This window comes from Palaemon carinicauda, chromosome 24, assembly GCF_036898095.1.
Source record: "Palaemon carinicauda isolate YSFRI2023 chromosome 24, ASM3689809v2, whole genome shotgun sequence".
NCBI classification, from domain to species: domain Eukaryota; kingdom Metazoa; phylum Arthropoda; class Malacostraca; order Decapoda; family Palaemonidae; genus Palaemon; species Palaemon carinicauda.
The window spans coordinates 90,270,866-90,415,044 of record NC_090748.1 but is presented as its reverse complement, the minus strand read 5'-3'; the positions used below and the strand labels follow the sequence as shown (position 1 = coordinate 90,415,044).

The 144,179-nt window shown below is 42.6% G+C and overlaps 2 protein-coding genes across 5 annotated transcripts in view; both read right to left on the bottom strand.

The window, feature by feature from the left end:
- Nucleotides 1-46,466: 46,466 nt before the first annotated feature.
- Nucleotides 46,467-126,000, bottom strand: LOC137618210 (integrator complex subunit 15). Of its 3 annotated transcripts, none has more exons than XM_068348325.1 (9): nt 125,935-126,000; nt 113,128-113,219; nt 96,737-96,843; nt 84,458-84,682; nt 83,017-83,197; nt 82,677-82,848; nt 73,376-73,610; nt 57,752-57,911; nt 46,467-48,687 (listed from the first exon to the last, which is right to left on the bottom strand). In XM_068348325.1, exons 2-9 carry the CDS (start codon nt 113,198-113,200, stop codon nt 48,605-48,607), a joined length of 1,236 nt encoding a protein of 411 aa, XP_068204426.1. In that variant the 5' UTR covers nt 113,201-113,219; nt 125,935-126,000; the 3' UTR covers nt 46,467-48,604. The 3 variants fall into 3 exon arrangements, with proteins under 3 accessions (XP_068204426.1, XP_068204427.1, XP_068204428.1); XM_068348326.1 differs by having other exon boundaries at nt 125,939-125,980; XM_068348327.1 differs by lacking the exon at nt 125,935-126,000 and adding an exon at nt 113,368-113,392.
- Nucleotides 126,001-133,629: 7,629 nt separating this feature from the next.
- The window catches only part of LOC137618209 (guanine nucleotide exchange protein SMCR8-like), an 88,456-nt gene continuing 77,906 nt past the window's right edge, over nt 133,630-144,179 (bottom strand). For both annotated transcript variants that reach the window (XM_068348323.1, XM_068348324.1), the window contains exon 12: nt 133,630-135,550. In XM_068348323.1, coding sequence (XP_068204424.1) covers nt 135,245-135,550 — 306 coding nt within the window. In that variant the 3' untranslated portion in view covers nt 133,630-135,244. The remainder of the gene's footprint in view (nt 135,551-144,179) is intronic.

The window sequence follows — 144,179 nt, the reverse complement described above, 5'->3', positions numbered from 1 at the left end:
CCTATAGTGATAAGTGCCCATCAGAAACACTTCTTTGTAATCCATTCTCAAAAATTCAATGATGATGCTAAGAAAAGACTACCTACTTCTATCTCTTCAAGCCTGAAAACAAAGGCCTCATGATTAACACAGTCAAAAGCAGCACTAAAATTAAGGCCAATCCTACAAACTTCCTGACCACAACCAGAGGATTTCTATAAACATTTAGAAATTTTAATTAGAGATTGCATGCTCCAAGGCTTTCATAAAATCCAAACTGCGAACTATGGAACAGGTGGTTACCTTCAAAGTCTTTAGATGATATGTGTTATGGAATTTGGGAGGTAATCAGTAGGGCTAGAGCTACCAGAAAACGGATTTTGAGCGAAGCGAAAAATCTATTTTTGGGTGAGATGGCCATGTCGTCCTGATGGAAGTTCCTATAGGGTAGCTTCCTAGGGTATATTACAACTACGGCGATATTCCCAGAGAATTTACCTTAAGGTACCCAGAATTCTAACTCCTGGAGCGAATATCCCTAATAAAAGAACCAGGGATATCGCGAAATATCAGAGGACGTATTCTTGACACGCCACATGGCAATCTGCACCCCGAACAGAGATAACACTTCGAAGGGGTCAATTGGCAAGAAAACGAAAACGAGAAAGAAAAAGGAGAGCCACTCGCAAGGCTCTCTCTTCTCCCGTTTCGTAAGCGTGCATTGCGCCGATCCTGGCGCCATCTGTATTCCTTGTAGCGATACACGAGGTGCTACAGATACTGTATGTAGGGAGGGGACCTACAGCCCTTTCATAGAAAGGGAAGGGCGGGTCCATCAGGACGACATGGCCATCTCACCCAAAAATAGATTTTTCGCTTCGCTCAAAATCCGTTTTTTGGGCTCAAGCCATGTCGTCCTGATGGAAGTATAGCAGAGCATTACTGTATCTGTGGATTCTCAAAACGTGCCGTACTCCCCGGAGGTATTTCCCCGGTCGACCAGACCTAGAGACCTAAGATGTTACCGTTATACATCTTTTCAACTAACCATAAACCCTGTTAGAGCTTCCTGCCCCCTACAGGGAAGAGTCCTACTAGACTCTGGAAAAGTCTCGAAGAGTACATATACCTATGTATGAATAACAGGCAAGCCAATATAGTGGTCTCACCCTATATTATGTAAAGCATAGTTTGTAAAGAACCACTGCGTCAATATGAAATATCGACCAGTTCTCCGTTCAATACTGTATTGGACAAAGGTTTATATCCGCGTAGGAGGAAACTTGTATATCCGCCACCGTTCCCTTAGGGGATGGAGTCCTCCCGCTAAGGGAAAGCATAAACCAATGCAAAATTAGCTTGCATAAAGGAACAATCTATTAGAATTATCCCAGATAAATATACATAGAATGAATGCTCAATTATTATCAATAAATTGACACAGGTGAAGGAGACGAAAGGTTCTCAAGAACAAGTTTATTGACAGACAATAAATAAACAGGTTAACAACAATTATATATATATAAGAGGAGGATAACCAAAAATTTAAGCATAAGCATGATAGTAAACAGAAACTTGTTTATCTGAAAGAAAAAACATTAGTGCCACTTTTAACATACCGAGGTATCAAAGTTATAAGAGTCTGTATTACTAATCAGTCACATTAGCGTTAGAAACGCTCGGCACACATGTCTGCACTTATGCTAAGTTCACCTTTAAAAGTGGAACACTCAACGTGGGCAACCCGGTGCCCTCACACTTAGTTTGTAGCACAGTATGTAACTACACACTCACCCTGGAATTAATTGTTCCAATTAAATCCACTGTTCCTCGCAGAGTTAAACAGCAGGGTTAACGACGCAACCCACTGCTACCACAGACCTCTTTAGTTGCTCCACTTGCTTCGCATAGTGACGAAAGAACACTCTGGAAGACTTCCAGCCAGTGTATGAACGAAGATGTTCAAAATCCATACAATTAAAGAAATTTAAGGATGAGGCAACTTTCCTCGGATCGTGACCTGCGGGTGTACTGTCAGGATCCGCTCTGTGAATAAAATATGTGATTTTCGCCCTGAGTTGTTTCAGTGATAAATTTGAGCCTGATGTTTCTCCCCTGAATAGTTGACCACCCTTGAAGTCTGAAGTTCTATGAAGATAGACCTTTAGGCATTCTACTGGACATAGAGATGCATCTTCTTTCAGAGGGCAGATTCTCCAGGGACCCAACCTGTTGGTGGGTAACTCGTTCTTGGCGAGAAACGTAGGATCCGGAAACAGGTTCAGCTCTCCCCCATCCAAGAACTGAACACGACCTTCCTCTCTCGAGAGGGCTACAATCTCACTAACCCTGGCCCCGGACGCGAGTGCAAATAGGAAAATAACCTTTTGGGTCAAATCCTTTAACGCACACTCCTCATTGTTCAACAGTGAAGCGAAATGAAGAACTTTATCTAAAGACCATGAAATGGGCTTTGGAGGTGCTGAAGGTCTGAGCCTAGCGCAGGCTTTCGGAACTTTATTAAAGATCTCGTTAGCGAGGTCGACCTGGAAGGCATATAGAATGGGTCTTGTCAAAGCAGACTTACACGTTGAAATCGTGTTAGCTGCCAACCCTTGACCATGGAGGTGGATGAAGAAAGATAAGCAGAATGGCATGGCTCTGAAGGCGTATAGTCTTCGTTGTAGCTTGAACCCTAGGTAGGGGGAGAGTCGACGATTGATTGGAACGTGCCAATAGGCGTCTGACAAATCTATGGAGACGGTAAATGCCCTCTTGGGCAGTAAGGTCCTTATGTGTTGCAGTGTTAGCATCTTGAACTTGCAGTTCACTATGAACTTGTTGAGTGGCGACAAGTCCAGAATGACTCTGAGTTTTTCCGAGTCCTTCTTGGGAACACAAAACAGCCTCCCTTGGAATTTGATGGACTTTACCCTTTGGATCACTTTTTTCTCCAACAGTTCTTGGATGTACTCCTCCAGAACGGGGGTGGAGTGTTGGAAAAACCGAGGGCACGGGGGGTGGAGTGCTGTACCAGCTCCAGCCCAGTCCATTCTTGAGTAGGCTGTGGGCCCAGGGATCGAAGGTCCACCGATCCCGAAAATTCTGAAGTCTCCCTCCTACCGGTATCATCTCACTTGGACTGCTGTCCTGAGGTCTTGCCTCCCTGACCGCGACCACCCCTGAATCCCCTTCCCCTAGAGGGGCGTCTAGACGAGCCTCTGGCTGCTCCTCTAGTCTTTGCTCGAAAGGAAGTTGACTGCCCTTCGAACGTTGGGTTGAATGCCGGGGACTGTGTCGACACGGCTTGGGGTACCCACTGGAATGTGGTTGGGGTTTGTGCCACCATCTGGGGCACTGAAGGCATCGGCAATTGCTGTTGCTGTTGCTGTCTAGATGGCTTGGCCGGCCGAGAAGGTAGCCTAGTCCTCTTAGTCTTCCTCTTTGGTTGGGGACCCTCATCCAGGGAAGACTTTCTCTTGATAGACAGGCCCCACTTCTGGAGAAGGTTCCTATTCTCCGTGGCGGCCTTATCAACAACCTCCTTGACCGATTCGCTAGGGAAAAGGTCTTTGCCCCAAATGTTGGAGGAGATTAGTTTCCTTGGCTCGTGCCTCACCGCAGCCGAGGCGAACACAAACTCCCTACAAGCTCTCCTCGCCCTGACGAAGCTGTAAAGATCCTTCGTCACTGTGGCCAGATGAGTCTTGGCCACTACCATGAACATCTCATGGACCTTGGGGTCACTTGCCATTGTCTCAAGAGTGGTCTGAAGAGACATTGAGGCAGCCAGTCTTTCTTTCGTCTCGAGCTCCCTCCGCAAAAGAAAGTCAGACAGCTTAGGGAGGTTCTCACCGAACTGAAGTCCGGCAATATCAGCCTCCAACTTCCCGACTGAGAAGGTAAGATGGACGTCCTTCCAGTCCTTGTGGTCCATAGGTAGGGCCAGCGACAAGGGTTTACACTCCTCCAAGGAGGGGCATGGCTTGCCAGCCTCGACTGCTTTTAACACAGCCGCAAACCCTTTCTGCAAAAAGGGGAAGGCTCTAGCAGGAGAGGATACAAAGGAAGGGTGCTTCTTACTCAATGCAGCCACCTTTGAGTTCGTGAAGCCCCTCTCTTTCATCGAAGATGAAAGCAAAGCTTGAGCCTTAGCATGGTCCATCACTATGACCTCCTTCGGCTCTGTCTCCTCCTTTGAAGCTGGTTCCTTCCTCAAACGGACATAACAGTCCGGATATGACCCTTTGCTGGGCCAGAATTCCACCTCCTCTAGGGGAACTGAACCCAACTCATCCGACATGACGATCTTTCCGATCGTCATCGGCATGTGCTCAGCATATCTCCACGGGTTAGCATCTGAGCACAAGGGAAGGTCTTTCACGTTGAGCCTCTTCTGGGGCCCACGTGATGCTGCAAGCTTCTGCATCTGCAGTTCCATTGCAGTCGCCTTCTCATTATTCTCCTTCTGCATTTGTTGGATCATTCCAACAATGGAGGAGAGGGCCTGTCCCAGCTCTACTGGGAGAGCGGACGATGTTGAGGGAATAGGTTCAGGGACCTGAACCGGAGCAGCCGACGCCTCGTCGGCCTCTTCCTCTACAATGTCTGGGGCTTGATCTTCATCCTGGCCTTCTGCCAGGAGGTCTTCCTCCAGACGCTCGGACACGTCTGACATCCTGTCGTCCAACTGGATGTCCTGCAAGGAGACCGCGACTTCAGCATCCACCGGGATCTGAACTAGGGGGATATCCTCTTGAGGCTGGGGAATCACTGCATCAGCTGATGCCCTGGGGAAAAGGTAAGCCCTCATCTTCTCACTTGGAAGATAAGGTCCAGAGGTGTTCTTCTGGAAGCCCCTTACCCAGGTACGAAGCTTCTCCCTTGCTATATCCCTTGATTCCGCCGTCCTAGGGGAATCAAAAGCCTCAGTAATCAGGTTAGAGCACACGGTACATACCTGAGGGTCCCAATACCGGAGATCACCCTTGGAGACAGCGCATGCTGCGTGCCTCCTACATAACTCATGTCCGCAGAAGTTCTTGCTGCGGACGTTGCAGAAAACACTTCCGCACTTCGGATGGTCCTCCTGTAAAGAGAAGAAATTTCCATGAGTATCAAGTGAACTACGTATCACTGGATATGCACAGTTTAGCATAACAAAACAGAAAGGAAAGACACACACTTGTGTTTCCCGCACAGTCAATTGTTGCAACCTTTCAGATAATAAAATCGTATGGTTAATCTGTCCTAGAGTAACCAATGAAAAATTTCCAGAGGAAACAGGTGTAGCTCACACCTAAGGTATGATTTTAAAATACCGGATAGTAGACAAGAAAGAACTCACTTTCTTATCTGTAAGGCAACACCAAAGGGCTGTGCAAGACAACACAAAAGTGTTAGAAAACACAGTGTTGTAACAATACTATACTATAGTTTTCTCCCTACAGTATATGCTATACTGAAGAATACTCGTACAGTATAGAAGGTAATGTGCCGGCCGGCACTCACCATAACTAGCTTTAAAGTATACTACTTAACAGCTATAAGGCGGCAGAGCGCTGGTTCAAATACATGTGCCGGCCGGCAACTACACAAGGTAGCACCCGGCTGCCGGCCACCGCTCGTAGCGACCGGCAGACAAAGGCGTGACAATAGCCGGCCGGCAAAGGTATACAACCGATACCGGCCAGCAGCAAAAGAACCAGAGAACTCCGACTGTCCGGCTGCCGGCCACATAGGCCGGCAGCCGGCTAGGGTACAACACTAGAAGAAAACAGAATGAATGCCGGGATAAGAGAGTGTACTACCTCAAAGCCCGGCAATCCGAAAGAGTGCATATAAGGAAGGGGAGAATCTAATTCAGGCTTCCTGACCAATGCCATCTGGCTCTACAGACAGACATGGATGAGGGACCAAGGGAGGTCCGGGCAGCACTCAAAGCAGAAGACCTTTGCCGGCCGGCAAGGGACTGAGTCAACTCCACATCCTAACCTATGCTAGGTCCAGATGTAGAATGACGTACAGTACTGTAACGGCTAGGCCATTACAAAGAAAAGAGGGGGAAGGGACGAAGAGGGTCCTACCAACCTTGCTTTAGTAAATAATCACCCGCAGCCAAGAAAACTCATCTTAGCCTAAGGGAGATCCGAGGAGGGAGGCCAGCAATACTTGCCAACCCCCACTGAACCAAAGCAAGGAAGGTGTTGCTACTCCCAGGGAAAGAATCTTATCCTCGTCACCGAGAACAACAACAAGGACTAGTCTGCTAGATCACAAGAAGAAGGAATCATCTCGTACAGAAACCTTCGAAAGTGACCTAAGGAGGCTAAGCCTCCTATGTCTGCGTCAGACTAGCGAGGGAGTCTCAACCCCAAGCCAGACAAACACAGACTCAGACTAAGAACTCTGATGTTCTGCCCCCTCTCTGAAGCCAGACTTACTGGAACAGGAAGGAACAGTAACACCCCAATATAGTTGTATCGAAAGTTAATTCAGATAAACCACTAGGGTTAAGCCCAAGGCTTAAACAGAGGGAAAGGGATTGCTACCTTCTCCGAAGAAAAGAGAGCAACCGGGGAGTATGAGAAAGTATACTAAGGCCCCATAGGCAACTTAGCCTAGGCGCCAAGAGAATCGATTACCTAAATCACCGAAACTCACTCGTATACTATCTTGGAAAAAATCAATATAATCTTAAATGTATAAAACTGCCTAAAGCTTCAATAAAATTTTAAAACACTCGGAAATCCAAAAATCATGCAGGAAAGTACTAGGGCCAAACGACTAGGCTACACGGTCTAGCGTAGGCCAGAATTGGCGAATACTTCGGCAAAACAAATAATACTAAAAGCACGAATAAGGAAATCCTATGTAACGCCAAACAGCTAAAATTATTAAAGCAAAACAGCCGGGAACGTCGCTCTGGCTAACTAAAACTCATACCTAGCGAGCGACAGCGTCCAGGACGCCTCCGGTAGGCAACGGCTCTTGTAACAAAGATTATTACTATTAATCACTTTAAAAATTACCAAGAGCCTACATTTATACATAAAAGAAATAATACTCAACTTATCAGAGGCAGACGAAGTTGGAGAAAGCATAATAACTTGATTAAATCCAAGATTTTGCGAGAAACACAGGAAAAAACACCGAGTTGTTAAGCTACGCAAAAAGGAATACAGATGGCGCCAGGATCGGCGCAATGCACGCTTACGAAACGGGAGAAGAGAGAGCCTTGCGAGCGGCTCTCCTTTTTCTTTCTCGTTTTCGTTTTCTTGCCAATTGACCCCTTCGAAGTGTTATCTCTGTTCGGGGTGCAGATTGCCATGTGGCGTGTCAAGAATACGTCCTCTGATATTTCGCGATATCCCTGGTTCTTTTATTAGGGATATTCGCTCCAGGAGTTAGAATTCTGGGTACCTTAAGGTAAATTCTCTGGGAATATCGCCGTAGTTGTAATATACCCTAGGAAGCTACCCTATAGGAACTTCCATCAGGACGACATGGCTTGAGCCCAAAAAGACATTTACATAATGGACTAACATTACCAGTTCCTCACTGGGCTATTTTCCCTGTTGGGGCCCCTGGGCTTATAGCACCCTGCTTTTCCAACTAGGGTTATAGCTTAGCAATTAATAATAATAATAAAAAGTTCAGAAAGAACTTCTTGCTAACTTATAGAAAACAACATACAACTTATGAGGTAAGAAATAAGCGGTCTTTATAAAGAAAAAAGAAAAAATACCATTTGAGTCTACACCTCCATATGCATCAAGGGCCAGTAAACGTGTTTTAATTTCACAGAACTCAAATGATGAATCAGTTAGTTTAGCATCAGTAAAACAGGAATGAGGAAGACTCAGTTTCTCATTACTTTGCTAAATTTCAAGAACATCACCCTAAAGACATAGACATCTGGTTTAAACAAGGGAGGAACTGTTAAGATTAGAACAAAGAATACAGATTTGAGGATAGCCCATCATCTGTGTTCCTATGTTGTACCAGAAATTATTTCTTTTATAGTCAAATAGTATTCCTTTTCAGTTGAGGCATAAACTCTCAGCAACAAACAACTCCTAACTGAGTAGAGGTATTCCAAGTTCAATCTAATATATTCCTTTACCAAAGACTACAAGAGTCCGCCTTATCTAAGTACAGTATCCACATCTACAATCATATTTTCATTTAATAGAACAACAGGCACAAACCTCTTTATAGAACTGAAACTAATTAAAATTCCAAAACTCACTCAAAATGCCATACCAGTCCGCTTGAGATTTTATTTTCATCCTAACAGAGTAACACACATCAGAGATTGGCTGTCCAGTCTAATTTACTAACATAACTAAAGCATGATCAGAAGTCCTAACTAGATTACCAACCTTGATTATTTTAACGCCAGGGAAATCAGTGAATATCCAGTCCACCTCACTTATGATTTGCTCTCAGCTTGATTCAGAAGCAAAGTCAAAAGCTTTTAAGCCATGGTAATTAGTAGGAGAAACAGAATTTAGCCAGTCCCCATGGTATGCATTGAAATTACTAAAAATCACAAAAGAGGCCTTTTTATCATCTACTTGTGCTAACCACGGTAATACGATGACAACTGAAGATGGAATCAATTGTCTGGATTCCGATAGAGGGAAGAAAAATAAGAGAGTTGCCTTCCACATATTTTTATGACCTGAATCTCATAAAATCCACATTCATGGCAGGATTTATGAGAAGCTGAGTACTCGGTCCTATCTAAGAAACGGGTCTCAATACATTCTAGCCATCATTTCCATTCTTTGGGAGTATGGAGAAGGCACTTCTTAAAATATCTTGTTTGAAAAGGAAGGTTGCTCAGTTATGAAGCTCACCTGTATTTGGCATCTAGTCCAGCTTATCAAGATTATGATTGCTGTACACCCAACGACAACCCAATAACCCTAACTTTATGATCCCTTGCTCGAGTTGGATCTCCAACCAATCCCCTGACTGGTTAAGGTATAGACACAAGTAATGGTTAACTAAGTTAAAAAGAAACAGTACTTGATTATGTTTCTCTTTACCCTGCCCATGCTAAGAAAAGTCTTTGGAGCTGAGGCCTGAGGCACTGAGCCCTCTTAACATAGCCCAGAGGAGCCCCAGCAAGACAAGAAAACCCAGTGATTCATTTTGATGCCCTCTGGTTGCCTCCTAAGAAGAGATGGAGAAGAACTCTAACATGGTATTGTGGGAAATTAGGTCTTGGACAAAATCTCTGAAACAAGCTATGGACATCTTTCATCCTTTGGAATGACTGATGACATACATGTCAATAGCTCGCCAACTCACTTCAACGGAGACAAGGTTAGCCGAAAAACCATCTAGAGTGTTACATCTTTGTCAGACACCCATTTGAAATTCTTATATGGAGCACACATAAGACTTGAGAACACTGGTTATATCCTACTCCAACTCATAAGGTCCTGAGGTGGGTACAATTGCCTAAAGCTCCACATGGGCATAGACAATTTTCATTAGAAGCAGAGGTCTATGTTCCTCAGCAAGATGAATTTGTTCAAAGGTGAGAAGAGTGACTTCCATGAGACTCCTACTGAGTGCTCTTTAAAAGACTAATTACTCAAAAAGAAAACAGAAGAGTTGCGGTCCCTTTATCTTTTGTTTGTACGCAGTCAGCTAACTGACTACATTCCTGTGGCGGAGAGAATTTAATGTATGAACAAACGCTCTATGCATAAAGCTTTCAATAAAACTGAATGGGACAGAAAAAAAGGTGACAGTCACAGTCTCAGGCTGGGATCAATCTGCTGCCATGCAGATGCTAGATGAAAGCATTACCACTGTGTTGAATCCTGACGTATTTCTTTTTTCTGGGAAGGTAAGTACTCCAAACAAGCATGCCTATGTTCTAGTTGTTTGTTGTTTTCTTCTTTAATAAAATTGAATACACAGTAATAATCATGCACCCACATTAGGGCATATTAAATATTACAAATCAGAAAGTAATTTGTATTTTCTCCAAATGAACAAATTGAGTCTGGATCCTGAGTCATGTTTATCCGAAAAACTCGAGAATTCTTTACAAGTATACCCAGGGTGTTCTAGGCATTAATATCAAGAGGGAGAGAGAGGGATTAGTAAGTAACATCATATCTTCTGCTAATCCTAATTCTTGCAACGTAGAGACTCGGGATTTGGACGGAAATTGTTTATGAAGATGCTCCTTGCTGGAAGCTTTTTGATTCCGAAGAGAGAGGGGGAGTGTGAGGTTGACCCAAATTCTATCAGAGACAACTGTAGGCGAAAGAGAACTACTCTGGGTGATCTTGACTCATAATAGGATCAAAGGTGAGGATCTCCCAAGAGTAACTGGACATTGACAGTCACTACTCTGGAGGTCTATTGAATAGACTGTCAGTAATAATTACGGTAAGTAAAGTATAAGCGCCAGAGTACTGTAAGTACAATATAAGCGCCAGAGAGCATATGCATAATTGCATAGGTAGTAGGTTGGCTAGGGCACCAGCCACCCGTTGAGATACTACCGCTAGAGTTATGGGGTCCTTTGACTGGCCAGAAAATACTATATTGCGCCCTTCTCTCTGGTTACGGTTCATTTTTCCTTTGCCTACACATACACCGAATAGTCTGGCCTATTCCTTACAAATTCTCCTCTGTCCTCATACACCTGACAACACTGACATTACCAAACAATTCTTCTTCATCCAAGGGGTTAACTAATGCACTGTAATTGTTCAGTGGCTACTTTCCTCTTGGTAAGGCTAGAAGAGACTCTTTAACTATGGTAAGCAGCTCTTCTTGGAGGACACTCCAAAATCAAACCATTGTTCTCTAGTCTTAGGTAGTGCCATAGCCTCTGTACCATAGTCTTCCATTGCCTTGGGTTAGAGTTCTCTTGCTTGAGGGTACACTCGGGCACACTATTCTGTCTTATTTCTCTGCCTCTTGTTTTGTTAAAGTTTTTATAGTTTATATAGGAAATATTTATTTTGGTGGTGTTGTTGTTCTTAAAATATTGAATTTTTCCTTGTTTCCTTTCCTCACTGGGCTACTTTCCCTGTTGGAGCCCTTGGGCTTATAGTATCTTGCTTTTCCAACTTGGGTTGTAGCTTAGCTAGTAATAATAATAGTAATAGGTTTACCTCTCACAGGCACTAGTCTCATCTCAAGGAGAACCCACCCTTGTGCTCTTAGGTGCTTAAAAGTCTTGTATGTAACATTGAAATGGAGTAAACTACCTATTCTAAACCTCTAACAGGCTGAGCGCACACCAGGAGTCAGTAAGGTTAGTGACTCTAAGAATCGTTCAGGTGACTATGTGTGCAGTCATGCCAGCGCGTTTTGAAGAAAGACATGCACATGCTCCAAAGAGTTGGCATACTCTGGTGAGAGTGAGGTCTCAAGTGAGAGAGTGGACTTACGTGAAGCCAGCATTCAGGTGAGAGTGAGCGCTCAAGTGAGAGTAATGCGTTCACCTTGTGTGTGTTGCGTGTTTGATGATAGGGTGCATTCAGGTAAGAGTCCTGCATTCACCTTGAGCGCATCACGTTTGGTGATACCTTGCATTCAAGGGAGAGTCCTGCATTCACCTTGAGCGCTAACCTGACGATAGGTAATTGGCGAGCTGGATATCGAAAATCGGCGAGCAGTTCGATGGCGAGAGGTCGGAGAGGAGCGAATGCTGCAAGGCTAGCGAACGGTGCACCGGAGATCAGCGAGTTGGCGATCAGCGAGCAGGAGATCAGCGCGCAAACAATCAAAGACCTGGAGAAGGGATGTGACCCTTGGAAGGACGACCCTCCACTGGAGAGGATCACGAATGGATCCTAGACGGCGAGTCACTACCCGGGTTTCGTTGGTTAGCAGGAAAAGAGGCGACATGGTCAGCTGGAAGGTATTTGAAGAGGTGTCTCTATGGGTGGTCTCTCTCGCGAACGAGAGAGATGCTCACCCGCAGGAGAGACTTTACTCGAACCTTCACGGGAAGTCGGCTCAACATGGGGGGGGAGCGCAGTCTTTGGTGAAGAAACTGCAACAGCCAATGAGATGTAGCTGTCAGCAATTTTCCCCACAGGTGGGAAGGTTGCTAGAGAGAGATGGAGGGAAGTTCTCCCTCTGAAGGGAGGACAACCGAACACCTGGGGAGGATAACTCTCCCTCGGAAGGGAAAGTAGTCCAACCCTTGGAGGCAGAACTCCCAGCAGTGCTCTTTGCTTCCCATCACCAAGCCTTGTTCAAGTTGATGGTTTGCATTGAGCGCTACCTGAGAAAAAGTAGCCGGAGTTAGTTCCTCAAGGTTAGCGTGATGATCAGGAGCTGCCACAGGTGGAGGAAAACAGGAAAGTGATGGCGTAGTGACAGCAGATTCTACAGGAACAAACAGCACTGCCTTCTATGTCGGCTGTCTTAGCCAAACGAAGAAGTATGGCATCGTTGAGAAAACATAAAAACAAATTATGCAAGAAAAAACTCCTTCAGGAAGCGCACCTAACTGGCAGTCATGAAAGGCTTCCCCCAAAAGAACAGACACAAATTAAGGACTGCGCACTCCCTTCCTCAGCCAAATCGACGGGAGAATGAGAGCGGCAGCGTAAAAAAATCTCAACGAAACAAGAATTAAATAAATTAATTTAGCTGACAAAACAACTACTCGGGAGAACCAATCAACAATCCAGTGGGAAGGGGGTTCCTCGAGAGGGAGCAGACAATCTAAAGTCAAGTGCACTCTCCGCCAGCAAGCAGAGTCGAAGCTAAAAAGTTAAATTACAAAGAATTATTTCACTTAATTAATGAAGAAAATCATTTGAAAGCACAACCTAACCCATGAACAGGAAAGGTTTAACGCCGGCAGAATATCTGCTGGCCGCCAACATAAAGTGAGCGGCGTTGTCAGTGAGAAAGACCAAGACTGAAGTCAAGCTCTGTGAAGGCCACAAGCAGATTCCCTCTAAGAACATGTGGAGGGGAGGGAGACGATAACAGACGAACGGAGGAGTATCCAAACAATGACTCCCCCCCATTGTGGCAGCAGCCAAGTCACTCGGGATGACCGATGTCAAAGGGAGGAAGGTGGTAAGGGAAGTTCTCTTTTGAGAACCTGCCGCACTACGCTGTCACACAAACAGCAACGATCACTGTAAAGAAAGCTTAAAATATATATAAAAGCAAAGAATGTTTTCATATATACTGATTAAAAAAAAATAAGAAAATGACAAATTCGGAGATAATTTGTATTTTTCCTAACCATACAAACCTTAGCTATTTACATGGGGTATTACTTTCGGCATAGCTGAAATGGCGAGCCATTAGATTTTTAACAAGGGTTAACTACCCCTGCGCTAGTTAGCGAGGGGGTAGGGGAGGGGTAGCTAGCTACCCCTCTCCCCCAACACACCAGTGAACTGATTCACTTCGCTTAGAGGTAGGACTTCACGGGGGACAGGACTGGCGGGCAAATATGTGTAAATAGCTAAGGTTTGTATGGTTAGGAAAAATACAAATTATCTCCGAATTTGTCATTTGTTCCGTAACCGAAATACAAACCACGCTATTTACATGGGGTGACTTAACCCTTAGGTAGGGTGGAAAGTCCCAGCCTTACTGGCTTTGGCTTTACCCGGAGACTCAGAATCCGAGTGAGCAGCACTCGAGAAAAGGAGTCCCTGCACCTTGCAAGTTCCTTGCTTCGCAAGGAACGTGCGGCCTACGTAAGCTTGTGTGTGGAGGAATGAATTGTGACTCGTCCTAGAAAGTTGACCTGAAGTCCTTAGATGAAATTCTAGGCTAGGACGTTCCCAATACCACCTCGTCAGGGTATGGGGGAAGCGACAGTATTATGTCAATACTAGGAACACAAGTAAGCATGGTTTACCTGCAGTGGTTTGAGGTCAGCTATGCAGAGAACCCAGGATGCTGCTTTCCCCAAGAGAGGGGAGGATGAAGGAAAGAGTAAGGGCCAGACATACTTTTTCATTCATGCAGTCTAAAACTGGGTAACAATGCCCTCAACCTTCTGCTACCTGTCCATTAAGGAACCTGAGGTTAGACCAGCTGTTGAGTAGCCACCACAGGGCCGATAGAAAACGTATCGAGGCTCCTGTGAGTAACGTCCTGCTGGTAGTGGACTGTGAAGGTCGTTTGACGCTTCCAGACCCCAGCTTGTAGCACCTGCGTCACAGAGAAGTTTCTCTTGAATGCCAGGGAAGTTGTGATGCCTCTGACATCGTGCGCTCTAGGGCGACGTGACGGAGGAGGGTCCGGATTCGGGGCATGATGGATGAGCCTTCGAATCCCAGCTGAGATGGTATTCTTGGTGACCCTCCTCTTCGTTCTTCCTGTACTCACAACCAGGGCTTGCACGCGAGGACGAACTGCAGCTGTTCTTTTAAGATAACGCCTCAAACTCCTTACTGGGCATAGTAGGAGAAGGTCTGGGTCATCTGTTACAGAACGGAGACTCGAAACCCTGAAGGAGTTGAACCGCGGGTCCGGAATTCCAGAGTTTAAAGTCTTAACTGCAAACTCAGGCACGAACCTGAATGTTACGTCTCCCCATCCCCTTGAATGGGCGAAGTCCTATGAGAGGCCATGAAGTTCACCGACACGCTTGGCTGAAGCCAAAGCGAGCAGGAACATCGTCTTCCAAGTTAGGTGTCGATCAGAAGCCTGGCGTAATGGTTCGGACGGAGGTCTCTTAAGAGCCCTGAGAACAGGAACCACGTTCCTTGGAGGAGGTCTCACTTCCGACTGAGGGCAGGTAAGTTCGTAGCTTCGTATGAGCAAAGAAAGTTCCAGCGAGGAAAGAAATGTGTATTCTTTTCAGCCTGAAGGCCAGGCTTAAGGCCGAGCGTTAGCCTTCACCGCCGAGGCAGAAAGGCGCATTTCTCCCCGCAAATATCCAAGAAACTCCGCTATTGCTGGGATAGTGGCATCGAGACTAGAGATACACCTTCCAAGACACCAACCACAGAAGACTCTCCACTTCGCCAGGTAGACCCCTGCAGATGACTTTCGCAGGTGTCGAGACAACCTTTCTGCAACTTGTTGCGAAAAGCCTCTCTCTGTGAGGAGATGCTGGATAGTCTCCAGGCAAGAAGCCGAAGCGATGCTATGGACTGTAGTGTGGTTGAGTAGCTCGTGTCGTGGAGGAAGATCTCTCGGGAGTTCCGTCAGGAGCTGCAGAAGGTCCGGGAACCACTCTTCATGATGCCATAGCGAAGCTACTAAGGTCATTGACAGGTTGACCGATAGTCTGGTCTTGTTGAGTACCCTTCTCATCAGACCGAACGGTGGGAAGACGTAAACGTCGATGATGTCCCATCGTTGTTGGAAGGTAACTTGCCAGAGTGTCTTGGGGTCCGGGACTGGGGAACAGTGCAGCCGAAGCTTGAAGTTCAAGTCTGTCGCGAACAAGTCCACCGTCGGGGAACCCCACAAAGTCAGGACTTTGTTGGCTACTAGCGGATCCCAAGATCACTCGGTACTCGCTATCTGCAATGCTCTGCTCAGACTGTCAGCGAGCACATTCCTCTTGTCCGGAATGAAGCGAGCCGATAGTAGAACCAAGTGGACTTCGGTCCATCTCAGTATCTCTACTGCAAGATGGGATAGCTGTTGTGAAAAGGTACCTCCCTGCTTATTGGTATAAGCCACTACCGTGGTGTTGTCGCTCACGACCACCACGGAGTGAGTCGCCAGGATCTGTTGGAATTGGTGAAGTGCCAGATATACGGCCTTCATTCTAGCAGATTTATGTGGAGGCACTTTCCTGGTTCTGACCAGAGGCCTGAGGTCCTGTGGTTCAGAACGTGGGCCCCCCATCCTTCTTTTTGAAGCGTCCGAAGACAGCATCAAATCAGGGGGAGGACGAGAAGATCCACTCCCCTTCGAAGGTTAGCTCCGTCCCCCACCATTGAAGGTCCGTCCGTTCTGCCGAACCCATAGGGACCAGAAAGTCCGGGGAATCGAGGCCTTGATTCCACCGGGACTTGAGCCGCCATTACAGGGATCTCATCCTGGGGCGGCCGTTTGGAACCAGACGGGACAAGGGGGAAAGGTGCCATAGGGGAGGAACCACGATTGAGCTGGAAGCTCTTCTCGTCCGAGGAAAGGATCTGTGACCCTCCTCAGTCTAGCTATCCTGTCGTCTGATGGAAAGGCTCTGTGGAGATTGGTGTCCAATATCATGCCTAGATACTGTATACCAGTCGTAGAAATGGAGGCAGAGAAGACTTCTCGGGATTTACCATGATCCCTAGATCTTGGCAACGTCCCAGAAGATTGTCTCGGTGTCGAAGAAGGGTCGACTCTGTGTCTGCAAGGATCAGCCAATCGTCCAGATAGCGGAGTTGACAGCATGCCGATCCTGTGTGTCCATGAAGATATCAGGGTGAACACTCTGGTGAATACCTGAGGTGCTGTGGAGAGACCGCACACAGCCCCTTGAACTGGTGGATCTTGTTGTCTAGGCTGAACCTAAAGTACTACCTGGAAGACGGATGGATTGGGATCTGGAAGTATGCGTCCTTCCGATCCAGTGTACACATGAAGTCTTGCGGTCCCACTGCAAGTCTGACCGTGTCTGCTGTCTCCATGCTGAACGGAGTTTGTTTGACAAACTTGTTCAGAGATGCGAGGCCGATGACGGGTCTCCAGCCTCCAGACGCCTTCTTTACGAGAAAGGGTCGACTGAAGGAGCCTGGGAAGCCGTCGACGACCTCCTGGAGAGCATTCTTCTTGAGCATGGTCTCGAATTCTGCCCAAAGGGCTAGCCCCTTTACCCATCCCATGGCATAGGAGCTCAACGCCACTGGATTCGCTGTCAGGGGCGGAAGAGATGTTAAGAACGAGACGCGATGTTCCTGACTGATCACGGAGATCGTCCAGGAATCGGACTCGAGTTGCTGCCACCTGAATGCGCAACTTGCCGGCATTCCCCCACTGGTGGACATGCAGGGGGATTGCCAATCCTAGTGCTTGCGGCCTTGGCCACTCCCTCTAGGATTCTTGACTTCCCTGGAGGACTTCATGCCCTCTTTGTCTCTGACAGGAAAGGGCTACTGGTTGGACACGTTCGTCTTTGCTGCTGCTACCGGTTTCGTCGCCTTGGATTGGCGAGGTTGTTGAGGTGCTGGAGGTTGTAGGGCTTATATGTAAGAGCCCTTTGGAGAAGAGAATCGTGGTTCGATTTCTTCCACCTCTCAGCTGCCTGTTCCGTACCCTTGGGCTCAAACAGACTCTTTCCCAAGATGGAAGTGTCTGAGCCTACAGGTATCGAGTGGAACCTCTCGGCCACCGCATCACGTTGTTTCAAGATCGAGTTTGCCCACAAGTTCGAAACTTGGTGGGCCAGAAACTCGATGGTACGTGTGCCCGAGGAGGAAAGTCTCCAGGGCTTTCCTGATGCTCTCCTTGGACAGATCCTCGGGTCGCAGCAGGATGCCCAGAGACCCTAGCCAGACATCCGGCCACGAAGTGGCCTGTATGGCAAAATCGCGACCTTTTCCTGACTCAGGAACTCTGTTGTCGAGAATGTCACCTGCCGGCTAGAGAGTCTCTCAAGAGAGACTCCCCTGGAAGGCTCTTTCACGGAGAGGTGCTCTGAATCATGCTGCTCTCCTCCTGGTGAACTGGCAGCAAAGTCACTTGTACCCAAGGTTCTACTTGGGGGAACTCTTAGAGTCCTTCGATTCCTTCCTAGGAGAGATACGTAACTCCAACAAAGAAGTCTGAGGGCTCTTCTCTCCCCAACACGGGACGATCCTCCTGCTCAAGGTGGGGTTTCTCCCATTGGTGCGGTGGGAGAAGGTCTCACCTTGGTAGAGGGAGCGCGCTGGTGCTCGCGCGATGGGAAAACCCCAGGGGTCACGCGCGAGAGACGCTGGCGCTCGCGCGATGGGAAAAAAAAACCAGGGGTCGCGCACGAGAAACCGTTGAAAACATTCTCACATGGGCGCGCGGGCGGGACATCATTGGGTGAGCAGGAAACAGATTGAAGAGCCCGTCAAAAATGTCGGCGCGTGGGCGCAGCTGTCAGCGCGCACACGTACAAGGTTGTTGGCGCTTGAAGATCGTCGGTGCTTGTGCGTGAAAGAAGATTGACAGCGCTAAAGATCGACAGCGCTGAAAGATCGTCGGCGCTCGAGCGCGCAAGACGATCGTCGGCGCTTGAGCGCGCAAGACGATCGTTGGTGTTTGCGCGCGAAAGAAGATCGTCGGCGCTTGCGCACGTAAGAAGATCGTCGGCGCTTGTGCACGTAAGAAGATCGTCGGCGCTTGCGCGCGTAAGAAGATCGTTGGCGCGGGGAACCATAGGAGCCTAAGCGCGAATGATCGTCGTAGGAAGATCGTTCGCTAAGAAGATCGTCGGAGCTTGACAATCGTCAGCGCTTGCGCGCGTAAGAAGATCGACGGCGCTCGAAGATCGTAGGCACTTGTGCGCGTAAGAAGATCGTCAGCGCTCGCTCGTGAGAGAAGATCGTCGGCCAAGATGATCGTCGGCGCTTGCGCGCGTGAGAAGATCGTCAGCGCTAACGCGCAAAAGAAGATCATCAGCGCTAGCGCGTGAACGAAGATCGTCGGCGCTTGCACGCGTAAGAAGATCGTCAGCGCTAGCTTGTGAAGAAGATCGTCGGCGCTTGCGCGCGAAGAAGATCGTCAGCGCTAGCGCGCGAAGAAGATCGTCAGCGCTAGCGCGTAAGAAGATCATTGGCGTTAGCGCGCAAAAGAAGATCGTTGGCGAGAAAGATCATCGGCAAGCACGAGCGCACGAGCACGCTAAGATGAAGGACAATCCGGAACTGGGACGATCAGGAGTGGAACAGGATTCCTCTAGATGGAATCCTCAGGAACAGCAAGAACAGTAGGCGAGCGCTTGCGCGCAGGAAAACGGAGCGCAGGGCGATACCTGGCACTTAAGGGGGCTTACTCACAGTGTGAGAAAGCCCCTTGCCCCGAAGAGACCAGTGCCCGTTGGATAACGGGGTGCGTAGGCGCCCCAGCGTCAGCAGCCAGGAACGGAGACGGCAGGTTAGCAGGACTAGGAGATGGCGAACTGTGGAGAGGTCCCGAACCGCTGGCTGGTCTGAACAGGAACAGTCCTCCGAAGAGGAGTCTCTATGAGTGGTCTCTCACGAACGAGAGGTGAACACTTCGTAGAAGAGACTAGAAGACACTGATGATGGAGCCCCATAGGGCCGTTGGATCAGCAAGCTAACCTATAAGGAGAAACCGTCCGCAGAGGAGTCCTAAAGAGTGGCCTCCCTCGCGAACGAAAGAGGTCACAAGATCTTGCAGCTTCTCAGCCCCTTGAGCATAGCTGCAGGTGCGACCGCTCAGCCCCAAGAGCATAGTCGCACGAAATTCCATGGTCCGGTCTTGCAACCGCTCAGCCCCTTGAGCATGGTTACAAGAGCGGTCGTTCAGCCCGAGGACCAGGAAAAAACCATCCAGGAATTATTAAGGTAAGAGAAGTTCCCCCCCTGCAGGGGAAAAAACTCATACCTGGGAAGGAAACCTCCCTCAGAAGGGAAGTTACCCACTCCTGGAGGCGAACCTCATGAGCATTCTAAGATGAACTAAAGAGCTGACAGTTGTCACGAGAGAACTCCTAAGAGAAGGGAACACGCCCATGACGATGTCCTAGAGAGGGGGCCGCAACAGCAGACTCCCAAGGCACGAACAGGGCAGCTCTGCTTCGTTGGCACAATAGGCAAACGAAGAAACCAGATTGTTACTGGGAAAAAATAATAATCAGGTAACAAAGATTCCCCGTGAGGAACTCCGCAGAGAAACTCCTAGGGAATAGAACATAAGAATTATAAATCAAGTATGAGCCCTCCTCCCCCGCTGACATTCACGGGAGAAGGGGGAGGACGGAGAACTGTAACAAAAACAGAATTATAACAGAATTATAAATATGTAATTCATTTAAGAATGTTCACAAAGTAAGAACAACTGAACCCCGAAGGGAAGTGTTCTTTACAGAAGCTGAAAAGTAAACAAATACAATTAGATTCATTGAAAATAATTGAGACAAATAAACGGAATAGCAACTCAACCCGCGACGGGATAGAAGCTACCGTAATAGTACGTAGTAGTAGTAGTAGTAAAAGGGTGAACGACCTCGAGTAGAGAGAGAGAGACCGTAGTCAATCTAAACTCCCACGTTCCCTTCGCTGAGAGTCCAAGTTCCCAGCAGGGAAGGAGGAACAGCGGAGAAAACAGATGAAAGGAGAACGTCCAGTGATGACGATTCCCCACGGCGGCCGAATATCGGAAGCCGAAGGAACGACCGAAGGACCAAGAGACCGTTCCCCAAGAAGTGCAACCGCGGTGGCCTGGGACTACGCGGTGACGATGTCGTACACTACACACACAGCACACTGAAAAGGAAACTTACTAATTTCTATACTCGAATATACACATAAACATAAAGAATGTTTATATATATATTAAGTATAAGAAAAGTAAGTAATTAAGTAAAGACAAAACATTAATGGCTGCCAAGCGAGGGCGGGAGTAGACACGTCTGCTCACCGCCCGAGCCAAAAGCGAAGTGAATTAGTTCACTGGTGTGTGGGGGGGGAGGGGTAGCTAGCTACCCCTCCCCTACCCCCGCGCTAACTACCGCGGGGGTAGTTAACCCTCGTTAAAAATCTAATGGCTCGCCATTTCAGCTACGCCGAAAGTAATACCCCATGTAAATAGCGTGGTTTGTATTTCGGTTACGGAACAAGCAAGATTGAAAAGTCAAAAGGTAGGTCAGTTGGAGAGGGGAGAGAGACGTGTCTCTCCTTGAGCCAAAAGTAAAGTGAAGTACAGTCACAGGTGTGTGAGGGAGTGGGATAGCTACTAACCCCCAACACCCCCGCTAACTAGCAGTATGGGTGGTTAACCATCGCTAAAAGTCTAATGGTTCGTCTTTCAGCTTCGCCGAAAGTAATACCCCTGTATATAGCGTAGGTTTGTATTTAAGTTACGGAACAATAAAGTACGTATTTAATCAGGGTCCTACCAGTATTAGCTTATGCATCAGAAACTTGGAGCCTTACTAACGCCTTAGAACTTCAGCTAGTTATAACGCAAAGAGCTTTGGAAAGAATAATGATGAGAATAACAATAAGAGATAGAAAAAGGGCAACGTGGATACGAGAACAAACTACAGTAAAGGAGAGGATATTCTAACATGGAGAAAAAGAAATGGACATGGTCAGGACATATATTGATATATATTGAGAATAATAGAGATAGTAAAAGCAGAGGAAGGGAGATAAAACGATGGATTGACGAACTAAGAAAGTTTGCAGGTATGGGGCTGGCACACAAAGACATATTTTCCTTGCCTAGGCCTACACACAAAACAAATGTGACCTATTATCCATATTCTCCTTTCATCATACACCTGACAACACCAAGATTGCCAAAAATTCTAGGAATGTCAGGATGCCAAAAAACCTCAAATCAATCAATCTTCACTCGAGGAGTTAACTACTACACTTTAATTATTCAGTGATTACTTTTGTACTTGGTAAGGGTAGAGAAGATTCTTTAGCAATGGTAAGCAGCTCTTCTAGGAGAAGGACAGGTAATTCTATACAATAGCTCTGCCAGCAAGTTATCAAATTTAAGTACTTTCACTAAAAAGAGGGAAGTCCAAGGTTTTGTTTGATATATAAATCTAAATGGCGCTAGGTCTAGGAGTGGTTTAAAAATCAAAATTAAATTTGACCAACCGGATAAAAACTATGTCCCTTGACTTCATAACTGTCAAATTCCTCTTCAGACTGAGCTCTTGTTTGTTCGTTTGTACGTTAAAAAAATTAGATTATGTCATTATTACATCATCGGCTGTATTCTACGTAGCAAGAGGTCACCCAAACGTCATAGTTTTTACCCAATGATGATTATCCACATTTTACTTGGGGCTTGCATTTTAACAAAACTAGAATCACGTGACTTGAATACCCAATCAGGTAACAGTTTTAATAGGATACGAACACTTTTCGAGACTTTTCACACAACTTCCACCACTAATTTTACAGTCTTTTGAGAGCCATGGTGAGGTGTGAACCTTCAACTTCAGGTGAGGTTTCACATTTACCCGGTACCAACTACTTTAACGTCAATTCCTGTGGATTTTCTCCCAAGTTCTTGTCTCAATTGTTATTTAAATAATAAAGATTTTGTTTTACATTATTGTGATAACATCGAAAGAATAATAAAGTACTGTCAAGATCACAGTGTTGTATTGAAAAAGAAGAATAAAGTTATAAAAGGGGTAGTTTTTACATATCCATTTTTAAGGGAACTTAGTTTGAAGAGTCTTATTTAGATATAGAATCTAATTTGTTACTAGAACCTGTATATAATTATATCAGTGTTAAATTTAGTTATAAATTTGTTGAAAATGAATTAAGAATTTCTCACATTGGTGCTCATTTATTCATGAGGTTATTGTGCATTGGGTATTGAGTCGGAAAGGTGAAGCTCACTTTTACCCTCCAACGTAAGTACAAAAAGTGTTTTAGGCTGTCAATATTTAATATGGATGTGTAAGGGGTGGCGTCAGGTTAGGTTAAGTAGTTTGTTTAGCTTAGCTGGTGGCCTTTTATATTGCTAATTCTACTTATGCCATTATTACGCGTATGTTAAAACAGATTCTTTATTTCATTCCCCATCCAAAAACCCCAGTTTCCCACTAGTGGTCTCCCCAAGATTGGAAAGGTTAACAAATGGGGTAAAAATACTGTTCATGAAAAAAAGGACAGCTTTAGATAAAGCACTAATTACTTCATCAGAAAAAAAAATTAACAAAGCTATTAGTGGTGGAGCTATTGCATAGAATTACCGAAGGACACTCCAAAATAAAACTATTGTTCTCTGGTCTCATTAGGCTATTTTCGCTATTGGAGCCCTCGGGCTTATGGCATCCTGCTCTTCAAACTAGGGTTGTAGTTTAGCTAATAATAATTTCATAACATTTTAATTATATAAATTGGATATGGAGTCTAAGTAGTAGGCAGAAAAAAAAATAGAAGGGAAAGAACTATAGGAACATCACCTAACCTAACACAGGATCTGTCTTCTTACCTTCAGAGGGAGGGGGTGATTTCCCCCCAAAGACCGGTGTTCCAACCCCTTTATCTGCCATACCCTTTGCTTACCTTAGGACTAAGCCTGAATGTGTTTGCTTCCAAACCGACAAAATATTTTGACATAGCTAAAACATCACCTAACCTAACACAGGATCTGTCTTCTTACCTTCAGAGGGAGGAGGTGATTTACCCCCAAAGACCGGTGTTCCAACCCCTTAACCCTGGATAGGTACGGTCCTCGGACACCCCTTTAAGGGTATACTCGGACGCGAACGACCCCGACGCCAAAAAAAATTCTTGAAAAATCAGTTTTTGCAGTAACCTCCTTTTTTCTTTTGCCAAAAAAAACTTCAATGAATGCTTAAAACAACTGTAAAGATAAATACTACTCATCTGCAGAAAAACTATTTATTATAAATATTTTAAAAAATTAAGTAGAAAAAAAAAAGACCTGACATAAAAATTCATAAAAAAAAAGTTTATACATATATACACAAATCCTTTTAGGAATTGATTCTTGAATGTTTAGGACACATCTTGATGTATTTTGGATGAAGTCAGACCCATGGAGGTGAAGATCTGAAATGAGAAAAAAAGGGTAACTTTTTTTGGCCAAAAAAATTTGTCCAAATTTCATGAATTTTTTTGGGTACCCAAATGAAATAGCAAGTGGCTAATTTTTTTAGGGAATAAACATATGTTATCCTAAAATAGAAATATGTAAAAAAATCTTCATTATTTTGTAAATTACATTTATATCAGGGGCCATATCTAAAGGTAATTTTTTGAGTACTTAGAAATTTCGTAAAAAAATACATATATTTAATATATAATATGATATTTATGCAGGTAAAAATATACCAAAATATCACAAATTCTATAGGGAACAAGAATATATATAGATAGGGCAGCTTACGCTTCGGATATGTCCACAAAATGGCCGCCAACCACACTGACTCAGACTCCCTAATCTGCCACTTGAAATGTAGGAAGGGTATGTCAATTTCAAGGTGTTATTTACTAATCTAATTATTATTGGATATGCATTAAAAATGTTGGGTGGGTTGCTGGATAATTGTCGATTATTTTACGCCTATAAAATTAAAATTCTGACCCAAAAAAGTTTTTTTTGAAGGGAAATAAAATCGAAAAAAAATGTAAAACAATATTTTAGCTAAAAAAACTTGATGATATTCAATCAAAAAAAAAGTAAACAAAATTTTCCGACAAATAAACATCTAGAGGAATCATTACTCTGTGATAGTTCCTTAGTACGTAGTAATTTTGAAAGAATTGGGAAAAAACGAAAAAATGGCAATCACCGGAAAATCGAACACATACCTATATATACGCCATATCTGGCTAAAAAAAAGATAGGCATGGGTAGTCAGATCATCTAGAAACACTTTCCAACACTATAAAAATATAAGTTTTGCGACACTACTTGCCAATTCCTTACGGTAACATGACTAAGCAAAAAAATGCAAAACAAATAAAAAGGGGCACTCGCGGAAAAATGGCTAACATTCTAATATACGGCATTTCAGAAAAAAAAAATTCAGCCACGTGCTAGGCAAACCATCAAGGCACATTTTCCGACAAATAAACATCTAAATGAATAATTACTCTGTGATAGTTCCTTAGTACGTAGTAATTTTGAAAGAAATGGGAAAAAACGAAAAAATGGCAATCACAGGAAAATCGAACACATACCTATATATACGCCATATCTGGCTAAAAAAAGAAGATAGGCATGGGTAGCCAGATCATCTAGAAACACTTTCCAACACTATAAAATTATAAGTTTTGCGACACTACTTGCCAATTCCTTACGGTAACATGACTAAGCAAAAAAATGCAAAACAAATAAAAAGGGGCACTCGTGGAAAAATGGCCATTCTAATATACGGCATTTCAGAAAAAAAAAATTTCAGCCACGTGCTAGGCAAACCATCAAGGCATATTTTCCGACAAATAAACATATAAATGAAATATTACTCTGTGATAGTTCCTTAGTACGTAGTAATTTTGAAAGAAATGGGAAAAAACGAAAAAATGGCAATCACAGGAAAATCGAACACATACTTATATATACGCCATATCTGGCTAAAAAAAAAATAGGCATGGGTAGCCAGATCATCTAGAAACACTTTCCAACACTATAAAAATATAAGTTTTGCGACACTACTTGCCAATTCCTTACGGTAACATGACTAAGCAAAAAAATGCAAAACAAATAAAAAGGGGCACTCGCGGAAAAATGCCCAACATTCTAATATACGGTATCTCAGATAAAAAAAAAAGACATGCACGTGTTAGCCCAACCATCAAGGCACACTTTCTAACACATAAACATGAAAAAAAAATCAATAATATACGGCAATTCCTTACTACGTAGTAAATTTTTACAAATATTGAAAAAAAAACAGAAATTGGCAACCGCAGTTAAATACCCAATATACCAATAACTACGTCGTATCTGACAAAAACAAAATCACGCATGGGTAGCCAGATCATCTAGACACACTTTCCAACATTAAAAAAGCAAAAGTTTTACGACACTATTTCGCAATATCTTACGGAAAAATGACTTGGCAAAAAAATGAAAAAAAATGAAAAAGGGACACTCGCGGTAAAATGCCCGACATTCTAATATACGACATCTCAGATAAAAAAAAAGACATGCACGTGTTAGCCCAACCATCAAGGCACACTTTCTAACACATAAACATGAAAAAAAAAATGAATAATATACGGCAATTCCTTACTACGTAGTAATTTTTACAAATATTGAAAAAAAACAGAAATTGGTAACCGCAGTTAAATACCCAATATACCAATAACTACGTCGTATCTGACAAAAACAAAGTCATGCATGGGTAGCCAGATCATCTAGACACACTTTCAAACACTAAACAAGCAAAAGTTTTACGACACTATTTGGCAATATCTTACGGAAAAATGACTTGGCAAAAAAATGAAAAAAAATGAAAAAGGGGCACTCGCGGTAAAATGGTCCTCGTGGTGATGAACGACCTTTTAACTAAAAAAAAAAAACATGCACATGGTAGCCAAACAATCCACCAAGACTTTCCACAACTGATAACCTATACAAGTTGCACCATTCTACGACAATTTCATAATACGTAATAACTTTGATAATTATGCAAACTACCTTAGAAGGGTAAACTCGGACGCGAACGACCCCGACGCGTCTCAGAAATCGGGGAAGGAGTACAGCTACAGCAATGCACATCTGGACACTACTAGAGCGTGTAGGGGAGACACCTCCTGCAGGTCGATCACCCACAAATTCAGTCACGGGGGTGAGTCACGTGAGAATAACCTGTTTTTTTTTGACGCTCGGGGTCGCGAACGACCCACCGTACCTATCCAGGGTTATCTGCCATACCCTTTGCTTACCCTAGGACTAAGCCTGAATGTGTTTGCTTCCAAACCGACAAAATATTTTGACATCGCTAAAACAGAAGTTAATTCATTACTAACCTTAAATATAACCTTAGTTTTTCTGGCGTCACGTAATTCCTCGACCAAAAACGAATGATTTTTTCACAAAAGTATAGAAATCGCACTATATTTATATATAATTAAAAAAAAAAATCGAAGAATACACAACGGTACAACATCAACTAATAACGAAAACAAAACAAACTAGTTTACGGCAACTAAACAATCAAATAAGCATCTATAGTTTTTTGTTTAATATATCTATTTATTATTTAGATAGCATCTTTAATAAATATGAATTACCATTTCATAATAACATAAAACTAATGTAAAATCTGTTAGGTACTGAATGAATTTTAGATGAACGTAATTAAATTGTAAAAAACAGTATTTAAAATAATTTGGAAGTTTCTTTGATCATCAAGGGGTACCCCATCTTTTCAACTTTTTTAACCCACACATATTGTATATATATATATATATATATATATATATATATATATATATATATATATATATATATATATATATATATATATATATATATATATATATATATGTGTGTGTGTGTGTGTGTGTGTTTCTCTACGCACACAAATGACTCCACATTATACATTACAAATTATTGACGGCAGAATACGCCATGCAGTACAATTTCCTCAACTTCAGTCGCTTCATACACCTACACATAACTTTTTATCAGCGGCACATCATATCGGGTATATGCATATGGTCATTTAACTCTCGTGGTTGCACCCATGAACTTCTGCAATATTGAACCACATCGGGTCTATCAATTTAATTACGTCAATCACATCACCTATGCAGTTTCCATCGTGGCCATTCTTTCGCCATAACTATTAACGCTTTTAATTTAAAGTTTTGAATGGTAGGCCTACTCTCAATTCAGTAGAATGTTTTGGATAGATGGTGCGAAATATGTATTGGAATGAAAAGGGATTAAGAAATTGTGTGCTAAATGAGAGAATGCAACGTAAAATGAAATTTTTATTGAATAAAGAAAAATAGTTAATGAGAACTTCCTACCAGTTTTAACTAATCATAAAAAAATGTGGAGCCTTGTTAAACGCTTAAAACATTACCTGGTTACAATCCAGAAAGCTATGGAAAGAATAATGATTGGAATAAATGTGAGCAAGAGGAAAATGTGTAGGTAGTAGGTTGGCCAAAGCACCAGCCACCCGTTAGGATACTACCAATAGAAAGTTATTGGGTCCTTTGACTTGCCAGACAGCACTACATCGGATCCCCTTTGCCTACACACACTGAATAGCCTGGCTTATTCTTTACAGATTCTCCTCTGTCCTCATGCACCTGCCAACACTGAGATTACCAAAAAATTCTTCTTCACCCAAGAGATTAACTTATGTACTGTAATTGTTCAGTGGCTACTTTTTTCTTGGTAAGGGTAAAAGAAACTTTTTATCTATGGTAAACAGCTTTTCTAGGAGGTCATTCCAAAATCAAACCATTGTTTTTTAGTCTTGGGTAATGTCATAGCCTTTGAACCCTAGTCTTTCACTGTCTTGGGGTAGAGTTCTCTTGCTTGAGGGTACACTCTGGCACACTATTTTATCTTATTTCTCTTCCTCTTGTTTTGTTAAAGCTTTTATAGTTTATATATGGAATGTTGTTTTAATGTTATTACTGTTCTTAAAATATTTTATTTTTCCTTGTTTCCCTTCCTCACTGGGGTATTTTCCCTGTTGGGGCCCTGGGCTTATACCATCCTGTTTTTCCAACTAGGGTTGTAGCTTAGCAAGTAATAATAATAATAATAATAATAATAATAATAATAAAAGGAGAGGATATGAAACTAGGAATAGGGAGAAATAAATGTTAGTGTGGCTGAAAATAGAAGTGATTGATTTGTGTATCATTAGGTAAAGAATAGGGAAGTTAGGTTAAAAAAGTTACAGTGGAAGGAACAACAGCATAGAGTGAAATACAGCTCATAGAAAATCAGAGGAAACAATAGAAGTTAAGGCATTGGGAAAGGTAGAGTGGGCACACACGATTTCAGAAAAATCTGGGGCGTAGAGGATATACCAAGAGACTAGGAAGATAATTGGATGATTACATTAAAGAACAAAAATAAGGCATGTTAAACTGTGATAACTATAAAGAAATAAAGCTTTTGGAGCCTATATTCAGGATACTAGAAAGAATAGCAGAAGGAGGATTGAAAGAGTTTAAAGGGCACACATGAATGACAGAGGCGAGGGACAGTGACATTGCCCTATCAGGCAGGACAATGCCCTAGCGACTGACCATATATACATATGATTAGCGTCTGAGACCCCTCTCCACTCAAGCTAGGATCAAGGAGGGCCAGGCAATGGCTGCTGATGACTCAGCAGATAGACCTATAGGCTCCCCAAAAGCTCCCTTCCTTAGCTCACAAGAATGGTGAGGTTACAGTGACCAAAGAAACTAACGAGTTTTAGCGGGAGTCGAACCCCAGTCTGGTGTTCATCAGTCAAGAACGTTACCACATTGTCCACCACAACCCCAAGAGCAACAGTTCAGGTTTACCAATGAAAAGAACATCGTGGGTGCTATCTTTATAGTAAGACAAATCCAAGAGAAGTATCTGGTAGGAAAAAGGAAAGTTTACAAGTGTTTTCTGGATCTTGAAAAGGGGTATGACAGGGTACTATTAAGGTTAGTCTATTGGTGTATGAGGAATAGGGAAGTAATGATCTTCATAAGGTTAGTGAGGATGAAATACAAGGGGGTGAGAACAACCTTACTATCAAAATATGGGAAAACAGGCATTTCCTATTGTTTTGTCTCCATCAGGGACCTGCTCTGAATCTATTGCTCTCTCTCGTCATTTCTGACACTTCATTAGCAAAATAAGAATCATGGAAGAATTATAGGAACTGATTGTTGCTGATGATTTACTCATTATAACAGAAAGAATAACTGCAATAAAGTATTTTAGTATGGAAAGGAGTCATAGAAAGGAAAGGATTGAAAAAGCACAATACTATAAGTGCAAGGGCTCCAAAAGAGAAAATGTCCCAGTGAGGAAAGAAAATCAGGAAATAAACTACAAGAGAAGTTTAAGAACAATAACATTTAAATAAATCTTTCATATAAGCTATAAAAATCTTAAAATAACAAAAGAGAAATAAGATGTGTATGAGGACAGTTGAGAATATGTAAAGAATATACCAGACTACTTAATGTATGTGTAGGCAAAGGGAAAATAAGCCGTAACCTGAGAAAGGAATCCAATGTAGTACTGTGCTGACTGGCCAAAGAACCCAAACTCTCTAGCAGTAGTATCTCAACAGGTGGCTGGTGCCCTGGCCAACCTATTACCTACTACTAGTAGTAGAGAAGGACATAAAGATGTAAACATTCAAGTGGAGGATGGTGCATTGCTAAAACATACCAACGAGTTTAACTACTTTGGGATCAAGGAGGGAGGTACTGAGAAAGCATTATGGCTAAATGAAAGCAGCATGTTAAAAATGGAGAGAAGTAACTGGAGTTGTTTTAGAAAAGAAAATACAATTAAAACTAAAAATGAAGATCTATAAGACAGTTATCATACCTGTACTAATATATGAGGTAGAAACTGAGCCATTAATAGGAAAGTGGATGAACTGTTGAAAAGAACCAAAATGAGGATGCTAATAGGCTACAGTATATCACTACTGACAAGAAGGGGTAATGAAGATATTTGAAAAAAATATGTGGTATATTGTATATGTACAGTAATGTAAAAGATAAAGCTAGAGATGATTGCCTGAGAAACTATGGCTATGCAATAAGAAAGGAGGAGGAATGTTGGGTGTCAGTGGATCGGATGGATGGATGTGGTGAGGAGTCCTATGGGTGGAGTGGGACAGGGGGAGGATGATGCAAGGAACAGAAATAGATAAAGAAAGTTTATTCATGCATCCGACCCTGGTATACAGTGGAACTATAAAGGTCAAAAGAAAAAAAAGACAAAAAGAGGAAGCAAGAATAGGTAGCTGGATGGGAGCAAATGATTCGTAAGAAAGTTCGAGCTGTGAATGTATGAAGGGATGGATGAATATTTCCTCCTTTGTGGATGCGAAGTAAGGATGTTGAATGTAAATGAAAGAAAAAAAAGATTGTATAGTATATGTAGCATAAGAAGAATATATAGGGCCATATATCAGAAACTACAAAGAAGTGGTAAAACATTATCCTTATGTAAAATGATGGATTAGAATATCTTGAGGTGATTCAGTCATGGACAGCAATGCTAATGAAAAAAGTTTTAATTCATTAGTAACTAAAAGAGGCAAAAGAAGAGGTTGGCCTTGAAAGGATTGCATTGATACCTATAGTGTAGGTGTATGAAACGACATGTTTTAGTTAACTGTACAATACTCCTCTGGTGGTGGGGTCTGATGCATCGGATGTGACTATAGCAACAATGCTAAATCATTTTCTGCATTCATATTTCTACTGAAATAAAATATTCCTTGTTATTATGAAAGCTGTTGAGAAGCACTCTCACTACTTGGTTAGTCATTTTTTAACAATAGACACAGATCTGAAGGCTGTCAACTTCATGTTTAATATCAAATAAAAAAAAAAATCATAAGTGGTGAATTGAGCTGGAGTTTTATGCCAGGTAAAAACATCCCTGTAGGCTAGACATAATGTAACACTTATTGCATACCTACTTCGGCAAACAAAAGTAACAAGCACACCATGCATAACTTTGCTTTCCTTGTGTCACACAACCTGCTTATAATCAACAGATGGGAAATTTTCCCTTACTGTATTGATAAGGTGAGAGGGCTGCTTGATGAGTGTCCTTTGAGTGCTCAGCTAAAGCCTTTCTTTTATAAAACAAAGTTAGTACAGTATCTCTCATCAAAGTTTACATGGCCAGTGGAACAACTTCGTTTAGATTTCAAAGGACCACTTTCATCCACCACCAAAAATGTTTACAAACACACAATTGTAAATAAGTATTTGCGGTCTCTTTTTACATATCTAAATTTGACTGAAGAAACTGTAATATTGTCTAAATTAGATATTCTAAGTTCTGTAGGCTCCTGTATTTTGTACACCTGCATACATTCATTCCAATCATAACATACCATTCTTGTCAAGGACGTTATACAAATACTTATATAACTTGAATGTGTTGTGCGAGTGAATATTACAATAGCTTAATCTGGATGTACATCTTACTCACTTTAGCATCTAAAAATATTCAGGACTCTTAGAGGGAGAAGGCCCTATCCTATGGCCTACTTTTGGTAAGATCTCTTCTCTACTTCTACCAATGTAACGCCTAATAAAGGACTACACCTTACCAAAATCAATCTCCTACTAGCCATTCAAAGTCAAGCTACCCGTATATTTCCCTTTGTCATCACATTCATGTTAGTATATGAACCACTTGAAGACAAATAGAACTATTTAAAGCAAACCCTCAATATGCTCTCAAATAATTTGTTGATGGGTACACAGTACACCAATTGTTTTAGTATGACTTGGCTCACCCTGGGTAATATTTTACAATGTGATCGGTGCGAAGAGATATATGATCTCTTATTCAGGAATTATTAAAATAGATCCTTCTGTTTCTTGCAGTGATTCATTCGTTCATGCAAATAATATGATTTGAAATAGAAGAACTGAATATCTATTGCCTATGGTGAACCACTGTCATTGAGGGGTTTGATGAAAGACTGCCACAACCCTGTTTGGTATAGAGAATAATTATAAAATAGGATGAAGACAATTTAACCATTCTTTTGTGTTTATATTTATGGTACTGTATATAAGCATAATGTTTTTATTTTATTTGTTTTATGTTCTTTTGGATAAGAAGAATGTGGTAATCTGTTTATGTATTTACTGTACATATATGTACTTAAATTTAATTTGTTTAACCTTTCTTTTAGTTTATATTGATAAAATATTGTCGATTCATTACCAATTAAAATTTGTTTCGATAGTATTCGATAAAAATTAGAAGTAGGCCTATCTGTTATTCAACCACAATACTAGTTACTATCAAACTTAGATCTTGTGAGATCCATTATACTTTATATTCAAGCTACTAAGTCTTGCAAAACCATCATTAAGTTCTTAATACTCACAGTAAGAATTCTATAGTAGAAACTTTAAACATTTCCCCCTTCTATAAATACCCTTTAATTTTTGGCCATGATCTTGATCATATATCTAGCATCTAATGTACAGTATACACATTTTCTCTACACACTTGATAAGCTACCAAGAGGGTTAAGACAATTGGAGCACATATCTTGAAACTGTAATCCCCTCTCCATTAACACTTTTCTTTAACTGTACACTTTTGAGTGTGAGCCAGTAGCTTAATTGTCTTTACCCATCACAAGACAGGAAAGTGCAAAAAGTGAACCTAATGTGGATCCCACAAAGCATTGGAACAGGAAAATGGGCACTTGAAACTGGAGAGTGTACTTGAGTAAGATCACGATTCTGTTGTTCGATAACAAAACGTGTTTACAGTGTGTACTTCTTATACACAGCATTTACTATACCATTATACATACGCAAGCAAGTACATTCATATATTACCTTAACTAATGTTGACTAATACACGATACTTTACCTTAAAGTCAAATACATGAGCCATATATTTATCCAATTGTTCGTCTTGTGTTTTATTTATTTCTGACTATGAATATTGGTCAAACTACCTGCTTCTGAATTTTCCTACCACCCATATAAAAACAATTATGAGGGATCATAGAGAGAAACAAAGACTTTTAGTTAGGGAAATACCAAAAATCAGTAGAAGTAATGATTAGGAATGCATAAAACCCCCAAGATAACCGGTTGGAAAAATATATGGCCATGTAATTGGGATTGAATTAAAGTATCATGATTAAATAAAATATAACCGACATTAACTTTATCAAATGGTCTTAGTTCTGTTGCAGCTTTACTCACAAATAAACATTATTGGAAGCTCATATGAAATTGTCAAGAGGTAACGAATGTGTTTTGCATAGGAACAATGCGAGTTATTATTTTGGTGATATTTTTTACTTTCAGATGAGCAACAACATCTATATGGTGATGGGAAAGTCTTACAAAAATAATAACTGCAATAGGTGAAATTACACTTGATTTAGAATAAGATAACTCACCTCTTGGAGACTACCTCTTATTATGGAAGTCATGTTGGAACTGAAGAGGATGGACCATGGGGGTGAATGGCTGTTGTAAAACATCCACCAACTCATGGACAAATACTTGGGAGCTCTTACTTGTTTAAACTTATGGATACGTACTCGGAGGCTCTTAATTGTTTCATAAAGCCATCTAATGATAAGTCATACAAGAAATTTAAATTATCCCACAAGTGATCACAAACAACACGTATGAGTAAACACTATTAGCTCTCAAAATTAAAAAAATAGACTTAGATAATGACACATGTTCAAATATCAATCTATCGTTACACAAGTTTTTATACTCAGCAACCATAGAAACACACCAAGACCGCCATCACTCACACATTTCTTATTCCGAATCCCTGTTTAGATAGAAATTAAATTACTATCATATATTTACCCTACTGTTTGCTTTAGTGATAGTGCTGTACACTAAAGTTCTTGTAATGATCAATTATGATTCTGGAAGTCTATCAAGACAGCTCTCTTGTATTGTTCAGTAATATACTTGATACAATTGTGTTTAGAATTTAATAGAATGTTAAACAATAAACCATTTATACTTGTTTGTATTCAAGGGTCTGTATTAATTTAATGTATAAGTGCATAGGCTTAGACATTATGAGGCCACAATTTTGGGGCAACCTAACCTAGAATATTTGCACTTATCTGCAACTCCCTTAGAGCTATTAATGTGGATAGTGGAGGGATTACTTGTATTTCACAAGATAAAAAATAAAGCACCTCTATACATGCTGTACTGGACTTCATAAGACTTATAATTACCTACCTTTAGACCTGGAATTGTGGAGGAAGACATTTACTAACCATTTCAATTTCTATTAAGAAATGAGTTGTCCTTAAAATCATGGCGCATATTACTATGGAAATTATTTTTGGAGTCCTCTTATTCTCAATTTAAAGTCCATAAGATATTCTTTAAAATGGTAAATCTCCTTTTCTCAAAATATGTTCAAGAGTTATACAAATGGGAGATATCTCTAATTAAAGGAATACTGGAAACACCACATATTTTTAAAAGTAATTTGTATCTTTCCTAGCTATACTAACCTGATTCTTTTAAATAGGGAGATGTTTTCAAAGCAAATTGGACAACCCTTGAAATTGTTTAACAAGGTAGATAAACGACAGGTGGTGAGCGAGAGGTGGCCCTCCACCTGTTGGAAGAACCTCACCTTGACCTTTCGGCTGGGGACTGAGAGGGGAGATAGAGGAGCAATATTTAACTTAAAGATTTGAACTTTACCTTAAAGGACTTAAGTTTGTATCGCTAGGAAAAATACAAACTACTTGAAAAATTTTCAATCTGTTCCAAAAAAATAAAAACCATTATCCTTTAAATAGGGAGACTTGCTGGTGGCTGGAAGTTTTCTTCCCTAGAAACATTAGTCTGCCTGGTCCCATACAGAGGCAAAGGAGATTACTTTAGTAACCTACTACAGTGTCTTTTACAAGAATGAGAAGACTACTAGGGTTTGCCTATCCAAGATGAATTATACAAGGTCAACTGAAGAAACCCTTCCCTCGAAGGGGAAATCAGTCCAGAATAATATACCTGTATGATGATCAATGGGTTGATATATATTCTACCATCCACCCTCTCATTATGGAAGTTGGGGGAGATACTTCTTTAGGATTAAAGAATGGCACTCAGAAGTGTAACTAACCAGAATCAAATCGGATCCAACATGTAACATTTTGACCCCTTTGTGCCCAAGAGAGAGGACAGAAAAAATGTAGAGCAGCCAGTCATTCTTCCATTCACTTCAGACATACTGTATATCTACATATTACCATAGACAAGATGCTTCATTTTCTGTAACGGAGCCAAGTTGGCTACACAACTACTTGAGAAGCCATCATAAGACAAAGTATAATTGTGCTAAGGGGCTTGTTAGTAAACTCCCATAGATAAAAGGTCGTGAAGGTGGTTTGATACTTCCAAACTCCAGCCTTCAACCCCTGGCCAACTGAAAGACTACTCTTGAAAACTAGGAAGGGGCCTATACCTCTAACTTCATATGCTCTGATCCTAGCCGGTAGGTCACAGAACCAGAAAGAGATCGTGATCCTCAAGACACCACTTTCTTGGTCCTGCCAGTGTTAACTAATAGTCGCCGACACTCAGGCCCCAAGGTGTTGCATTCTCTTCAGATAGCCCTGCAGAGCCCTAACGGAACACAAAAGCATCTCGTCTCATCACCATCTGATGCTTCAAGTAAAGAAGGAATGGAGAAGATCTCGAACCTGGGGTCGTGCGCTAACAGGTTCGGTGTTTTGGCCACCAACTCTGGCACAAAACTAAAGGAGACCTTCCACCCCTCAGCATGGATGAGTAAATAAGATAGACTGAGCATCTTCCCCTATTCTCTTCACTAAGGCTAGGGCTAGCAAAATGTTTTGAGAATTAGATCTCTACCTGACAACCTTCTCAAAGGCTCACACTGGGTACGCATAAGAGCCTTGAGGACAAGGGTCACGTCGCACTCCACGGGGCCTGAGGTCCCCTGGTGGGCAAGATTGTTCGAAGCTCCTATAGAGCATAGACACCTCTTATAAGGAGAGGTCTATACCCTTTAGTCATTAGGCTATGCCTTTGGCTGAGTGGTTGCCTTTGACAGTGGCTACTGAGAGGCGTTTCTCTCGGCGAAGGTAGATGAAAATACCCGTGATCTGTACGAGAGTTTCTCTGACTGGAGGTGTCCCTTCTACAACATCAATCCCAGATGTCTTACTTCTTCTGGTAGACAACTGCACAGAACCATCACAAGTACCCAGATATTTCATGTGCAGTGTCTTGTAAAAAGCCTTTTGCTCGGAGATGCTTGATAACCTTCCACCGTGAAGTTCTAATAACCTTTTCGACTAGTCATACCTCTAAAAGTGTGGCTGATAGAGGAGCATGGATCACTGGGGTAGTTCTCTTGGGACCTCGACTAGAAGCACTAACCGATCGGGATACCACTCGCCATGCGGTCACCTGGAAGCCACCATGGTCATCCTGAGTCCTGATGTAATCAACACACAGTTGATTAATAAGCAAATCAGGCTGAACGGAGGAAAGGAGTACGAGTCCAGGTGATTCAATGGGTGTTAGAAAGCATCTTTGAACACAGTTCATGGGGCTGGAACGGGGGAGCTTTCTGTTTAACCATTAATGTAGACTGGAAAAGCTAGAAGGAAGCAGATGCTAGAAGTTCTATAATGCAAAATTCACTGAAGGACAGGTGCGAGAGATTCAATCGCGAGGTGTTCGAATGAGTAAAGTTCAACAAGCGTGTAGAAATAGTAACTGGTCATACCGAGACCAGTTAAGCAGTAACAAAGTGCATGTAGACCAGGTATGACATGGAACCCTGGGATCGTGAAGATCATGTGCATGGTAATCATGTCATTAGATCACTCCGCTGGGGAAGTGCCTTGGTATATGTATGATGATTAGACTTCTCTTGTAAAAGGAAACAATCTTATGTTTTCTTTACGTTTCTGTACTGTATATCACAAGGTCTATTACCCGTGAGTACAGCAGTTTTATATCTTTTAAGGGCTATCTATCATGAAACTATTATGCAATCACATCATAGCTTCTTAATACAGTAATGCCTCACAACACGAAATTAATTTGTTCTGGAGTTGCTTTCGTAACGTGATTTTTTCGTGCTGTGAGTCAAATTTTACATGTAAATCGCCTAATTTGTTCCAAACCCAACAAACACCACATTAAATTTTATAATAAAGCTACAGTATAACCACAATGAAATACTGTACAGCCAAATACATTTGAACCATTCAATATACCTAAACTAACTGTTAATACCTGTAAATTAAATAGTTATTAGAACATAATGTAATAATAAATGGAAAATAATACAATACATACATCATAGTACTGTACATAAACAGAATATCCCGAACCATATGTACTGTGTTATTATAGTTACCCCTACTATAGACTACAGCTTCATTTTCTATTGTGTAAAACCATTTTCTTCAACTTTTTTAATGGGTGACTATTAATTCTTGGCCTGCTTGGCAAATCTCTTTTCTTAACATGAAACATTTTTCGCAAAATGGTTCATAAAAATATTTGCGTCTCGTTTCGCAGCGTGAAAATTTTGTAAGCATTTTCTTTCATGAAGAGAGGTACAGTAAGTATATTTTTGGGCTCAGCCATGTCATCCTGATGGAAGGTTCCTTTAGACAGCTTTCTAAGGGATATTTGGCTACAGTGATACTCCCAGAGAATTAACCACAGGTTTCCAGAATTCTAACTCCTGGCGCGAGTATCCTTAATATAACTTTTAAGGATATCGCATAATATCAGGGGACGTATTTCTTGATACGACACACGGCAATCTTCACCCCGAATAGAGTTTACGCTTTGAGGGGGAAGAATGGCGAAGTTGAAGGGAAGCCGTTATCAAGGTTACCCGGTGGATCCCCTCCCAATACTACTACAGCGAACTATTCCTTTAAACGTAGCCATTTAAGCACGGTGTTATCCCACGTTGCTCTCGGTGTTGTTACTGTTTTTCAAGGAATATTACCATGTAATCTCCAGCATCTTCATCCTCTGGAAAGTTGAGTATTTAATCTTTCCTGTGTATAATATTTTGCTCCCTTCTCACAGTTAAATTAACATAATTTAAGTGTGTTAAGCGGAGCAATGCCATCACCGGAGGTGGCCATTTTAGGACCACTGTCTTACGCCATAAATGCTTTATTTAGTTAGTAGTACGACGTTCCCGGTATTTAGCTACAAAGAAATTCTAGCTATTTAGGCAAAATTATACTAGTGAAGATAAGATCTGCACATGTAATATTTCCTCTTCCGAATAAAACGTTTCGATCATATACGATAGGGCCTCGGTGGTATTAGCGTAGCCGAGATCCCGACTAGAGTTAGGCTAGCCTAACGCGTTTTAGTATACTTTAGTAATGTTATCCCCGTTTAACCTCTAGTATCATTTTATTAATTCGGTCGGAGATAGATCTCTCCTAAAATTCTAGCATAATTCATTACTCTTCTCTTTTAGAGAAAATGAGGATAAACCCTTCCTTCCCCCTGAGTGCCCCCAGCCCAAGTAACAACCCTATCCTCTGTCATTGCCATTGAGTAGTGTACTCCGGCTGGACTGGGATAGTGTTTTCTGTCGATCTTCTTTGCCGGTAAGTATCCCGGCTTTGAAATACGACAGTAACTCAGGGTATTCTGTCTTCTTGCCAACAATGCTACCGATGGGGGAATAGTCATTCCCCTGCCGGTTTCACCGTTGCCGACATAGGAAGCTCCGCTTCCCTAGTCCACAACCGAAAGTGGGAAGTATAATTGCCGCCACCTTTCTCCCTTGTGGACTAGAAGACATGTCTTATATCTGGCAATGTCTTAGGCTAGGGAATTGTTATTCCTCTGCCGCCCAGGACGGCGCCGGTATAGGGAACTATGTTTCCTTGATTTACAGCCGAAAGTAGGAGGCATACCTGCTGCCACCTTTCTATGTAAAATATAAGACCCTTTCCCTTCCCCTTCTGTCCTTTATTCCTGTGGCCAGTATTCTACAATCTCTCCCGCTTGTTGGGGTGACTGAGTTACCGGCTGGGCTACTACAAAGGCGGTTAGGTTGCCGCTTCGACCATCTCCCTAACGGAAGCAAAGCTCCGGGAAAGGTTGAGCCGGCCCTGACGGCTGCCGGTGGGAAACCCATTATAACTTTGAGTATTCTTCAGTCCTCCCTTGGACTGCCATCCACAAACCCTGTAACCGGCAACAGATATTGTGGCTAGATGGAAGCTAGAATCAATCCATTCTCTCCCCTTCCATTTGAATCTTCATTCTGGAAAGAAGGCAGTAGAGACAGTAGTCCCGACAACCCTAATTATTGTACTAAACTAGAATAATACGGTAGTCCTTCTCTCCATTCTTTCTCTCTCTCTGTCGGCTAGTGCCGCCAGGTACTAGCCTAACCCGGTAGTATACCGGCAAAACTACAGTATAAGACAATACAGTAGCCAATATTCCTGCAGTATAACAATACAGCAGTTAGAAAACTACAGTATATAATGATACAGTAGTATGAATTTCCAACATACTCTGTGTATCCTTTCACAGTCCATTGTTGAGACCATTTCGAAAATGTTGAGGGAAGTAATCCTTCAACATTCTGATATATCCTAGATCATCGGAACACTAATGATTACCCGTCAGTATTAATATTCTACAAGTGGTGGAGTTAGTGTTAGTATACACTGACTCCGGCTCTACGTACGAGTTATTCCACTCTGCATTTTCCCTAATAAGGAAATTAAAAATGTTAATATTGTGAGAGGTCACAGCAATTGTCTGGACGGGAAACACAGAGATGTCTTTCCTATTTCCTCTCTAGCTTACTATCCTAAGCTATATTAATAATAGTAATGTGTACTATTTTTAATGCATGTGAAAATTTATCAGTGAGATAAATTACCCCATACTCATTTCACTCTTTCTTTCCTTACAGGAGGAGGCTAAGGTGAAGTGTGCAGTCATGTAATACAACCACAAAAGTAGGGACTTTTGTGGCCACAAGATGTGCAGGTCTATAGCCCCCTGCTCCATCGCAACTGAAACCCTGAGGTATTGGGATCCGAAGGGTTGCACCGCCTGCTCGGCCTTGATGACCGATGGTTTCGGTGCTCCTGAGATGACGGAGTCGAGGGATACTGCGAGGGAAACGCTTCGTAAGTGGATAAGAGGGTTCCAGAAGAACTCTCCGGGACCTTACCTGCCAAACAAAGCTATGAGAAGCCTCCTGTTCCCTAGGGCACAATCCGACGCGGTTGTGCCTCAGGCACAGGTCAAGCCTCCCTTCATCCAGCTGATGATAGAGGCTGACATCAATAAGGCTCTTGAAGGCATGGACATCCATCAAGAACGGATGTCGGAGGTGTCCTCAGACACCGAAAAGGATCTTCTACAAGAAAATCCTGAAGAGGTGGCCCAGCTACCCGAGGAGGAAGAAGGATCCGTATCAACAGTAACGGAAGACCGCCTCGGTATTCTGTGATGGCATATCAACCTGTGCCGTCAACCTCATCGGCCCCAAACCCTCAATCGGACCTGCTGTTATCCAAGGGCGAAGCGTTCATGGCACAGCTGCAACTGATGATGGAAACGTTCCGCAAGGAACAACAAGAGATGAGGAGGGAAGTCAGAGAAGCGCAACGCTCGGGCGCTTTCAGAGGGTCTCACAAGCCTATCAAAGTCTCCGACTTACCCCAATGCTCCGAAACCAACCCCTGGAGGTATGCGAAGTATATGCCCCATGATGAATGAGAAACTATACATCTCTGAGAAGATGGGGCCAAACCCCTCGAAGATCTCCAATTCTGGCCTAACATTTCGGCTTACCCAGAATGTTTCATGAGATTGCGGGATGAACCAGCATCTCGAGAGGAGACGGAACCTAAGGAAGTCATGATCTTTGAACATGAAAGGTGCAGGCTCTCTTCATTAGCACCCTAAAGAAAGCCGGCTATACCAACTCGAATGTTTCAGCTTTGAGCAAGAGGCACCCTACCTTCCTTGCTCCTTCCTCCAGAGCTTTTCCCTTTTTGGTCAAAGCTCTCAACTGCGTGCTAAAAGCAGTTGACGCGGGCAAACCGTGCCCTACGCTAGAGGAATGCAGAACATTGTCTCTAGCCCTGCCTACCTGTGAGAAGGAATGGAACGAGGTTCATCAAACCTTCTCAATCTCGAAACTGGATCCAGAGATAGCAGGACAACAGTTCAACGAGAACCTTCCAAAGTTGTCGGAACATCTGAGAAGGGAACAGGAGACAAAGGAGAGACTAGCCGCCTCTTTGTCTCTCCAGAACTGTATGGAGATGTGTGCAGGCCTCTCCAACACCCCAGATATGTACACGGTCCTAGCCAAGATGCACATGGCTACCCTTGTGAGAGACATGTATGCTTTCGTAAAGGCCAGGAGGGCCTGTAGAGAGCATGTGTTTGCCAATGCAACGGTCAAACACGAGTCCAGGAAGTTGATCACTTCATGCATCTGGGGCAAGGACCTCTTCCCAAAAGAAGTAGTCCAGGAGGTAATCGCTAAAGCCGCCACGGAGAATAGGAACCTTCTCCAGAAGTGGGGCATGTCTTCTAGGAGGAAATCATCCTCTGATGCTGGTCCCCAACCCAAGAATAGGAAGACAAAGAAGCCACGAGTGTCTCACAGACCTGCACAACATCCCACTGTTACCATGACCACAGTGCCCCAAATGGTTGCCCAGCCGCAAACCACCTTCCAAATGGTGCCCCAGCAGCTAGTAGCCCAGTCGCCTGTCTTTAATCCAGGCTTTGAGAGGCACACCACTACCTTTCGCCCTAAAGGCAGAGGCTCCAGAAGAGGCTCCTCAAGAAACCCCTCAAGGGGTAGAGGAGGACGTGGTCAGGGGAACAAACCCTCTGGATCATCTCAACAATGAGATGCTCCAGGTAGGAGGAAGACTCTTCCACTTTCAGGATCATTGGACCTTCGATCCTTGGGCCCACAGCCTAGTCAAGAATGGACTCGGGTGGAAATGGAACAAAATTCCACCTCCTTTTCCTCAATTCTTCCAACACTCCACCCCCTTATTGGAAGAATATACCTTAGAACTCTTAAACAAAAAGGTAATAAGGAAAACAAAGTCCATCAAATTCCAGGGAAGGCTGTTTTGTGTTCCAAAGAAAGACTCGGACAAACTCAGAGTCATTCTAGACTTGTCTCCACTCAACAAGTTCATCGAGAACAACAAGTTCCGGATGCTAACCCTACAACACATAAGGACCCTGTTACCAAAAGGGGTGTACACAGTCTCAATAGACCTGGCAAATGCTTATTGGCACCTACCAGTCAGCCGCCCCCTATCCTTCTACCTAGGATTCAAACTACAGAAGACAAATTATGTCTTCACAGCAATGCCCTTTGGACTAAATATAGCCCCAAGGATATTCACAAAACTTGCGGACACAGTTGTCCAACAGCTATGCTTAGAAGGCATTCAGGTAGCAGCATACCTGGACGACTGGCTGGTGTGGGCAGCATCCAAGACAGCTTGTCTGCAGGCAGCCACGAAGGTGATCCAGTTCCTGGTCCATCTGGGCTTCAAAATCAACTACAAGAAGTCTCGCTCTCTCCAGCTCAAGAGTTCCAATGGTTGGGAATCCATTGGAACTTGCAGTCACACCGCCTCTCCATTCCACCGAAGAAGAGGAGAGAGATTGCGGGTTCTGTCAGGAGACTACTGAAATCCAACAAGATTTCAAGACGCCAACAGGAAAGATTACTGCGCTCTCTCCAATTCGCAGCAGTGACAGACCCAGTGCTAAAAGCACAACTAAAGGATGCGTCAGGAGTCTGAAGAAGATACGTATCAAACGCTCGAAGAGATCGACAGAGATTGACACCGACCTTACTGCGATCGCTTCTGAGGCTGTGGTCAAAGGTCAAGAGCCTGACAAGGACAATTCCCTTACAACCACCTCAACCTTCAGTGGTCATCCACACAGATGCCTCACCGGAAGGATGGGGAGGCCATTCCCATCAAAGGAAAGTGCAAGGGAACTGGTCGCACCAGTTCAAAACCTTTCACATCAACATTCTGGAAGCCATGGCAGTCTTCCTAACGTTGAAGAAACTATTCCCTTACAGATCCGCCCACATCAGGCTGGTCTTGGAAAGTGAAGTAATAGTGGAATGTCTGAACCGACAAGGCTCGAGATCGCCTTACATCAATCACGTGCTGTTAGCCATCTTTCACTTGGCAAGGAAGAAAAGATGGCACTTATCGGCAGTTCACCTACAAGGGTTCCTCAATGTGACGGCGGACGCTCTATCCAGGCGAAAACTGAGAGACAAAATGGTCCCTAGACGCAGACTCATTCTCCTTCATCTTGGAAAAAGTCCCAGAACTGCAGATCGACCTCTTTGCAACGAGCGACAACAAGAAACTACCTCGATATGTGGCTCCATACGAGGACCCTCGGGCAGAAGCGACGGACGGCATGTCCCTCGATTGGAACAGATGGAATCATATCTATCTGTTCCCACCAACAAATCTCCTGCTGAAGGTCCTCAACAAGCTGAGATCCTTCAAGGGAACAGCAGCAGTAGTGGCCCCCAAATGGCCCAGGAGCAATTGGTTCCCTCTAGTCATAGAACTGAAGCTGAAGCTGTTTCCTCTGCCGAGTCCAGTTCTATCCCAACTGGTCCAGAAGTTGACTGTCTACGCTTCACCATTGAGAACCCTAAACCTACATATGATTTTCTCGTCTTAGCAGCCAAGAAAAGGTTCGAGATCTCAAAAGACAACATCGACTTTATAGAAGAATACAAGTCAAAGTCAATCAGAAGACAAGATGAATCATCTTGGAAGAAGTGGGTTTCCTTTGTCAAAGCAAACAAACCAGCAAAAGTCTAGATAGACTTTTGCCTTTCCTTCTTCATCTATCTTCATGAACAAGGCCTGGCTTCCACCACAATAACCACGTGTAAGTCAGCTTTGACTAGACCTCTTCTTTATGCCTTCCAGGTGGATTTGTCAAACGAAATCTTCAATAAGATTACAAAAGCATGCGCTAGACTCAAACCAACAACCTCTCCAAAGCCCATATCATGGTCCTTGGACAAAGTCTTGCACTATGCTTCGAACTTGAACAACGAAGATTGTACCCTAAAGGATCTAACACAGAAAGTGATATTCTTGTTCATTATAGCCTCAGGGGCTAGAGTTAGTGAAATAGTGGCCCCATCTAGAAATGAGGGCCATATTCAGTTTACAGAAGAGGGAGAACTGAATCTTTCTCCCGATCCTACCTTTCTCGCCAAAAACGAGCTGCCCACCAAAAGGTGGGGTCCTTGGAGAATCTGCCCTCTGAAGGAAGATGTCTCTCTATGTCCAGTTGAGTGTCTTAAGGTCTATCTCCGAAGAACTTTAGACTTCAAGGAGGGACAGCTCTTCCTCGGCAAAACCTCAGGATCAAACTTATCCCTAAAACAACTGAGGGGGAAACTCACCTACTTTATTAGCAGAGCGGATCCTGACAGTACACCCGCAGGTCACGATCCTAGAAAAGCTGCTTCCTCGTTGAACTTTTTTCAACATATGGACTTTGATAGATTCCGCTCATATATGGGGTGGAAATCTTCTAGAGTTTTCTATAAACATTACGCGAAGCAAGTGCATGAAATAAAACACTTTGTGGTGGCAGCAGGTAGTGTTATAAAACATGTCGTCTAGTGCTGCGATGAACAGTGGACTGTTTTGGGACTTAACAATGGACTGGGTGAACAGGTATTAGCATCTTCAAGTATAATACCTTTTAATGAAAATCACTATGGTGAATTTCGGACTGTTCTATATAGGTGTAGAATCTAACCAATAACACCAGTGCCGTGTGAACATTTGTACACAGTGTTGAGACATATCCAACATCTAAGTGAAATCAATCAAGTAATTTCACAATTGTGAGTGGCACCTATGGATGATTATAATATATATATTTCTTCCCTTACAGGTTAAAAATATATATACCCAAAGATGTAATTATGTCACAAGGATTCTATTTATGATACAATTTGCTTTTTATTTTTATATTTGTCTATACAAATAAAATGCATGTAAACGTACTTGCGTCTTATTCGCCCTTCATGAATACGAATAAACAATCCAGTCTTTTATTTTTTCTTAAAATAACATACTTGAGAGTATAACTTCTGAAAGAACAACCTGGTAATCTTTAAAAAACTACCACTTCATTCCTACGGAATAAAAACTTTGACGCCTTATAGTCGATATTGACAATTTCCCTGCAGGGGGCAGGAAGCCCTAAGTTAGTTCCAAACTTAGTGGATATGACAAATAACAGTAATGTCATATATGTGAGGTGTGGGAGACCATATAAGGAACTCAGTCAAAGTAAAGGCACTTACACAAACCTACAGATATAGTACTTTCAAGTAATTCCCTGGTAAACTTCCATCAGGACGACATGGCTGAGCCCAAAAACGGATTTTGAGCAAAGCAAAAAATCTATTTTTGGGTGATATGGCCATTTCGTCCTGGTGGACCTTCCCTTCTTTCAAAAAAGGATTATACAACTATGTAACAAAAGTCCCCACCCGAAACTACTCTATCTGCGGCTATCCATGCCTAAATGCAACAAGGAATAGTCCACCGTAGTAGTACGGGGAGGGGATCCACCGGGTAACCTTGATAACGGCTCCCCTTCAACCACTCTTCCCCCTCAAAGCGTAAACTCTATTCGGGGTGAAGATTGCCATGTGTCATATCAAGAAATACGTCTTCTGATATTATGCGATATCCTTAAAAGTTGTATTAAGGATACTCGCGCCAGGAGTTAGAATTCTGGAAACCTGTGGTTAATTCTCTGGGAGTATCACTGTAGCCAAATATCCCTTAGAAAGCTGCCTAAAGGAACCTTCCATCAGGACGACATGGCCATATCACCCAAAAATAGATTTTTCGCTTTGCTCAAAATCCGTTTTATAAAGCTGTTTCACACATAGGATTACAGTGCATGCTTTATTATTATTTCAAGTAAAATAGTACCTGTACTTTACAACATAACAAATTTCTGAAAAATTATTCTATACTCACTACAGAATGAATTGACAGAACTTTTAGTTGTTTAGAGTAAATACAATAGAAAAAAAGTGAATTTTAAAATATTTATTCTGTAATCATCAGTAAAATAAATAAACATGGAACTGTAGGTTATCATGAAGTATGCATGTATATCCAATGGTGACAAATCTCGCATGCAGCTACTGAGGGGGATCAGGTGCCTCGTAGTGAAGGGGTTAAAACCTGATACTGTACTGTAAAGACAAGCTTTGTTACTCCAGCTTAAATTCTGCTGGCAAATTACCAGTAATTTCAAAATGCTATAGTAAGTCAAGCTGGAGAGGTCTCTACTGCAGTGGGTAGCCAACAAAATGGTATGAAGTTCCTGGTATAAATCTACCTGTGGTTGATATTCCTCTTGGGACAATTGAGTATCACAAGGACGGGAGAGATGAGGGAGAGATTATTTTTTTTTTTTTTTTAGTTTTTCATTTAGAGGTCAGGAAGCTAATAGCCTCGATAACATTAGCTTGATGTTTATAAAGTATCATTCACTGAAATAATAATAACAATAGTAATAATACTATTAATGAATACAATACAAAATTTAAAGTTTATTTTAACTGAAATATTTATTATCATAACTTGTATGTCAGATTTCATTTCTGACTATGCAAGTAAAATTTGGCATAAGAATAATGTCTATCCTTTCAAACAAATCTATTAACAGAAAGTTACTATTCCTTCTAGATTTATCCAAATTAGAAGAATTACATCAATATATAAAATACAATACTTTCTAATAATTTCAATTCTATCTATGCATTATAAAATGACATCCAATAACTTACCTTCTAATTTTCCTGCCCCAAAATTATGACAACTCCATGCAAACTATACAACACTAATTTCTTATAGCAAAATTATAGAAAAGGATAACTATTTCTGAAAAAGGTGCAGGTCAACAAAACTTATTTAAGATACTGTAGTAACAAATTTTCTAAGATGATTTATCGTAAAAGAATGCACTGAAAATAATCTTTGTCATTTCATTAGCGTTTAGCGTTTCCCCAATCCTATGTGAATTTAACCAGAAAATATATGCAAAACTACAAAATGTTCAAATAAACAAAATGGAACAGAAGAACCAACTTTATGAACTAAGAGTAACTGGTTTATACTAATGCTTTCACTTTAAGGTATGAAGTTGATAATGATAAAATTCCAATTATTAGTGGAGATACATTTTACACAATTCTCAAACAACTAAGCCTTTTAAAAATAATCCCCCAATCAAACAAGGAGGATCTTTCATACCAAAGCTTAGCTGGTGTCTACAACCTGGGTACTTTATAATGGGTAGTACGGAATGGTTGACAATGTTATCCTTCTGTTTACAATAAACCATACTAAAGATTAGACTCATTTAAGTATATTACCAGGTGCTTTCAAGGAAATTGAAACCCATCTTGGGTCTCAAAGCTCTGAAGTAAGTTTAAAGTAGTTTCCCCAGTAATGAATTTCTTCCATATAGGCAAACACTCTTATTAATTACTGTTAGGTGAAAAGGTTATTCATGATTTATTTTCTCTGCATCACTTTGTGGAAGTAAATTTACTAAATACTGCTTAATTTCCATTCAAAGGGAAGTTAGAATATTGAGTTGTCTAGGAGCATTGAGTTGTGTAGATTTGAAGAGTAATTTTCTGGAAACGTGCATGATTATTATGAAAACAACCTACTTTAATCACATATCACCTATATGAATAACAAAATGAAATACTTGTGCACTGCAGTGATGGACCTCTGATCATACAGTAAAAAATGGTTCTTTTTAAAAGATGGGGTGTTTTCCGGCAGTCAAGAGGATGTTCAACTTCTGTGTTTTTCTAAGCTGATCCTCATACCTTGAAATATTTGGTAGTTACTGAGAATATATTAATCTGGCATATAAATTGATATCAGGTGCCTGATAAAGTTGAAAAAGTAAGGCTCAACAACAGCCCATCTGTTCAACTTATTCTTACTTGATTCGTTGGAAAAATAATTTCAATGTCTTTGAATTGTATCTTGTTTTCTAGTATTTGCGGTTAATTTACCTCTAGAATTACTTAAGGCAATTTTCCACATTCAACTATAATTAATACAATACATTTTCCATGAGCTATAATGCTTTTTAGAAGAATCCTCTTATCAAGGATTATTTATATTACTCCACTGCATCTCCCACAGTCACCTGGCTTCTCTTGTGGAAAGCAAAGTGGTAATGAGGCGGTTCTTGGTTGGCAGACGATGTAAGGCATCCCACATATCACCTAAAATGAATAAATTAGCTATTGACTCACACTAACCCAAGATTGCATACAAAAAGAATTTCAAAGAATATTTTTTCATACAAACCCAATACCAATTTACTATACCAAATACAGTACACTTATATTGCAATCCTATTATGTTTTAAGGTTTATCAGTGTTTCTTTTATTTTTTTTCTTATTTTTGCTCATGAGTGACAGAGGCACAGGACAGTGATAATATTCTACAACGACAATGTCCAGAGACTGCCCACATACTGTATATATATGATCAGCATAAAGGTCCCCTCTCCACCAAAGCTAGGACCAAGGAGGGTGAAGCAAAGGCTGATGATGACTAAGGAAGTAGACCTATAGGCTCTCCACAAACACCTCCTCCCTAGCTCACAAGGATGGTTACGTTGCAGATACAACAAGAAACTATCGAGCTTGAGTGGATCTCCAACTCCAGTCCAGCAAATCACCAGATAGGGATGTTTCTCATAGGCTATCACAAACCCTTTTGTCTGATAGATGAATATAGTCACATAAAAGATATCTTGAGAGTCCTGACAGTGTCAAAGCTGATAAAAAATCACAAAGTGCATCTAAGCCAATATCATTATTATTAATAATATTACTAGCTAAGCTACAAACGTAGTTGGAAAAGCAATGCTATAACCCCAAGGGCTCCAACACAGAAAAATAGCTGAGGAAATGAAATAAGGAAAAAATAAACTAAATGAGAAATAACGAAAAATCAATATAAAATGTTTTAAAATCAGTAAGAACGTTAAAATACATCTGTCATATATAAACTATGAAGAGAGACTTATGTCAGTCGCAATCAAGACCTTCCTCCTATGACCAAGATCTCTTATAAACAACAAAAACTTTTTATTTCTTCGTTTACGATCGGCAAACTGAAATGAAGGAAGAGTCTACTATGTCTGGTTATGTGAAGGTAGGAGGGAATGCATAATCTGACTTCCCGTAAGGAATATAACCATCGAAATCGTAATGGTTTACTAGTACTGAGTTCTAATTGTTTATTGGTATACCGTATAGTCCTTGTCAGCAGAAAAGATCGCTTGCCTGCATGTGGTTGCGCAAGCGTAACTTTGTTGCCTCCCAGTGAGTGTTCAAAAAACGAGCCTGAGCCCACTTGCAGATATAATATATGTGCAACGAATCGCAACATTATTGACCAAAGAAATTGATCGTCGACTAGCTGTAGCACTGTTAAATGTTTGTGACCGTGTGCTCGTCCACATAAGGTACAAGTAGCTAGCGCCACAATTAAACTTACGTTAGTATTAAACGTTTGCCTGCCTGCAATGTTGGCACAGCAAGCATCCCTTTAAGTGAATACTTGCTTGCTTACGTTCGTAAACGTAAGTAAAAGCTGACACTATTCCCTTGGCATTAGAGGCTTGCAACAATAACCTTACATGGGTATGTCTCAGTAACCCATTGTATGAGTGCTCCAAAGAGCTCTCCATAGCATAGGGAAACAAGCCCAAGAAAGTAACTCTAAAGGATTAAGTTTCTCAAAACTCTCCGTCTAATGAGACTCGTTCTGCCCCTATGGCACAATGATGGCCTGTGGTTGCCGTAAACCATCGGCAGTAAACTGAATTTGAGGCAATAACGCTGAGATTTTGTCTTGGTGTGAGTGCATGCGCAACTGAAAGAGTTCATTTCAGCCTTTATGTGTTGTTAGTGAATGCCTGTAGTTGTGTAACCTTATAATTGGAAGGGAGTTTACCATCAAGAAGCGTAATCTTGCATGTAAGGGTTTTGTTGGGCCAGAATGCAAAAAACATAAACACTAGGCAGGTTTGTCCAGGCTTACCAGCGAGTGCTGACGAATATCAGCAAGCTCTGACAAGTATCAGCAAGTGCTGGCGAGTATTAGTGAGCGCTGGTGAGTATTAGCAAACAATGAAGTGTTAGCGGATGCTGCTAGGCGCTGGTGACGCGAGAGTTGACTGAAAAGATGGATTCAGGTCATGTGATTAAGTGCACGGTACCGATGTAGCATGCACTTGAGGAAACAGTAAACTGAAGCTCTATGTGTATCAAAATGACGCGCATTTGAAGCAAATGCAAACTGAAGCTCAGTACACTACTTTGGTAGCACAGACTTGAGGCAACAGTAAACTGAAGCTCTGAGGGCTACCAAAGTATTGCAAAATTGTACACTGGCGAGTAGGGTCTCGCAATGGGTACTAAGACAAGCAACCTGAGTTGGTTGGAGATTTCATCAGGCAGAAGAGCTCGCCCACCCACCATGCTAGAGCTCAGTGGATGGGTGCGCAATACTTAGCATGACTTCTCTGTGAAACTAAGGTCTTTGCAAAGTACTCATGCTCATCCTAACCCCCACGGGGGTTGGTGAGCAGCCTTCCGTCATCCCCTCGGATTGGAACCAAAAAGGCTGTGCTGGACTTGAAGAACAGCAGTTTCTCCCTCATAAGAAATTGAAACCATGAGGTGCAGGTCCCAAAACGCTTGGCCTCATAAAGCCCCATGAGCTTTGTTGTGCCCCAAGAGGCAAAATGCAGGAAGACACCTCAAAGATTTATAGCCTACAAGTAGCTTCTCCCTCGAAAGAGGTGGGAACATAGGGCATAGGTCCCGAAGGACCTGGCCTCACAGATCTAAGAGCTTTGTTGTGCCCAAAGGCATGGTGTCAGCAATAACCCTGAAATGTTAAAGCCAACAGAACTTGTTGATGGGAGATGACTCGTTTTGTACCTTGAGGGCACAGTAACGATGAGCAGGAACTGCAAGTCACCTAACTTTCTTCGTCGCCAAACACTGAAGGGCTTTGCTTCAAAGAGCAAGAGCAGGGCATGGACGAATCCAAAATCCGCCGGAGGAATCCCCGAAGGGGGAAACCACCCAGGCAAAGGCAGTCTCTCCTCCAGCGGGAAAGGCGAGCAACCCCTGTTGCCGCTGTCGGCAATTCTCCCCAAAAGCTGGAAGATTGCTGGACAGTGGCTGGTGGAGGGTAACTCCCTCAGAAAGGAAAGTTTCCCAACACCTGGTGGGGGCTAACTCTCCCTCGGAAGGGAAGGTTGTCCAACACCTGGAGGCCGACATCCGGGCATCACTCTCACTTCCCGTCAATGAGCTGAGCTCAAGTTGAAGTTCAACATTGAGTGCTGCCTGTGAAACGTAGCGGAAACTAGTTTTTGGTTTCACTCCAAAATGACCACCCCCAACTAAAAAAGAACCCTAAGAGAACCAGTCTGTCACTGAGCTTGTTTCTATGCCAAAGCTGCAGGAACAAATGTATTGAGCAGAAGCAGAGAGTGCTGCAGTAAACTGTAACACTCTCGGAACCATTCCTTAGCAAAGAGACCCGATAGGCTCAAAGGATGGTAGGAGTTGCTGCAAGTGGCAAAGGAAGAGACTTCCCTTGGAAGTCGGTGACAGTGCTTTGCTAAGGGAAGAAACAGAGTTCACACATAAGGGAAGTCTGGGTAACAATCTGGAAAAAAAAAGAAAAAAAAATTAACTTTTAAGGCAGTTGCTTTTAATCGTAAACTGATTAAAAGGTTTTGATGGAAGAGCAAGACTACGACTTCACTCTACCGAGCAGATATAAAAAAGTGACATTTGTTTACTAGTGCTTGTATGAGCATGGTGGTTGGTCTACCTCTGCTACCCGCTCTGCTAACTAGCGGAAGGTGGTTACATCTTGCAAAACTTTAACAGCTGGTTTCAGCTATCACCGAAATAATACTTCTATGTAAAGATCGTAAGGCTAGTATCTAATGTCAGAGTAAATAAATATTTTCGATTGTTTACTTTTGTAAGATGACCGTGACTACCGCTTACGCTTTCCAAATCAGCTAATTAAGGCAAACTACCAAATATTTTTCCTTCTTAAAATAAAAAGGATTTTAATAACACTCATGTTTCAATCAACTGTGCTGTATCTATTAATAATGATTGTAATATTCACATATTAGTAGGGTAATTTGAAAAAAAAAAAAAAAAAAACAGCAAATATCACAAATTTTAAGTAATTTGTATTTTTCCTAACAGTACTTACCTTGAACTACTTTCTTAGGAGTATTTGGGATCTCCTCCCAACCGACCAGAGTTTTGTGTAGTTTACCCTAGTCCTGTTTTCTAGGAGGGGTAACCTCAGGTGGAGTGATACGCGCCCTGAGGCTAACCCCGGGTCAGAGAGCATGCTTGCTAAGGTCTCGATCTCCAGTAAGTTCTTGATAGCTTAGGTATCTATGAAGTCCAGCAAGGCACTCGGGGTAGGATGGGCGGGCCATTACCCGAAAGTAGTTCGAGGTAAGTACTGTTAGGAAAAATACAAATTACTTAAAATTTGTGATTTGTTCCAACACGGAGTACCTACCTCGAACTACTTTCTTAGGAGACTTATACCTTAGGAGGTGGAAGTGTCCTTCAGGACCTAGAGACCGTGACGAGTATAGAAGAGGAACCTAGGTAGGAGACTAGGTTCTGCTGACCTCAAAGAAAACACGAGAAAATAGGGAAAACTACACAAAAAACCATCTTAGTGTCTAACTAACTCACTTCTGCAAGAATCCTAGGAGACATGTCCTTTCCAATGATAGTGTATCCCATGGCGGGCTACCCGAGTCATTTCCGGTAAGGGAATAGGGGAAGGAAGAACAAGGGGGCTCAGGAAGGAACCTGTGTCTCTTGCACTTACTACCCGCAGTTACCACTGGGGCTACACCTTTAAACCGTTTGGAGCGCGGAAATGACGGGACCGAGCGAGAACCCGTCCAGGGACTTTCTCGAGAAGTCCTTCAAGTAGTGAGCCGTAAAGGTCGACTGGCTAGACCAAGTACCTGCCCTCAGGATTTGGCCCACTGCCATGTTTTTCCCAAACGTCAATGATGTATTTAGACCCCTAATGTCGTGGGGTCTGGGCTTTCCTGGAAAGGGGACCCCTGCACTACTGTAGGGCCTGACGATCACTTGCCTTAGCCAGAAGGAGATAGCGTTCTTGGAGACTGGCTTTTTCACAGTCCCGAGGAAAATGAACAGACTCTTGATCCCGGGACGAAGTCTAGCTGTCCTCTCTAAATACTACAATACTACCCTGACAGGGCACAGCAGCAAGTCCCTCGGGTTGTCCGGGCAAGGGATAGCTGGCACTGAGAACCCTTCAACTTTGGGGTCCCCGACAGCTGGATTCTGAGTCTTGGCTATGAAGGAGGGTAAGAATCTGAAGGTAGCTTTTCGCCAGCCCTTCGAGTGTGAGATCTCATACGACCGGCCATGAATCTCACCTACTCTTTGCTGATGCCAGAGCTAAACGAAAGACTGCCTTGAGGGTGAGCTCCTTGTCTAGATGTCAGGATGCCTGAAAACTTTAAATCAATCAATCAATCAATCCTTGTCTAGAATGTCTTTTAGAGGCTCGAAGGGAGGTTCCGAAAGCATCTTCAGTACCCTAGCCACATCCCCCTGGGGCACTCTAGGGGCTTGGGGGGGGGAGGGGAAACACGACTGCTCGAAGCTCTTGATGAGCGTCGAGATATATCTGGAGGCACCTAGGTCTATGTCCTTCAGGAGGAAGACTTGGGATGGACGTGCCCACTTCGTCCCTGAGATAGACCAGTAAGTCTGCTATCTCGTGAATGGAGGCCCCTAATGGCCTGATGTTCTTCGAGGAGCACCCCTTAGAAAAGGTAGCCCACTATGCCTGGTACCCTCGACTGATGAGCGCCTCAGGGACCCTGACATCCTTGATGCCGTCCTCGACGGAAATCCTTCCCCTCTCAGGAGACGCTCGATAACCTCCACGCATGACGGCGGAAGGACCAAGGGATTTCGTTGAACCTCTGGAAAAGAGGCTGCCGGAGAGGGTGAGGGTCTGGTCTGTCTGAAAGTGGCCCAGGTGGAAGGCGTGCCAGTTCCTTTAGATCCGCGAACCACCCTCTCTCTGGCCACCAGGGCGCTACCAAAGTCACCCACAGGTTGGCCGTCCGTCTCATTGGAGGGCGTCCTCGAACGCTGCTGCTGGATCTGGCACAGGAAAACAAAACACGGGGAGCTATGCACTTAGTCTCGTGGCGAAGAGGTCTATCCCCGGCAAGCCCCTACTTCAGGAAGGGGGTTTTGACTACTTTTGGGCGTAGGGACCACTCGGGCCCTACTACTTGACCCATCCTGCTGAGGCCGTCGGCCAGGACGTTCCTCTTCCCCGGAGAGAACCTGGCTGAAAAATTGATTTGTTCCACTTCGGCCCATTCTAGGAACTCCATCATGAGACTGCACCGTTCCTTCGACTTCAGTCCTCCTTCCTCTTTCACGTAGGCCACCAATGTGGCGTTGCTGCACCCCGGAGCCACGGTGCTTCCCCGGGGTAGATGGACGAACTCTAGGCACGCCCTTTGTACGGTCCTCATCTCCAGCACGTTTATGTGCAGGTTCGTCTCCTCGACTTCCCATTTACCTTTTGCCGTTTTGTCGAGAAGAAGGGCACCCCAGCCCTCCTTGGATGCGTCCGTGAACAGGAGCAACTGCGGAGGGTCGGTTGCAAAGGGCATTCCTTTGAGGGTGTTCGTTCTGGCGTGCCACCACTCCAGGACTTCCTTCGTCTCCGGGGACACCAGGACTATCTTGTGCGGGGAGTCCTATCAGCCTTTGCCAGTCCTTGGCTTTCCTGGGCTGGCCCGACAGCAAGGGCCAGAGTATCTGTTTCAGGTTGTCCAGTCTCTCCGCGGAGGGGAAGGCCCTCGCCATCCGGGAGTCTAGGACCAACTCTAGATAGGTCATCCTGGTGGAGGGAATCAGCTGGGACTTCTCCAGGTTAATGATGATACTCAAGACGTTGCAGAACTGCAGGAGCTTCACGCCTTGCTCCCTCAGTACTTCCTCTGAGGCTGAAAGCAACAACCAGTCATCTACGTAACGAATCTGGCGGACGCCCAGTTCCTGCGCCCATTCTGAAACTGTTGCGAAGACCCTCGTGAAGCCCTGAGGGCTGTCGACAGTCCGAAGCATAGGGTTTTGAACTGCAACGTTTGGGTACTCCATTTTACCCTTAGGAACCTCCTGCTGGAGGGACGGACAGGGACCTGAAAGTAGACGTCTTTGAGGCCTATGGACCTCATGAAGTCCTCTTCCTTCAAGTCCGCTAGGAGCGCCTTCGGAGTGGCCATCTTGAAGTCGGTGTTGCACATGAATTTGTTGAGGGCTGAAAGGTCTATGACCGATCTCCAGACCCCTGTCGCCTTCTCCACCAGGAAGAGCCTGTTGTAGAACCCTGGACTCGGTTTCTTGACTGGTTCTACTGACCCTTTCGCCAGCATTGCCAAGCCTTCTTCCTGCAATACTGCTACTCTCCAGGGGTCCTTGGGTGCCAACCACTCCACCTGTTGATCTGGGATCCGAGGTGGGGGTCCGCTAGGAAGGGCAGCCTGTACCCCTCCTTTAGTACTGCTACAGTCCACGGATCCGCTCCATCTTGCCTTTACCAGAATCAATTTAGACTGAGAGTGTATCTGAAGTCTGTGTGACAGCCATGTATAAACTTGGGGTTAAAGTTAGGGTTAATTCGGTCGACCTTTTGCTCGACCTTGACCTTTGACCTAGGACTTTCAAAACTGAATCACTTCCACATCTCAACATAAGAATTAATCCCTGAAAGTTTCACTACTCTATGAGTAAAATTGTGGCCAGGAAGTTGTTCACAAACAAACAGACAAACAGGGGCCAAAACATAACCTCCTCCTAAATTTGTTCTCATCTGAAAATTCTATAGTATGGGTTATTTCTAGTCTTATAAAAGAAAAACTTCAGGCTATCAGGATTTGAGTTTGGTCTAAGCGAGTTATTTTCAAAATTAGTTATACAGGTATTTTATCTCTTTTCACCTCCTAACTACCTCCAATGAAGTATGAGAATTAGAATAATGACTACCAAGTAAGATTCCTTTAAATAAAAGGAAATTTAATAACAATCTATTAATCAAATGCTTACCTGGTAGTCATACACTTCCCTCCCTCCTCCCCACTTTTAATGATGACAAAGATAATTTTTAGATGAAGCAGTCTATGATGACTGATTACATTATTATTATTATTATCAATTGCTAAGCTACAACCCTAACTGGAAAAGCATGGTACTATAAGCCCAGGGGCCCCAACAGGGAAAATAGCCCAGTGAGGAAAGGAAACAAGGAAAAATATATTTTAAGAACAGTAACATTAAAATAAATATTTCATATATAAACTTTAAATAATTCAACAAAACAAGAGGAAGAGAAATTAGATAGAATAGTGTGCCCGAGTGTACCCTCAAGCAAGAGAACTCTAACCCAAGATAGTGGAAGACCATGGAACAGAGGCTATGGCACTACCCAAGACTAAGAGAACAATGGTTTGATTTTGGAGTGTCCTTCTCCTAGAAGAGCTGCTTACCATAGCTAAAGAGTCTCTTCTACCCTTATCAAGAGGAAAGTAGCCACTGACCAATTACAGTGCAGTAGTTAACCCCTTGGGTGAATGAGAATTCTTTGGTAATCTCAGTGTTGAAAGGTGTATGAGGACACAGGAGAATCTGTAAAGAATACGCCAGACTATTCGGTGTATGAGTAGGCAAAGGGAAAGTGAACCGTAACCAAAGGGAAGGATCCAATATAGTACTGTCTGGCCAGTCAAAGGACCCCATAACTCTCTAGTGGTAGTATCTTCGAATGTAAGGACCAATAGTGTGTTCCACAAGTGGCCCCATCTATCGGGTCTATTGGACATCATAGTGGAGAGAGAGATGGGACAAATAGGGGTAGAATCTTTGTAAAGGTAAAAAACCTGGTGGCTTCAATGGTTAAAGCATAATGACTACCAAATAAGATTCATTTAAATATTTGTGAAAGAATGGTCTGCATTGCTAGATTATACATAAAAATTTTCATAAAGCCCATATTTAGGATCAGACTTAAAACAAAGATAATGAAAATATACAAACATAAACCACAGTACAGTAACTTAGTATAGTAATACAGTTTCTAGATGAAAGCAGTTATTCAACACACCAGTAGATAATCCCTTACGAAAAAAATAAGGCTTCACTTACTTAGAGAACCAGATAGACATTCGGTATGAAGTGCAACTAGGATTGTCTGAGCTAATCTATCTAAAGACATATTAACTGCTTCGCTTTGTTTCTCACTAGAGTTTTGTATCCTCTCACACACTGCATCAACTACGCTGGTCACATGTTTGGGACACAATACCTGTATGTAAAAACAGTAAATTGTTATCTCACAAAAGAATGGTCAACATGAGAACTGTAATAGTCAATTTAACAAAATCAAACATTACAAAACTTGAAAATAACTGTTTACCTTTGGTTTGCAGTTAAAAGAGTAAGGGTCCAATTAAAATTGTACTATGTTATTCTTAAAACGACTTTACCTTTACTTTTTTTACTATAAACTAAAGATAAGCAATAATTTTTAAACTTGAAACAATCACAAAATATTAATTTATGAAGCAGCTATAAATACTTTCTAATAAACAAGGGACATTTAAGAATTTAGAATGCAAGGGGAGTCAGAGTTTGCAATTAGAGGTAGCTCTTGTTCATAATTGTATCCCATGACTAAAGCAATGATCCAACTTCCAAAATAATATGAGCTGCTTTAGTTTGGTAACTTCCAATTCAAGGTGCCCCTTCCTTTTCCTCTTCTAACATATTGATTCATGTTCTTACATTTTTGTACACCATATGAGAATTAAAAGAATGGCTCTTTAAAAGGCATATCAAACATGGAAATTGCAATCATTTGCAAATGCACAAGCATGTGTAATAAAAACCATATACGAATCCTTAAAATTCTCATGTAAAAGACTCCTACAGTAAACATGCCTTCTCAGCCATTTTGTTTCATAAATAAATAATGAATAATGCTAGGAAAAAGCTTTATAATTTTCCTATAAGATACATCAGCAAAATATATAGGTTTTGTAAATGGAAAACATTTGAGTAATTGAAGAGCAAAGGTAGACAATGTATCTCTATCTTTACTGTATGTTATTAAGTTTACAATAAAGTAATGTTCATATTTTCACATTATTGCATATAGTACCTAGTGAAAGCAAAGAATACCCTTTTAAATGGTATATGAAACATAACAATTATAACTATCTGCAAATGCATGGATACCTGTAGAAAAATTATCGAGGCAATTGTAAAATTACCAAAGTAAAATTCTCTGGCACTTTTCGTAACAAGCATTTAATAACGCTATGCAAAATATAAAGATCACCATGATAGGCGTCAGGTTGGATTGCTGTGAGTGATCAAACAAGTCTCCCACCATTACAAATCTGCACTGGCCAACTTGGTGATATAAAGTGGTAAAACCCCAGACATGAATAAAGACATATCTGAGGGCTTTGTCCTGACATGGACTAGAAACAGCTCCATTTGTTGTTGTTGTTGTAGTTGATATATATATATATGATATTTTAATTATAAAATAAATTTTTGAATATACTTACCCGGTGAATATATAATAGCTGCTACTCAGCGGCTCGACAGAAAACACACTCAAAAAACTCGCGAGCGATCGCTATGAAGGTTGCGGGTGTGCCCACCAGCGCCAACTATCGGCCAGATACCACTCTTGCATGTAAACAAACCCTTCAATTCTTCTCGTCCCGCTGCGTCTCTATTGGGGAGGAAGGGAGGGCCTTTAATTTATATATTCACCGGGTAAGTATATTCAAAAATTTATTTTTCAATATTTAACTTAGCCGGTGATTATAATAGCTGCAGCTCTGCTGCTCGACAGAAAACTCTACGGAAAAAATCCGCCAGCGATCACTATGCAGGTAGGGGGTGTATTTCAACAGCGCCATCTGTCGTCCAGATACCCAGTACTCATTGTAAACAAAGAACTCAATTTTCTCTCTGTCGTGCTACCGGCAAGACCTACTAATTCGCTGTTGCTAACTGGATTTGTTTTCACAACTATTTGGTGAAGTACACTATTCTAGTTTTGAGCTTTCGCTGTGCAGGCTTTCTCTTCAATAAATCCTTGCATTCTTTTTTTGATAACGGATTATTTGTTGATGACTTTGGATAGTTTTTGAATTCCCCTTTGACCAATTCAAAATGGCTGACCCTTCTCAAGTCCCAAAATTCAGGAAATGTAATGCTAGGGACTGTTCAAGGCGTCTTCTGAAGGCCTCTATCGATCCTCACACTGTTTGTTCCAATTGTCGGGATAAAACCTGTCAATTGGAAGATCGATGTGAGGAATGCGTTGGGCTTTCGGAATTCGATTTTATCGAATTCCAGAAATATACACGTAGGCTAGAGAGAGATAGAGTCAGGAGAAGTTCCTCTCGTTCTGTTGAATTTTCCTCTCCTCATGCCCCACAACCTATTCCTTCCCCTGTAGTGGTTGCTCCTAATCCCCCTTCTGGCACTCAGGAACCTTCGATGGCTGATATGATGCGTGCCATCCAAGCTCTGGGTGAGAGAGTTGAGTCCCTAGCTAGTGACCGTAACCAGCTCATGGCGGACGTCAAGGAGCTGAAGTGTAAAAGTGCAGTGGGAAGTGGTAAAGTGAGTGATAGTGTTGTGGATAGTGTTGCGCTTGAGGGTTCGTCTGTTCGTGCCTGTCATCCTCCTAGTCCGGGACCTCTTGCAAGCTCCAAAGTCCAGGGGAGAAGCAATGTCGTACGACCAATGGGTTCGAGAGGCTTTAATCAGCGAACAGACGTTCCCTCCGTGGTACCGGGCGCATCTTCCCAAGATCGCCCCTGCCGCACAAAGACGAGAGAGCCCATTTATACCTCGTCTGCGGAAGAGGTTTCTCGCAAGAAACCATGGACCAAGGTCTCACGACCGCTAAAGCGCAAGTCGGTCCCTTCCGCGCAAGTCCAACGGCCCAGCTGTAGCCACTGGGTCAGTTCGGACTCGCTGCAGTCTTCCGATGACTGCTCACCTCCTAAGAGAGGCAAAGCGGTACCGCCTCAGACAGTTACACCGTCTGTCGCCGCACCTGCTCCTGCAGACCCTAAGTGGTCTTTGCTGCAGAACATGCAGTCACAATTAACGTCTCTGATGCAGGACTTTCGTGCGGAGAAGGTTGCTGCTGCACCAGCCTCTTGCCTACAACCAACCACACACTCGGTTGTGCGTCCTGTGGACGCTGAGGCAACCTTCTTGCGCACTCCAGTTGAGAGAGTTCCGCCACCCATGCGTTCCAGTGTACCCTGCCAGCCGCATGTTGACGTTCAGCGACGCACGGAGCCTTCCGTTGACGTTCGCGAGGCACAACAACCGTCAGAGTTGTTTTGTTTTGACGCGGTGCGTCAACCTCCGCAACCCAGTGTGGTTGCCACTGCTCACCCACATCAGGCTAGACAGTCTGGAGTAGACGCTGTGCGTCCCCGCGCTGCTATGGTTGTTGCCAGCTCACAGACTGGGCAACAGTTCCATGACGTTGCGTCCGGCTCAGTCACGCATGCACCCGTGCGACCGGACTCAGCTATCCAGCCGTTACCTACTCCATTGCCGCTTCCTCCTCAATACTCGGATGATGATGGTGCTGCTCACGTTGATGAACCACATTCGGATCTTGACGAGCCTAAGTCCACGCAACCCTCTTTGGACTTTAGAAAAGTTTTAGCTCTGTTCAAAGAGATGTTTCCGGACCAGTTTGTGTCTGTGGCTCCGCGCTCTCCTCCGTCAGAGTTTGTTTTAGGTATGCCGTCATCCTCGCCTGCCTTTACTAGACTCGTCCTCGCACGCTCGTCCAAGAGAGCTTTACGAGTGATAGGAGAATGGATGCAGTCCAAAAAGAGTCTAGGGAAGACAGCCTTTACGTTTCCCCCTGCTAGACTCTCTTCTAGATCGAGCGTCTGGTATGCCACGGGAGAAGTTCTCGGCTTGGGAGTTCCTGCCTCTGCCCAGGGCGACTTCTCAAGTCTTGTAGACTCTCCCCGCAGGCTAGCCATGAGACGCTCGAAAATATGTTGGTCATCTTCGGACCTAGACCACCTTTTGAAAGGGATATTTAGAGCCTTTGAGGTCTTCAACTTTCTAGACTGGTGTCTGGGAGCTTTAAGCAGGAAGATCTCTCCGACAGAGAAGGAAACTTCCTTGCTCATCATGTCCTGCATGGACAAGCCATACGTGACGGGTCTAATGAGCTTGCTGCATCGTTCGTATCCGGAGTCCTCAAGAAGCGTGAGAACCTTTGCTCTTTCCTGTCAGCTGGAGTGACACCTTGTCAAAGATCCGAACTTCTGTTTGCTCCTCTTTCTAAGTGCCTCTTTCCAGAGGACTTGATTAAGGAGATTGCTGCTTCTTTGATACAGAAGGACACTCATGACCTGGTTGCGTCCTCTGCTCGCAAAGCCACCCCTTTGCCTACCTTGTCAGCTAGACCAAGGATGGACACTCCAGCGTCCCGATTTATTCCGCCCTTTCGTGGCAGAGCCTCCAGCAGAGGAGGTGCTCGTGCCGAAGGGAGACGTGGAAAGAAGAAAGGAACCAAGTCCTTTAAAGGCAGAGTCTGACTGCCAGCTTCTTCAGACAGCAGTGGGAGCCAGACTCAAGAACTTCTGGTAGACCTGGGAGAAGAGAGGCGCAGATGCACAATCTGTGAAGTTGCTCAGAGAGGGGTACAAGATCCCGTTTGTACGAAAACCCCCTCTAGCAACGTCTCCCATCGATCTCTCTCCCAGGTACAGAGAGGAAGACAAGAGACGAGCATTGAAACAGGAGGTGTCTCTCTTACTAGAAAAGGGAGCGGTAGTCAAAGTCCTGGACCATCAAACCCCGGGCTTCTACAACCGTCTCTTCTTAGTGGCAAAGAAGACAGGAGGGTGGAGGCCGGTGCTAGACGTCAGTGCGCTGAATGTCTTTGTCACGAAGCAGACGTTCTCCATGGAGACCACAAAGTCCGTTCTAGCAGCGGTCAGAAGGGAAGACTGGATGGTCTCTTTAGACCTAAGGGACGCATACTTCCACGTCCCCATCCACCCAGACTCCCAACCTTTTCTGAGATTTGTTTACGAAAAGGTTGTCTACCAGTTTCAAGCCCTGTGCTTTGGCCTAAGCACAGCTCCTCTTGTGTTTACGAGGCTGATGAGGAATGTAGCCAAATTCCTTCATTTAGCGGACATCCGAGCCTCCCTCTATTTGGACGACTGGCTTCTAAGAGCTTCTTCCAGTCGTCGCTGTCTGAAGGATCTAAAGTGGACTCTAGATCTGACCAAGGAATTGGGTCTCCTTGTCAATATGGAAAAGTCTCAAGTGGTCCCATCCCAAACTATTGTGTATTTAGGGATGGAGATTCACAGTCTAGCTTTTCGGGCTTTTCCGTCGGCCCCCAGAACAAGCCAAGCCCAGTTATGCATCCAGAACATGCTGAAGAAGGAACGATGTTCAGTCAGGCAGTGGATGAGTCTGTTAGGGACACTATCATCCCTGGAACAGTTCATATCGTTAGGAAGACTACACCTCCGTCCTCTTCAATATCACCTAGCTGTTTACTGGAAAAAGAACAAGACGCTAGAAGCGGTCTCGATCCCGGTTTCCGAGAAGATGAAGTCTTGCCTGACTTGGTGGAAGGACAGCATCAGCCTCAGAGAGGGTCTGCCCCTGGCTGTTCAGACTCCCAACCACGTTCTCTTCTCGGACGCATCGGACACAGGCTGGGGCGCGACATTAGACGGTCGGGAATGCTCGGGAACTTGGAACTCGAGTCAAAGGACAATGCATATCAACTGCAAGGAGCTACTGGCAGTTCATCTGGCCTTGAAAAGCTTCAAGTCTCTCCTTCAAGGCAAAGTGGTGGAGGTGAACTCGGACAACACCACGGCTTTGGCGTACATCTCCAAGCAAGGAGGGACCCACTCTTTGACGTTGTACGAGATCGCAAGGGACCTCCTCACCTGGTCAAAAGGTCAAAACATTTCGCTAGTAACGAGGTTCATCCAAGGCAACTTGAATGTCATGGCAGATTGCCTCAGTCGAAAGGGACAAATCATTCCAACAGAATTGACCCTACACAAGGATGTGTGCAAGAGACTTTGGGCCACATGGGGCCAGCCAACCATAGATCTCTTCGCAACCTCGATGACCAAGAGGCTCCCAATATATTGCTCACCAATCCCGGACCCAGCAGCAGTTCATATAGATGCCTTTCTCCTAGATTGGTCACATCTAGACCTATATGCATTCCCCCCGTTCAAGATTGTCAACAAGGTACTGCAGAAGTTCGCCTCTCACGAAGGGACAAGGTTGACGTTAGTTGCTCCCCTCTGGCCCGCGAGAGAATGGTTCACCGAGGTACTTCGATGGCTAGTGGACGTTCCCAGAACGCTTCCTCTAAGGGTGGACCTTCTACGTCAGCCACATGTAAAGAAGGTACACCAAGGCCTCCACGCTCTTCGTCTGACTGCCTTCAGACTATCGAAAGACTCTCGAGAGCTAGAGGCTTTTCGAAGGAGGCAGCCAGGGCGATTGCTAGAGCAAGGAGGACATCCACCCTTAGAGTCTACCAATCGAAGTGGGAAGTCTTCCGAAACTGGTGCAAATCAGTATCTGTATCCTCGACCAGTACCTCTGTAACTCAAATAGCTGACTTCCTTTTATACCTGAGGAAAGAACGATCTCTTTCAGCTCCCACTATCAAGGGTTACAGAAGCATGTTGGCATCAGTCTTCCGTCACAGAGGCTTAGATCTTTCCAACAATAAAGATCTACAGGACCTCCTTAAGTCTTTTGAGACCACGAAGGAGCGTCGTTTGGCTACACCTGGTTGGAATTTAGACGTGGTACTAAGATTCCTCATGTCAGAAAGGTTCGAGCCACTTCAATCAGCCTCATTTAAAGATCTCACCTTAAAGACTCTTTTCCTGGTTTGCTTAGCCACAGCTAAAAGAGTCAGTGAGATTCACGCCTTCAGCAGGAACATCGGATTTTCATCTGAAACGGCTACATGTTCTCTACAACTTGGTTTTCTAGCCAAAAACGAGCTACCTTCTCGTCCTTGGCCGAAATCGTTCGATATTCCAAGCCTATCGAATCTGGTTGGAAATGAACTAGAAAGAGTCTTATGCCCTGTGAGAGCTCTTAAGTTCTATCTAAGACGAACTAAACCTTTACGAGGACAGTCAGAAGCTTTATGGTGTTCAGTTAAGAAACCATCTTTGCCTATGTCAAAGAATGCTTTATCCTATTTTATCAGACTGTTAATACGAGAAGCTCATTCACATCTGAGTGAGGAAGACCAAGCTTTGCTGAAGGTAAGGACACATGAAGTTAGAGCTGTCGCAACTTCAGTGGCCTTTAAACAAAATAGATCTCTGCGAAGTATAATGGACGCAACCTATTGGAGAAGCAAGTCAGTGTTCGCGTCTTTTTATCTTAAGGATGTCCAGTCTCTTTACGAGAACTGCTACACTCTGGGACCATTCGTAGCAGCGAGTGCAGTAGTGGGTGAGGGCTCAACCACTACAATCCCCTAATTCCATAACCTTTTTAATCTTTCTCTTGAAATGTTTTTTATTGTTGTTTTTTGGGTTGTCCGGAAGGCTAAGAAGCCTTTCGCATCCTGGTTGATTTGGCGGGTGGTCAAATTCTTTTCTTGAGAAGCGCCTAGATTAGAGGTTTTGATGAGGTCCTGTGGTATGGGTTGCAACCCTTCATACTTCAGATCCTAGGGGTCGCTCAGCATCCTAAGAGGATCGCGAGGCTCCGTAAGGAAGACGTACTTAAAAAGGCAGAGTAATTGTTCAAGTCGACTTCCTTACCAGGTACCTATTTATTTTATTTTTGTTATTTTGATAACTTCTAAAATGAAATAAAAAATCCTTAGCTCATAATAATGTAAACATATATTGCTGGTCTCTACCCACCCCCCTGGGTGTGAATCAGCTATTATAATCACCGGCTAAGTTAAATATTGAAAAATGTTATTTTGATAATAAAATAAATTTTTGAATATACTTACCCGGTGATTATAAATTAAAGGACCCTCCCTTCCTCCCCAATAGAGACGCAGTGGACCGAGGAGAAAATTGAGTTCTTTGTTTACAATGAGTACTGGGTATCTGGACGACAGATGGCGCTGTTGAAGTAGACCCCGTACCTGCATAGCGATCGCTGGCGGATTTTTTCCGTAGAGTTTTCTGTCGAGCAGCAGAGCTGCAGCTATTATAATCACCGGGTAAGTATATTCAAAAATTTATTTTATTATCAAAATAACATTTTATAATTAAAATATCATTTTTAAATATTTAACTTAGCCAGTGAATATATAATAGCTGATTCACACCCAAGGTGGTGGGTAGAGACCAGAGTTAATTAAGTTTACAGCGTATAAGCTAAGAGTTTTTGACAGTTATCAATATAACAAAACCAAAATATATAGGTACCTGGTAAGGAAGTTGACTTAGACGATTACTCTGCCTTGTAAGTCTGTCTTCCTCACGAAGCCCAGCGATCCTCTTAGGATGCTGAAAGACTCCCAGGAGCTGAAGTATAAAGGGTTGCAACCCATACTAACAGGACCTCATCAAACCCCTAATCTGGGCGCTCTCAAGAAATGACTTTGACCACCCGCCAAATCAACAAGGATGCGAAAGGCTTCTTAGCCTTCCGTACAGCCCAAAAAACAATATTAAAAAACATTTCAAGAGACAGATTAAAAAGGATATTGGAATTAGGGTAATGTAGTGGTAGAACCCTTACCCACTACTGCACTCGCTGCAACGAATGGACCCAGTGTGTAGCAGTCCTCGTAAAGAGTCTGGACATCTTTTAAGTAAAATGACGCGAACACTGACTTGCTTCTCCAAAAAGTCGCGTCCATAATACTTTGCAGAGATTTATTTTGCTTGAAGGCCACGGAGGTTGCTATAGCTCTAACTTCGTGCGTCTTAACCTTAAGCAAACATCGGTCTTTCTCATTCAAGTGAGAATGAGCTTCTCGTATTAAAAAATCTGATAAAATATGACAAAGCATTCTTTGACATAGGCAATGATGGTTTCTTAACTGAGCACCATAATGCCTCAGATTTACCTCGTAATGACTTAGTACGAGCTAAATAGAACTTAAGAGCTCTAACAGGACATAATACTCTTTCCAGTTCGTTGCCTACGATCTCTGATAAGCAAGGAATATCAAAAGATTTAGGCCAAGGACGAGAAGGCAGTTCATTTTTTGGCCAGGAAACCAAGTTGAAGTGAACAAGTGGCTTTTTCTGTAGAAAAAACCGATGTTCTTACTGAAGGCATGAAGTTCACTGACCCTTTTAGCCGAAGCCAAGCACACTAGGAAAAGTGTCTTGAGGGTGAGATCCTTCAGGGAGGCTGAATGTAATGGCTCAAACCTGTCTGACATGAGGAACCTTAGGACCACGTCTAAGTTCCATCCAGGAGTTGCCAAACGACGTTCCTTAGAGGTCTCGAAAGACTTAAGGAGATCTTGGAGATCTTTATTGTTGGAAAGATCTAAGTCTCTATGTCGAAAGACCGAAGCCAACATGCTCCTGTAGCCCTTAATCGTGGGAGCTGAAAGGGAGCGAACCTTTCTCAGATGTAAAAGAAAATCTGCGATTTGGGCTACAGAGGTACTGGACGAGGACACAGATGCTGACTTGCACCAGTCTCAAAAGACTTCCCACTTCGACTGGTATACTCTAATGGTAGAAGCTCTCCTCGCTCTTGCAATCGCACTGGCTGCCTCCTTCGAAAAGCCTCGAGCTCTTGAGAGTCTTTCGATAGTCTGAAGGAAGTCAGACGAAGAGCGGGGAGGCTTTGATGGACATACTTTACGTGGGGCTGACGTAACAGATCTACCCTCAGAGGAAGCCTTCTTGGAAAGTCTACCAGCCATTGAAGTACCTCGGTGAACCACTCTCTCGCGGGCCAGAGGGTAGCAACCAACGTCAACCTTGTCCCTTCGTGAGAGGCGAACTTCTGCAGTACCTTGTTGACTATCTTGAATGGTGGGAATGCATATAAGTCCAGAAGAGACCAATCCAGTAGAAACGCGTCTATGTGGATTGCTTCTGTATCTAGGACTGGAGAGCAATAGATTGGTAACCTTTTGGTCAACGAGGAGGCAAAGAGGTCTATGGTGGGTTGACCCCAAGTAGCCCAAAGACTCTTGCCCACGTCCTTGTGGAGGGTCCATTCCATGGGTATCACCTGACCCCTCCGACTGAGACAGTTTGCCAAGACGTTCAAGTCCCCCTGGATGAATCTCGTCAACAGGGAGATGCCTCGATTTCTTGACCATAAGAGAAGGTCCCTTGCGATCTCGAGCAGCGTGAAGGAGTGTGTGCCTCCTTGCTTGGAGATGTACGCCAAAGTTGTGGTGTTGTCTGAGTTGACCTCTACCACTTAGTTTCGAAGAAGCTTTCGAATATCATCAAGGCCAAGTGGACTGCTAATAGCTCCTTGCCGTTGATGTGCATGCTCTTCTGACTTGAGGTCCACAGACCCGAGCATTCCCGACCGTCCAAGGTCGCACCCCAACCCAAATCCGACGCGTCTGAGAACAACACGTGGTTTGGGTTCTTGACTGCTAGGGATAGTCCCTCTCTCAGACTGATATTGCTGTCCCACCATTTCAGGCATGCCTTTACTGGTTCGGAGACTGGGAATGATACCGTCTCTAACGTCTTGTCCTAGTTCTAGTGAGAGGCTAGATGGAACCGGAGAGGCAGAAGGTGTAGTCTCCCTAGTGAGACAAACTGCTCCAGGGATGAGAGAGTCCCTACGAGACTGTTCCAACTCCTGACTGAACAAACGTTTTCTTTTCAGCATTAGTTGGACTTCGAGCAGGGCTTGTTCTATTCGGTGGCAGACGGAAAAGCCCGAAAAAAAAAAAAACTGGACTGCGAATCTCCATCCCCAAATATAGAATAATCTAGGATGGGATCAGTTGGGACTTTTAGGTTGACCAAAAGTCCCAACTCCCTGGCCAGACTCAACGTCCAATGTAGATCCTGCAGACAGCGAAGACTGGACGATGCTCTGAGAAGCCAGTCGTCCAAGTACAGGGAGGCTCGGATCCCCGATAGATGGAGGGATTTTGCCACATTCCTCATGAGCCTCGTAAACACGAGAGGAGCAGGACTGAGGCCAAAGCACAGGGCTCGAAACTGGTACCCCACATTCCTGTAAACAAACCTCAGAAACGGTTGGGAATCCGGGTGTATAGGAATGTGGAAGTATGCCTCCTGAAGGTCGAGAGAGACCATCCAGTCGCCTTCCATAAATGCTGTCAAGACAGCCTGGTAGACTTCATCGTGAAGTTTGTCTTGACAATGAACACATTGAGCGCACTTGCCTCTTACGTACTCCTGCAGTGAACATGGCTGCCAGATCATTGGAGCCATCCCTGAGGGACTTGTTCCTGCAGAGAACGTGGCTGTCAGATCATTGGAGCCATCCCTGAAAGCCTTGTTTATGCATGACATAATTGTACAGCAAAACTTCAAACGCTCGAAAATAGCTCTGAAGTCGACCATAAAATCTTGGAGCGTCTCATGGCCAGAGCCCAGGGAGAGTCTATGAGGTTTGAGAAGTCTATCTGGGCAGAGGCAGGAACTCCCAAGCCGAGAACTTCTCTCGTGTCATATCAGACTCTCGCTCTATAAGCCAGCTTAAAAGTAGGGAAAGCAAAGGCTGTCTCCCCCAAACTCCTCCTGGTGATAAACCAGTCGCCTAGCAAACGTAAAGCTCTCTTAGAAGAGCGAGAGAGCACTAGCTTATAAAACAACGGCTTCGAAGTAGCTAGGCCTAGTGTAAACTCTGACGTTTAGGCGAACGAGGAGCAGCAGTTACAAAAAGATCCGGACAAAGATCCTTAAAAATCAGCATGATTTATTTAAAGTCCATAGAGGGCTAAGCAGCTTTAGGCTCCTCTCCGTCTGACAGAGTCCTCAAGGGAATATCAGTAAGAGGGGGAACAGCAACTTCCTCATCTGAAGGAACCTTGTCCGACAATAGCCGAGTCTCAAGCAAGGGAGAGACCTACCGTGGTGGCAATGCTTTACAAGCAGAGTCCACACGCACTGGTGCATTAGTAGCGGACCAGGACGCAACGTCATGTAACTGCTTAACAGTCTGTGAACTGTCAAGAACAACAGGTGCGGGAGGACGCTCGGCGTCCACTCGAGACTGTTTTGAATGCCTAGTCTGAGCAGTCAAAACAACTCTAGACTGCGGTAGTTGACGCACAGCATCAAAACAAGTCAACTCCGCTGGTTGGCGAACGTGCTGAACGTCAACAGGAGCATTAGGAAGCGGCCTAACGTCCAAATGCGGCTGAAAATCAACACGTGACCGCATCGAGTGAGGCTCTACATATCGTGACTGACGTGACTTAGCTACGCCAACGTCAACAGGACGCACAAAGGTTCGTTTGGGCGGCTGAAGGCCAGGATCTCGATGAGATAAACGGCTAGGATCAACGTGAACCTTATCGGCAGAATAGTCTTCCATAAGAGAGGCAAGCTTATTCTGCATGTCTTGCCGTACAACCCATTTAGGATCAACGGGAATGGTTGCGGTAAGAGACGAGGGTAACGTCTGTGACTGCAAAACCTTGCCTACAAAAAGACTCTCGGAGCATGTGTTACGCTTTTGTTTAGGCGGCGAGCAGTCTTCCGATGACTGCATAGGGTCAGAGCTGTCCTAATAGTTAAAACCAGGACGCTGGACCTGTCCTGAAAGGACTGACTTTCGCTTAAAGGGCCTCGAAACCTTGTCCCACGGTTCCTTATGCGAAAAGCCTTCGGATGACGAGGAGAAAATCGTCTCTCTCGCCTTATGGTAGGGGTGATCTTGGTGAGATACGCCTGATACCATAGAGGGAACGTCTGTTCGCTGATCAAGGCCTCTCGAACCCATAAGTCGTACGACATTACTTCTCCCCTGGGCTTGGGAGCTTGCAAGAGGTCTCGGACTAGGCGAACGACAGGCACGAACAGACGAACCCTCGGTCGCAACACTGATAACACTTTGCGCAATATCACTTTATCACTACGATTTTCTGTTTTGCACTTATTTCACTGAAATCGAATTTTTTAAACAATTCACATTAGGAATGAATAAAACTGATTTCTACCTGAAGCACGCAATTCTACCCTCATCAAAAGGTTATAATTGCGAAATCAGTCGTATAATGTAAGCACATTAATACAAGCAAAAAACAGTAAACATATTTTAAGGTAAAAAGATCAGTGGCTGGGAAAGAGACTAAACACTAGTTCATTCAAAACTACGTTTTCAATCTCTCACCGTACAGTGCCTTGGGACGAGAATAAAAACTAAAAACGTTTTATCCTTTCTCCCCGTACAGAGACTAGGGACGAGAGTAACTCGAGAACAACGTTACTCGCTTGGGACGAGAATAAAGATCGGAACGTTCTCTCTCCTCTCTTTCTCTCCGTCTCTATCTCTCTCTCTCTCTCTTGATTTCGCACCGAAGAGAAGAGCCCACTTACGTTTCGTCAATAAACAGGTTATTTGACCAAAGGAAAAAAAACTGAAAGGTTTTTCAATTAAAAAGTTCCTTCAAAATAGAATTTAAAACATTTAAGCTTTGAAAGAAGAATGAACAAAACGTCAGAATCGATTTACTCTTTCTGCAAAGTGAAACCGTGATACTCTCTCTCTCTATCGTAACGATAGAGCGCAAACTGCGTAGCATAAATAAACTAAACGTTAGTTCATCTTTGAAACAGTACGAAGACTATTCAAAGAAAATCTTTCATAAAATATCTACTAAAAAATATTCATTTAATAAGTTTTAAATCATTAGCACTGTAAAAGTTATTTACGATTGAAAGGGCTCAACGTTGTTTAACTTCGGTTTCCAAGTTAGGACCGCCTACTCTCAGGAAAGGTCGCATATAAACAAATCATTAAAATTTATCTTGATGTTTATTATAAATGGAAAGCTAATCGAAGAGGCCTAATAAAGGCGGTTGAGATATAAAATATATAGAGGAAAATCTATAATTAATTTATAACGTGATAAGATAATTGCTAAAAGCCTAAAACACACTTCCGTACTAAGGGAAGGGTTGGCCATTTAAAAGTCAAAGAAAGTCCAAAAAACAATCCAAAGTCATCAAAAATTAAATCTATCCAAAAACGAGTTCAAGATTTAAGTTGAAGATAAAACACCTGCACTGCGAAAGCTCAAACCAAAATGAAGTACTTCACCAAATATGTTGAGAAAACTCCAGGTTATACAGCGAGTAATGATACGTCTTGTCGTCAAGGTCGACAGAGAAGAATTGAAGGGTTTGTTTACATGCAAGAGTGGTATCTGGCCGATAGTTGGCGCTGGTGGGCACACCCGCAACCTTCATAGCGATCGCTCGCGAGTTTTTTGAGTGTGTTTTCTGTCGAGCCGCTGAGTAGCAGCTATTATATATTCACCGGCTAAGTTAAATATTTAAAAATATATACATATATATATATATATATATATATATATATATATATATATATACTGTATATATATATATATATATATATATATATATATATATATATATATATATATATATATATATATATATATATATATATATATATATACATACATACATATATATATATATATATATATATATATATATATATATATATATATATATATATATATATATATATATATATATATATATATATATACATATATATATATATATGTATGTATATATATATATATATATATATATATATATATATATATATATATATATATATATATATATATATATATATATATATGTATGTATGTATACATATATATATATATATATATATATATATATATATATATATACATATATATATATATATATATATATATATATATATATATATATATATACACAGTACTTGGGTATTTGGAAGACAGTTTTAACAATAAAAATATGTATTAACACAAAAAACAAAAAATGTAACAAACTAATACCAATACAATTCAACTTCGTGAAATGTTGGCGAGTCGGGTATCTCATTAGGTGGGTGATAAATACATCCTGAGTTGTGTCCAATCATATCTTATATCATAATCTCAAGCGTTTGCTGCCGCACGAAAAAATATATTTTTCAATTTTGTTCTACTTCTATCGTCATCTTAGGATAGAATTATTGTAAGCCAGACCATCAAAAGTTGGGATTATCTGTAATTCAATTTTTAAAATACCATCTACCTCAACAGATGTAAAGACAATAGCAGAATTTAAATGGTTTATAATTTAAATAAGCACATCTTTTCTCTTGATCTGATGCACCTTCTTTTGATGGCAACTACATTTGGCTAGCAACCTTTATTGCCACCCTATTGATAAGTTAAGCAAGCTATTTGGTATACATTGATCCTTGAAAAAGTCCTTCTCAATAAAGAACCTTACGTTAGATATAAAAAGCAAGCAGAGAGAACTTTAATTTAGTCCCTGCCCTAGATATTGCATTAACCTTGAGCTCAACCCTTTGGAGGATTTCAGCAGCCAGATTTGGATGTACAAATGCTCAAAATTAATCCTACCCTAAACTCATAACAGTTGCTAACTCAACCTAGTATGCCAGTAAGATATGGTGTCATGAACCTCAGGTAAGTATCAAAAAATAAATTTCATCATTAAAATTCCCTTATTTGCACAGTGGTTTCCTTACTCATGCAAAATTACTAACCTGCTTCTGAGTCATACGATCTCGGAATGATGGAACACTCTGTAAGGTCTGAATTACAGATAAATGAAGTTTTGAGTACTGGTCTGTACATTCAGTCGTCTGTACCTTTCCTGGGTTCTTTTCATATAGAGTCTCGGCTTCTATTACCTTTGGCAGACTTGCTCTTCTAGCAGGGGATTCAAAAGGAGCATAAACTACTGTTGGTTTATCGAAGAATGGCGATTCCACACACCATCTGAGTTGAAAGAAAATATTACGATCATCAAGTTTCCCATCTTAACTATTTATCCTACTAAATAATCTATACACACTATAATAAAATATTTCATAAAAGATAGATTTAAAATTATATATGTCAAGTGATTTAAAAGCTTGGGCAGCCATGAGCACCATCAAAGTTCTTATAAGTCCCTGTAATGTTTTTCTTTCTCAATCATCCACCAAAGCAATGTTAAAATCCTTCCAGAAATATATTTATGATTTCCGAAACCTCCCTTCTATAGACACTCTCACCTGGCTATACCAAATCATTCATCATCAGTTTCTAGCATGATTCACTACAATCAGGTAATCTCTGCATGACTTAGAGTTCCATTACTTCATCAAGTTTAAAAATGAAATTTGTAAAATAAGTATGTATATACTCTTATTCCTATAATTCTTTTTTTTACTGATGCCATGGCCATAAACTGATATGGGAAATCCAAAGTAATGTTTAAAAAAGGAATCATCATAAAATACAGTAAAATAATGTATTACTTTATGTATTTCCATTATGAAGTTAAAAGTAGCACCCATTTGATAGGTTTCTTATCAATTCCATTATTACCTTGTCCTATTGACTGGCATATCCAGGAGACTTAAATACCAAGTATTTTAGTGCTAAAATTCTTAAACTGCCGATGAACATGGGAGTCTGCTTTACCAGGTATGTTAAGTAAATAACTTGAATGATTTCATTAAGAATTCCTGCTAATATACTAGCATGCAGGAATAAGTAGGCCATCAGTGGATGGAGGGGCATTAAGGAGGGTATATTCATTTTTTATTGAGGGAAGTTTAATGGCCAACACCACTTAATGGTTATTGAAAAATGTTATTTTTATTAGTAAAATAAATTTTTGAATATACTTACCCGATAATCATGTAGCTGTCAACTCCGTTGCCCGACAGAATTCTATGGAGGGATACGCCAGCTATCACAATACTAGAAGGGGGTGTACTTACCAGCGCCACCTGTGGCCAGGTACTATAGTACTTCTTGTTGACACCTCCTCAATTTTTCCTCGGTCCACTGGTTCTCTATGGGGAGGAAGGGAGGGTCGATTAAATCATGATTATCGGGTAAGTATATTCAAAAATTTATTTTACTAATAAAAATAACATTTTTCAATATTAAACTTACCCGATAATCATGTAGCTGATTCACACCCAGGGGGGTGGGTGAAAACCAGTGTACAAGATTAAAGGATAGCTAAGTATCCCATATTTCATATAACAGTTATCTCAAATAACAATGAAATAATAAGTACCTGGTAAGGAAGTCGAATTGAACCGTTACTCTGCCTCTTTTTTAAGTTCGTCTTCCTTACTGAGCGCATCGTTCCTCTTGGAGGCTGAATCAACCCAAAGGTGCTAAAGTATATAGGGTTGCAACCCCTACTAAAGGACCTCTACAAAACCTCTAACCCAGGCGCTTCTCAAGAATGAATAGACCACCCGCCAAATCAAAAGGATGCGGAAGGCTTCTTAGCCTACCGTAACAACCATAAAAACAACAATAAAAGCATTCAAGAGAAAGGTTAAAAAAGGTTATGGGATTAAGGGAATGTAGTGGCTGAGCCCTCACCTACTACTGCACTCGCTGCTACGAATGGTCCCAGGGTGTAGCAGTTCTCGTAAAGAGACTGGACATCTTTAAGATAAAATGATGCAAACACTGACTTGCTCCTCCAATAGGTTGCCTCCATTATGCTCGGCAGAGAACGGTTTTTATTAAAGGCCATCGAAGTAGCTACGGCTCTTACTTCGTGGGTCCTTACCTTCAGCAATGCAAGGTCTTCCTCCTTTAAGTGAGAATGGGCTTCTCTAATCAGAAGCCTTATATAATACGAAACCCCGTTCTTGGACATGGGCCTCGAAGGTTTCTTGATGGCACACCATAAGGCTTCTGACTGTCCTCGAATAGGTTTAGACCTCTTAAAATAATACTTGAGAGCTCTGACAGGGCAAAGAACTCTCTCTAGTTCGTTACCTACCATGTTGGAGAGGCTAGGTATTTCAAACGATCTAGGCCAAGGACGTGAAGGAAGTTCGTTCTTTGCTAGGAATCCGAGCTGAAAAGAACATGTTGCAGATTCGGTCGTGAAACCAATGTTCTTGCTGAAGGCATGAACCTCACTGACTCTCTTAGCTGTTGCAAGGCAGACGAGAAAAAGAGTCTTGAGGGTAAGGTCCTTGAAGGAAGCTGACTGGAGAGGTTCGAACCTAGGTGACATAAGGAACCTTAAGACTACGTCTAGGTTCCAGCCTGGAGTGGATAGACGACGCTCTTTAGACGTCTCAAAAGACTTAAGAATGTCTTGAAGGTCCTTGTTGGAAGAAAGGTCCAAACCTCTGTGGCGGAGAACTGAAGCCAACATACTCCTATACCCTTTAATCGTAGGGGCTGAAAGGGATCTCTCATTCCTAAGATGTAGAAGGAAGTCAGCTATTTGGGTCACAGAGGTATTGGTAGAGGATATTGAATTGGCTCTACACCAGCTCCGGAAGACTTCCCACTTAGATTGGTAGACTCTACGAGTGGAAACCCTTCTTGCTCTGGCAATCGCACTGGCTGCCTCCTTCGAAAAGCCTCTAGCTCTAGCGAATCTTTCGACAGTCTGAAGGCAGTCAGCCGAAGAGCGTGGAGGTTTGGGTGCAACCTGTCTACGTGAGGTTGACGTAGAAGGTCCACTCTTAGAGGTAGAGTCCTGGGGATGTCGACTAGCCATTGAAGTACCTCTGTGAACCATTCTCTTGCAGGCCAAAGGGGAGCAACCAGCGTCAGCCGTGTCCCTTCGTGCGAGATGAATTTCTGCAGAACTTTGTTTATTATCTTGAACGGTGGGAATGCGTAAAGGTCGAGATGGGACCAGTTCAGTAGAAAAGCATCCACATGAACTGCTGCAGGGTCTGGAACAGGGGAACAGTACAGCGGAAGTCTCTTGGTTATGGAGGTGGCAAACAGATCTATGGTAGGTTGACCCCACAAGGTCCAAAGTCTGTTGCACACACTCTTGTGGAGGGTCCATTCCGTGGGAATGACCTGATTCCTTCTGCTTAGGCGATCTGCTGAGACGTTCATATTGCCCTGAATGAACCTCGTGACCAGAGTGAGGTTTAGACCTCTTGACCAAATGAGGAGGTCCCTTGCGATCTCGTATAGGCTCCTCGAATGGGTCCCTCCTTGCTTGGAGATGTAAGCCAAGGCTGTGGTGTTGTCTGAGTTCACCTCCACCACTTTGCCTAGCAGGAGGGACTTGAAGTTCAGCAGGGCTAAATGAACTGCTAGTAGCTCCTTGCAGTTGATGTGGAGTAATCCCTGTTCCTCGTTCCACGTTCCCGAGCATTCCCGTCCGTTCAAGGTCGCACCCCAGCCCGAGTCCGATGCATCTGAGAAGAGATGAAGATTGGGGGTCTGAATAGCCAACGATAGGCCCTCCCTGAGAAGGAGATTGTTCTTCCACCACAGGAGAGTGGTCTTCATCTCTTGGGTGATTGGGATAGAGACTGCTTCGAGAGTCGAACCCTTGTCCCAATGAGCTGCAAGATGGAATTGAAGAGGGCGGAGGTGGAGTCTCCCTAGCTCGACGAACAGGGCCAGTGATGAAAGGGTCCCTGTGAGACTCATCCACTGTCTCACCGAGCAACTGCTCCTCTTCAGCATGCTCATGATGCACTCTAGGGCTTGGCTTATCCTGGGGGCCGATGGAAAAGCCCGAAAATCCTGACTCCGAATCTCCATTCCCAGGTACACAATGGATTGGGAGGGAATGAGCTGAGACTTTTCTATGTTGACTAACAGACCCAGTTCTCTGATTAAGTCCAAAGTCCAGTTGAGATTCTCCAGACAGCGACGACTCGTGGAGGCTCTCAACAGCCAGTCGTCTAAGTAGAGGGAGGCTCTGATGTCCGATAAGTGTAGGAATTTTGCTATATTCCTCATCAGATGAGTGAACACCATAGGAGCTGTGCTTAGGCCAAAACACAGGGCTTGGAATTGGTAGACAACCTTTCCAAAAACGAATCTCAGGAAAGGTTGGGAGTCTGGATGAATAGGAACGTGAAAGTAGGCATCTTTCAAGTCCAACGAGACCATCCAGTCCTCCTGCCTGACCGCTGCTAGGACCGACTTCGTCGTCTCCATCGTGAACGTCTGCTTGGTGACATACGCGTTGAGCGCGCTGACGTCCAGCACCGGTCTCCAACCTCCTGTCTTCTTGGCCACAAGAAAGAGACGGTTGTAGAAGCCCGGGGATTGATGGTCCCGGACTATAACCACTGCCTTCTTCTGCACAAGTAGCGACACCTCCTGGTGCAATGCTAGCCTCTTGTCCTCTTCTTTGTAGTTGGGAGAGAGGTTGATGGGAGATGTGGTCAGAGGTGGTTTGAGGCAGAATGGAATCCTGTAACCGTCCCTCAGCCAACTGACAGACTGGGCGTCTGCACCTCTCTTCTCCCAGGCTTGCCAGAAGAGCTTGAGTCTGGCTCCTACTGCTGTCTGGAGATGCGGAGAGTCAGTTTTTTCCTTTAGATGTCTTGGAGCCTTTCCTAGACTTGCTCCTGGAAGAGTCTGGACGGGAGCTTCCTCGGCTGGGGGCTCTACCACGAAAGGGCGGTATGAACCTCGTAGCAGGGGTATCAGCCACTGGGGAGCGATAAGTCCTGGGGACTGAGGTAGCAACCTTAGACTTACGAGCCGATGAGGCTCCAAGATCGTGTGTGTCCTTTTGTATCAGGGCAGCAGACAAGTCCTTAACCAGCTCTTCGGGGAAGAGGAACTTCGAGAGCGGAGCAAAAAGGAGTTGTGACCTTTGACAAGGTGTAATGCTGGAGGAAAGGAAGGTACACAGCTGTTCCCTTTTCTTCAGAACCCCTGATACAAACATCGACGCAAGCTCACCAGATCCATCCCCAATGGCCTTATCCATGCAGGACATTAATAGCATGGCAGAATCTTTGTCCGCAGGGGAGGTCTTCTTGCTGAGGGCCCCCAGGCACCAGTCTAGAAAGTTGAACATCTCAAATGCTCTAAATACTCCCTTCAGTAAGTGATCAAGGTCTGAGAAGGTCCAGCAAACCTTAGAGCGCCTCATTGCAGTTCTCCGAGGCGAGTCTACCAGACTTGAGAAGTCAGCCTGGGCAGAGGCAGGTACTCCCAAGCCTGGTGCTTCTCCTGTTGCATACCAAACGCTCGCTTTCGAAGTGAGCTTAGTCGGAGGGAACATGAAAGAAGTTTTGCCAAGGTGTTGCTTAGTCTGCAGCCACTCCCCTAAGATCCTTAACGCTCTCTTAGAGGACCTTGCTAGGACTAGCTTAGTATAGGTGGACTTAGCTTGCTGTATGCCCAGTGAAAACTCAGATGGCGGAGAGCGGGGAATAGCAGAGACAAAGTGGTCTGGGTAAACCTCCCTAAGCAGAGCCAAGACCTTACGAAAGTCAATAGACTGTGGAGAAGGCTTGGATTCATCCACGTCTGACGAGGGATCCAGGTGTGCCGCCTCATCATCAGAAGCCTCATCACCAGAGTGTAGCGAAGAGATCGGACAAGAATGCTGAACAGCAGAGTCAGAACGAGTAGGAACAATATTAGTGGTTTCCTCTTCAAGTAACTGTTGAGGGAAAACCTGAGGCTCAGACTGCAAAGGCTGAATAAAAGACGAAGCAGAAGGAAGGCGCATGGGTGGAGGAGGCTGACTCCTAGCATGAGTGGTTGAACCCAAGGATTGCGCTTGCTGAGCGGTTGGCGGAAGCGGAGTAGCAAGTTCCTGTTCCTGTGGTGTGAGCGGAGCGCGATGGTATAGAGGCTGCGCAGAACAAGGTAAATGTCTCGCAAGCTGAGGCTCCTGAGGCGCAAGGCTAAGGTGTTGTGGTGCTTGCCTTGTGGAGGGTTGAGCTCGCTGCAGCGAGAGCTGAGGAGACTGACTCATGGACGGGAGAGGTTGTTGTACCTCAACCGAGTGTTGCATCACTGGTGGAGCAGCAAGTGGAGGCGGAGGAAGAGAGGTATAATCCTCCTGATCCCATTGTAAAGGTTGCCTTAAGGAAGGCGGAGGCTGAACACCACTGGGAACAGCAAACTCAGAACGTGGCTCAACATCGTACGCCTGGCAGGTGGTACTGCGATCAGGCGGAGCGAGCGCAGGCGGAGGGAGTGTAGGCGGAGGCGGAGGCGCAACACTCTCAGCCCGACACTCACGCATCAAGTCCGAAAGCTGTGCTTGCATGGACTGTAGTAGAGTCCACTTGGGGTCGGCAGAAACTACAGTAGGCTGAGGTAAAGCCTTAACAGTCGAGCTCTGTTGTGGCAGAACCTTACTCCTCTTGGGCGGAGTGCAGTCGACTGATGACTGCGGCGAGTCAGAGCTGAGCCAATGACTGCAACCTGGCTGAGCACTCGCGGACTGGACTCTGCGTTTAAGTGGTCTCGAGACCTGAGTCCAACGTTTCTTCCCTGACAGTTGATCAGCGGACGAGAAAAAGACGGGCTCAATCGTCTGCAGGTGGGAGTGACGGTCTTTGGAAGACACGCCCGCAACCACCGAGGATACTTCTGTGCGCCGAACAAGGCCTGCCGAACCCTTATGCCCTTCGACATTGCTTCTCCCCTGGGCTTGGGAGCTTGCAAGAGGTCCCGGACTGGGAGGACGACTGGCTCGCACAGAAGTATCCTCACGCACCACACTGACACTGACACTAGCACTTGGCACTGCACTGACACTAGCACTCGTCACGGCACTGGCACTAATTCCACCCACTGCACTCTTGACCTTAAGCTCCTTGACTTCGGCCATAAGAGACTTATGATCACTTACCACTGACTCTACTTTATCGCCTAAGGCCTGAATAGCACGCAAAACAACAGACATATCAGGCGGAGGGCAAATAGTAGGTTCGGGGGTAGCCACTACAGGGGTAGGAAAAGGTAGGGGATCATGAGGTGAGGAAAAAAGTGAAGAGTGAGAAGAACTCCTCCTAACTCTACCTCTCTCTAACTTAGTTGAATATTTCAAAAGACGGACAAATTCAAGTTCCGAAAGTCCGGCGCATTCCTCACATCGATTTTCTAACTGACAGGGCCTGTCCCTACAGTCAGAACAAGCGGTGTGAGGATCTACCGAGGCCTTCGGAATACGCCTATTGCAAGACCTACATCGTCTATGGGAGGGGGCTTGCGAAATGTCAGACATCTTGAATCCAAAGAGTTAGCCAAAGGGGGTTCCAAAATCAAGCAAAAGATCGTTAACCGTTAATCAGGACTATATAAAAGCTATCTAGCTAATATAAGAAGGTTTCCAGTAAAGCGACAGCCGAAATCTGAGAGAATACTTCACCAATTAGCCGTGAAAATACTCGAAGATCATAAGCGTATCCCAGAACGTCTTGCCGGAAGCACGACAGAGGAAAAATTGAGGAGGTGTCAACAAGAAGTACTATAGTACCTGGCCACAGGTGGCGCTGGTAAGTACACCCCCTTCTAGTATTGTGATAGCTGGCGTATCCCTCCATAGAATTCTGTCGGGCAACGGAGTTGACAGCTACATGATTATCGGGTAAGTTTAATATTGAAAAATTATAAAGCAGGTACATTAGTAAAAAATTAACCCTTTACTGTGATCCAAAATTATCCCAAGTTTGTGGAGAGGTGTGGTATAACCAAAACCTACTCTTATTGGAAGAAAAGGACTTCTAGTGATGAACATCATGATCACATACTGAAATATGGTTAATAACTAATATTTCATGTTGATAAAGTAGATTAATGAGACCACACAGTCATTCTAAATTACTAAGCATCTTTCCCTTACAGGGAAAGAAGTGATCTAATGTGAGAGTGTATTGTTTGGGGGCTGATTGCATTTTTCAGCATTTGTGTAGATCTTTGTAAAATCAAGTTATTGTATATATAAAATATTTTCCTTCTTCTGTCTAGAATGAAATCATTCTTGCCTCATTTTCCTAATTCCCAAACTTATTTATGGTTACTAAAGTGTATTCAAATAGTTACTGTGTTAATTGTATTAAAAGAGGCTATAATGTGGTGTATTGTTATATGGGCTTTGGAGATTTCTTTTGTTTTTATAGGTAATTTGATTTCACCCAACAAGGGTAAAGATGACTAATCATAGAAAATTTCAATTTAGGAAATCACTTTAGGTTTGAACGTTTGATACTTAAATGAAAGGTATTGGACCTAAAAACCAAGCAACACAAATCATACTAAAAGTCACTACTTAAGTGCTAACTACACATTCAGAGTTATGTAATGAGACTACTATACTAGCAAGTTTTGCCTAACTTCCAGAACCACTAGCTAAACATGTGGATAGCAGTAAATTTAAATTACCCCAGCTGACTAAATACAGTATGTGATGGAAATCAACACGCAATACAGTATGTAATAAAAATTTGCTGGCATGTAAGACATTACACTCACCAGTCAACTCCAGAAGTGAAGTTAGCACTTAACCCTTTTACACCCAGGCTCTTTGGAAATTTCCAACCCTTAACCCCCAAGGGGTTATTTTTTTCCCAGCACATTTTGCAGTATATTTTTTTTAAATTGCTCTAACAGCCTTAATTTTTGTCATATAGAGGTCAGGTTGGTCTCATTCTCTTGGAAAATGCCTGATTTTTTTCAAAAAAAAATTATCAAAAATATGAAAAAAAATTTTTTATACATTTTTTTGCAAGGACGTACCGGTACGTCCATGGGGGTAAAGGGGTGGGTTTTGTGAAACGTAACAGTATGTCCTTTGGGGATAAAAGGGTTAAGATCATACTTCTTTTATTGGTTTATTTGGTAGCTCCCTTGCTTTTTGTTTGAAGTGTCTATAGGGTCTAATCCAAGGGTGAGGTAAAAACTAATTTCAATTTCACTGCATATGAAGCATAATTTTGCAATTACCCATGAAACCCAGCATATAAACTTTAAAATCTAATACTCAAAAAATATAACTACGCCATAAATTATGTATTTGAAATTATAGGTCATATGAGAGTATAGTACAGTATACACAATACTTGGTTCAAGACATACTTCATAAGAGGAGCAATTGGTGGTACAGCAGTCATTGGCAAAGATACACCAGGTAGAGGATGAGTCAATGGTGCAAGTGCTAGATGTGAAGGAGCTCCTAGATTCCCTTGTAACCACCACACCACTGTACTGACAAGAGCATCAGGTGGTTGTTCACATACTTCTCCACTGCCTACAAAATTAATAGAGCTAATTAATACATAGGAGTACTTTAAAAGAGTTGATTATTTACTACAGTACAGTACTTGAATAAAGAACATAGCCACACCACAATAAAGGACAACTTAACTGGTACTACTTTCCTTACAGAAAATTGAGCTTGACACTACATAAAACATACCAACTTTTGCATAAAGCTGTGAAAGTGTAGTAATTAAATTTGCTGTAAAAAGTGGTGCCATTGTTGGTAGTGCTCTCAATGCACCAGCAAAATGTTGGGGTGCTGTTGGAGTAAGCTGGAAGTAATCTTGAACTAAACCTCGACACACCTCTCCACTCCATGTGCTGAGACAACAAACTTGCTGAAAATAAGGATTCTAATAACTTCTAAGACAGAAAATCAACATTCCAAACAGTCATAATAAGGAAAATTACATTTAGTAAATGAAATTTAGTTTCATAGGATTGGCGAAAAAAATTATGAAAAGTGTTCATTCGTAAAAATTAAGCCTTTACTGATATCCATGAAAACTTGAAACTTAAAACCCCATAAATAACAAATTGAGATATTTTGATTTTCAAAGCTAGAGCAGAAATCAAATACCATTGCAAATTGGGATATACTGTAACCTTCATTCTCCACATAAAATTATGATTTAGTTTCATGATAACCTATTACTGTACTCATATATGCCTTAATTCTCTCTCTCTCTCTCTCTCAATGTCCCCAGAAACTGCAAAATATTGTATTACAGACAAGAGAAAATCAGAAGTTAGAAGTTAATCAGCATATGCACTGCCTGGAGTCTCAAGTACTAACCAACATCCACTTTACAATTGGTGTGTGCACCTCTGTTAACAGGTATGTATAGGTCAACAGATTATTTCCTCCATTACAGGATCACAATTGCAGTATTCATTGCTAGTCATTCCACTTTATTCTAAAAGCATTTTCATAACATTTCACCATTCAAAAGTCCCAGTGTCAGTACGGTAGTTGCTAGCACAAGTAATAACATATTTATTTCCTTGAAAACAATAATACTGTCTGTTAGCACTAGTTTCAGTACAGCATTTTTAGATGACTATTTGAATTTTGAGGTACACAACAAATGAGGATTTACAAATAAACCATTGCTACATTTTATCTATTGGTGTGCTTCTTCTGTCAGAAGTGTGTGTTCACAAAAACAACACATAACTACCCAAAGTAAGAAAAGTAATCCAACAGTACGTCCAAACGGGTTGTTGCTGAAAATAGAAAGTGACTAGTATGACAAGTTAGTGGGTGGGGTTTTCCCCCCTACCTGTCATTAACCACCTTACTAATGATTCAACAACTGTTCAAGCTTGTACTGAAGTCATCTCCTATCTTAAAGGATGAAAGATTTGTTTACACAGAGGAACAAATCATCACTATTCATAATTTGAAATTACTGTACAGTATACAAAATTATGTCATATGGACCTCACTTCTGTGAATGTATTTCAGTGAACATCTAAAAAAAAAAAATAACCTACTACTTAAGGTGAGGGAGAAAAGGAATTTTTGAAGTTGGAAGAATAATATTCATAAATTAAAGAAAAAACACCATACAATGCTTAACATAACACTTGCTTACCTGCATCCACACAGCTGTTGCTTCTAGAACTGAAACATTATGTGTGGCAATTGCCAAGGACACAAGTGCTGATAAAATCCGTAGCTTGTGTTGTGTGCGCGGATCGTGTGTACTTGGATGGAATAAAGTAATGAAGAGAGAATTTCGAGATGCAGCATCAACTATTTTTCCAAGGTACTGGGCCAGCTCCCTCACTACTACCAGTTCTTCTATTGGGCCTACAGCCTTGTATGAAAAAAAAGTGAACGGTTACATTCTATAAATACTGTACAATACAGAAAACTAGACCATTAACCAACAAGAGCCACTTCAATTTTATCCTTTCAATAACAAACATATTCTAAAGTTTTTTACAGCAATTTTTACTCAGTGATGGGGTTAAAGTTCCCAATAATAAATCATAATAATTTTACAGTGTAAACAGTAAAATGACAATGGTTGGAAAACTCTTTTACATCTAAAATTCATTAAATATCTATATGTATCTCTTGCATGCAAGAGCCTATTTTTTCAATTTTGACAATTTAACAAATTTCTGAAAAATAGATCAGTCTGACACCTGCCATTATTAACTAGGCAGGAGTTGACTGCCCATAAAGGAGATCAATACTTCTACTCACCTGCCCTCCCTACTTCACTCATAACAATAAAGCAAATGAAGTCTATAACAAAGTGGGAATATGGTAAAGGGTACTGTTGTCACTCAATGGTGTGCTTCTCTGAACCATGAAAATTGTTTCAAAATTTTTTGGACACATTCACATTAAATAAAATTCAACTAATGAATTGTCTTAGAATGTTGAATAACTAAAGACAAAGTCACCTGAACTACCAAGTTTTCCTAAAGGAAGGTAATTTGTAAGATCAGTTTGTAAGATCATGTTGTTTATTACTCTGAGGAAAGTTATAATGTACGGTATCAGTGTTTCATTAACAGGTCTGCCTAACTAGCCCTATACAGACTAAACATTTGAAGAAAGGATTTTGAAAGACCTACTAAAATTCATATGCTAGAAAAACATATTAGAATAATAATAAGACCATGCACTACTAGGTGGAGAACTATAAATAGCTAATGAGATCACATACAAAACTGTAGTACATAAGTAAAATTTCTGAAGCAAAAATTCATTTGACATTAACAAATAAAAAAAATCTATTATTTCAATACTGTACCTGACCAGCATTCATTGTGCTATACATCATTTTTCAAGTGCTGCATGATTGACAACTAAAATCTAGAGAGGCTCAGTATTAGGATTTATAAACCTATCCTTACTATATTTGCTGTACCTTGAGAAAAACTACAATACTTTATGACTTCTTGACCTAACTATCTTAAATCGCTCATTCTTGTTTTGTCCCCACTAGATGTAGTGGGAGGATGGAATCCAATAAAGGTTTAGTAAATATTGGAATATATTTTATATCAAAACCCTGTTTATTTTTGTCTTACCCATAATATATTGCGATGATTCCCATATTTTCAATAATGTGGATAATGGCAAACCATAGAGGGTTGTCAAGAAATATCTCAAATATTTAAAGTACTGGTTATTTGTATTTTTCCTAATTATATAAACCTGAGTCCTTTAATAGCAATATGATTCTGCAAAGCTGGAACTTGGCTGTTAAAATTCATAGAGAGATGAAGGAAGTTACTGGTAGGAGGCAAGCAAAGCCCTGGCCCAGGCCAGGACACTGAATAGCCAGTTTGACCTTCACCTAGGACTTGTAGAGTGGTTGTGGCATGAAGTGTAACTTGAAAAACTCAGGTCTTGCATAATTAGGAAAAAATACGAATTACTTTAAATTTGTTACTTGTTCCTAAAAGAATACAAACCCTCGTTCTTCAAGAGGAGACTTGTACTATAGAAGGAGGAAGTTCCTATAACCAAGCTGCTTGGATTAAAATCCCAGGATGTCAAAACACTTGGATCTGTAGAGGTGCAGATGTGATGACTTCTGTCCACCTCCTAACAACCTGAGAAAAGTGTCTCAGGTGATAGTTTAAGTTTCTGTCAACAAGACAGACGGTCACGGAGAACCTGTATCCAAGCACGATATGTCTGGAATGTATAGTTAATTAATAAAAATAAGTTGCATACACCGCATCCATCCTCCCATTGCAAGAAGGAGGAGGGAGATACAGTACTTACATATGTGCTCAGAGAAGTTGTTCAGTAAAGAAGCCTATCTCCATCAACGTCAGATCCAGCAAATAACGGCTTGACTGGTGCACCCCAAGGGGAAAGAAAAAAAGAAAAAGGGTAGTTATTCTTACCTCTCATCCAAGATTTACGTTGTGACCTCTATCTTAGACGAGACCTTCTTGCCCTGTGAAGGAGTTAGGTTCACTACCCATCCTGCAGAGCAGCTACCATGGGTCTGAAAGAAGACGTGTCTAAGAACTTGCAGGTACAATTCCATAGACAGAGGGCCATGAAAGATGTCTAGCGTTTCCAGATTTTGGCCTTCAAAACTGGCAAAACTGACAGGTTCTTCCTAAAGGCTAACATTCACCCAATCCCACTGACTACATGAGCATGTGCTTGCACAGACAGGTTCCTCTGGGTCCTCAGCAGACGATAGATACACTCGCTTCATAGTTTCCGAAACCAGAAGGATATGGTGTTCTTGGGATCTTCTTTAACCTGTCTGTGATAAGGAAAATATTTTGGTGCTGCGGTCTGAAGGGCCGAGTACATGTCAGGTAGTGCCGTAGTACCTCACAGGACAAAAAACCAAATCATCCGGATCACTGGTCACATTTTCAAGGGAGGAGATGGAGAAAGACTTGAACACTTGGTCATGAACAGAAGGGTTTTGCATCTTTGCAATAACCTCTGGAAGGTGAAAGAGATCTTTCTCCATCCATCAGTAGGATTGATGACATACAATGTGTCATATAGTTTGCTTACCTTCTTTGTCAAAGCCAAAGCAGAGAGGAAGACAGTCTTGAGTGTCAGATCCTTAGCTAATGCCTGCATCAAAGGTTCGTACATGGCCCCCTTCAGGGAAATGAGAACTCACGTGACATTCACCGCAGATGACTTTAGTTCCCTAGGAGGACAAGATTATTCAAAACTCCTCATGATCATAGACGGTTCCCATGAAGTAAGGTCTAAAGACCTGGCTTAAAGCTAAGCAATCCTTTCACTGATGAGACTGAAAAAACTTCTCTCAACATGAATAGTCAAGGAAATTCACTATTAGTTGCAGAGATGCTCCGATTGGAGGAATACTTCTTCTATTCCTTCTAATGTCACCAATCGTAGAGGATGTCCCACTTTGCTTAGTAGAAATTTGCAGAGGACCTAAGGAGATATCCAAACATATCCTGTGTAGTGCCTCAGCTCAGAGGAGATGCTAGATAGTCTACACTAATGAAGTGAAAAAGATGTTATTAAGGTGGGGTTAATGAAGCAGGTTGAGCCACTGTGGTAATTTTCTTGTCACCTCAATTAGGGGCTTCAGTATGTCTGGGTAACATTCAATGTATGACCATTTGGAAGACAAAAGGATTAATCTGGATTTGGGGTTATCAACAGTCTGTTGATTACTCTGTGGATTTGGCAGAATGATGAAAATGGGTAGACATATACATTGTCCCACAAATGCTGATTGGTCGAGCACTGGTGAGCAAAAGACCAGGAGCTTCTTGTTAAGCTGATTGGCGAACGTGCCGATAGACAGGGAACCAAACAAAGGTAAAAGTATCTTTGCCACAAGAGGATGTAGGGAACATTTTGCTACTACAAAATGTCCCTGGAATGAATCTTCCTGACATTTCCATTATATTGTTGAATGTCCCCGTGTGTGACTGCTTCACTAACTAGCAGAGGTGCTGTGAAACAGTTCCTCCTTGCCTGTTGATGTAAGCCACTGCAGACACTGTTGAAATACTTGCAGAACCAAGAGTACTGCCCACATTTCTAACAGGTTGATTTGCAATTGCTTCTCATTTTTGGACAAGCAACTCGAGGCAGTCTGGTTCCTTCGATACGCACCCCATCTTCCTTTCAATATAGGGGGGAGCGACGAGAACTCCAGGACTACAAAGCAAAGCAGGAACAAGGCGAAGCGGGAGAGCATTGAACTTGCTGGAGGTGAGTAACATCAGCTGGCGAGCCATGCTCCGAGGGGCTTGAGAAAGGCAAAGGAGAAGATGGCCATCTTCTCAAAGTCCCACGTGGCGGACACCACTCCGGGAAGACCTGACCCACAGATGGGAAAGGTGACTCCCAAGAGGAACAGGAACATGTCTCAGACTATGCCCTCCCTCCACAGAATAAGCGAACAAGGGGGAGTGCAGTCGTTGGTGGCTGGAACTGCGGCGGGCGAAGTTGAAGAAGCCGGGGCCGGAAAAACTACGCCTGACACGGCAGAAGGGAACTCTTCCGGTACGAAACTTTCAAAGCCCTTCGAGGGAAGATGAACGTCCAGCTCTGAGGAGGCCAGTCTGTGCTTCCTCTCTGTTCCCAACTACAGAAACCCGAACAAGCCTTCCATAGACGAAGAACCAGCGATACCAAGGGAAGGCCAAATCTGTAAAAGATCATCAGAAAAGGGTGGCGCTGGTTCATTAGTGGAAGCGGCAATGTCCTTCGAACCTAAGGGTTGTTCCGGGGCTAAAAGGTCAACACTCCTAAATGATTGATCCCCTGGGGAGACCAAGTGAGAAAGAGCTTTGGGAACAGATCGAGGGGTAGAAGAAGGTCGAGGTTTCTTCGACTTCAAGGATGACCCTGAAGGAGAAGAATCCCTCTTCAACTTCTTGTGCTGCCTGCTAAACCTCTCCAACTAGGAGGATGACAACTCCCTACACTCCTCACGTGTCGTCCTGGTTACATGGTCGTCCTCGGCAGACCGGGCACAGTGAATGGGACGGTCTCGACCACAGATATGAAGGTACTGCATTTGCACCCTTCAGGTTCAGTACCAGTCTGAATGATGACCAGAAGAAGAAAGACTCACAACCTCAATAGAGAAAGAGAAAAAAAGACATGTTTATACTGATCTGTCAGTATGGGCAGTGGAGAGAGGAACGTCCACTCTCAACTGAGGCAAAAGCAAAAGTGGAAAGACAACACAGGTGTGTGTGTTTGAGCCGGATAGCTAGTACTACCCACTACTACCCCACTAACTAGCAGTGGGGTAGTTATACCTCGCTAAAAGTCTTATGGCTAGTCTTCCAGCTTCACCGAAAGTATATTCCCTAATAAAGAGTAAAAGGGTTTGTACTTAGTGACGGAACAAATAAAGATTAAAATAAAACAGACAGAATAAAGAGCAAAAGGGTTTGTATTTAGTGACAGAACAAATAAAGATTAAAATAAAACAGGCAGTTGACAGCAACAGAGGTACAGAACATCTGTATTCTTCGGCAGCTAAAAATAAAGCAGCAAGCTCAGTGGCCTGTTTCGTGAGAGGGTCTTCCCCCCCCCCACTAGACAGTCACTACCATCACCTCATTAAAATTTTAACAGCCACCTTTCAGCTATGCTAAAAGCATACTCCTATCAAAGAACGAGGGTTTGTATTTGTGTGGATACACATTAAGCCAGTTACTTCAAAACCTTCACAGTTTTATCATCACTGAAGATTCAATACAGAATGCAGTAACTTTTAATCAAGATTGACAAGGCTGCTAATATGTTATTTTTATAATAAAATAAATTTTTGAATATACTTACCCGGTGATTATATAAGCTGCAACTCTGTTGCTCGACAGAAAACTCTACGTTAAAAATCCGCCAGCGATCGCTATGCAGGTAGGGGGTGTACTTCAACAGCGCCATCTGTCGTGCAGGTACTCAGTACTCAATGTAAACAAAGAACTCAATTTTCTCCTCGGTCCACTGCGTCTCTATTGGGGAGGAAGGGAGGGTCCTTTAATATATAATCACCGGTAAGTATATTCAAAAATTTATTTTATTATAAAAATAACATTTTTCAATATTTAACTTAGCCGGTGATTATATAAGCTGATTCACACCCAGGGGGGTGGGTAGAGACCAGCAATAAATGTTTACATTATTATGAGCTAAGGATTTTTTATTTCATTTTAGCAGTTATCAAAATAACAAACTCAAAATAAATAAGTACCTGGTAAGGAAGTCGACTTGAACAATTACTCTGCCTTTTTAAGTACGTCTTCCTTACGGAGCCTCGCGATCCTCTTAGGATGCTGAGCGACCCCTAGGAGCTGAAGTATCAAGGGTTGCAACCCATACAACAGGACCTCATCAAAACCTCTAATCTAGGCGCTTCTCAAGAAATGACTTTGACCACCCGCCAAATCAAGTAGGATGCGAAAGGCTTCTTAGCCTTCCGGACAACCCAAAAACAATAATAAAACATTTCAAGAGAAAGATTAAAAAGGTTATGGAATTAGGGAATTGTAGTGGTTGAGCCCTCACCCACTACTGCACTCGTTGCTACGAATGGTCCCAGAGTGTAGCAGTTCTCGTAAAGAGACTGGACATTCTTAAGATAAAAAGACGCGAACACTGACTTGCTTTTCCAATAGGTTGCGTCGATTATACTTTGCAGAGATCTATTTTGTTTAAAGGCCACGGAAGTTGCGACAGCTCTAACTTCGTGTGTCCTTACCTTCAGCAAAGCTTGGTCTTCCTCATTCAGATGGGAATGAGCTTCTCGTATTAACAGTCTGATAAAATAGGATAAAGCATTCTTTGACATAGGCAAAGATGGTTTCTTAACTGAACACCATAAAGCTTCAGACGGGCCTCGTAAAGGTTTAGTTCGTTTTAAATAGAACTTAAGAGCTCTTACAGGGCATAAGACTCTTTCTAGTTCATTTCCAACCATACGATAAGTTTGGAATATCGAACGATATTGGCCAAGGCCGAGAAGGCAGCTCGTTTTTGGCTAGAAAAACCAAGTTGTAGAACATGTAGCCGTTTCGGATGAGAATCCGATGTTCTTGCTGAAGGCATGAATCTCACTGACTCTTTTAGCTGTGGCTAAGCATACCAGGAAAAGAGTCTTTAAGGTGAGATCTTTCAGGGAGGCTGATTGTAGCGGTTCGAACCTGTCTGACATAAGGAATCTTAGTACCACGTCTAAATTCCAACCAGGTGTAACCAAACGACGCTCCTTCGTGGTCTCAAAAGACTTAAGGAGGTCCTGTAGATCTTTATTGTTGGAAAGATCTAAGCCTCTGTGACGGAAGACTGACGCCAACATGCTTCTGTAACCCTTGATAGTGGGAGCTGAAAGAGATCGTTCTTTCCTCAGATATAAGAGGAAGTCAGCTATTTGAGTTACAGAGGTACTGGTCGAGGATACGGATACTGACTTGCACCAGTTTCGGAAGATTTCCCACTTCGATTGGTAGACTCTAAGGGTGGATGTTCTCCTTGCTCTAGCAATCGCTCTGGCTGCCTCCTTCGAAAAGCCTCTAGCTCTCGAGAGTCTTTCGATAGTCTGAAGGCAGTCAGACGAAGAGCGTGGAGGCCTTGGTGTACCTTCTTTACGTGTGGCTGACGTAGAAGGTCCACCCTTAGGGGAAGTGTTCTGGGAACGTCTACTAGCCATCGAAGTACCTCGGTGAACCATTCTCTCGCGGGCCAGAGGGAAGCAACTAGCGTCAACCTTGTCCCTTCGTGAGAGGCGAACTTCTGCAGTACCTTGTTGACAATCTTGAACGGAGGGAATGCATATAGATCTAGATGTGACCAATCTAGGAGAAAGGCATCTATATGAACAGCTGCTGGGTCCGGGATTGGTGAGCAAAATATTGGGAGCCTCTTGGTCATCGAGGTTGCGAAGAGATATATGGTTGGCTGGCCCCAGGTGGCCCAAAGTCTCTTGCATACATCCTTGTGGAGGGTCCATTCTGTTGGAATTATTTGTCCCTTCCGACTGAGACAATCTGCCATGACATTCAAGTTGCCTTGGATGAACCTCGTTACTAGTGATATGTCTAGACCTTTTGACCAGGTGAGGAGGTCCCTTGCGATCTCGTACAACGTCAGAGAGTAGGTCCCTCCTTGCTTGGAGATGTACGCCAAAGCCGTGGTGTTGTCCGAGTTCACCTCCACCACTTTGCCTTGAAGGAGAGACCTGAAGCTTTTCCAGGCCAGACGTACTGCCAGTAGCTCCTTGCAGTTGAAATGCATTGTTCTTTGACTCGAGTTCCATAATCCCGAGCATTCCCGACCGTCTAATGTCGCACCCCAGCCTACGTCCGATGCGTCCGAGAAGAGAACGTGGTTGGGAGTCTGAACAGTCAGGGGAAGACCCTCTCTTAGGTTGATATAGTCCTTTCACCAAGTCAGACAAGACTTTATCTTTTCGGAAACCGGGATCGAGACCGCTTCTAGCGTCTTGTCCTTTTTCCAGTGAAAAGCTAGATGGTATAGAAGAGGACGGAGGTGTAGTCTTCCTAGTGACACAAATTGATCCACGGATGACAGCGTCCCTACCAGACTCATCCACAGCCTGACTGAGCAGCGTTCCTTCTTCAGCATCTTCTGGATGGATAGCAGGGCTGGGGGCTGATCGTCTTGTTCAGCAACGTCCTCATCAGAGGGTTCCTCATCCGAAACTGATGAGGAAACGGCAACGGAGTGGGCAACGTCTGACTCGCTGAATCCGGTCGCACTGGTGGATGCGTGACGGAGCCGGACGCAATATCATGGAACTGCTGCACAGTCTGTGAACTGTCAACAAATATGGGTGCGCGAGGAAGTACAGCGTCAACCCGAAACTGTCTAGACCGTCTGGGTTGTGCAGTCAACACCCTACCGGGTTGCTGAGGTTGACGCACTGCGTCACAACAAGTCACCTCTGCTGGTTGTTGAACGTCCTGAACGTCAACAACCACCTCCGAGCGTCGCTAAACGTCAACGTGCGGCTGGCAACCCACACTGGGTCGCATCGGTGGAGGAACCACCTCAACTGGCAGACGCGAGTAGGTTACCTCAGCGTCAACAGGGCGCACAACCGACCGGTTGGAAGGTTGTTGGCCAGAAGGTTCTTCTCCGCATTTAAGTCCTCTATCAAGGACGCAAGCTTGGACTGCATGTCTTGCAGCAAAGCCCATTTAGGGTCTACGGGAGCAGGTGTGGCAACAGACGGGGTTAGCGACTGAGGCGGAACCGTTTACCATCCCTGAAAGCCTTGTTATGCGTGACATAATAGTACAGCAAAACTTCAAAGGCTCGACAACAGCTGAGAGTTGACCTGTAAACAACTTGGAGCGTCTCCTGGCTAGGCGCCAGGGAGAGTCTACCAGAATTGAGAAGTCTATCTGGGCAGAGGCATGAACTCCCAAGCCGAGAACTTCTCTCGTGTCATATCAGACTCTCGCTCTATAAACTAGTTTAAAAGAAGGGAAAGCAAAGGCTGTATCCCCCAAACTCCTCCTGGTGAAAAAACCAGTCGCCTAGCCAACGTAACGCTCTCTAGGAGAGCGAGAAAGCACTAGCTTAAAAACAACGGCTTCGAAGTAGCTAGGCCTAGTGTAAGTTCTGACGTTTAGGCGAACGAGGAGCAGTAGTTACAAGATCCGGACGAAGATCCTTAAAAAAAATCATCATGATTTAATTAAAGTCCATAGGAGGCTAAGCAGCTTAAGGCTCCTCTCCATCTGACAGAGTCCTCAAGGGAATATCAGTAGGAGGGAGAACAGCAACTTCCTCATCTACAGGAACCTTGTCCGATAAAAGCTGAGTCTCTCACTGGTGCATTAGTAGCGGACCAGAACGCAACGTCATGTAACTGCTTGACAGTCTGTGAACTGTCAACAACTGAACTGTCAACCACAACAGGTGCGTGAGGACGTACAGCGTCCACTCGAGACTGCTTTGACTGCCTAGACTGAGCAGTCAAAACAACTCTAGAATGCGGAGGTTGACGCACCGCGTCAAAACAAAACAACTTACTGTTGTTGTACCTCGCGAACGTCAACGGAAGGTTCCGTGCGTCGCTGAACGTCAACATGCGGCTGGCAGGGTACACTGGAACGCATGGGTGGCGGGACTCTCTCAGCTGGAGTGCGGCAGAAGGTCGCCTCAGCGTCCACAGGACGCACAACCGTGGTTGGTTGTAGGGTAGAGGTTGGTGCAGCGTCAACCTTCTCCGCACGAAAGTCCTGCATCAATGACGTTAACTGAGACTGCATGGTCTGCAGCAAAGACCACTTAGGGTCTACAGGAGCAGGTGCGGCAACAGACGGTGTGACTGCCTGATGCGGTACCGCTTTGCCTCTCTTAGGAGGTGAGCAGTCGTCGGAAGACTGCAGCGAGTCCGAACTGACCCAGTGGCTACAACTGGGCCGTTGGACTTGCGCGGAAGGGACCGACTTGCGCTTAAGAGGCCGCGAGACCTTGGTCCATGGTTTCTTACGAGAAACCTCTTCCGCAGACGAGGAATAAATGGGCTCTCTCGTCTTTGTGTGGGTGGGGCGATCTTGGGTAGATACGCCCGAAACCACGGAGGGAACGTCTGTTCGCTGATTAAAGCCTCTCGAACCCTTTGGTCGTACGACATTGCTTCTCCCCTGGGCTTGGGAGCTTGCAAGAGGTCCCGGACTGGGAGGACGACAGGCACGAACAGACGAACCCTCGGACGCAACACTGTAACACTTTGCGCCTCGGACGCAACACTGTAACACTTTGCGTATATCACTTTATCACTTCGATTTTCTGTTTTGCACTTACTGTATTTCTACCTGAAACACGCAATTCTACCCTTCATTAAAAGGTAGTAATTGCGAAATTAGTCGTATAATGCAAGCTCATAATACCAGCAAAAAACAGAAAACATATTTAAAAAGAAAAATCAGTGGCTGGGAAAGAGACTAAACACTAGTTCATATAACTACGTTTTCAATCTCTCACCGCACATAGCCTGGGGACGAGAATAAAAACCTAAAAACGTTTTATCCTTCCTCCCCGTACAGAGACTAGGGACGAGAGTAACACGAGAACAACGTTACCCGCTTGAACGGAACGTTTACTCTCCTCTCTCTCCCTCCGTCTCTATCTCTCTCTCTCTTTCTCTCTTGATTTCGCACCTAAGAGAAGAGCCCAATTATATATCGTCAAAAAAAACATGTTATTTGACTAAAGGAAAAAACTGAAAGGTTTTTCAAATAAAAAGTTCCTTTAAATTAGAATTTAAAACATTTAAGCTAAGAAAGAATGAACAAAACGTCAGAATCGATTTACTCTTACTGCAAAGTGAAACCGTGATACACTCTCTCTCTATCGTAACGATAGAGCGCATGTTGAACGTCCTGAACGTCAACAACTGCGTAGCATAAAAAACTAAACGTTAGTTAATCTTTGAAAACAGTACAAAGACTATCAAAGAAAATCTTTCATAAAATATTACATTTAAAAAGTTTTAAATCCTTAGCTCTTTAAAAGCTAATTACGATATAAAGGGCTCAACGTTGATTAACTTCGGTTTCCAAGTTAGGACCGCCTACTCTCAGGAAAGGTCTATATAAACAAAACATTAAAATTATTTTTATATGTTTATAATAAATGGAAAGTTAATCGAAGAGGCCTAATAAAGGCGGAGAGATATAAAATATATAGAGGAAAATCTATAACGTGATATAATTACTAAAAGCCTAAACATACTTCCGTCTAAGGGAAGGGTCGGCCATTTAAAAGTGAAAGAAAGTCCATACTATCTTTGTCACCATAATTAAATCTATCCAAAACGAGTTCAAGTTTTGAGATGAAGATAAAACACCTGCATAGCGAAAGCTCAAAACTAGAATAGTGTACTTCACCAATAGTTGTGAAAACAAATCCAGTTAGCACAGCGAATTAGTAGGTCTTGCCGGTAGCCCGACAGAGAGAAAATTGAGTTCTTTGTTTACATTGAGTACTGAGTACCTGCACGACAGATGGCGCTGTTGAAGTACACCCCCTACCTGCATAGCGATCGCTGGCGGATTTTTAACGTAGAGTTTTCTGTTGAGCAACAGAGTTGCAGCTTATATAATCACCGGCTAAGTTAAATATTGAAAAAATACTATTTTCCAACAAGGATCATAAAGACTTCAGAAAACCTGAAAAATTTATAAAGGGATTTTTTAAATACACGACACCTACAAGGTGTTCGCGCGAGGGTTGTAACCTCTGCATTCCATGCTTTTATCTTTCTCTAGTATATTTGGAAGATTTATATTAGGAAAGGTACAAAGGACCTTTCACCGGCCGTTACAGGCCACCCCAGAAATACCTAATGTAACCTGTCACTTGTCTTCTCAGACTATGTAAAAAGCCTTACCCTTATCTTGGAGGATGAAGAATCTCGACAGAAAAATATGAAGTGATCCATGATTTGCAGTTGGATGTCTTGTTGATGGGAGACATTGGGCATGTGGAGAATATCCTCTGAAATATTTTTATATGAAGAAAATTATGTTCCTTGTTTCATATAGTTACATGGTAAACATTAATGAAAAAGGAAACTTAGATTACAAAATTATTATTTGAAAAAAATTTAGCCAATCTAATCTATTGAATAACTGGATATTCAATAAAAAAATAATCCAGCTGCATGATATATAAATTACAATAAATTTAAATATCTCATCAGAATTTATTGTGGTAAACTAGTGAGGCAAACTTTAGTAATTTCTCGGAATAATTCATAATCACCTTGTTGGTTCAATCATTCATATCTAAATAAATAAAAAATAAGATCAAGATTGTAGATTTCTCTTCTATACGCCAATGTAAAGGAGGTAATTTCAAGTAAATTCTCCATTTATTATCTTGTATCTAAAGATCTTCTTTTGTTTATACACACAATGTGTTCAAAGGGAATTAACTATTCAAGAATAAGGTGAGACAATCCCTAGTTTGGTAGATCGCTTTAAGAGAAAGTTTCAAAATTAAATGGAAACTGAATGCACTTGAGCTAATAATTTGGAAAATTTGTCGATAAAATTACAGAAACATGTTATTTTCATTAGTAAAATAAATTTTTGAATATACTTACCCGGTGATCATATAGCTGTCAGCTCTGCTGCCCGACAGAAAAACCTAAGGACAAAATACGCCAGCGATCGCTATACAGGTGGGGGTGTACATCAACAGCGCCATCTGTCGAGCAGGTACTCAAGTACTCCATGTCAACACAGAACCAATTTTCTCCTCTGCCCACTGGGTCTCTATTGGGGAGGAAGGGAGGGTCCTTTAATTTATGATCACCGGGTAAGTATATTCAAAAATTTATTTTACTAATGAAAATAACATTTTTCAATATTAAACTTAGCCGGTGATCATATAGCTGATTCACACCCAGGGGGGTGGGTAGAGACCAGCATTATGTGTTACATTAAGAGCTAAGTATTTTGTATTCCATTTTAGCAGTTATTCAAAATAACAAACATAAAATCAATAAGTACCTGGTAAGGAAGTCGACTTGAACAATTACTCTGCCTTTTTAAGTACGTCTTCCTTACGGAGCCTCGCGATCCTCATAGGATGCTGAGCGACTCCTAGGAGCTGAAGTATGAAGGGTTGCAACCCATACTAAAGGACCTCATCAAAACCTCTAATCTAGGCGCTTCTCAAGAAATGACTTTGACCACCCGCCAAATCAAGTAGGATGCGAAAGGCTTCTTATCCTTCCGGACAACCCAAAAACAAAAATAAAACATTTCAAGAGAAAGATTAAAAAGGTTATGGAATTAGGGAATTGTAGTGGTTGAGCCCTCACCCACTACTGCACTCGTTGCTACGAATGGTCCCAGAGTGTAGCAGTTCTCGTAAAGAGACTGGACATTCTTAAGATAAAAAGACGCGAACACTGATTTGCTTTTCCAATAGGTTGCGTCGATTATACTTTGCAGAGATCTATTTTGTTTAAAGGCCACTGAAGTTGCGACAGCTCTAACTTCGTGTGTCCTTACCTTCAGCAAAGCTTGGTCTTCCTCATTCAGATGGGAATGAGCCTCTCGTAATAACAGTCTGATAAAATAGGATAAAGCATTCTTTGACATAGGCAAAGATGGATTCTTAACTGAACACCATAAAGCTTCAGACGGGCCTCGTAAAGGTTTTTAAAAAGAACTCAAGAGCTCTTACAGGACATAAGACTCTTTCTAGTTCATTTCCAACCATGCGATAAGTTTGGAAAATCGAACGATATTGGTCAAGGCCGAGAAGGCAGCTCGTGTTTGGCTAGAAAACCAAGTTGTAGAACATGTAGCCGTTTCGGATGAGAATCCGATGTTCTTGCTGAAGGCATGAATCTCACTGACTCTTTTAGCTGTGGCTAAGCATATCAGGAAAAGAGTCTTTAAGGTGAGATCTTTCAGGGAGGCTGATTGTTGCGGTTCGAACCTGTCTGACATAAGGAATCTTAGTACCACGTCTAAATTCCAACCAGGTGTAACCAAACGACGCTCCTTCGTGGTCTCAAAAGACTTAAGGAGGTCCTGTAGATCTTTATTGTTGGAAAGATCTAAGCCTCTGTGACGGAAGACTGATGCCAACATGCTTCTGTAACCCTTGATAGTGGGAGCTGAAAGAGATCGTTCTTTCCTCCGATATAAGAGAAAGTCAGCTATTTGAGTTACAGAGGTACTGGTCGAGGATACGGATACTGACTTGCACCAGTTTCGGAAGATTTCCCACTTCGATTGGTAGACTCTAAGGGTGGATGTCCTCCTTGCTCTAGCAATCGCTCTGGCTGCCTCCTTCGAAAAGTCTCTAGCTCTCGAGAGTCTTTCGATAGTCTGAAGGCAGTCAGACGAAGAGCGTGGAGGCCTTGGTGTACCTTCTTTACGCGTGGCTGACGTAGAAGGTCCACCCTTAGGGGAAGAGTTCTGGGAACGTCTACTAGCCATCGAAGTACCTCGGTGAGCCATTCTCTCGCGGGCCAGAGGGAAGCAACTAGCGTCAACCTTGTCCCTTTGTGAGAGGCGAACTTCTGCAGTACCTTGTTGACAATCTTGAACGGAGGGAATGCATATAGATCTAGATGTGACAAATCTAGTAGAAAGGCATCTATATGAACTGCTGCTGGGTCCGGGATTGGTGAGCAAAATATTGGGAGCCTCTTGGTCATCGAGGTTGCGAAGAGATATATGGTTGGCTGGCCCCAGGTGGCCCAAAGTCTCTTGCATACATCCTTGTGGAGGGTCCATTCTGTTGGAATTATTTGTCCCTTCCGACTGAGACAATCTGCCATGACATTCAAGTTGCCTTGGATGAACCTCGTTACTATTGAAATGTCTAGACCTTTTGACCAGGTGAGGAGGTCCCTTGCGATCTCGTACAATGTCAGAGAGTAGGTCCCTCCTTGCTTGGAGATGTACGCCAAAGCCGTGGTGTTGTCCGAGTTCACCTCCACCACTTTGCCTTGAAGGAGAGACCTGAAGCTTTTCCAGGTCAGAAGTACTGCCAGTAGCTCCTTGCAGTTGAAATGCATTGTCCTTTGACTCGAGTTCCATAATCCCGAGCATTCCCTACCGTCTAATGTCGCACCCCAGCCTACGTCCGATGCGTGCGAGAAGAGAACGTGGTTGGTAGTCTGAACAGTCAGGGGAAGACCCTCTCTAAGGTTAATATAGTCCTTTCACCAAGTCAGACAAGACTTTAACTTTCCGGAAACCGGGATCGAGACCGCTTCTAGCGTCTTGTCCTTTTTCCAGTGAAAAGCTAGATGGTATAGAAGAGGACGGAGGTGTAGACTTCCTAGAGACACAAATTGATCCACGGATGACAGTGTCCCTACCAGACTCATCCACAGCCTGACTGGGCAGCGTTCCTTCTTCAGCATCTTCTGGATGGATAGCAGGGCTGGGGGCTGATCGTCTTGTTCAGCAACGTCCTCATCAGAGGGTTCCTCATCCGAAACTGATGAGGAAACGGCAACGGAGTGGGCAACGTCTGACTCGCTGAATCCGGTCGCACTGGTGGATGCGTGACGGAGCCGGACGCAATATCATGGCACTGCTGCACAGTCTGTGAACTGTCAACAACCATGGGTGCGCGAGGAAGTACAGCGTCAACCCGAAACTGTCTAGACTGCTGGGTTGTGCAGTCAACACCCTACCGGGTTGCTGAGGTTGACGCACTGCGTCACAACAAGTCACCTCTGCTGGTTGTTGAACGTCTTCCTAGTGACACACTGAACGTCAACAACCACCTCCGAGCGTCGCTTAACGTCAACGTGCGACTGGCAACCCACACTGGGTCGCATCGGTGGAGGAACCACCTCAACTGGCAGACGCGAGTAGGATACCTCAGCGCAACAGGGCGCACAACCAACCGGTTGGAAGGTTGTTGGCCAGAAGGTTCTTCTCCGCATTTAAGTCCTCTATCAAGGGCACAAGCTTGGACTGCATGTCTTGCAGCAAAGCCCATTAAGGGTCTACGGGAGCAGGTGTGGCAACAGACGGGGTTAGCGACTGAGGCGGAACCATTTACCATCCCTGGAAGCCTTGTTATGTGTGACATAATAGTACAGCAAAACTTCAAAGGCTCGACAAAAGCTGAGAAGTTGACCTGTAAACAACTTGGAGCGTCTCCTGGCTAGGCGCCAGGCCGAGTCTACCAGAATTGAGAAGTCTATTTGGGCAGAGGCATGAACTTCCAAGCCGAGAACTTTTCTCGTGTCCTATCAGACTCTCGCTCTATAAGCCAGTTGAAAAGAAGGGAAATCAAAGGCTGTATCCCTAAAACTCCTCCTGGTGCAAAAACCAGTCGCCTAGCCAATGTAACGCTCTCTAGGAGAGCGAGAGAGCACTAGCTTAACAACAACGGCTTCGAAGTAGCTAGGCCTAGTGTAAGTTCTGACGTTTAGGCGAACGAGGAGCAGCAGTTACAAGATCCGGACGAAGATCCTTAAAAAAATCATCATGATTTAATTAAAGTCCATAGGAGGCTAAGCAGCTTAAGGCTCCTCTCCAAATGACAGAGTCCTCAAAGGAATATCAGTAGGAGGGAGAACAGCACTTTCTCATCTACAGGAACCTTGTCCGATAAAAGCTAGGTTATCTCAGTGAGTCTCTCACTGGTGCATTAGTAGCAGACCAGAAGGCAACGTCATGTAACTGCTTGACAGTCTGTGAACTGTCAACAACTGAACTGTCAACCACAACAGGTGCGTGAGGACATACAGCACTGGTGCATTAGTAGCAGACCAGAAGCCAACGTCATGTAACTGCTTGATAGACTGTGAACTGTCAACAACTGAACTGTCAACCACAACAGGAGCGTGAGGACATACAGTGTTCACTCGAGACTGCTTTGACTGTCTATACTGAGCAGTCAAAACAACTCTAGAATGCGGAGGTTGACGCACAGCGTCAAAACAAAGCAACTTAACTCCACCCTCCTGTTGTTGTGGTAACTCGTGAACGTCAACGGAGGGTAGCGTGCGTCTGTGAACGTCAACGTGCGGCTGGCAGGGTACACTGCGCATGGGTGGTGGAACTCTCACAGGCGGAGTGCGGGAGCAGGTAGCGTCAGCGTCTACTGTACGCACAACCTTGGTTGGTTGTAGGCTAACGGGTGCAGCGTCAACCTTCTCCGCACGATACTCCTGCATAAAAGATGCTAACTGTGTCTGCATAGACTGTAGCAAAGACCACTTAGGGTCTACAGTAGCAGGTGCGGCAACAGACGGTGTTACTGCCTGTTGTGGTACCGCTTTGCCTCTCTTAGGAGGTGAGCAGTCGTCGGAAGACTGCAGCGAGTCCGAACTGACCCAGTGGCTACAACTGGGCCGTTGGACTTGCGCAGAAGGGACCGACTTGCACTTAATAAGCTGCGAGACCTTGGTCCATGGTTTCTTACGAGAAACCTCTTCCGCAGACGAGAAGTAAATGGGCTCTCTCGTCTTTGTGTGGGTGGGGCGATCTTGGGTAGATACGCCCGAAACCACGGAGGGAAACGTCTGTTCGTTGATCAAGGCCTGACGAACCCATAAGTCGTTCGACATTACTTCTCCCCTGGGCTTGGGAGCTTGCAAGAGGTCCGGACTAGGTGAACGACAGGCACGAACAGACGAACCCTCGGACGCAACACTGTAACACTTTGCGCATATCACTTTATCACTTCGATTTTCTGTTTTGCACTTATTTCACTGAAATCGAAACTTTTACTGATTTCTACCTGAAACACGCAATTCTACCCTTCATTAAAAGGTAGTAATTGCGAAAACAGTCGTATAATGCAGCTCATTAATACTAGCAAAAACAGAAAACATATAAAGATAAAGAATTCAGTGGCTGGGAAAGAGACTAAACACTAGTTCAATTAAACTACGTTTACAATCTCTCACCGCACATAGCCTGGGGACAAGAATAAAACCCTAGAAACGTTTTACCTTCTTCCCCTTACAGCGACTAGGGAGGAGAGTGACACGAAAACAACGTTACCCGCTTGAACGGAACGTTTTTTTTCTCTCTCTCCCTCCGTCTCTATCTCTCTCTCTCTTTCTCTCTTGATTTCGCACCTGAGAGAAGAGCCCAATTATATATCGTCAAAAAAACATGTTATATGGCTAAAGGAAAAAAACTGAAAGGTTTTCCAAATAAAAAGTTCCTTTAATTTAGAATTTAAACTATTCAAGTTAAGAAAGAATGAACGAAACGTCAGAATCGATTTACTCTTACTGCAAAGTGAAACCGTGATACACTCTCTCTGTATCGTAACGATAGAGCGCATGTTGAACGTCCTGAACGTCAACAACTGCGTAGTCTAAAAAAACTAAACGTTAGTTCATCTTTGAAAACAGTACGAAGACTATCAAAGAAATTCTTTCATAAAACATTAAATTTAAAAAGTTTTAAATTCTTTAAAGGCTAAATACGATATAACGGGCTCAACGTTGATTAACTTCGGTTCCAAGTTAAGACCGCCTACTATCAGGAAAGGTCGCAAATAAACAAAACATAAAAATTTCTTTTTATATGTTTATAATAAATGGAAAGTTAATCGAAGAGGCCTAATAAAGGCGGAGAGATATAAAATATATAGATCTATAACGTGTTAAGCAAAATTACTAAAAACCTAAACACACTTCCGTCTAAGGGAAGGGTCGGCCATTTAAAAGTGAAAGAGAGTCCATACTCTCTTAGTCACCATAATTAAATCTATCCAAAACGAGTTCAAGTTTTGAGATGAAGATAAAACCCCTGCATAGCGAAAGCTCAAAACTAGAATAGTGTACTTCACCAAATAGTTGTGAAAACAAATCCAGTTAGTAACAGCGTATTTAGTAGGTCTTGCCAGTGGCACGACAGAGAGAAAATTGGTTCTGTGTTGACATGGAGTACTTGAGTACCTGCTCGACAGATGGCGCTGTTGATGTACACCCCCACCTGTATAGCGATCGCTGGCGTATTTTGTCCTTAGGTTTTTCTGTCGGGCAGCAGAGCTGACAGCTATATGATCACCGGCTAAGTTTAATATTGAAAATGTGAAGATACTGTAAGTCATCTTAGAGAACATCTAAAGATGAACTGGAAGAATAAGAGGTATCTGAAGTTACCTCAAGTAACTTATTTGGATACACTACCAATTAGATGGTTCCTTAAAAATTAGGTACCATATCAGAGAAGAGCTCCTCCGTATTCATTCCCTTTCATTTCCCAGACAGGTTAATTATCATTAAAATTAACAAGACTTTTCTGTGACAGATAATTGTAGGAATTATACAATAAATAAAATAATGAAGAAAGAAGTTAAAAAGCCAAAATCTACTGGAATTTTTGTTGAACAGCATAAGTCGTACTTGGGATGAGCGGGAACTCTCGTGAGTGGTGGAAGCATGCCATGACGTCATAAGGTGGGCATGGCCTATTTTGCCCGGTGACCTTGTCAAAAATGTTATTTTTATTAGTAAAATAAATTTTTGAATATACTTACCCGATAATCATGTAGCTGTCAACTCAGTTGCCCGACAGAATTCTATGGAGGGATACGCCAGCTATCACAATACTAGAAGGGGGTGTACTTACCAGCGCCACCTGTGGCCAGGTACTATAGTACTTCTTGTTGACACCTCCTCAATTTTTCCTCGGTCCACTGGTTCTCTATGGGGAGGAAGGGAGGGTCAATTAAATCATGATTATCGGGTAAGTATATTCAAAAATTTATTTTACTAATAAAAATAACATTTTTCAATATCAAACTTACCCGATAATCATGTAGCTGATTCACACCCAGGGGGGTGGGTGAAAAACCAGTGTACAAGATTAAAGGATAGCTAAGTATCCCATATTTCATATAACAGTTATCTCAAATAACAATGAAATAATAAGTACCTGGTAAGGAAGTCGAATTGAACCGTTACTCTGCCTCTTTTTTAAGTTCGTCTTCCTTACTGAGCGCAGCGTTCCTCTTGGAGGCTGAATCAACTCAAAGGTGCTAAAGTATATAGGGCTGCAACCCCTACTAAAGGACCTCTACACAACCTCTAACCCAGGCGCTTCTCAAGAATGAATTGACCACCCGCCAAATCAAAAGGATGCGGAAGGCTTCTTAGCCTACCGTAACAACCATAAAAACAACAATAAAAGCATTCAAGAGAAAGGTTAAAAAAGGTTATGGGATTAAGGGAATGTAGTGGCTGAGCCCTCACCTACTACTGCACTCGCTGCTACGAATGGTCCCAGGGTGTAGCAGTTCTCGTAAAGAGACTGGACATCTTTAAGATAAAATGATGCAAACACTGACTTGCTCCTCCAATAGGTTGCATCCATTATGCTCTGCAGAGAACGGTTTTTATTAAAGGCCATCGAAGTAGCTACGGCTCTTACTTCGTGGGTCCTTACCTTCAGCAACGCAAGGTCTTCCTCCTTTAAGTGAGAATGGGCTTCTCTAATCAGAAGCCTTACATAATATGAAACCCCGTTCTTGGACATGGGCCTCGAAGGTTTCTTGATGACACACCATAAGGCTTCTGACTGTCCTCGAATAGGTTTAGACCTATTAAGATAATACTTGAGAGCTCTGACAGGGCAAAGAACTCTCTCTAGTTCGTTACCTACCATGTTGGAGAGGCTAGGTATTTCAAACGATCTAGGCCAAGGACGTGAAGGAAGTTCGTTCTTTGCTAAGAATCCGAGCTGAAAAGAACATGTTGCAGATTCGGTCGTGAAACCAATGTTCTTGCTGAAGGCATGAACCTCACTGACTCTCTTAGCTGTTGCAAGGCAGACGAGAAAAAGAGTCTTGAGGGTAAGGTCCTTGAAGGAAGCTGACTGGAGAGGTTCGAACCTAGGTGACATAAGGAACCTTAAGACTACGTCTAGGTTCCAGCCTGGAGTGGATAGACGACGCTCTTTAGAAGTCTCAAAAGACTTAAGGATGTCTTGAAGGTCCTTGTTGGAAGAAAGGTCCAAACCTCTGTGGTGGAGAACTGAAGCCAACATACTCCTGTACCCTTTAATCGTAGGGGCTGAAAGGGATCTCTCATTCCTAAGATGTAATAGGAAGTCAGCTATTTGGGTCACAGAGGTATTGGTAGAGGATACTGCATTGGCTCTACACCAGCTCCGGAAGACTTCCCACTTAGATTGGTAGACTCTACGAGTGGAAACCCTTCTTGCTCTGGCAATCGCACTGGCTGCCTCCTTCGAAAAGCCTCTAGCTCTAGCGAATCTTTCGACAGTCTGAAGGCAGTCAGCCGAAGAGCGTGGAGGTTTGGGTGCAACCTGTCTACGTGAGGTTGACGTAGAAGGTCCACTCTTAGAGGTAGAGTCCTGGGGATGTCGACTAGCCATTGAAGTACCTCTGTGAACCATTCTCTTGCAGGCCAAAGGGGAGCAACCAGCGTCAGCCGTGTCCCTTCGTGCGAGATGAACTTCTGCAGGACTTTGTTTATTATCTTGAACGGTGGGAATGCGTAAAGGTCGAGATGGGACCAGTTCAGCAGAAAAGCATCCACATGAACTGCTGCAGGGTCTGGAACTGGGGAACAGTACAGCGGAAGTCTCTTGGTCATGGAGGTGGCAAACAGATCTATGGTAGGTTGACCCCACAAGGTCCAAAGTCTGTTGCACACACTCTTGTGGAGGGTCCATTCCGTGGGAATGACCTGATTCCTTCTGCTTAGGCGATCTGCTGAGACGTTCATGTTGCCCTGAATGAACCTCGTGACTAAAGTGAGGTTTTGACTTCTTGACCAAATGAGGAGGTCCCTTGCGATCTCGTATAGGCTCCTCGAATGGGTCCCTCCTTGCTTGGAGATGTAAGCCAAGGCTGTGGTGTTGTCTGAGTTCACCTCCACCACCTTGCCTAGCAGGAGGGACTTGAAGTTCAGCAGGGCTAAATGAACTGCTAGTAGCTCCTTGCAGTTGATGTGGAGCGTTCCCTGTTCCTCGTTCCACGTTCCCGAGCATTCCCGTCCGTTCAAGGTCGCACCCCAGCCCGAGTCCGATGCATCTGAGAAGAGATGAAGATTGGGGGTCTGAATAGCCAACGATAGGCCCTCCCTGAGAAGGAGATTGGTCTTCCACCACAAGAGAGTGGTCTTCATCTCTTTGGTGACTGGGATAGAGACTGCTTCGAGAGTCAAACCCTTGTCCCAATGAGCTGCAAGATGGAATTGAAGAGGGCGGAGGTGGAGTCTCCCTAGCTCGACGAACAGGGCCAGCGATGAAAGGGTCCCTGTGAGACTCATCCACTGTCTCACCGAGCAACTGCTCCTCTTCAGCATGCTCATGATGCAATCTAGGGCTTGGCTTATCCTTGGGGCCGATGGAAAAGCCCGAAAATCCTGACTCCGAATCTCCATTCCCAGGTACACAATGGATTGGGAGGGAATGAGCTGAGACTTTTCTATGTTGACTAACAGACCCAGTTCTCTGATTAAGTCCAAAGTCCAGTTGAGACTCTCCAGACAGCGACGACTCGTGGAGGCTCTCAACAGCCAGTCGTCTAAGTAAAGGGAGGCTCTGATGTCCGATAAGTGGAGGAATTTTGCTATATTCCTCATCAGATGCGTAAACACCATAGGAGCTGTGCTTAGGCCAAAACACAGGGCTTGGAATTGGTAGACAACCTTTCCAAAAACGAATCTCAGGAAAGGTTGGGAGTCTGGATGAATAGGAACGTGAAAGTAGGCATCTTTCAGGTCCAACGAGACCATCCAGTCCTCCTGCCTGACCGCTGCTAGGACCGACTTCGTCGTCTCCATCGTGAACGTCTGCTTGGTGACATACGCATTGAGCGCGCTGACGTCCAGCACCGGTCTCCAACCTCCTGTCTTCTTGGCCACCAGAAAGAGACGGTTGTAGAAGCCCGGGGATTGATGGTCCCGGACTATAACCACTCCCTTCTTCTGCACAAGTAGCGACACCTCCTGGTGCAACGCTAGCCTCTTGTCCTCTTCTTTGTAGTTGGGAGAGAGGTTGATGGGAGATGTGGTCAGAGGGGGTTTGCGGCAGAATGGAATCCTGTAACCCTCCCTCAGCCAACTGACAGACTGGGCGTCTGCACCTCTCTTTTCCCAGGCTTGCCAGCAGATCTTGAGTCTGGCTCCTACTGCTGTCTGGAGATGCGGAGAGTCAGTTTTTTCCTTTAGAAGCCTTGGAACCTTTCCTAGACTTGCTCCTGGAAGAGTCTGGACGGGAGCTTCCTGGGCTGGGGGCTCTACCACGAAAGGGCGGTATGAACCTCGTAGCAGGAGTATCAGCCACTGGGGTGCGATAAGTCCTGGGGACTGAGGTAGCAACCTTAGTCTTACGAGCCGATGAGGCTACAAGATCATGTGTGTCCTTTTGTATCAGGGCAGCAGACAAGTCCTTAACCAGCTCTTCGGGGAAGAGGAACTTCGAGAGCGGAGCGAAAAGGAGTTGAGACCTTTGACAAGGTGTAATGCTGGAGGAAAGGAACGAACATAGCTGTTCCCTTTTCTTAAGAACCCCTGACACAAACATCGACGCAAGCTCGCCAGATCCATCTCTAATGGCCTTATCCATGCAGGACATTAATAGCATGGCAGAATCCTTGTCCGCAGGGGAGGTCTTCTTGCTGAGGGCCCCCAGGCACCAGTCTAGGAAGTTGAACATCTCAAATGCTCTAAAAACACCCTTCAGGAAGTGATCAAGGTCTGAGAAGGTCCAGCAAACCTTAGAGCGCCTCATTGCTGTTCTACGAGGCGAGTCTACCAGACTTGAGAAGTCAGCCTGGGCAGAGGCAGGTACTCCCAAGCCTGGTTCCTCTCCTGTGGCATACCAAACGCCCGCTTTAGAAGTGAGCTTAGTCGGAGGAAACATGAACGAAGTCTTTCCAAGGTGTTGCTTAGTCTGCAACCACTCCCCTAAGATCCTTAACGCTCTCTTAGAGGACCTTGCTAGGACTAGCTTAGTATAAGTAGACTTAGCTGGCTGCATGCCCAGCGAAAACTCAGATGGCGGAGAGCGGGGAATAGCAGAGACAAAGTGGTCTGGGTATACCTCCCTAAACAGAGCCAAGACCTTACGAAAGTCAATAGAAGGTGGAGAAGACTTGGATTCATCCACGTCTGATGAGGGATCCAGGTGTGCCGCCTCATCATCAGACGCCTCATCACCAGAGTGTAGCGAAGAGATCGGTAAGGTATGCTGAACAGCAGAGTCAGCACGGGCTGGAACAACAATATTAGTGGTTTCCTCTTCAAGACTCTGTTGAGGGAACACCTGAGGCTCAGACTGCAAAGGCTGATCAAAAGAAGTAGCAGAAGGTAGGCGCATGGGTGGAGGAGGCTGACTCCTAGCATGAGTGACTGAACTCAAGGGTTGCGCTTGCTGAGCGGATGGCGGATGCGCAGTAGCAAGTTCCTGAGGAACGAGTTGAGGTTCCTGAGGTGTGAGCTGTGAGCGATGAGGTAGTGGCTGCGCAGAACACAGTAATTGTCTCGCGAGTTGAGGCTCCTGAGGCGCAAGGCTAAGGTGTTGTGGTTGCCTTGAGGAGGGTTGAGCTCGCTGCAGCGAGAGCTGAGGAGACTGACTCATGGATGGGAGAGGTTGTTGTACCTCAAGAGAGTGTTGCCTCACTGGTGGAACTGCAAGTGGAAGCGGAGGAAGTAAGGAATAATCTTCCTGTTCCCATTGCTGAGGTTGCCTTAAGGAAGGCGGAGGGAGCTGCACACCACTGGAAACAGTAAACTCAGAACGTGCTAAGGTATTCTGAGGAGCCTCAACATCGTACGCCTGGCAGGCAGTACTGCGGTCAGGCGGAGCGATCGCAGGAGGAGGTGTAACCTGCTCAGCCTGACACTCACGCATCAAGACCGCAAGTTGTGACTGCATGGACTGCAGTAGAGTCAACTTGGGGTCGGCAGACACTAAGGTCTGCTGAGGTAAAGCCTTAACAGCAGAGATCTGTTGTGGCAGAACCTTACTCCTCTTAGGCGGAGTGCATTCAACTGATGACTGCGGCGAGTCAGAGCTGATCCAATGACTGCATCCCGGTTGAGTTCTTGAGGTCTGGACTCTGCGTTTGAGTGGTCTCGAGACCTGAGTCCAGCGTTTCTTCCCTGACAATTGCTCAGCAGACGAGTAAAAGACGGGCTCAATCGTCTGCAGGTGGGAGTGACGGTCTCTGGAAGACACGCCCGCAACCACCGAGGATACTTCTGTGCGCCGATCAAGGCCTGCCGAACCCTTTTGCCCTTCGACATTGCTTCTCCCCTGGGCTTGGGAGCTTGCAAGAGGTCCCGGACTGGGAGGACGACTGGCACGCACAGAAGTATCCTCACGCACCACACTGACACTGACACTAGCACTTGGCACTGCACTGACACTAGCACTCGTCACAGCACTGGCACTAATTCCACCCACTGCACTCTTGACCTTAAGTTCCTTGACTTCGGCCATAAGAGACTTATGATCACTTACCACTGACTCTACTTTATCGCCTAAGGCCTGAATGGCACGCAAAACAACAGACATATCAGGCTGAGGGCAAATAGTAGGTTCGGGGGTAGCCACTACAGGGGTAGGAAAAGGTAGGGGATCATGAGGTGAGGAAAAAAGTGAAGAGTGAGAAGAACTCCTCCTAACTCTCTCTCTCTCTAACTTGGTTGAGTACTTAAGAAGACGGACAAAATCAAGTTCCGAAAGTCCGGCGCATTCCTCACATCGATCTTCTAACTGACAGGGCCTTTCCCTACAGTCAGAACAAGCGGTGTGAGGATCTACCGAGGCCTTCGGAATACGCCTATTACAAGACCTACATCGTCTATGGGTGGGGGCTTGTGAAATGTCAGACATCTTGAATCAAAAGAGTTAGCCAAGTGGGGTTTCAAAATCAAGCAAAAGATCGTTAACCGTTAAATCAGGACTAAATAATAGCTATCTAAGCTAATATAGAAGTTTTCCAGTAAAGCGACAGCCGAAATCTGAGAGAATACTTCACCAAAAGCCGTGAAAATACTCGAAGATCATAAGCGTATCCCAGAACGTCTTGCCGGAAGCACGACAGAGGAAAAATTGAGGAGGTGTCAACAAGAAGTACTATAGTACCTGGCCACAGGTGGTGCTGGTAAGTACACCCCCTTCTAGTATTGTGATAGCTGGCGTATCCCTCCATAGAATTCTGTCGGGCAACGGAGTTGACAGCTACATGATTATCGGGTAAGTTTAATATTGAAAACTATAGTACTGTACTGTATAAGTGTAGGTACACTACTTTATATGGTACAGGTATTTGTACAGTATGTACTGAAGAAGGCATAATAGTTTTCTCTTTTTTTTATAGTATATTACACATATACAGTATGTATACTGAGTTTTTCCCTACATAGCTTAGATTTCTTTCTATTCTTCATTCTAATTATAATGATATATTATCTTCAATCCTCATTTCTTCATTCCATTCCTCCATCTTTAAAAGACTTACAGTATATGTTCTTGCGCTATCTCAAATTTTTTTAATATACCTGCTACTGTCTTACTCTAGATTTTGCAATATGTTATAGCAACATCCCTATATAAATGAGTCTTTCAAGTATTCTCTGCTTTTCTTAAGCTCATCTAAATGATCATATCAGCATTCTGATAAGTTCCATCTCACAATTCATATGTACTTTGAATGATTTCTCAATTTTCACCTGATACTTCTCCAATACATTACATAGTTGCTTTAGCACATAATAACAATACAGTACATAATAACACAATATAGACCTCCAATGGCTGAAAATGTCAGTAAAATACAATATGACTAAAAAAGTTAACCAAACTAACCATCAAATACTGACACTAAAGAAAAGATGCAAACAGTTTCAGCAGGTGGTTATCATTATCACCATTACAAATTTAACACAACTACCAAGTTATATTTATCAACTTTTTCAGAATTTAACAAGAAACTTTTTTTATAAATAAAGGTGAAAATCCAAGAAGGATAACCGGAAATAAGTTGGACAGCTATATAGGATGATTGGATTAGATTAGATCCCTGAATTTGGGGTGGCAATGATGCCTGATAAGCCATTCCACACCGATGTGCAATATGGAAAAAACCTGCATTTGCATTATGCAGAAAAAGTTAAAAGGTTGGACAGCAAGATGGAAGAAATGAAACGGGAACAGATGTATAGTAGAAGACCAACTAGGGAGTGCATCTACTGAACAGAAGGACACTAAAAAGGCCTTTAAGTAAAGCCTAAATTGCAACATCTGAGCTTCACTGATATCACTAACCCCTTACAGTGGCTTCATAGGAAGAGACTAAAGTGAACATAAAATTAGCAGTGCAGAAATCAGTGTATCAAAAATAGAACGAATGTTACAAAGACCTTTTAGTACCATATACACTCTTCAAAGTACCAGACACAGTAAAACAACAATCTGTTACATTTCCTATAGGTCACAATAAGAAATTGGTATTACTATTATCGTCACATAACGCAGTATAACAAGACATCTAAGTTGTGCTTCTACACTGTAATAGATTGACTATCAGATTTTGTTCCTTAATGAGAGGGGAAAATGGAAGCAAAAGTAAACAGACCAAAAGAATTAGATGAAAAATACAAGATTAACAGAACACTGCAAAGAGAGCTTTCAGTATTGTCTAAAATGCTTGAGAGTACACTCGGGTACACATTCGACAATTTCTCATTTCCTTTCCTCAGTGGGTTATTTTCCCTGTTGGAGCCCTTACAGGGCTTATAGGATCCTGCTTATTTAACAAGGGTGTACCTTAGCTATTAGTAGTAATAATAAATAACTGAATATTGTAGGTAGTACCTGTAACCCCTTACAAACTAGTGCTCAGTAGATGAAAAACCTGGGGTCACCTCAGAAGGAGGTTTCACCTATCAATCTAAGCACTTCTGTCTGTACTAATTTTCCGTTCAGTATATATTCAATAGAGTAAATGATTTGCCCACCGAAGCCAGCATTAAAGCTTCATTAAGATGATTTGTCATTTAAATGATTACATGTACATAAACAATACAATAAGCATATAGATGCTATATTTTAAATACATAAACCATGATAAACTGCTTCAAGTACTATATCATGAGGTAGTAAAAAACCAATGGAAGGATACCTTGCATCTTATCATGAAAATAACACTGACAATAACATTACTGTATTGCATAAAACAATTCTAATTTATAGCACCAATGATTCATTTTACAAGCAAACTAATGTTATCTGAATAAAGGACACCACGAAGGATTACTTTGAGTTATAATTATCAATTACCACTCACCTAGTTTTCGAAGCCCTTGTTTCACACATGCTGGAAATTCACTTCTCTTCAACTCGCTGAGATCTACTGACATTGTAACACAACGATGTCACCTGTATAAAAAAGTAATTAATAATCGTAACATTTTACAAAATTTAAAATTCCTTACTTCTACAATGACAATGCACAGCTTCATAATACAATCGGCATTCAATATTACAAATTTTAAAAGTAATTTGTTTTTTACCTAACTATACTCACCTGAGTCCTAAGGAGAATGAACTGGAACAGCTGCTAAAATTTAACAAGGTAGTTAGAACTACAACCAGATGGCGGGGAGGTCCCAGCCACCTTTCAGTCAGCAAGACTAGCACTTTTGATCTTTAGGCCTAGAATTTGAAGAGTGGTTGAGGTGGGAAGTGTAACTTAAAGGACTCATGTTGTATAGTTAGGAAAACTACAACTTTCTTTTAAAATTTGATTTATTCCTACACCTATACCAATCTTTGCCCTATAATGGAAGAATCATTCTTACAAGGGAGAAAGTACCTATGAACTAAATTACTGGCTGGTTCTACTTTCCAAGGACTCATCAAAGCACCTGGCCCTGTATAGGAACAAAGGTGATGACTCCTACCAACTTCCTAATGCTCTGTGCATAGGGATGACACAAGTGTTAGGTTAAGCCCATACCAAGAATAAATGGTAGTCAGTCACTGGAGAATCTATTGCATAACATACAGAATACATTCAAATATTGACCTATAAAGTTCCATGGGATATGGCCACATGTTTTCAAAGCTATATGAAACAGGTTTGAATATACTCTATCCATGAAACCCTTTGAAAGGATAGGTACGATACTGCTTACAGTTCCTAGTATAAAGAGAGGTTACTTGGTTATGAAGCTCAGCTGTATCTGACGCCCGGTCTAGCCAATAGTGGCCCCGATTGCAGCAACCCCAAGAGAGAGCAAGGAAGAGTGGAATGCTAGTCATTTTACTTTTCATTCTAAGCATATGTCATAACTGCTATCTAAGACGTGATACATCTTATCTTGTGAAAAATGTTATTTTCATTAGTAAAATAAATTTTTGAATATACTTACCCGATAATCATGTAGCTGTCAACTCCGTTGCCCGACAGAATTCTACGGAAGGGATACGCCAGCGATCACTATACTAGAAGGGGGTGTACTCACCAGCGCCACCTGTGGCCAGGTACTGCAGTACTTCTTGTTGACACCACCTCAATTTTTCCTCGGTCCACTGGTTCTCTATGGGGAGGAAGGGTGGGTCAATTAAATCATGATTATCGGGTAAGTATATTCAAAAATTTATTTTACTAATGAAAATAACATTTTTCAATATTAATCTTACCCGATAATCATGTAGCTGATTCACACCCAGGGAGGTGGGTGAAAAACCAGTGTACATGTATATCAGTAAGCTAAGTATCCCGTATTTCATATTATCAGTTATTCAAAATAACAATGAAATTATAAGTACCTGGTAAGGAAGTCGACTTGAACCATTACTCTGCCTTTAATAAGTTCGTCTTCCTTACTGAGCGCAGCGTTCCTCTTAGGAGGCTGAACAACCCTAAGGTGCTGAAGTATAAAGGGCTGCAACCCATACTAAAGGACCTCTACACAACCTCTAACCTAGGAGCTTCTCAAGAACGAATTGACCACCCGCCAAATCAAACAGGATGCGGAAGGCTTCTTAGCCTACCGTAACAACCCAAAAAACAACAATAAAAGCATTCAAGAGAAAGGTTAAAAAGGTTATGGGATTAAGGGAATGTAGTGGCTGAGCCCTCACCTACTACTGCACTCGCTGCTACGAATGGTCCCAGGGTGTAGCAGTTCTCGTAAAGAGACTGGACATCTTTGAGATAAAATGATGCAAACACTGACTTGCTCCTCCAATAAGTTGCATCCATAATACTCTGCAGAGAACGGTTCTGTTTAAAGGCCATCGAAGTGGCTACAGCTCTCACTTCGTGGGTCCTTACCTTCAGCAAAGCAAGGTCTTCATCCTTCATGTGAGAATGAGCTTCTCTAATCAGAAGCCTTATATAATACGAAACTGCGTTTTTGGACATAGGCATCGAAGGTTTCTTGATGGCACACCATAAGGCCTCTGACTGTCCTCGTATAGGTTTTGACCTTTTAAGATAGTATTTCAGAGCTCTGACAGGGCAAAGAACTCTCTAGCTCGTTACCCACCATGTTGGAAAGGCTAGGAATTTCGAACGATCTAGGCCAAGGACGTGAAGGAAGTTCATTTTTAGCTAAAAATCCGAGCTGTAAAGAACATGTTGCTGATTCGGATGTGAATCCTATGTTCTTGCTGAAGGCGTGAACCTCACTAACTCTTTTGGCTGTCGCAAGGCAGACGAGGAAAAGAGTTTTGAGAGTAAGGTCTTTGAAGGAAGCTGACTGGAGAGGTTCGAACCTAGGAGACATAAGGAACCTTAAGACTACGTCTAGATTCCAGCCTGGAGTGGACAAACGACGTTCTTTAGAAGTCTCGAAGGATTTAAGGATGTCTTGTAGGTCCTTGTTGGAGGAAAGATCCAAACCTCTGTGGCGGAGAACTGAAGCCAACATACTTCTGTACCCTTTAATCGTAGGAGCCGAAAGAGATCTAACATTCCTAAGATGTAACAGGAAGTCAGCAACTTGGGTTACAGAGGTATTGGTAGAGGAAACTGCATTGGCTCTGCACCAGCTTCGGAAGACTTCCCACTTGGATTGATAGACTCTACGAGTGGATATCCTCCTTGCTCTGGCAATCGCTCTGGCTGCCTCCTTCGAAAAGCCTCTAGCTCTAGCGAGTCTTTCGACAGTCTGAAGGCAGTCAGACGAAGAGCGTGGAGGTTTGGGTGTACCTTCTTTACGTGAGGTTGACGTAGAAGGTCCACTCTTAGAGGGAGAGTCCTGGGAACGTCGACCAGCCATTGTAGTACCTCTGTGAACCATTCTCTTGCAGGCCAAAGGGGAGCAACCAGCGTCAGCCGTGTCCCTTCGTGAGAGACGAACTTCTGAATGACTCTGTTGATGATCTTGAACGGCGGGAATGCATATAGGTCGAGATGGGACCAATCCAGCAGAAAAGCATCCACGTGAACTGCTGCTGGGTCTGGAACTGGGGAACAGTACAAAGGGAGCCTCTTGGTCATGGAGGTGGCGAACAGATCTATCGTTGGTTGACCCCACAAGGTCCAAAGTCTGTTGCACACGCTCTTGTGAAGGGTCCATTCCGTGGGGATGACTTGATCTTTCCTGCTGAGGCGATCTGCTGAGACGTTCATATTGCCCTGAATGAACCTCGTTACCAGTGTGAGGTTTAGACTTCTTGACCAAATGAGGAGGTCCCTTGCTATCTCGTACAGCTTCCTCGAATGGGTCCCTCCCTGCTTGGAGATGTATGCCAAGGCTGTGGTGTTGTCGGAGTTCACCTCCACCACCTTGTTTAGCAGGAGGGACTTGAAGTTCATTAAGGCCAGATGAACTGCCAGCAGCTCCTTGCAGTTGATGTGAAGCGTTTCCTGTTCCTTGTTCCATGTTCCCGAGCATTCCTGTCCGTCCAAGGTCGCGCCCCAGCCCGAGTCTGATGCGTCCGAAAAGAGATGAAGATTGGGGGTCTGAATCGCTAACGATAGACCCTCCTTGAGAAGGATGTTGGTCTTCCACCACATGAGAGTAGTCTTCATCTCTTTGGTGACAGGAATAGAGACCGCTTCGAGCGTCAAATCCTTGTCCCAGTGAGCTGCTAGATGGAATTGGAGAGGGCGGAGGTGGAGTCTCCCTAACTCGATGAACAGGGCTAACGATGACAGGGTCCCTGTTAGACTCATCCACTGTCTCACCGAGCATCTGTTCCTCTTCAGCATGCTCAGAATGCACTCTAGGGCTTGGCTGATTCTTGGGGCCGACGGAAAAGCCCGAAAAGCTTGACTCCGAATCTCCATTCCCAGGTAAACGATGGATTGGGAGGGAATAAGCTGGGACTTTTCTAAGTTGACCAAAAGACCCAGTTCCTTGATCAAGTCCCAAGTCCAGTTGAGACTCTCCAGACAGCGACGACTTGTGGGGGCTCTTAACAGCCAGTCGTCTAAATAAAGGGAGGCTCTGATGTCCGCTAAGTGGAGGAATTTTGCAATATTCCTCATCAGACGCGTAAACACCATAGGCGCTGTGCTTAGGCCAAAACACAGGGCTTGGAATTGGTACACAACCTTTCCAAAAACGAATCTCAGGAAAGGTTGGGAGTCTGGATGAATAGGAACGTGAAAGTAAGCGTCTTTCAGATCCAACGAGACCATCCAGTCCTCCTGCCTGACCGCTGCTAGGACCGACTTCGTCGTCTCCATAGTGAACGTCTGCTTGGTGACATAAGCATTGAGCGCACTGACGTCCAGCACCGGTCTCCAACCTCCTGTCTTCTTGGCCACCAGAAAGAGACGGTTGTAGAAGCCCGGGGATTGATGGTCCCGGACTATCACCACTGCCTTCTTCTGTAACAGGAGCGACACCTCCTGGTGTAACGCTAGCCTCTTGTCCTTTTCCTTGTAGTTGGGAGAGAGGTTGATGGGAGAAGTGGTCAGAGGGGGATTGCGGCAGAATGGTATCCTGTAACCCTCCCTTAGCCACTTGACAGACTGGGCGTCTGCACCTCTTCTTTCCCAAGCTTGCCAGAAGATCTTGAGTCTGGCTCCTACTGCTGTCTGGAGAGGAGGAGAGTCAGTGTTTGCCTTTCGAAGGCTTGGGACCTTTCTTAGACCTGCCCCTGAAAGCGTCTGGACGGGTACTTCCTCGGCTGGGGGCTCTGCCACGAAAGGGCGGAATAAATCTTGTAGCAGGAGTATCGGCCACTGGGGTGCGGTAAGTTCTAGGAACCGAAGGAGCAACCTTAGCCTTTCGAGCTGAAGAGGCCACAAGGTCATGAGTGTCCTTCTGAATAAGGGCCGCAGACAATTCCTTGATAAGCTCCTCAGGAAACAGGAACTTAGAAAGCGGAGCAAAAAGTAACTGAGACCTTTGACAAGAGGTGATACCAGTGGAAAGGAAAGTGCAAAGTTGTTCCCTTTTCTTGAGTACTCCCGAAACAAACATGGAGGCAAGTTCGCCGGACCCATCGCGAATTGCTTTATCCATACAGGACATTATAAGCATGGCCGAGTCCTTGTCAGAAGGGGCAGTCTTCTTGCTCAAGGCCCCCAGGCACCAGTCGAGAAAATTGAAAATCTCAAAGGCGCGAAAGACACCCTTTAAGAAGTGGTCTAAGTCGGAAAAGGTCCAGCAGACCTTAGAGCGCCTCATAGCCGATCTACGTGGAGAGTCAACCAAACTTGAGAAGTCAGCCTGGGCAGAGGCAGGGATTCCCAAGCCTGGTTCCTCTCCTGTGGCATACCATACGCCCGCCTTAGAAGTCAGCTTAGTAGGAGGAAACATAAATGAAGTCTTCCCTAGTTGCTGTTTGGACTGCAACCAATCCCCTAACATTCTTAAAGCTCTCTTAGAGGATCTAGCAAAGACGAGCTTAGTGTAGGCCGACTTAACAGGTTGCATGCCTAGAGAAAACTCTGATGGAGGAGAGCGAGGGGTAGCAGAAACAAAATGATCCGGGTAAACCTCTCTGAAAAGAGCCAGGACCTTGCGAAAGTCAATGGAGGGTGGTAACGACTTGGGTTCCTCCACGTCCGAAGAGGGATCATCTAGGTGCGCAGCTTCCTCCTCAGAAACCTCATCACCTGAGTGTTGAGAAGCGAGAGGTAAAGTTACAGCGGTATGCTGAACATCAGAATCCTGACAAGCGGGTGCATAAACACTTGCGGTCTCATCCTCAAGTCTCTGTTGAAGAGGATGAGGGCTGGTAATGACAAAGTCATGAGGCTGGGATGAAGGAGGTTCTGCGGAGGTTTGAGGAGCAAGTGTGGTGAGAGGCGACTGTAGTAAAACCTGAGGTTCAGGCTGCAAAGACTGGTCAAGTAGAGGAGAAGGTGGTAGATGCATGCGTTGAGGTGGCTGACTCATTGCATGAGGTTCCTGTCTCAAGAGTTGCGCTTGCTTCAAGAGTTGAGGTGGTTGCGCAGTAAGAGATTCCTGTCTCACGAGTTGAGGTTCTTGAGGTGTGAGCTGCGAGAGTTGAGGTGGCGGCTGCGCAGAACGCGGCTCCTGTCTCACGAGTTGAGGTTCTTGAGGTGCTTGCCTCGAGAGTTGAGGTTCTCGCCTCGAGGAAAGTGGAGGTAGTAGCTGCGAGAGCTGAGGTGGCTGCCTCAAGGATGGTAGAGGTTGTCGTACCTCAAGAGGTTGTAAGGCATAAGACTCCTGTCCCCATTGTTGAGGAGGTTGTAGCGTGGTAAGAGATTCCTGCCTCAAGGAAGGTGGAGGTTGCTGCACAACGCTGGTAACTGGCAACTCCCAACGCGGTAGCTCACGCATGGAGGTAGCTTGAGGAACCTCAACTTCGTACGTCTGGCAGACTGGACTGCGGAGAGGAGGAGGAGCGCTCGCAGGAGGAGGTGTAACCTTCTCTGCCTGAAACTCACGCATTAAGACCGCAAGCTGCGACTGCATGGACTGCAGCAAAGCCATCTTGGGATCAACAGACGATGAGGTCTGTTGAGGCAAAGCCTTAACAGAAGTTGAGGTCTGTTGAGGCATCGCCTTACCTCTCTTAGGAGGTGTGCAGTCACCTGATGACTGCGGCGAGTCAGAGCTAGCCCAATGACTACATCCGGGCTGTTGAACTCGTGAGGTCTGGACTTTACGCTTAAGAGGTCTTGAGACCTGAGTCCAGCGTTTTCTCCCTGAAAATTCTGCAGACGAGGAAAATAAAGGCTCAATCGTCTGAGAGTGGAAGTGACGATCTCTGTAAGATACGCCCGCAACCACCGAGGATACTTCTGTGCGCCGATCAAGGCCTGCCGAACCCTTTTGCCCTTCGACATTGCTTCTCCCCTGGGCTTGGGAGCTTGCAAGAGGTCCCGGACTGGGAGGACGACTGGCACGCACAGAAGTACCCTCACGCACAACACTGACACTGACACTAGCACTCGGCACAGCACTGGCACTACCACTTCCCACTGCACTTTTCACTTTAAGTTCCTTGACGTCCGCCAAGAGGAACTTGTGGTCACTCACTACCGACTCCACTTTATCACCTAAAGCCTGAATGGCACGTAAAACATCAGACATATCAGGCTGAGCACAAATAGTAGGTTCGGGGGTAGCCACTACAGGGGGAGGAAAAGGTTGAGGATCATGGGGTGAGGAATAAAGCGAAGAGCGAGCCGAACTCCTCCTAACTCTCTCTCTCTCTAACTTAGTGGTATACTTGAGGAATCGAACAAAATCAAGTTCCGAAAGTCCGGCGCATTCCTCACATCGATCTTCCAACTGACAGGATTTTCCCCTACAGTCGGAACAAACGGTGTGAGGATCAACCGAGGCCTTCGGAATACGCCTAATACAAGTCCTACATCGTCTTTGGGGAGGAGCTTGAGAAAGGTCGGACATCTTGAATCAAAGAACAGTCAAGGGGGATTCCAATTAAAGCAAAAGATCGTTAACCATTAATCAAATCAATATAAAAGCTATCTAAGCTAATAGACAAGTTTCCAGTATAGCGAAAGCTGAAATCTTAGAGCAATACTTCACCAAAAACCGTGAACAAGACTCCAAAATTATAAGCGTATCCATGTAGGTCTTGCCGGAAGCACGACAGAGGAAAAATTGAGGTGGTGTCAACAAGAAGTACTGCAGTACCTGGCCACAGGTGGCGCTGGTGAGTACACCCCCTTCTAGTATAGTGATCGCTGGCGTATCCCTTCCGTAGAATTCTGTCGGGCAACGGAGTTGACAGCTACATGATTATCGGGTAAGATTAATATTGAAAAAGCTAAGCTGACAACATAACCTTTTGAGCAGCTGCCACAGGATCAAGGGTAAAGTACCCAAGGACTTCTGGAAACTACAGTACAGTATATACTGTACTTCTGCAGGTCACGGAAATTAAAGAATGTCTGGTATCATCAAACTCATGTTTTAATACCTGACCTGAGCCACTGACAAGTTCTTCCTCAATTCCAAAAATCTTCACAATCTCTAACAAGTGAAGAAGGTAAAACAGCTTAAGGGACAAAAAGATTAAAATTTAGGAAGCACAGCCCCATACCCGCTCTTTTAAAAGGCAAAACTTACAAAACCCCATTGACTCAACATTAAACCTTAAATGTTTGGTTTGTTTACCTGTTATCTGACTGAGGTGGGTCAAGCCATACATTAATGACTTGTCAAGTATCTGAAGAGGGAGCTACCACTGCAGGTCTGGGAGACCTTTCCTTATCATGATTGAACATTTCACTTATTTGAAAATATAGCTATGAAATTGGTTAATAGTCATGCACAGATACTCATGGAGTACAGTATATTCATATATAAGCATAGGGTAGGAGACCTACACATACACACAGAATATATTCATACATTAACACTGGGTAAGAGTCCTTCATATACATACGAAAAACATATTCATACATTAACACTAACAACTGATTCCTTCATTGATGTTGCTTTACTGTACTGTACTGTACAATTTTGTAATTATTGATTTGAGATTTGAAATTTATCAATACTGTAATGTAATGTCAGACCTGAGAGAAATATCTATATCCACTCATGCACCTAGATTTCAGAAAAAAAAAATATACATATACATTTTCTAATGTTTTAAAGTTTCGTTTTGCGGCAGAACTGTTCATTATGCAAGACTGTATTTTACCATAGGTAGTGTTATCGAAATTTCATTTACCGTTGCAAGGACTGACAATGAACGCAGCCAGCTGTGGCACAGAAAAGGACACTGAAATTCTGATTATTTATGCCAGTAATAATAACCTGTCCACTTATCTATATTTCAACCAGGACCTTATAGTTTTGAAATACTATATGGCAGCAACAGAAATTTGGTATAACTTTACCTGTGTCCCACTTAGAGATACCAAGATGTTTCTTGAGTAAGAACACAGCATACCAAGTCAGTTTAAGCAAGTGGGAGGTGTGGGTGGGGTGGGGAGCTATCATCATCCTAGGGTAAGGATATAGAATCCTAGGATGGGTTAGGAGTAATTGTGTAGTTCTGTTATTAACTATTGGCAGCACAGGGGTAATGGTTGGTCAACTTTTAAATACAAGTCTAAATTACTGAATTTCTGAATTTGCACCATATAGGCCAACACTTAGGCCGGGGAGGCCCTTCATCACCGTGGTGCAATTGAGGAAAAACACAACTGTTGCACTGTAAGGTAAAAGTGAAGAGGTTATAGTAAGGATTAAAGAAAGAAATTTAGAAAAGAGATATGTAGTAGGCTAAAAAGAAAGTGTAGGTAGGGGCTGAAGAAAATCTGAAGACACCCATGTATTGTAATGCCAGTTATAATTTATTGTAGCTCAATATTTGTAAACTGATTTGTACCAACATAATTAAATACAACCCTACTAAAACAACAGTTTGAACCCCTTTACCTAGCTCAGTGGTTGAGAATAACTTAGATAACTACTTTTGTAAAAATAAAATTTTTTCTGCTTTGGTTTTGGTCGCCATGACGAAAAAAGATCCTGATAGCAGTTCATAAAATCCCTGACAGGTGGTTCTCCTGTCCAAACTTTAATATCCCTTTTTCTGTACTATCAGTTCTGGTATCCATTTGTAACCTCCTACAGTATAAGTTTTTTTTTTTTTGTCATGTGACTTTCTCTTGGTCAATCTCCTACCTCCACAGTTCCTATACAAGCTCCTCCCCCAACTATGTCAATCACTTGAAACAGTTCTTGTATTCAAAAAGAAAAATGTCCATGTTAACAGCATCCAACAAAAACAATATTTTCCTTTTTGGAGGAGAAAGTGTTACTGGGCGTTTACAAGTATTTTGAATGTCTTTGTTGGAAATGTGTTTTTAAATTTTTATGGACAGGTTAAATTAGGAGACATAAAAAACCCAGTTTCATGAGTGAAATTGGCTTCAGAAGAAAACAAGATAGAGACTTAGTCTTAGGGTAAGCTAAGAATACGGCAGTCTGAGGGATGTAAGACCCTCCCCACATAGGTAGCCTAAGCAAGTAAGGAGGGTAGTCTGTAGGTGGTTGGGACTTTGAATTTTTGTCCACCAAAACACTCTCCTACTCAGCTGATGTGTAGCATAACATGCATCGCTTGTCAGAATAGAGGAGCAACAAAACAATGTTTAATTGTGAGCAAAGCAAACTACAGCAGAGCAAAGACCAGTAAGTGAATAACTAGTGTTAGTTCATTAAACAAAATATATAAAATTATTAATATGGGTGACGACAGACACAGATATGAAGAATTCTTGTCTTCTATGCGAGCAGCAGGCCTGACAACCAAACCAACGATCTACGCATGTAACGGAAAGGATAGGTTAGTAACCTTTGATTAAGTGGTGTTCTTGATTTTGTTTCCCTTTTAAAATTTGGTTTTTCATTCATAACTTCTGGAATTTCAAAATGTCTAAAGTTTTTGAAAATATGGATTTCCCCATTAATTTGTATCAGAAGAGTTCAAAGTATGGTAACATTATAGAACAACACGGAACTACATTTCCAATAGAAAAAACAACTTTTCCTACAGTAAATATCGTGCTTTAAACGAATTTGACCATTATTTCCACTGCAAATAAGCTGTTCTCCCATTACCTCCACCCCCTTCCCAACGGGCACAGGTGGGAACCTGGGACTTTGGGTGGATGAAAACAGGAAAAACGTGATTATTTAACACTTTTGATATTTGTAAAATGCCACAGAACCTAAAACATACCACCTAACCTAACCTACTAGTTCCCAGGTCACAGACCTAGACCGGGGGCAAGCCCCTGGACCCCCTTTCCCAGGTCACAGACCTAGGAACGTCCCTTATAAACTAATACAGTACAGTACTACTGTATAACCACCCTTATATTTTTTTTTTGGACTAAGCAACCTTTACAGTTGAGTTACAATAGTAAATGTGCTGGTCTTCCTTAAAAGCTAACTTAAAATCACACTTGGGATACTTTAAACTTTGAGGCATAACAAAATGAGCCTTTAAAAACTGTTCACTAAACTAGGTGTACCATAATACTCACCATGAAACTTGGTTATAGCATTCATTACACTTTGTTATATTAGGCACCAAAACGCACAACCAACACATAACAGAACTACAAAGGAACTGGGTCCACCTTCTAAGAAAATTGGGCGTGTGTCACAAAACTCCCTATGTTACACTCAAGCATACAAACATGCCCATATATGGTAAACTTCGTAATATGGTAGGGGAAGGTAGGAAGAGGAGTTAAGTACAAATGAATGAACAGAAGTAATTCCATTGGTAAAGAAAATGGGAGGAAGGCTAGTGCATAGGAAGTATAAAGTTTTTGTTGCGCAACAAGTTATGTACAAACACACGAACAGGAGCAAATACGTGGGGTAGGCCTATATGAAATGGAAACAAAAGAGTTAAGTAAATATTTCAGGGGAATAGAATTCCCATATTTTGTGTAAATATTTGTGGATAAATTATGCATCTCAGCAAATACTGTATGGAGAATTGAAGGTTAGTTTTTCTATTTATCATCGATCTGCCAGTAAATTTTCCCAACCCGAAACCCCTGGTTCCCCCTGGGTGACCACAAATAACCGTAGGATATATAAGGATATATCGTATTAGCTATTTATTAGTAATGGAAATAAAGGTCATTCTCAAAGAAAATGTGTTTTTCTACATAACATTGCATTCCTTTATTAAAAAATCTTTTTCCGTGTTTTACTATAATAATAGTACCTGTAAATACACCAGGAATACTTCTCATTTTCTTCATTAGGAATATCGTGCTACAGTAAATATTCAACATAATATCTACATTGCATGGAGGGAAGTGCACCGAAGATTGGCCTAGGGTGGATTAGTTACCAATCCTATGTTTAATTAAGGTGTATTAGTCTACTTTAATCAGCAATAAACTTATGTAAAAAACTGGAGCCTTTGTATATCAGCGGCCAGTTCCTCATGTGTTGATTAAAATTGGCCATCAACTGACCTAAACTTTCCCCCCTAACCTAACCTACAAGCCGTGTCCTTACCTACTTATCCAACAGTAAAATAATACCAAAGGTCCGTTCTCTTAGAAAATGACACTTGTTCCTGTCGGACATGAATAGTATCAGAAATATATATATATCTATATCTGGAGCCTTTGTATATCAGCGGCCAGTTCCTCACGTGTTGATTAATAATGGACATCAACTAACCTAGACTTTCCCCCCTAACCTAACCTACAAGCTGTGTCCTTACCTACTTAGCTAATGGGGGGGGAGGGGGGGGGACGCCCCTTTTGCGACTGACCCCCCTTACACTGTTGTATTCTAAGTTAGATATAATAATACATACAGGTGGCCGCTATCATACATACACCCCCTATATCCACTGATAATGGGGGACTCCCAGTGGGAACTCAGGGTTTTTGGAGGGGAAAACATACTGGGGAAACGGTACATAATGGTATAAACAAGCATATCTTCTCTATACATTACCTTCTTGGATGTATAATAAACCGATGCAAAATTAAGCTAATTATCTATGAAGTAGACCTAGTACATGGGTCCCAGGCTAAGGGTGACGGGAAGGTTAGAGGTTTACTAATAATAACAGCGCATATATAAAACAGTTTCATTAATTGACAGTCTTCACAGAATACACAAAACGAGTATATTTGATTTCACAAATAAGATAATACCAAGCTAAAATTACTTATTGAACATACCTACAGGTTGGAAGCGAGTAGCAACTCCGAAAGCACAATAGATAAGTTGTAAACACACCTAATATTAGTATTGCGTCTTACGGTAAATACTCGTGTTTATTTTACATTCAAGTAATGTTTCATTTAAAATCGTCTATAAATTACTAGAAGAAATTTCCTCATCCAATTTTATGAAAAATTACACACACACACATTATATATATATATATATATATATATATATATATATATATATATATATATATATATATATATATATATATATATATATATATATATATATATATATATATATATATATATATATATATATATCCTGGTACTGTTCTTAAAACAATTTTTTCCTTATTTCCTTTCCTCACTGGGCTGTTTTCCTTGTTGGAGCCCCTGGGCTTATAGCAGCCTGCTTTTCCAACTAGGCTTAGCAACTAATATATATAGGCTATATATATATAAATATATATATATATATATATATATATATATATATATATATATATATATATATATATATATATATATATATATATATATATATATATCTTCCTCCACGCTTATTGACGAAAAGGACCTCAGTTACATTTCACCAGTTGTGTTTATCTTGATCTTTTAAATCAATACTTCTCTATTCATCATCTCTATTAGATACTTCATAGTCCTCAGCCACATAAGCCTGGGTCTTCCAACTCTTCTAGTCCAGTGCCTTGTGGAGCCCAGTTAAAAGTTTGGTGAACTAATCTCTAATGGGGAATGCGAAGAGCATGCCCATACCATCTCCATCTACCCCTCACCATGATCTCATCTTCATATGGCACTCAAGTTATCTGTTATAGTTTCTTTTCTAATCCTGTCCTGCCATTTAACACCCAATGGGTAGTTTGTAGCGCTTTGGCCAAGTGTCCTAATTTGCTTATTATCGCTCCGACTGTTATCATGTATAGAATAAAAACGCTTGGAAATGGTCTACGGATCTTAAATATGTGCTTAAACGCACACTTTTATGTTTTTTGCCGAAAACCCTAAATTACCTGAAAATTTATGTGGCTCGAGTTCTTACTCCAGCCACGAATCTTCTCGCTCCTGTAGTAGGTAAGGGGGGGGGGGGGTCCGGGGTAAGGATACGGCTTTTAGCATAGGTTAGGTGGGTTTTTTAAGTTAGCTTCTCCCGCCAAAATCGTTTTTAGAACGATGGCCAGAGTTCAGAATATTATATTCCCGTTTTCACGAACTTGATTTTAGAACGACGGCCACAGTCCACCCCTCTTTATAATATTCCCATTTTCTATGAATAAAAACGGATCTGGCCGTCACCCTACAAAGGCTCCCACCCAATATTCTTCTGAGGGCTTTGTTATCAAATCTATTAAATTCATTGTTGATTGTTTCGTTGTTAAACCGCGACTCATGTTCATAGAGTAACACCGATCTTACTAAACTGATATATAGCCTGATTTTTATATCTAATTTCAGGTGATTTGATTTCCAGATTTTACTTAACCTAACCAATGTCTGATTTTATTTTTTTCAATCTTTCATTAAACTCAACTTCTAAAGAGCCTGTCTTAGAGATCATAGTACCTTTCTCTTTTCAATGATATTTCATTTTAAATTGCATATTCCGTTCTCATTATATCTGTTTTTTTTTTTATTTCTCTTGAACCCAACCTCATGTTATACTTCATGCATTCTGGTAAGCAGACTTTGCTAGTCCTGTAGTGTTCTGCTAATATGGACAGTGTCATCACCATACTCTAGGACAGCAAATTTCCTGTGACCAATTGAGTCCAATCATTCTCCACCATCCCCACCTGTTTTAGAAATTACAAAATCCTTGAGAAGGATAAACAACATAGATAACAATACATTCCCTTGGAGCACTCCGCTGTTCTATTGAAGTTATAGTTATCTATTTATTTATATATATATATATATATATATATATATATATATATATATATATATATATATATATATATATATATATATATATAGATATTAATAAGCCATATATTTTATCATCTTAATATCTGGATTCTCTCTTATACCTCAGGATCAGATATCCAAGGGGGAATAAATTCAAAGACAATAACTTCTGGCTGGCCGGGGAATCGAACCCTGGTCCAGGAAACTGGTAAGACAGTGACACAGCATTAGACTATGTCTAAATGCTATGTCACTGTCGTACAAGTTTCCTGAACCAGGGTTCAATTCCCCGGCCGGCCAGATGGTATTAGCTTTGAGTTGATTCTCCCCTGGGTTTCTGATCCCAAGGTGTAAGAGAGAATCCAGATATTAAGGTAGTAAAATATATGGCCTATTTGAATTTTAAAAACACGCCTAAATATGCAAAATTTATCCATATATTAATACATATATATATATATATATATATATATATATATATATATATATATATATACTATATATATATATATTTATTTATATATATATATATATATATATATATACTGTATATATATATATATATATATATATATATATATATATATATATATAGATATATATATATATATATATAGAGATATATATATATATATAGATATATATATATATATATATATATATATATATATATATATATATATATATATATATATACACATACCAGTCATTCATATGAAGAGAATAAGAAGTTTTGGAAAAAAGTGAAGAGAATAAGGAAGACTGGTTCAAGAATTGAAGAGACAGTGAAAGATGGAAATGGAAGGTTGTTAAAAGGAGAGGAGGCAAGGAAAAGGTGGGTGGAATATTTTGAAAGTTTACTGAATGTTGAGGATAATAGGGAGGCAGATATAATTGCTTTTGCAGGTGTTGAGGTGCCAGTGATGGGAGATGAGAATGAGAGAGAGATTACAAGAGAGGAAGTGAGGAGAGCACTAAATGAAACGAGAGTAGGATAAGCATCTGGTATGGATGGTGTGAGAGCTGAGAAGTTGAAGAGATTGGTGAGATTGTTTAATATGTGTTTTGTGTTGTCAATGGTACCAGTAGATTGGGTTTGTGCGTGTATTGTACCACTATATAAGGGAAAGGGAGATGTGCATGAGTGTTGTAATTCAAGGGGTATTAGTTTGTCGAGTGTAGTTGGAAAGGTGTATGGTAGAGTACTGATTAATAGGATTAAGGATAAAACAGAGAATGCAATCTTAGAAGTGCAGGGTGGTTTTAGAAGAGTTAGGAGTTGTATGAATCAGATTTTTACAGTTAGGCAGATATGCGAGAAAGATTTAGCAAAAGGTAAGGAGGTGTATGTTGCGTTTATGGATCTGGAGAAAGCATATGATAGAGTTGATAGGGAAGCAATGTGGAATGTGATGAGGTTATATGGAGTTGGTGGAAGGTTGTTGCAAGCAGTGAAAAGTTTCTACAAAAGTAGTAAAGCGTGTGTTAGGATAGGAAATGAAGTGAGCGATTGGTTTCCGGTGAGTGGGGCTGAGACAGGGATGTGTAATGTCGCCGTGGTTGTTTAACTTGTATGTTGATGGAGTGGTGAGAGAGGTGAATGCTCGAGTGTTGGGACGAGGATTGAAACTGGTAGACAAGAATGACCATGAATGGGAGGTAAATCAGTTGTTGTTTGCGGATGATACTGTACTGGTTGCGGACGCAAAAGAGAAGCTTGGCCGATTAGTGACAGAATTTGGAAGGATGTGTGAGAGAAGGAAGTTGAGAGTTAATGTGGGTAAGAGTAAGGTTATGAGATGTACGAGAAGGGAAGGTGGTGCGAGGTTGAGTATCATGTTGAATGGAGAGTTACTTGAGGAGGTGGATCAGTTTAAGTACTTGGGGTCTGTTGTTGCAGCAAATGGTGGAGTGAAAGCAGATGTACGTCAGTGAGTGAATGAAGGATGCAAAGTGTTGGGGGCAGTTAAGGAAGTAGTAAACAATAGAGGGTTGGGCATGAATGTAGAGAGAGTTCTGTATGAGAAAGTGATTGTACCAACTGTGATGTATGGATCGGAGTTGTGGGGAATGAAAGTGACGGAGAGACAGAAAATGAATGTGTTTGAGATGAAGTGTCTAAGGAGTATGGCTGGTGTATCTCGAGTAGATAGGGTTAGGAACGAAGTAGTGAGGACGAGAACGGATGTAAGAAATGAGTTAGCAGCTAGAGTGGATATGAATGTGTTGAGGTGGTTTGGCCATGTTGAGAGAATGGAAAATGGTTGTCTGCTAATGAAGGTGATGAATGCAAGAGTTGATGGGAGAAGTACAAGAGGAAGGCCAAGGTTTGGGTGGATGGATGGAGTGAAGGAAGCTCTGGATGATAGGAGGATAGATGTGAGAGGCAAGAGAGCGTGCTATAAATAGGAATGAATGGCAAGCGATTGTGACGCAGTTCCGGAAGGCCCTGCTGCTTCCTCTGGTGCCTTGGTTGACCGCGGAGGTAGCAGCAGTAGGGGATTTAGCGTTATGAAGCTTCATCTGTGGTGGATAACGGGGGAGGGTGGGCTGTGGCACCCTAGCAGTACCAGCCAAACTCAGTTGAGTCCCTTGTCAGGTTGGGAGGAACGTAGAGAGGAGAGGTCCCCTTTTTTGTTTCATTTGTTTGATGTTGGCTACCCCCCAAAATTGGGGGAAATGCCTTGGTTTATGTATGTATGTATGTATGTGTATATATATATATATATACATTATATATATATATATATATATATATATATATATATATATATATATATATATATATATATATATATATATATTTATATACTGTATATATATATGATATATATATATATATATATGATATATATATATATATATATATATATATATATATATATATATATATATAAATATATATATATATATATATATAAATATATATATATATATAAATATATATATATATATATAAATATATATATATATATATATATATATATATATATATATATATATATACTATACTTTAACTATTACCTATGTATCTTAGAGATATAAATGTAATCATTAAATTGATTTTAGTGTGATTCTTATTCAGATCACTTTCAACATTACAATAAAAGTCATAAATATATATTGAAAATTGTGGAAAATAGTCTTATGAAAAATTTGAAATTCGTATTAAGTCCATGTTTTTCACTGACCCTGGGATAAGGAAGAAAATATTTCTTTGAAATAACATGCAATGGATACTTAGTCTAGGCTTTTCAGGAATGTTCTTGGCAACCATACAGCAATACACCATAAAGGAAAAGAGATAATTAAAAAAACTGATTTCTTACAGATCCCCAAAAAGGGCATGAAAATGTATATAATTATTATTTCTTGCTAAGCTAAATTTCAACCTAGTTAGAAAAGCAGGATGCTAAGCCCAATGGCTCCAACATGGAAAAATAGCCCCTTGAGGAAAGGAAATAAATAAACTATAAGAGAAGTAATGAAAAATTAAAATGAAATACTTTAAGAACAGTATCATCATTAAAATAAATCTTTCATATATAAACAATAAAAACTTAAAAAAAGAGTTGAGGAAGAGAAATAAGATTGAATAGTGTACCTGAGTGTATCCTCAAGCAAGAGAACTCTACCCCCAAGACAATGGAAGACCATAGTACAAAGGTTAAGGGACTACCCAAGACTAGAGAACAATGGATTTAGTGTCCTTCCTCTAGAAGAGCTGCCTACCAAAGCTAAGGGGTCTCTTCTACCCTTACCACCAAGAGGAAAGTGGCCACTGAATAATTAGAGTAACAATTACAGTGCAGTAGTTAACCCCTTAAGCAAAAAGGCAATGGATCTACCATTGTGGTGGTATTTCTGTCACTGATTTTTGTATCTAGAGCAATACACTGGAATGTGTTCAACTGACAGTAATGTGCAACATTGAACGCATTCCAGTACACTGCTTCTATATAAGATTAAATTATTTATCCTGTATGTATGTCCGAGGTAAAATAAAAGTTGGGCAGCTAGGCTGGAAGAAACAAAAGGAATGATTATCAAAATGAATAAAATAATGTAGCAAAGGGTCAAATGGACAATGTATGAACTATTTAGTTGAGTTTTTCATACAAACTATGCTGTAAATTGTATCCACAAACTAGGAGAAATAGTGAACCAGTGAGATTTTCTTCATGCATATGATTTTATATTCTCAGGAGGGGTTCATCTTTGGATCTGTCCTGAGAGGTATGAACACTACAAAGGTTAAATGGTACTTGCAAACAACTTGGGATTACCTGCCACTCTTCTTCTATGTTATGGATTACGGAAACCCTCATTGCAGTGTGGCAGTATCTATGATGATCTCCAAAGACACCAGAGAAGGAAAGCTGGGTTCCCTATGACAGCATCTGAATATGTGACTTTCGCTAAGAATTTGTTGCCTTGCTTCCAAATTACCAAGATGTTAGCTTTGGTATAGAAATATTTATTTCAAAGGTTGGCTTGATGATTATATCAGAGATTAAGATGGTTTACACATGTGAGGAGAAAGGTCATCACAAAAACCATAGTTATTGAATTAGCAAGAAGACCAGTGAGAAGGCCTAGAATATCATAGAATGGGGTACAGCAAAGACATGAACTGAAATGAAGACAAAAGATGGTATAGAGAACTCATTTCAAGTCTATCCTAGCAATAATATTGATGTTTTCCATGAATATGCCTGTGAAAGAAGAACTTTAAAATCATTTTCATGAGAAACATTTATAGTCTGTTCAGAGCATGAAGTTAGATCAGGGTGGGGGCTGGTATGGTTGTTTATCTCTAGCCACGTTACCAAATCAACCTTCGCACATGCGTCACTTATTTCCCCTCAATGTTTAGGATTATAACAATGATTTGTTTAAATTTTATTACGTGTGGTACAGATTTTTCCCATGTTGCCACATTGTGGTGGTGGTGGTGACCATTGGCATGTACCCTCAGGTTACTCCCACTTGTCAAGTCAGGTGATGCCTCAAGGCTCGCTTCCCTTTTGGCCCAGTGAGTGAACAAGAACATTCATACATGTATGTATGTGTGTATATATATATATATATATATATATATATAGACATACATATATAGAGAGAGAGAGAGAGAGAGAGAGAGAGAGAGAGAGAGAGAGAGAGAGAGAGAGAGAGAGAGAGAGAGAGAGAGAGAGAGAGAGAGAGAGAGAGATTATGTGTAGGTAGCTGAGGAGACACTAACCTGATAATTGGCGATCAAACTGGAAGTGTCACCCTCACTGAAATTCAGGAATCTGCCACACTCTCAACCAACTTCATGCTACAGATGCACTTTAGTACCATAGTAAACAAGAACTTGATTTATATATTTATTAGCTTCTAGATAAAGGGCTTTGTCTAATTTCAGCTATGATGTAATCTTGCTTCTCATCCATCCAGAAGCTGTATCTTTTACTAATCCAAGAAGAGAAACTGTAACACCTATGGATGAAGCTAAAATGCAAAAGAAACTCCAGAATGTGCTGTTCAAAAAGAAACATTAAAACTAAACAAAACATGGGGAAGAGTGGACAAATACAGGGAATGAGGGCATGGTAACATTGGAACAAATCAATAAATAATTAAAATACTGTATGGGAAAGACTCCACTCCTTTTTTTTGAATGCTCTGCTTGAGAAATTTTAACCATTTGTTTCCACCTCATGCTACCGTCAGTAAAGTTATTTACCCTCCAAATACATGACCTAGAAATAAAGGATATCAAACAACAAGCAAGTTCTTTGGCAAATATAAGTTACTTTATAATGTATTTAAAAAAGAGGTACATAATTATGAACACTTACATAAATGTATAATAATGCCGTTTGCAATGAATACTGTAATTGGTACCGGTATATTATGGTCTCCCTGAAGTCAAAGTAACACCTCAATTTATCAGACCTGAACTTATGAAACTTCTGTACTTATCAAATACATTAGAATGGAGTTTTTTTTTTTTTGCTTGGATACATTTTCAAATATGACACATCTTTTAATAAACCTACTTTGCTGGTCAAGTGTAAACTTTAGTTTTGCCTTCCAATTAAGTGGAATTACAATTAGGTATGGAATATCTTAAATATATCTAGGTGTGGGATATAACATACAGCAAGTCTTCATTACTTATTAAAAAGACTGTCCCACAAAACATCAGGTAACTTGAGGAGGTGCTCTCTAAATTCAAAGCATTCATTGCAAACCTTTATTAGAGTCATGTATGAAAAACTTAAGAATATCATAGACAGAAAAAAAAGACTTCTTACATCATGTTGATATATGAGAAGTTGTTCACTTCACTCTATTGCTCTGAGATGACCTTTCGAGGATTTGAATAATGTGATGTATAAATGATATAACAAATTAGACTTACAAAACATTCAATAACATATTGCCATCTGTAGCAAAATTAAAGAGTAATTTTACAAGTAACTCTTTTTATGTGATAATCTATGAGCTTTACTGCAGCTGCTCATTTAAATTACATTTGAACAAAACTTTCTTTCAAAAACATGAAAAACTTTTTACAACTTTACTACACACAGTGATAGGGCAAAAATATTGTGACAGCTCAGTAAGTACACATATTCTTTTCAGAATAGTGCAAGGTACCTTGAACAGTCTAAAACTGAAAATGCCACCTTTTCCAAAAGGAGTCTACATGTTGAGTCACATTTAAAGCAAAAACATTTACAGAATATAAAAATACAAAAAATAATAAAGCACTGAGTTTTCTACCAATAAAAATTGTAATAAAATTACCAGTTCAGAACTTCATATCATACCAGATGAACCAAACATTCATTATAATCAAATTAAAAATTCTTGGGAAAAATTTAAAATACAATACTCCTCTGAAAATCTCATCATGAAGCTACACTCACAAATAACTTAAAAATAGTTTGTCTTTGGCTCGACTTTTTTGAAAATATAATACAATGCTAGTCTTCTTGAGATTAACAGGCATAAATTTCTACTTTATCTTAGGACTTAGGAGGTAGCATTAGAATGTCATTTACTAGCTTTGTTCCACATGGTAAAGCACCATAGAATTGGTAATAGGATTCAATATTTTAGTATAAAATATTTTTCTTAAGCTATAAAGAGTATATAATCACTGGCCCAACGAAAGCTGTCTTACCACTAAAAAATATATCTCCTTTACTAATGGATTTTAAAAAGAAATACATGAAACGTCATACTAATTTGCTAAAAGTTGAGTGTTCCCTGATATGTAACAAATGTTTGAAATGCAGGTTGAGTTTAAAAACCTCAATTAAGTACAGTGATTCATATTACAATAAAATTTAGAGAGCTAAAACAAACTTCCCTCTCATACAAACATGCAATGTCACAAGTTTGTTTTGATTTGGCTTTGCACAATGGAGCATAAGTTATCTACTATGTCCCAGTCGCCCTTGGCCACACCTATTCCTTTGAGAATTTCTTTAGTGCTGCGATTTGTTGTCAGCTGAAGGTGGTAAAGCAAATATATTTTGAGTCCTAATGATATAATTATGGCTTGCAATGATGTCTGGAGAGCAGAATTTGAACTAAATAGCCTGCGAACATATTGCTCAACTCCTCGCACTAGGGTTCCACTGTACGCAACACCGGAGATGTGCCCAGTTTCTATGTTCAGAACAGTGACCTGATTCTGAAATAAATTAGTATACCTATGACAACACTTTTGTACAGAGATTAATTGGGAGTGGATTAAATTTGAATGAGGGGCTAATCCTTCTAAAATTCAATGTATGCATACGCAATTTTGAATCTGAACTTCAAGATTAGTAATCCAAGACCTTTAATTATATTTGTTTCGTTACAAACCCACTACTTTTACAAAACCTTTCCACATATCTGCATGAGCACCAAAATTCTACTTTCTTAGACAAAAAGAATAAAAGGATTTGACATTCACTGTAGGTTAGCACATGCACACAGGGTTCCTTCAAGTTCCCCATGGAAAACTGGAACACATATTTGTGTATTGCATTTCTCATCCTTGTTCACTCAATTATTCGAAGTTATCAACCCATCCATTTTTTTTCTATTAAACAATTAGGTAAAGTAAGAATTACTCTCTCCTAATTTTGTAACATCTTACTGGCCAACAGTTCTACTGTCAGTTTGGAGGTAGCTCAGAGGATCCTTTTAAGTTCTAAGGCTTTTGTAAGTGATAATTATTTTCTAAACATTTGGTGCTTTGGTTATCTTTTTTCACAGTGCTGGTTTTCTGCGGCTAAACATTGGCTTGTGCTCGTTAATGTCCAGTTACATCACATAACAACATAAGATAATTTGGCTAGGATAGAAATCCTGTACATGGTCATGTCATAGGTAAAAATACCAGTCACAATCTCAGGAACTCTAGAGAGAAAGTTGAGAAAATGCATGTGAACATGATACAGACTGACTTGGCAGAGGTGGAAATACCAGGAACCAAGGTGGAAGTATTCAGAATCAACTTGAAGACATGAAAAAATAAATGGGAACTCTTGGTGATAGAATTCTTTACCTACCTTGGGAGTGGAAGCCAGGCACAGGGGAACCAATATTGGAATCATATGAATACTTAATCAACAGCATGGAATAAGTCATAAATATGACCAGGAGACGACATAAGTCGTATGTAGATCTTACCTCTTGGCTTAGAACCTTCTATTATAAAAAAAAGTTTGTGAAAAAGTCCAGCTAGATTAAAAATTTATCTCCTTTCTAAGACCACTTATGAAGTAATAATACAACATAATATATGGTAAATGGGGTAATTACTATCAAACCTCAAAGACTGGACACTCAAATAAGTGCCCTACATTCGAGGGTGCGAACCACTCATCAAAAAAATGCCTGTGGGTTCCAGTCATAGGAAACGAATGAGTAATAAGAGAGTTCAATTCTGAGAAGGCTTATGGCAGTCTCCCAGTTTTCAATATCATCTTGTTACTACAAGCCAGTCTTTTCTAATAAAGCTGTTGTTTCCATACTATTTTGCATGATACGGTATATTTAGCAAAAGGTCTCTGATGAAGGTAGTGCAAAATTTTGTTTATGCCATTCTACATAGAATTCTTTGTCAATTTATCAATCTCATTTTCAGTCTCTCCTACTATCTGGACGCTATGATTCAGTAAATAAAGAAGATATTTTGGTATTACATAACAGATATTCTGCAAAGGAACTAGAATAGACTTCATGATTACTAAAATCTCTGAATGTCTAATGAAATTAGGCAGAAAATTTTGGAAATGTAGAAATCTTATTTTAGGTGAGTCCATGTATCCAATTCTTCACGTAAAGGAGACAACAAATGGCTTGGAGATTCCACCACTTGTTCACAGAAGCCATCATTCTAGTGAACACCTAAGGAGTAGAGCTTCAACAGAAATTGGTACACTTTTCCGTTGTAAAGGAAATGTAGGAACCTTCATGACTACCGATGGATTGAAACACATAACAGACCACCTGTTAGAATTATTGGAAAAACTTGTTCTTCCTTTTTTACTATGGCAAGAGGGATGTTGTTGACGCGAGGAAATTTTTTTACCATAGTAAAATGATCTAATTTGAAGATGTCCACTACAGGTCACCAACCCTTCAAACCTTTCGTAAGAAGGAAAAGGGGATTGTAGTAACCAGGGTTACAGTTCATAACTTTCTCTAACACTTTTGTGTCCAACAGCTTGTCCATCTCTAGGAGAAGGCATAGATGTCTAGATGTTCCCATGTATTTAGGAAGGCATCATCGAACACAGCCATGGGTCTGGAATGGATGAACAAAACACCAAGAGTTCCAGTTTAACCGTGTGGCAAACAAGTTAATTCCATTTGATTTGACAGGGTTGCTCACAAACATGACAGAGACACTGGAACTAGAGACAATGGATTGGTCATAAATGGTATTTGATAATCCTCTTTCAGATATGAATAGATACTTGGTTCTGGCTGTTGTTTCCACACTCAGGTGGAAAAAATGTTATTTTCATTAGTAAAATAAATTTTTGAATATACTTACCCGATAATCATGTAGCTGTCAACTCCGTTGCCCGACAGAATTCTACGGGAGGGATACGCCAGCTATCACTATACTAGAAGGGGGTGTACTCACAAGCGCCACCTGTGGCCAGGTACTACAGTACTTGTTGTTGACGCCACCTCACTTTTTCCTCGGTCCACTGGTTCTCTATGGGGAGGAAGGGTGGGTCAATTAAATCATGATTATCGGGTAAGTATATTCAAAAATTTATTTTACTAATGAAAATAACATTTTTCAATATTAAACTTACCCGATAATCATGTAGCTGATTCACACCCAGGGGGGTGGGTGAAAAACCAGTGTACAAGACTAAAGGATAGCTAAGTATCCCGTATTTCATATAATCAGTTATCCACAATAACAATGAAATAATAAGTACCTGGTAAGGAAGTCGACTTGAACCGTTACTCTGCCTTTAATAAGATCGTCTTCCTTACTGAGCGCAGCGTTCCTCTTGGAAGGCTGAATCAACTCAAAGGTGCTAAAGTATACAGGGCTGCAACCCATACTAAAGGACCTCATCACAACCTTTAACCTCGGCGCTTCTCAAGAAAGAATTGACCACCCGCCAAATCAACAAGGATGTGGAAGGCTTCTTAGCCGACCGTACAACCCATAAAAAGTATTCAAGAGAAAGGTTAAAAGGTTATGGGATTATGGGAATGTAGTGGCTGAGCCCTCGCCTACTACTGCATTCGTTGCTACGAATGGTCCCAGGGTGTAGCAGTACTCGTAAAGAGACTGGACATCTTTGAGATAGAATGATGCGAACACTGACTTGCTTCTCCAATAGGTTGCATCCATAACACTCTGCAGAGAATGGCTCTGTTTGAAGGCCACTGAAGTAGCCACAGCTCCCACTTCATGTGTCCTTACCTTCAGCAAAGCAAGGTCTTCTTCCTTCAGATGAGAATGTGTTTCTCTAATCAGAAGCCTGAATAGTAAGAAACTGAGTTCTTAGAACTTGGAAAAGAAGGTTTCTTGATAGCACACTATAAGGCTTCTGATTGTCCTTGTAAAGGTTAAGACCTTTTTAGATAGTACCTAAGAGCTCTAACTGGGCAAAGTACTCTCTTCAGTTCATTCCCCACCAAGTTGGACAGGCTTGGGATCTCGAACGACTTAGGCCAAGGACGTGAAGGAAGCTCGTTTAGCAAAAACCGAGCTGCAAGGAACATGTAGCCGTTTCAGATGTGAAAACAATGATCCTGCTGAAGGCGTGGATCTCACTTACTCTTTTAGCTGTTGTCAAGCACACGAGGAAAAGAGTTTTTAATGTGAGGTCCTAAAAAGAGGCTGATTGGAGAGGTTCAAATCTTGATGACATAAGGAACCTTAGGACCACGTCTAGATTCCAGCCTGGAGTGGACAACCGACGTTCCTTTGAGGTCTCAAAAGACCTAGGGAGGTCCTGTAGATCTTTGTTGGTGGAAAGATCCAAGCCTCTGTGGCGGAAAACCGCTGCCAACATACTTCTGTAACCCTTGATCGTAGGAGCTGAAAGGGATCTTACTTTCCTTAGATATAACAGGAAGTCAGCAATCTGGGTTACAGTGGTACTGGTTGAGGAAACTGCATTGGTCTTGTACCAGCTACGGAAGACTTCCCCTTGAGACTGATAGATTCTGAGAGTGGATGTTCTCCTTGCTTTGGCAATCGCTCTGGCTGCCTCCTTCGAAAAGCCCCTAGCTCTTGAGAGTCTTTCGAAAGTCTGAAGGCAGTCAGACGAAGAGCGTGGAGGATTGGGTGTACCTTCTTTACGTGAGGTAGACTTAGAAGGTTCACTCCTAGAGGAAGAGTCCTGGGAATGTCGACCAGCCATTGCAGTACCTCTAAGAACCATTCTCTCGCGGGCCAGAGCGGAGCCAACCAACGTCAGCCGTGTCCCTTTGTGAGAGGAGAACTTCTGAAGTACCCTGTTGACAATCTTGAACGGCGGGAATGCATACAGGTCGAGATGGAACCAATCCAGCAGAAAAGCATCCACGTGAACTGCTGCTGGGTCTGGAATCGGAGAACAATACAACAGGAGTCTCTAGGTTATCGAGGTAGCGAACAGATCTATGGTTGGCTGACCCCACAGGGCCCAAAGTCTGCTGCAAACATTCTTGAGAAGGGTCCACTCTGTGGGGATGACCTGACCCTTCCGGCTGAGGTGATCTGCCATGACATTCATACCGCCCTGAATGAACCTCGTTACCAGTTAGCTTTCGATCTTTAGACCAGATGAGTAGGTCCCTTGCGATCTAGAACAACTTCCACGAAAGAGTCCCTCCCTGCTTGAAGATGTAAGCCAGGGCTGTGGTGTTGTCAGAGTCCACCTCCACCACTTTGTTAAGCTGGAGGGACTTGAAGTTTATCAAGGCCAGAATAACCGCCAACAACTCCTTGCAATTGATGTGAAGTGTCCTTTGCTCCTGATTCCATGTTCCCGAGCATTCTTGTCCGTCCAAAGTCGCACCCCAGCCCGTGTCTGATGCGTCCGAGAGGAGACGGCGGTCGTGTTTCTGAACAGCCAAAGGTAGACTTCCTTGAGAAGAAAGCTGTTCTTACACCACGCGAGAGAAGACCTCCTCTCTTCGGAAACAGGAACTGAGACCGTCTCTAGCGTCATGTCCTTTATCCAGTGAGCAGCTAGATGATACTGAAGGGGGGGGAGGTGGAGTCTCCCTAACACGATGAACAGGGCCAGCGATGAAAGTGTCCCTGTTAGACTCATCCACTACCTGACTGAGCATCGGTTCCTTCTCAGCATGCTCTGGATGCATTCTAGGGCTTGGAAGATCCTTGGGGCCGACGGAAAAGCCCGAAAAGCTCGACTCTGAAGATCCATACCCAAGGAGACAATGGTCTGGGATGGGACGAGCTGAGACTCCTCAAAATTGACCAGGAGGCCCAGTTCCTTGGTCAGATCCATAGTCCATTTGAAAATCTCCAGACAGCGACGACTTGTGGGAGCTCTTAAAAGCCAGTCGTCTGACGGAGCCGGACACAAGATCATGGTACTGCTGCACAGTCTGTGAACTGTCAACCATGGGCAAGCGAGGAAGTACAGTGACAACCCGAATCTGTCTAGACTGTCTGGGTCGTACAGACAACTTCTTATCGGGTTGCTGAGGTTGCCGCACTGCGTCACAACAAGTCACTTCTGCTGGTTGTTGAACGTCTTCCCCGTGACACATTGACTCCGTAAACAAAAAATCCTCTAACAAGGACTAAGCTTGGACTGCATGTCTTGCAACACAGCTCAAGGTCTATGGGAGCAGGTGTGGTAACAGACGGGATTAGCGACTGAAGTGGAACCATTACCTTCCCTGGAAGCATGTTATGCTTAAATAAAAGTCCATAGGAGGCTACGCAGCTAAAGGCTCCCTCCAAATGACAGAGTCCTCAAGGGAATATCAGAAGGAGGGAGAAAAGAACTTTCTCATCTACAGGGACCATATCCTAGAAAAGCTAAGTTCTCTCAGTGAGGGTTTCACTGGTGCAAAAGCAGCAGACTAGAAGGCAACGTTATGAAACTGCTTGACAGTCTAGTGAGTTGGCAACAACCAAAGATGTGTGACTGAGAAGCATGCAGTAAGGTATGCAGAGCATGTTGTATGCAGAGTATGCTGTATGCAGAGCATGCTGTATGTAGAGCATGTTGTATGCAGAGCATGCTGAATGCAGAGCATGCTGTATGCAGAGCATGTTGTATGCAGAGCATGCTGAATGCAGAGCATGTTGTATGCAGAGCATGCTGAATGCAGAGCATGCTGTATGCAGAGCATGTTGTATGCAGAGCATGTTGTATGCAGAGCATGCTGTATGCAGAGCATGCTGTATGTAGAGCATGTTGTATGCAGAGCATGCTGAATGCAGAGCATGCTGTATGCAGAGCATGTTGTATGTAGAGCATGCTGTAAGCAGAGCATGCTGTATGTAGAGCATGCTGTAAGGTAAGCAGAGCGTGTGCATGGCGTTTAACATTTCTCAGAAATTCCATGACCAGTGCTAGAGTGCTTTATGCATGCTTGCATGGGGTTTTAATATCAACATAATATTTACCTTACATTCATAACTCATGCTTCATATTTTTGCCATATTTTGCGATATTGTTAAAAATATATTGCAAGGAATACAAATATATTTTTATAAGTAATACAAATAACCTCCATTATCATAATGTTTGAAAATGGAGGTAAGGTATGCTGAACAGCAGAGTCAGAACGAGCTGGAACAACAATAGTTGTGGTTTCCTCTTCAAGACTCTGTTGAGGGAACACCTGAGGCTCAGTCTGCAAAGGCTGATCAAAGGAAGTAGCAGAAGGTAGGCGCATGGGTGGAGGAGGCTGACTCCTGGCATGAGTGGCTGAACTCAAGGGTTGCGCTTGCTGAGTGGTTGGCGGATGCGCAGTAGCAAGTTCCTGAGGAACGAGTTGAGGTTCCTGCGGTGTGAGCTGAGAGCGAAAAGGTAGTGGCTGCGCAGAACGCAGTAAAAGTCTCGCAAGTTGAGGCTCCTGAGGCGCAAGGCTAAGGTGTTGAGGTGCTTGCCTTGAGGAGGGTTGAGCTCGCTGCAGCGAGAGCTGAGGAGACTGACTCATGGATGGGAGAGGTTGATGTACCTCAAGCGAGTGTTGCCTCACTGGTGGAACAGCAAGTGGAAGCGGAGGAAGAGAGGTATAAGCCTCCTGTTCCCATTGCTGAGGTTGCCTTAAGGAAGGCGGAGGGAGCTGCACACCACTGGGATCAGTAAACTCATAACGTGGCTCAACATCGTACGCCTGGCAGGCGGTACTGCGGTCAGGCGGAGCGAGCGCAGGCGGAGGGAGCGCAGGCGGAGCGAGCGCAGGCGGAGGCGCAACCTTCTCAGCCCGACACTCACGCATCAAGACCGAAAGTTGTGACTGCATGGACTGCAGTAGAGTCAACTTGGGGTCGGCAGACACTAAGGTCTGCTGAGGTAAAGCCTTAACAGCAGAGATCTGTTGCGGCAGAACCTTACTCCTCTTAGGCGGAGTGCATTCAACTGATGACTGAGGAGAGTCAGAGCTAACCCAATGACTGCATCCGGGTTGTTGAACTCTAACTTCGTACGTCTGGCATAGGTCTGGACTTTACGTTTAAGAGGTCTTGAGACCTGAGACCAGCGTTTTCTCCCCTAAATTTCTTCTGCAGACGAGCAAAATAAGGGCTCAATCGTCTGCGGGTGGAAGTGACGGTCTCGGTAAGACACGCCCGCAACCACCGAGGATACTTCTGTGCGCCGATCAAGGCCTGCTGAACCCTTTTGCCCTTCGACATTGCTTCTCCCCTGGGCTTGGGAGCTTGCAAGAGGTCCCGGACCGGGAGGACGACTGGCGCGCACAGAAGTACCCTCACGCACAACACTGACACACTTTGTGCTAATCACTTATCACTTTGATTTTCTGTTTGCACTTATTTCACTGAACTCGAAACTTTAAGTGGTTTGTACCTGAAACACGCAATTCTATCCTTTCTCAAAAGTTAGTAATTGCGAAAACAGAATTACAATGTAACAGAAAAATCTAATGAAAGATAAATAATTCAGTGGCTGGAAAGAGACTAAACACTAGATCACTCTAGAAACGTTTACCTTCTTCCCCTAAAGAGACTAGGGAGAAGAGCAAAAAACGATAACAACGTTACTCGCTTGAATGAAACGTTTATCCTCCTCTTTCTCCCTCCGTCTCTATCTCTCTCTCTCTCTCTCTCTCTAGACTTAGAACCTGAGAGAAGAGCCCAATCATATATATCGTTAAAACATATTATTGTTAAAGGAAAAAACTGAAATATTTCCCAAAATGAAAAGTTCCTTTATTAGGATTAAAACCATTAAGTTAAGAAAGAATGAACAAAACGCTAGACACGGTTACTCTTACTGCAACGTGAAACCGTGAAAATTCTTTCTCTATCGTAACGATAGAGCGCAAGTTGAACGTTCTGAACGTCAACAACTGCAGAGACAAAACAAAACGTTAGTTCAACTTTGAAAACAGTACGAGACTATCAAAGAAATTCTTTCAAAGACATTAAAAAAGCATAATATGTTAACAGGTAAAACCGAAATGACGGGCTCAATGTTAATTAACTTCGGTACCAAGAAAAGACCGCCTACTATTAGGAAGGTCGAATATAAACAAATATAAAAATTAATTTTAATAAGTTTATAATAAAAGGAAGTTAATCGAAGAGGCCTATAAGAGGCGGAGAGATATAAAATAAATCTATAACTTTTGTTAAG

Bases quoted from the DNA above. Each gene is read 5' to 3' on its own strand.
- LOC137618210 (XM_068348325.1), bottom strand. From the start codon at position 113,200: ATGTCAGTAGATCTCAGCGAGTTGAAGAGAAGTGAATTTCCAGCATGT. The intron at 96,844-113,127 runs GTGAGTGGTAAT...AAAATATTTCAG, and splicing joins ACAAGGGCTTCGAAAACTAG to AGGATATTCTCCACATGCCC. The intron at 57,912-73,375 runs GTTAGTAATTTT...TTTTACATACAG, and splicing joins ATCGTATGACTCAGAAGCAG to GTATTGTGTCCCAAACATGT.